The sequence below is a fragment of the Orcinus orca genome, chromosome 3 (genome assembly GCF_937001465.1).
Source record: "Orcinus orca chromosome 3, mOrcOrc1.1, whole genome shotgun sequence".
NCBI classification, from domain to species: Eukaryota; Metazoa; Chordata; class Mammalia; order Artiodactyla; family Delphinidae; genus Orcinus; species Orcinus orca.
This window is the reverse complement of record NC_064561.1, coordinates 46,012,710-46,156,888: the sequence shown is the minus strand read 5'-3', so window position 1 is coordinate 46,156,888 and position 144,179 is coordinate 46,012,710.

Below are 144,179 nucleotides of genomic sequence, written 5' to 3'. Positions count from 1 at the left end.
ACAGGAATACGGAGAACCAATGAGAGACTAGCTGGAGGTGTCTGGACGGGCAAATTTAACTCTCATTTCCCACCAGGAAGAGGAATTAACCAAAGGCTCAGCGTGCCATGCCGGAACCACAGTAGGGCCTGAAGCAATCCGGCAGTGTTGCGGCCAGCTCACAAGAAAGCGAGTTGAAGAAAGGAGCTCAGGGGCACTGTAATTCACAAACCTGCAGAGTTATAAATGACAGCTATCGTCCAAAAATATATTGAAGTAAGGCTGCCAAGAGGACTTGAAAGCAGGGCAGAATTGCAGGAACCGATTTCAGGAGGTAGACTGGAATTGCATGTAAAGCATAGGAAAAGAGGCAGAACGTCCACAATGATGCACTTGGCCAAAAAGGGCATATGCGTTTTTTCCTGAATATATTCAGGAGAAAACGCATACGCCCTTTTTGGCCAACCAAGCAAGCTTGCAAAGGAAATCTGCACTACAATGAAGTCTCACTGCCCCCCGGTCAAAAGGGCCATCTGAAAAAAGTGTAAAATCCAGAAAGGCAGGACAGGCCATGGAGAACTGGGAGCCTTGATATGCTGATGGGCGGGATGTAAATTGCCAACAGCCACTCTGGAGAAGTGTATGGTGTTTCCTGAAACATCTAAAAAACAAAGCAACAGAGCCTAGGGCACTTCCACTTATGGTCCTATAGCTTAGGGAAATTAAAATCAAAAAGACACAGCCACCCCAAAGTTTGGGACACTTCTGTTTACAAGAACCGCGTTTACAGTACAAGTTCAATGTCACAGAAAGCAAAAAATGGATAAAGAAGTTGTAGTACTTACGTGCAATGCAACATCACTCTGCAATGAAATCTATGTCATCAGGGCTGTAGCAGCATAATGAGTGGATTCAGGTACGATGATTCTAAGTGAAATAAGTCACACAGAAAAAGAAACATCATAAGATATCACTACTACACGGAATGTAAAGTTGGCTACACAGGAACTGAATTACAAAACAGAACAGGGTCTCAAATGTAGAAAACCAACTTATGCTTGCTTAAGCGGAACGGTGAGTTGGGGAGCTGCATAAAACCAGAGATTGAAATTAGCACAGATACCGTTCCATAAGCCAAATATGTAATAGACAAGAGCTACTCCTTCCTCAACGAAGTGGACTCAACACCACATATTAAACGCCTAAGAATATACCTGACTAGTAAGAATCTTAAAACCTATGGATTGATATGTCTCCGAAAGAGAATCAAGCGTGTGTACAGTGGCATAAACGCAGCAGTGATAGGATTGGTGAGGTTCGGTGAGCAAATGCAGACCCTTTGAAGTCATATTGCATGGTACCCATTCCATGGGTCTCAACTCTCCAGGTTTAAGGGATTCTACCTTCAGCTAAAACATGCATGTGGAACCCAGAGTATGATCCACCGTGAGATTGGGAAATGTGTTCAAATGTGTCTCACTTTTCGTCCCCTGGTACTCGGGTGCAACATTCCAGACGCTTAACTAACACTCTCCCCACTTGGAGAGTCAGTGCCTTTATCCCCCTGTTTGTCCCAGTTTGCAATTTCTAAGTAAGATAAACAGGAATAGGGAGAACCAATGAGAGACTAGCTCGAGGTGTCTGGATGGGCAAATTTAACTCTCATTTCCCACCAGGAAGAGGAATTAACCAAAGGCTCAGCGTGCCGTGCCGGAACCACACTAGGGCCTGAAGCAATCCTGCAGTGTTGTGGCCAGCTCACAAGAAAGCGAGTTGAAGAAAGGAGCTCAGGGGCACTGTAATTCACATACCTGCAGAGTTATAAATGACAGCTATCGTCCAAAAATATATTGAAGTAAGGCTGCCAAGAGGACTTGAAAGCGGGGCAGAATTGCAGGAAACCGATTTCAGGAGGTAGACTGGAATTGCATGTAAAGCATAGGAAAAGAGGCAGAACGTCCACAATGATGCACTTGGTCAAAAAGGGCGTAAGCGTTTCTTCCTGAATATATTCAGGAAAAAACAGATATTTACTTTTTGGCCAACCAAGCAAGCTTGCAAAGGAAATCTGCACTACAATGAAGTCTCACTGCCCCACCGGTCTAAAGGGCCATCTGAAAAAAGTGTAAAATCCAGAAAAGCAGGACAGGCTATGGAGAACTGGGAGCCTTGTTATGCTGATGGACAGGATGTAAATTGCCAACAGCCACTCTGGAGAAGTGTATGGTGTTTCCTGTAACATCTAAGAAACAAAGCAACAGAGCCTAGGGCACTTCCAATTATGGTCCTATAGATTAGGGAAATTAAAATCAAAAAGACACAGCCACCCCAAAGTTTGGGCCAGCTCTGTTTACAAGAACCTCCATTACGGTACAAGTTCAATATCGCAGAAAGCGAAAAATGGATAAAGAAGTTGTGGTACTTACGTACAATGCAATATCACTCAGCATGAAATCTATGTTATCAGGCCCGTAGCAGCATAATGAGTGGATTCAGATACGATGATTCTAAGTGAAATAATTCACAGAGAAATAGAAACATCATAAGATATCACTACTACACGGAATGTAAACTTGGCTACACAGGAACTGAATTACAAAACAGAACAGGGTCTCAAATGTAGAACACCACCTTATGCTTGCTTAAGGGGAAAGGTGAGTTGGGGTGCTGCATAAAACCAGAGATTGAAATTAGCACAGATACCATTCCATAAGCCAACTATGTAATAGACAAGAGCTACTTCTTCCTCAACGAAGTGGACTCAACACCCCATATTAAACGCCTAAGAATATACCTGACTAGTAAGAATCTTAAAACCTATGGATTTATATGTCTCCGAAAGGGAATCAAGAGTGTGTACAGCAGCATAAACGCAGCAGTGATAGGATTGGTGAGGTTCGGTGAGCAAATGCAGACCCTTTGAAGTCATATTGCATGGTACCCATTCCATGGGTCTCAACTCTCCAGGTTTAAGGGATTCTTTCTTCCGCTAAAACATGCATGTGGAACCCAGAGTAGGATCCACCATGTGATCGGGAAACGTGTTCAAATGTGTCTCAGATTTCGTCGCCTGGTACTCTGGTGCAACATTCCAGACGCTTTACTAACACTCTCCCCACTTGGAGAGTTAGTGCCTTTAACCTCCTGTTTGGCCCAGTTTGCAATTTCTGCGGAAAATGAACAGAAATAGGGAGAAACCATGAGAGACTAGCTGGAGGTGTCTGGACGGGCAAATTTAACTCTCATTTCCCACCAGGAAGAGGAATTAAACAAAGGCTCAGCGTGCTGTGCCGGAACCACACTAGGGCCTGAAGCAATCCTGTGGTGTTGCGGACAGCCTCCAAGAAAGGGAGTTGAAGAAAGGAGCTCAGGGGCACTGTAATTCACAAACCTGCAGAGTTATAAATGACAGCTATCGTCCAAAAATATATTGAAGTAAGGCTGCCAAGAGGACTTGAAAGCGGGGCAGATTTGCAGGAAACCGATTTCACAGGTAGACTGGAATTGCATGTAAAGCATAGGAAAAGAGGCAGAACGTCCACAATGATGCACTTGGCCAAAAAGGGTGTATGCGTTTTTTACTGAATATATTTAGGAAAAAACGCATACGCACTTTTTGGCCAGCCAAGCAAGCTTGCAAAGGAAATCTGCACTACAATGAAGTCTCACTGCCTCCCGGTCAAAAGGGCCATCTGAAAAAAGTGTAAAATCCAGAAAGGCAAGACAAGCCATGGAGAACTGGGGGCCTTGTTATGCTGAAGGGCGGGATGAAAATTGCCAGCAGCCACTCTGGAGAAGTGTATGGTGTTTCCTGAAACATCCAAAAAACAAAGCAACAGAGCCTAGGGCACTTCCACTTATGGTCCTATAGCTTAGGGAAATTAAAATCAAAAGGACACAGCCACCCAAAATTTGGGACGGCTCTGTTTACAAGAACCTCGTTTACGGTACAAGTTCAATATCACAGAAAGTGAAAAATGGATAAAGAAGTTGTGGTACTTACGTACAATGCAATATCACTCAGCAATGAAATCTATGTCATCAGGCCCATAGCAGCATAATGAGTGGATTCAGGTACGATGATTCTAAGTGAAATAAGTCACACAGAAAAAGAAACATCATAAGATATCACTACTACACGGAATGTAAACTTGGCTACACAGGAACTGAATTACAAAACAGAACAGGGTCTCAAATGTCGAAAACCAACTTATGCTTGCTTAAGGGGAAAGGTGAGTTGGGGTGCTGCATAAAACCAGAGATTGAAATTAGCACAGATACCGTTCCATAAGCCAAATATGTAATAGACAAGAGCTACTCCTTCCTCAACGAAGTGGACTCAACACCCCATATTAAACGCCTATGTATATACCTGACTAGTAAGAATCTTAAAACCTATGGATTTATATGTCTCCAAAAGAGAATCAAGCGTGTGTACAGCGGCATAAACGCAGCAGTGATAGGATTGGTGAGGTTCGGTGAGCAAATGCAGACCCTTTGAAGTCATATTGCATGGTACCTATTCCATGGGGCTCAACTCTCCAGGTTTAAAGGATTCTTCCTTCAGCTAAAACATGCATGTGTATCCCAGAGTATGATCCACCGTGTGATCGGGAAACGTGTTCAAATATGTCTCAGTTTTCGTCCCCTGGTACTCGGGTGCAACATTCCAGACACTTTACTAACACTCTCCCCACTTGGAGAGTCAGTGCCTTTAACCTTCTGTTTGGCCCAGTTTGCAATTTCTGCGGAAAATGAACAGGAATAGGTAGAACCCATGTGAGACTATCTGGAGGTGCCTGGACGGGAAAATTTAACTCTCATTTCCCACCAGGAAGAGGAATTAACCAAAGTCTCAGCGTGCCATGCCAGAACCACACTAGGGCCTGAAGCAATCCTGCAGTGTTGTGGCCAGCTCTCAAGAAAGCGAGTTGAAGAAAGGAGCTCAGGGACACTGTAATTCACAAACCTGCAGAGTTATAAATGACAGCTATCGTCCAAAAATATATTGAAGTAAGGCTGCCAGAGGACTTGAATGCGGGGCAGAATTGCAGGAAACCGATTTCAGGAGGTAGACTGGAATTGCATGTAAACAATAGGAAAAGAGGCAGAACGTCCACAATGATGCATTTGGCCAAAAACGACGTATGCGTTTTTTCCTGAATATATTCAGGAAAAAACGCATATGCCCTTTTTGGCCAACCAAGCAAGCTTGCAAAGGAAATCTGCACTACAATGAAGTCTCACTGCCCCCCGGTCAAAAGGGACATCTGAAAAAAGTGTAAAATCCAGAAAGGCAGGACAGGCCATGGAAAACTGGGAGACTTGTTATGCAGAAGGGCGGGATGAAAATTGCCAGCAGCCACTCTGGAGAAGTGTATGGTGTTTCCTGAAACATCTAAAAAACAAAGCAACAGAGCCTAGGGCACTTCCACTTATGCTCCTATAGCTTAGGGAAATTAAAATCAAAAGGACACAGCCACCCAAAATTTGGGATGGCTCTGTTTACAGGAAACTCGTTTACGGTACAAGTTCAATATCACAGAAAGCGAAAAATGGATAAAGAAGTTGTGGTACTTACGTCCAATGCAATATCACTCAGCAATGAAATCTATGTCATCAGGCCCGTAGCAGCATAATGAGTGGATTCAGGTACGATGATTCTAAGTGAAATAAGTCACAGAGAAAAAGAAACATCATAAGTTATCACTACTACTCGGAGTGTAAACTTGGCTACACAGGAACTGAATTACAAAACAGAACAGGGTCTCAAATGTAGAAAACAAACTTATGCTTGCTTAAGGGGAAAGGTGAGTTGGGGTGCTGCATGAAACGAGAGATTGAAATTAGCACAGATACCGTTCCATAAGCCAAATATGTAACAGACAAGAGCTACTCCTTGCTCAATGAAGTGGTCTCAAGACGGCATATTAAACGCCTAAGAATATACCTGACTAGTAAGAATCTTAAAACCTATGCATTTATATGTCTCCGAAAGAGAATCACGTGTGTGTACAGTGGCATAAGCGCAGCAGGTATAGGATTGGTGAGGTTCGGTGAGCAAATGCAGACCCTTTGAAGTCATATTGCATGGTAACCATTCCATGGGTCTCAACTCTCCAGGTTTAAGGGATTCTTCCTTCAGCTAAAACATGCATGTGGAAGCCAGAGTATGATCCACCATGTGATCGGGAAATGTGTTCAAATATGTCTCAGTTTTCGTCCCCTGGTACTCGGGTGCAACATTCCAGACGCTTTACTAACACTCTCCCCACTTGGAGAGTCAGTGCCTTTAACCTCCTTTTTGGCCCAGTTTGAAATTTCTGCGGAAAATGAACAGGAATAGGGAGAAACAATGAGAGACTAGCTGGGGGTGTCTGGACGGGCAAATTTAACTCTCATTTCCTACCAGGAAGAGGAATTAACCAAACACTCAGCGTGCCATGCCGGAACCACACTAGGGCCTGAAGCAATCCTGCGGTGTTGTGGCCAGCTCACAAGAAAGCGAGTTGAAGAAAGGAGTTCAGGGGCACTGTCATTCACAAACCTGCAGAGTTATAAATGACAGCTATCGTCCAAAAATATATTGAAGTAAGGCTGCCAACAAGACTTGAAACTGGGGCAGAATTGCAGGAAACTGATTTCAGGAGGTAGACTGGAATTGTATGTAAAGCATAGGAAAAGAGGCAGAACGTCCACAATGATGCACTTGGCCAAAAAGGGCGTATGCGTTTTTTCCTGAATATATTCAGGAAAAAACGCATACGCCCTTTCTGGCCAGCTAAGCAAGCTTGCAAAGGAAATCTGCACTACAATGAAGTCTCACTGCCCCCCGGTCAAAAGGGCCATCTGAAAAAAGTGTAAAAACCAGAAAGGCAGGACAGGCCATGGAGAACTGGGAGCCTTGTTATGCTGATGGGCGGGATGTAAATTGCCAACAGCCACTCTGGAGAAGTGTATGGTGTTTCCTGAAACATCTAAAAAACAAAGCAACAGAGCCTAGGGCACTTCCACTTATGGTCCTATAGCTTAGGGAAATTAAAATCAAAAAGACACAGCCACCCCAAAGTTTGGGACGGCTTTGTTTACAAGAACCTCATTTCCGGGACAAGTTCAATATCACAGAAAGCGAAAAATGGATAAAGAAGTTGTGGTACTTACGTACAATGCAATATCACTCAGCAATGACATCTATATCATCAGGCCCGTAGCAGCATAATGAGTACATTCAGGTACGATGATTCTAAGTGAAATAAGTCACAGAGAAAAAGAAACATCATAATATATCACTAATACATGGAATGTAAACTTGGCTACACAGGAACTGAATTACAAAACAGAACAGGGTCTCAAATGTAGAAAACCAACTTATGCTTGCTTAAGGGGAAAGGTGAGTTGGGGTGCTGCATAAAACAAGAGATTGAAATTAGCACAGGTACCGTTCCATAAGCCAAATATGTAATAGACAAGATCTACTCCTTGCTCAATGAAGTGGACTCAACACCCCATATTAAACGCCTAAGAATATACCTGACTAGTAAGAATCTTTTTTTTTTTTTAAACATCTTTATTGGAGCATAATTGCTTTACAATGGTATGTTAGTTTCAGCTTCACAACAAAATGAATCAGTTATATATATACGTATGTTCCCATATCTCTTCCCGCTTGCGTCACCCTCCCTCCCACCCTCCCTATCCCACCCCTCCAGGCGGTCACAAAGCACCACGCTGATCTCCCTGTGCTATGCGGCTGCTTCCCACTAGCTATCTACCTTACGTTTGGTAGTGTATACATGTCCATGCCTCTTTATTGCTTTGTCACCGTTTACCCTTCCCCCTCCCCATAGCCTCAAGTCCATTCTCTAGTAAGTCTGTGTCTTTATTCCTGTTTCACCCCTAGGTTTTTCATGACATTTTTTTTTTCTTAAATTCCATATATATGTGTTAGCATACGGTATTTGTCTCTCTCTTTCTGACTTACTTCACTCTGTATGACAGACTCTAGGTCTATCCACCTCATTACAAATAGCTCAATTTCGTCTCTTTTTATGGCTGAGTAATATTCCATTGTATATATGTGCCACATCTTCTTTATCCATTCATCCGATGATGGACACTTAGGTTGTTTCCATCTCCGGGCTATTGTAAATAGAGCTGCAATGAACAGTTTGGTACATGACTCTTTTTGAATTATGGTTTTCTCAGGGTATATGCCCAGTAGTGGGATTGCTGGGTCATATGGTAGTTCTATTTGTAGCTTTTTAAGGAACCTCCATACTGTTCTCCACAGTGGCTGTATCAATTTACATTCCCACCAACAGTGTAAGAGGGTTCCCTTTTCTCCACACCCTCTCCAGCATTTATTGTTTCTAGATTTTTTGATGATGGCCATTCTGACTGGTGTGAGATGATATCTCATTGTAGTTTTGATTTACATTTCTCTAATGATTAGTGATGTTGAGCATTCTTTCATGTGTTTGTTGGCACTCTGTATATCTTCTTTGGAGAAATGTCTATTTAGGTCTTCTGCCCATTTTTGGATTGGGTTGTTTGTTCTTTTGTTATTAAGCTGCATGAGCTGCTTATAAATTTTGGAGATCAATCCTTTGTCAGTTGCTTCATTTGCAAATATTTTCTCCCATTCTGAGGGTTGTCTTTTGGTCTTCTTTATGGTTTCCTTTGCTGCGCAAAAGCTTTTAAGTTTCATTAGGTCCCATTTGTTTACTTTTGTTTTTATTTCCATTTCTCTAGGAGGTGGGTCAAAAAGGATCTTGCTGTGATTTATGTCATAGAGTGTTCTGCCTATGTTTTCCTCTAAGAGTTTGATAGTTTCTGGCCTTACGTTTAGGTCTTTAATCCATTTTGAGCTTATTTTTGTGTATGGTGTTAGGGAGTGATCTAATCTCATACTTTTACATGTAGCTGTCCAGTTTTCCCAGCACCACTTATTGAATAGGCTGTCCTTTCTCCACTGTACATTTCTGCCTCCTTTGTCAAAGATAAGGTGACCATATGTGCGTGGGTTTATCTCTGGGCTTTCTATCCTGTTCCATTGATCTATATTTCTGTTTTTGTGCCAGTACCATACTGTCTTGATTACTGAAGCTTTGTAGTATAGTCTGAAGTCAGGAAGCCTGATTCCTCCAGCTCCATTTTTCGTTCTCAAGATTGCTTTGGCTATTCGGGGTCTTTTGTGTTTCCATACAAATTGTGAGATTTTTTGTTCTAGTTCTGTGAAAAATGCCAGTGGTAGTTTCATAGGGATTGCATTGAATCTGTAGATTGCTTTGGGTAGTAGAGTCATTTTCACAATGTTGATTCTTCCAATCCAAGAACATGGTATATCTCTCCATCTATTTGTATCATTTTTAATTTCTTTCATCAGTGTCTTATAATTTTCTGCATACAGGTCTTTTGTCTCCTTAGGTAGGTTTATTCCTAGGTATTTTATTCTTTTTGTTGCAGTGGTAAATGGGAGTGTTTTCTTGATTTCACTTTCAGGTTTTTCATCCTTAGTGTATAGGAATGCCAGAGATTTCTGTGCATTAATTTTGTATCCTGCTACTTTACCAAATTCATTGATTAGCTCTAGTAGTTTTCTGGTAGCATCTTTAGGATTCTGTATGTATAGTATCATGTCATCTGCAAACAGTGACAGCTTTACTTCTTCTTTTCCAATTTGGATTCCTTTTATTTCCTTTTCTTCTCTCATTGCTGTGGCTAAAACTTCCAAAACTATGTTGAATAAGAGTGGTGAGAGTGGGCAACCTTGTCTTGTTCCTGATCTTAGTGGAAATGCTTTCAGTTTTTCACCATTGAGGACGATGTTGGCTGTGGGTTTGTCATATATGGCCTTTATTATGTTGAGGAAAGTTCCCTCTATGCCTACTTTCTGCAGGGTTTTTATCATAAATGGGTGTTGAATTTTGTCAAAAGCTTTCTCTGCATCTATTGAGATGATCATATGGTTTTTCTCCTTCAATTTGTTAATATGGTGTATCACGTTGATTGATTTGCGTATATTGAAGAATCCTTGCATTCCTGGAATAAACCCCACTTGATCATGGTGTATGATCCGTTTAATGTGCTGTTGGATTCTGTTTGCTAGTATTTTGTTGAGGATCTTTGCATCTATGTTCATCAGTGATATTGGCCTGTAGTTTTCTTTCTTTGTGACAATCCTTGCCTGGTTTTGGTATCAGGGTGATGGTGGCCTCGTAGAATGAGTTGGGGAGTGTTCCTCCCTCTGCTATATTTTGGAAGAGTCTGAGAAGGATAGGTGATAGCTCTTCTCTAAATGTTTGATAGAATTCGCCTGTGAAGCCATCTGGTCCTGGGCTTTTGCTTGTTGGAAGATTTTTAATCACAGTTTCAATTTCAGTGCTTGTGATTGGTCTGTTCATATTTTCTATTTCTTCCTGATTCAGTCTTGGCAGGTTGTGCCTTTCTAAGAATTTGTCCATTTCTTCCATGTTGTCCATTTTATTGGCATAAAGTTGCTTGTAGTAATCTCTCATGATCTTTTGTATTTCTGCAGTGTCAGTCGTTACTTCTCCTTTTTCATTTCTAATTCTATTGATTTGAGTCTTCTCCCTTTTTTTCTTGATGAGTCTGGCTAATGATTTATCAATTTTGTTTATCCTTTCAAAGAACCAGCTTTTAGTTTTATTGATCTTTGCTATCGTTTCCTTCATTTCTTTTTCATTTATTTCTGATCTGATTTTTATGATTTCTTTCCTCCTGCTAACTTTGGGGTTTTTTTGTTCTTCTTTCTCTAATTGCTTTAGGTGCAAGGTTAGGTTGTTTATTCGAGATGTTTCCTGTTTCTTAAGGTAAGATTGTATTGCTATAAACTTCCCTCTTAGAACTGCTTTTGCTGCATCCCATAGATTTTGAGTCGTCGTGTCTCCATTGTCATTTGTTTCTAGGTATTTTTTGATTTCCCCTTTGATTTCTTCAGTGATCACTTCGTTATTAAGTAGTGTATTGTTTAGCCTCCATGTGTTTGTATTTTTTACAGATCTTCTCCTGTGATTGATATCGAGTCTCATAGCATTGTGGTCGGAAAAGATACTTGATACAATTTCAATTTTCTTAAATTTACCAAGGTTTGATTTGTGACCTAAGATATGATCTATCCTGGAGAATGTTCCATGAGCACTTGAGAAAAATGTGTATTCTGTTGTTTTTGGATGGAATGTCCTATAAATATCAATTAACTCCATCTCATTTAATGTATCTTTTAAAGCTTGTGTTTCCTTATTTATTTTCATTTTGGATGATCTGTCCATTGGTGAAAGTGGGGTGTTAAAGTCCCCTACTATGAATGTGTTACTGTCGATTTCCCCTTTTATGGTTGTCAGTATTTGCCTTATGTATTGAGGTGCACCTATGTTGGGTGCATAAATATTTACAATTGTTATATCTTCCTCTTGGATCGATCCCTTGATCATTATGTAGTGTCCTTCTTTGTCTCTTCTAATAGTCTTTGTTTTAAAGTCTATTTTGTCTGATATGAGAATTGCTACTCCAGCTTTCTTTTGGTTTCCATTTGCATGAAATACCTTTTTCCATCACCTTACTTTCAGTCTGTATGTGTCTCTAGGTCTGAAGTGGGTCTCTTGTAGACAGCAAATATATGGGTCTTGTTTTTGTATCCATTCAGCCAATCTGTATCTTTTGGTGGGAGCATTTAGTCCATTTACATTTAAGGTAATTATCGATATGTGTGTTCCCGTTCCCATTTTCTTAATTGTTTTGGGTTTGTTATTGTAGGTCTTTTCCTTCTTTTGTGTTTCTTGCCTAAAGAAGTTCCTTTAGCAGTTGTTGTAGAGCTGGTTTGGTGGTGCTGAACTCTCTCAGCTTTTGCTTGTCTCTAAAGGTTTTAATTTCTCCATCAAATCTGAATGAGACCCTTGCTGGGTAGAGTAATCTTGGTTGCAGGTTCTTCTCCTTCAACACTTTCAATATGTCCTGCCACTCCCTTCTGGCTTGCAGAGTTTCTGCTGAAAGATCAGCTGTTAACCTTATGGGGATTCCCTTGTGTGTTATTTGTTGTTTTTCCCTTGCTGCTTTTAATATGTTTTCTTTGTATTTAATTTTTGACAGTTTGATTAATATGTGTCTTGGCGTATTTCTCCTTGGATTTATCCTGTATGGGACTCTCTGTGCTTCCTGGACTTGATTAACTATTTCCTTTCCCATATTAGGGAAGTTTTCAACTATAATCTCTTCAAATATTTTCTCAGTCCCTTTCTTTTTCTCTTCTTCTTCTGGAACCCCTATAATTCGAATGTTGGTACGTTTAATGTTGTCTCAGAGGTCTCTGAGACTGTCCTCAGTTCTTTTCATTCTTTTTTCTTTATTCTGCTCTGCAGTAGTTATTTCCACTATTTTATCTTCCAGGTCACTTATCCGTTCTTCTGCCTCAGTTATTCTGCTATTGATCCCATCTAGAGTACTTTTAATTTCATTTATTGTGTTGTTCATCGTTGCTTGTTTCATCTTTAGTTCTTCTAGGTCCTTGTTAACTGATTCTTGCATTTTGTCCATTCTATTGTCCATTCTATCTCCAAGATTTCGGATCAACCTTACTATCATTATTCTGAATTCTTTTTCAGGTAGACTGCCTATTTCCTCTTCATTTGTTAGGTCTGATGGGTTTTTATCTTGCTCCTTCATCTGCGGTGTGTTTTTCTGTCTTTTCATTTTGCTTATTTACTGTGTTTGGGGTCTCCTTTTTTGCAGGCTGAAGGTTCGTAGTTCCTGTTGTTTTTTGTGTCTGTCCCCAGTGGCTAAGGTTGGTTCAGTGGGTTGTGTAGGCTTCCTGGTGGAGGGTACTAGTGCCTGTGTTCTGGTGGATGAGGCTAGATCTTTTCTTTCTTGTGGGCAGGTCCATGTCTGGTGGTGTGTTTTGGGGTGTCTGTAGACTTATTATGATTTTGGGCCGCCTCTCTGCTAATGGGTGGGGTTGTGTTCCTGTCTTGCTAGTTGTTTGGCATAGGATGTCCAGCACTGTAGCTTGCTGGTCGTTGAGTGAAGCTGGGTGCTGGCATTGAGATGGAGATCTCTCGGAAATTTTTGCTGTTTGATATTATGTGCAGCTGGGAGGTCTCTTGTGGATCAGTGTCCTGAAGTTGGCTCTCCCACCTCAGAGGCACAGCACTGACTCCTGGCTGCAGCACCAAGAGCCTTTCATCCACAGGGCTCCTTAATTTGGGATGATTCGTTGTCTATTCAGGTATTCCACAGATGCAGGGTATATCAAATTGATTGTGGAGCTTTAATCTGCTGCTTCTGAGGCTGCTGGGAGAGATTTCCCTTTCTCTTCTTTGTTCTCACAGTTCCCAGGGGCTCAGCTTTGGATTTAGCCCCGCCTGTGCGTGTAGGTCGCCGGAGGGCGTCTGTTCTTTGCTCAGACAGGACGGGGTTAAAGGAGCCGCTGATTCGGAGGCTTTGGCTCACTCAGGCCCTGGGGTAGGGAGGGGCACGGAGTGTGGGGTGGGCCTGCGGCGGCAGAGGCCGGCGAGACGTTGCAGCCTGAGGTGTGCCTGTGCGTCCTCCCGGGGGAGTTGTCCCTGAATCCCGGGACCCTGGCAGTGGCGGGCTGCACAGGCTCCCCGGAAGGGCATGTGGCTAGTGACCTGTGTTCACACACAGGCCTCCCGGTGGTGGCAGCAGCGGCCCTAACATCTCATGTCTGTCTCTGGGCTCCGCACTTTTAGCCGCGGCTCGTGCGCGTCCCTGGAGCTCTCTCAAGCAGCGTTCTTAATCCCCTCTCCTCGTGCACCAGGAAACAAAGAGGGACGTAAAAGTCTCTTGCCTCTTCGGCAGTTCCAGACTTCTCCCCGGACTCTCTCCCGGCCAGCCGCGGTGCACTAACGCCCTGCAGGCTGTGTTCATGCCGCCAACCTCAGTCCTCTCCCAGCGCTCCAACAAAAGCCGGAGCCTCAGCTCCCAGTCCCGCCCGCCCCGGCGGGCGAGCAGACAAGCCTCTCGGCTGGCGAGTTCCAGTCGGCCCGATCCTCTGTGCTGGAATCTGTCCGCTTTGCCCTCCGCACCCCTGTTGCTGTGCTCTCCTCCACGGCTCCCAAGCTCCCCCACTCCGCCTCCCGAAGTCTCCACCCACGAAGGGGCTTCCTAGTGTGTGGACACTTTTCCTCCTTCACAGCTCTCTCCCGCTGGTGCAGGACCCATCCCTATCCTTTTGTCTCTGTTTAGTTTTTTCTTTTGCCCTAGCCAGGTACATGGGGGGTTTCTTGCCTTTTGGGAGGTCTGAGGTCTTCGGCCAGCGTTCAGTAGATGCTCTGTAGGAGTTGATCCACGCGTAGATGTATTTCTGGTGTATCTGTGGGGAGGAACGTGATCTCCGCATCTTACTCTTCCGCCATCTTCCCAGAAGTCCCTCGAGTAGTGAGCTTTGATAGGCTTTGCCTCTGGAAACAGAGTCTCTAGTAAGAATCTTAAAACCTATGTATTTATATGTCTCCGAAAGAGAATCAAGCGTGTGTACAGCAGCATAAACGCAGCAGTGATAGGATTGGTGAGGTTCGGTGAGCAAATGCAGACCCTTTGAAGTCATATTACATGGTACCCATTCCATGGGTCTCAACTCTCCAGGTTTAAGGGATTCTTCCTTCAGCTAAAACATGCATGTGGAACCCAGAGTATGATCCACCGTGTGATCGGGAAACGTGTTCAAATGTGTCTCAGTTTTCATCCCCTGGTACTCGGGTGCAACATTCCAGACGCTTTACTAACAGTCTCCCCACTTGGAGAGCCAATGCTTTTAACCTCCTGATTGGCCCAGTGTGCAATTTCTGCGGAAAATGAACAGGAATAGGGAGAACCAATGAGAGACTAGCTGGAGGTGTCTGGACGGGCAAATTTAACTCTCATTTCCTACCAGGAAGAGGAATTAACCAAAGGCTCAGCATGCCAAGCCGGAACCACACTAGGGCCTGAAGCAATCCTGCGGTGTTGCGGCCAGCTCACAAGAAAGCGAGTTGAAGAAAGGAGCTCAGGGGCACTGTAATTCACAAACCTGCAGAGTTATAAATGACAGCTATCGTCCAAAAATATATTGAAGTAAGGCTGCCAAGAGGACTTGAAAGCGGGGCAGAATTGCAGGAAAACGATTTCAGGAGGTAGACTGGAATAGCATTTAAAGCATAAGAAAAGAGGCAGAACGTCCACAATGATGCACTTGGCCAAAAAGGGCGTATGCGTTTTTTCCTGAATATATTCATGAAAATCGCATACGCACTCTTTGGCCAACCAAGCAAGCTTGCAAAGGAAATCTGCACTACAATGATGTCTCACTGCCCCCCGGTCTGGGGTAATCAGAAAAAAGTGTAAAATCCAGAAAGGCAGGACAGGCCATGGAGAACTGGGAGCCTTGTTATGCTGAAGGGCGGGATGTAAATTGCCAACAGCCACACTGGAGAAGTGTATGCTGTTTCCTGAAACATCTAAAAAACAAAGCAACAGAGCCTAGGGCACTTCCACTTATGGTCCTATAGCTTAGGGAAATTAAAATCAAAAAGACACAGCCACCCCAAAGTTTGGAACGGCTCTGTTTACAAGAACCTCGTTTACGGTAGAAGTTCAATATCACAGAAAGCGAAAAATGGATAAAGAAATTGTGGTACTTATGTACAATGCAATATCAGTCAGCAATGAAATCTTTGTCATCAGGCCCGTAGCAGCATAATGAGTGGATTCAGGTACGATGATTCTAAGTGAAATAAGTCACACAGAAAAAGAAACATCACAAGATATCAGTAACACACGGAATGTAAACTTGGCTACACAGGAACTGAATTACAAAACAGAACATGGTCTCAAATGTAGAAAACCAACTTATGCTTGCTTAAGAGGAAAGGTGAGTTGGGGTGCTGCATAAAACCAGTGATTGAAATTAGCACAGATACCGTTCCATAAGCCAAATATGTAATAGACAAGAGCTACTCCTTGCTCAACGAAGTGGACTCAACACCCCATATTAAATGCCTAAGTATATACCTGACTAGTAAGAATCTGAAAAGCTATGGATTTATATGTCTCCGAAAGAGGATCAAGCGTGTGTACAGCGGCATAAATGCAGCAGTGATAGGATTGGTGAGGATCAGTGAGCAAATGCAGACCCTTTGAAGTCATATTGCATGGTACCCATTCCATGGGTCTCAACTCTCCAGGTTTAAGGGATTCTTCCTTCAGCTAAAACATGCATGTGGAACACAGAGTATGATCCACCGTGTGATCGGGAAACGTGTTCAAATGTGTCTCAGTTTTCGTCCCCTGGTACTCGGGTGCAACATTCCAGACGCTTTACTAACACTCTCCCCACTTGGAGAGTCATTGCCTTTAACCTCCTGTTTGGTCCAGTTTGCAATTTCTGAGGAAAATGTACAGGAATAGGGAGAACCAATGAGAGACTAGCTGGAGGTGTCTGGACGGGCAAATTTAACTCTCATTTCCCACCAGGAAGAGGAATTTACCAAAGGCTCTGCGTGCCATGCCGGAACCACACTAGGGCCTGAAGCAATCCTGCGGTGTTGCGGCCAGTTCACAAGAAAGCGAGTTGAAGAAAGGAGCTCAGGGGCACTGTAATTCACTTACCTGCAGAGTTATAAATGACGGCTATCGTCGAAAAATATATTGAAGTAAGGCTGACAAGAGGACTCGAAATCGGGGCAGAATTGCAGGAAACCGATTTCAGGAGGTGGACTGGAATTGCATTTAAAGCATAGGAAAAGAGGCAGAACATCCACAATGATGCACTTGGCCAAAAAGGGCGTATGCGTTTTTTCCTGAATATATTCAGGAAAAAATGCATACGCCCTTTTTGGCTAACCAAGCAAGCTTGCAAAGGAAATCTGCACTACAATGAAGTCTCACTTCCCCAAGGTTAAAAGGACCATCTGAAAAAAGTGTAAAATTCAGAAAGGCAGGACAGGCCATGGAGAACTGGGAGCCTTGTTATGCTGATGGGCGGGAAGGAAACTGCCAACAGCCGCTCTGGAGAAGTGTATGGTGTTTCCTGAAACAACTACAAAACAAAGCAACAGAGACTAGGGCACTTCCACTTATGGTCCTATAGCTTAGGGAAATTAAAATCAAAAAGACACAGCCACCCCAAAGTTTGGGACGGCTCTGTTTACAACAACCTCGTTTACGGTACAAGTTCAATATCACAGAAAGCGAAAAATGGATAAAGAAGTTGTGGTACTTACGTACAATGCAATATCACTCTTCAATGAAATCTATGTCATCAGGCCCATAGCAGCATAATGAGTGGATTCAGGTACGATGATTCTAAGTAAAATAAGTCACACAGAAAAAGAAACATCATAAGATATCACTAATACACGGAATGTAAACTTGGCTACACAGGAACTGAATTACAAAACAGAACAGGGTCCCAAATGTAGAAAACCAACTTATGCTTGCTTAAGGGGAAAGGTGAGTTGGGGTGCTGCATAAAACCAGAGATTGAAATTAGCACAGATACCGTTCCATAAGCCAAATATGTAATAGACAAGACCTACTCCTTGCTCAACGAAGTGGACTCAACACCCCATATTAAACGCCTAAGAATATACCTGACTAGTAAGAATCTTAAAACCTTTGGATTTATATGTCTCCGAAAGAGAATCAAGCGTGTGCACAGCAGCATAAACGCAGCAGTGATAGGATTGGTGAGGTTCGGTGAGCAAATGCAGACCCTTTGAAGTCATATTGCATGGTACCCATTCCATGGGTCTCAACTCTCCAGGTTTAAGGGATTCTTCCTTCAGCTAAAACATGCATGTGGAACCCAGAGCACGATCCACCGTGTGATCAGGAAACGTGTTCAAATGTTTCTCAGTTTTCATCCCCTGGTACTCGGGTGCAACATTCCAGACGCTTTACTAACAGTCTCCCCACTTGGAGAGTCAATGCCTTTAACCTCCTGTTTGACCCAGTTTGCAATTTCTGCGGAAAATGTACAGGAATAGGGAGAACCCATGAGAGACTAGCTGGAGGTGTCTGGACGGGCAAATTTAACTCTCATTTCCCACCAGGAAGAGGAATTAACCAAAGGCTCAGCATGCCATGCCGGAACCACACTAGGGCCTGAAGCAATCCTGCAGTGTTGCGGCCAGCTCACAAGAAAGCGAGTTGTAGAAAGGAGCTCAGGGGCACTGTAATTCACAAACATGCAGAGTTATAAATGACAACTATCGTCCAAAAATATATTGAAGAAAGGCTGCCAAGAGGACTTCAAAACGGGGCAGAATTGCAGGAAACCGATTTCAGGAGGTAAACTGGAATTGCATGTAAAGCATAGGAAAAGAGGTAGAACGTCCACAATGATGCACTTGGCCAAAAAGGGCGTATGCGTTTTTCCTGAATATATTCAGGAAAAAACGCATACGCCCTTTTTGGCCAACCAAGCAAGCTTGCAAAGGAAATCTGCACTACAATGAAGTCTCACTGCCCCCTGGTCAAAAGGGCCATCTGATAAAAGTGTAAAATCCAGAAAGGCAGGACAGGCCATGGAGAATTGGGAGCCTTGTTATGCTGATGGGTGGGATGTAAATTGCCAACAGCCACTCTGGAGAAGTGTATGGTGTTTCCTGAAACATCTAAAAAACAAAGCAACAAAGCCTAGGGCACTTCCACTTATGGTCCTATAGCTTAGGGAAATTAAAATCAAAAAGATAAAGCCACCCCAAAGTTTGGGACGCTTCTGTTCACAAGAACCTCGTTTACAGTAGAAGTTCAATGTCACAGAAAGCGAAAAATGGATAAAGAAGTTGTGGTACTTACGTGCAATGCAATATCACTCTGCAATGAAATCTATGTCATCAGGCCCGTAGCAGCATAATGAGTGGATTCAGGTACGATGATTCTAAGTGAAATAAGTCACACAGAAAAAGAAACATCATAACATATCACTACTACACGGAATGTAAACTTGGCTACACAGGAACTGAATTACAAAACACAACAGGGTCTCAAATGTAGAAAACCAACTTATGCTTGCTTAAGGGGAACGGTGAGTTCGGGAGCTGCATAAAACCAGAGATTGAAATTAGCACAGATACCGTTCCATAAGCCAAATATGTAATAGACAAGAGCTACTCCTTGCTCAACGAAGTGGACTCAACACCGCATATTAAACGCCTAAGAATATACCTGACTAATAAGAATCTTAAAACCTACGGATTGATATGTCTCTGAAAGAGAATCAAGCGTGTGTACAGTGGCATAAACGCAGCAGTGATAGGATTGGTGAGGTTCAGTGAGCAAATGCAGACCCTTTGAAGTCATATTGCATGGTACCCATTCCATGGGTCTCAACTCTCCAGGTTTAAGGGATTCTTCCTTCAGCTAAAACATGCATGTGGAACCCAGAGTATGATCCACCGTGTGATCGGGAAATGTGTTCAAATGTGTCTCAGTTTTCGTCCCCTGGTACTCGGGTGCAACATTCCAGACGCTTTACTAACACTCTCCCCACTTGGAGAGTCAGTGCCTTTAACCCCCTGTTTGGCCCAGTTTGCAATTTCTAAGTAAGATAAACAGGAATAGGGAGAACCAATGAGAGACTAGCTGGAGGTGTCTGGATGGGCAAATTTAACTCTCATTTCCCACCAGGAAGAGGAATTAACCAAAGGCTCAGCGTGCCGTGCCGGAACCACACTAGGGCCTGAAGCAATCCTGCAGTGTTGCGGCCAGCTCACAAGAAAGCGAGTTGAAGAAAGGAGCTCAGGGGCACTGTAATTCACAAACCTGCCGAGTTATAAATGACAGCTATCGTCCAAAAATATATTGAAGTAAGGCTGCCAAGAGGACTTGAAAGCGGGGCAGAATTGCAGGAAACCGATTTCAGGACATAGACTGGAATTGCATGTAAAGCATAGGAAAAGAGGCAGAACGTCCACAATGATGCACTTGACCAAAAAGGGCGTATGCGTTTTTTCCTGAATATATTCAGGAGAAAACGCATACGCCCTTTTTGGCCAACCAAGCAAGCTTGCAAAGGAAATCTGCACTACAATGAAGTCTCACTTCCCCCAGGTCAAAAGGGCCATCTGAAAAAAGTGTAAATTCCAGAAAGGCAGGACAGGCCATGGAGAACAGGGAGCCTTGTTATGCTGATGGGCGGGATGTAAATTGCCAACAGCCACTCTGGAGAAGTGTATGGTGTTTCCTGAAACATCTAAAAAACAAAGCAACAGAGCCTAGGGCACTTCCACTTATGGTCCTATAGCTTAGGGAAATTAAAATCAAAAAGACACAGCCACCCCAAAGTTTGGGACGGCTCTGTTTACAAGAACCTCGTTTACGTTACAAGTTCAATATTGCAGAAAGCGAAAAGTGGATAAGGAAGTTGTGGTACTTACGTTCAATGCAATATCACTCAGCAATGAAATCTATGTCATCAGGCCCGTAGCAGCATAATGAGTGGATTCAGGTACGATGATTCTAAGTGAAATAAGTCACACAGAAAAAGAAACATCATAAGATATCACTACTACACGGAATGTAAACTTGGCTACACAGGAACTGAATTACAAAACACAACAGGGTCTCAAATGTTGAAAACCAACTTATGCTTGCTTAAGGGGAAAGGTGAGTTGGGGTGTTGCATAAATCCAGAGATTGAAATGAGCACAGATACCGTTCCATAAGCCAAATATGTAATAGACAAGAGCTACTCCTTGCTCAACGAAGTGGACTCAACACCCCATATTAAACGCCTAAGAATACACCTGATTAGTAAGAATCTTAAAACCTATGAATTTATATGTCTCCGAAAGAGAATCAAGCATGTGTACAGCGGCATAAATGCAGCAGTGATAGGATTGGTGAGGATCGGTGAGCAAATGCAGACCCTTTGAAGTCATATTTCATGGTACCCATTCCATGGGTCTCAACTCTCCAAGTTTAAGGGATTCTTCCTTCAGCTAAAACATGCATGTGGAACCCAGAGTATGATCCACAGTGTGATCGGGAAATGAGTTCAAATGTGTCTCAGTTTTCATCCCCTGGTACCCGGATGCAACATTCCAGACGCTTTACTAACACTCTCCCCACTTGGAGAGTCAGTGCCTTTAACCTCCTGTTTGGCCCAGTTTGCAATTTCTGCGTAAGATGAACAGAAATAGGGAGAACCAATGAGAGACTAGCTGGAGGTGTCTGGAAGGGCAAATTTAACTCTCATTTCCCACCAGGAAGAGGAATTAACCAAAGGCTCAGTGTGCCGTGCCAGAACCACACTAGAGCCTGAAGCAATCCTGCGGTGTTGCGGGCAGCTCACAAGAAAGCGAGTTGAAGAAAGGAGCTCAGGGGCACTGTAATTCACAAAACTGCAGAGTTATAAATGACAGCTATAGTCCAAAAAATATTGAAGTAAGGCTGCCAAGAGGACTTGAAAGCGGGGCAGAATTACAGGAAACCAATTTCAGGAGGTAGACTGGAATTGCATGTAAAGCTTAGGAAAAGAGGCAGAACATCCACAATGATGCACTTGGCCAAAAAGGGCGTAGGCGTTTTATCCTGAATATATTCAAGAAAGAACGCATACGCCCTTTTTGGCCAACCAAGCAAGCTTGCAAAGGAAATCTGCACTACAATGAAGTCTCACTGCCCCCCGGTCAAAAGGGCCATCTGAAAAAAGTGTAAAATCCAGAAAAGCAGAACAGGCCATGGAGAACTGGGAGCCTTGTTATGCTGTTGGGTGGGATGTAAATTGCCAACAGCCACTCTGGAGAAGTGAATGTTGTTTCCTGAAACATCTAAAAAACAAAGCAACAGAGCCTAGGGCACTTCCACTTATGGTCCTATAGCTTCGGGAAATTAAAATCAAAAAGATAAAGCCACCTTAAAGTTTGGGAGGCTTCTGTTTACAAGAACCTAGTTTACAGTACAAGTTCAATATCACAGAAATCGAAAAATGGATAAAGAAGTTGTGGTACTTACGTGCAGTGCAATATCACTCAGCAATGAAATCTATGTCATCAGGCCTGTAACAGCATAATGAGTGGATTCAGTTACGATGATTCTAAGTGAAATAAGTCACACAGAAAAAGAAACATCATAAGATATCACTACTACACGGAATGTAAACTTGGCTACACAGGAACTGAATTACAAAACAGAACAGGGTCTCAAATGTAGAAAACCAACTTATGCTTGCTTAAGGGGAAAGGTGAGTTGGGGTGCTGCATAAAACCAGAGATTGAAATTAGCACAGATACCGTTCCATAAGCCAAATATGTAATAGACAAGAGCTACTCCTTGCTGAACGAAGTAGACTCAACACCCCATATTAAACGCATAAGAATATACCTGACTAGTAAGAATCTTAAAACCTATGGATTTATATGTCTCCGAAAGAAAATCAAGTGTGTGTACAGTGGCATAAACGCAGCAGTGATAGGATTGGTGAGGTTCGGTGAGCAAATGCAGACCCTTTAAAGTCATATTGCATATTACCCATTCCATGGGTCTCAACTCTCCAGGCTTAAGGGATTCTTCCTTCAGCTAAAACATGCATGTGGAACCCAGAGTATGATCCACCGTGTGATCGGGAAACGTGTTCAAATGTGTCTCAGTTTTCGTCCCCTGGTACTCGGGTGCAACATTCCAGACGCTTTACTAACACTCTCCCCACTTGGACAGTCAGTGCCTTTAACCTCCTGTTTGGCCCACTTTGCAATTTCTGCGGAAGATGAACAGGAATAGGGAGAACCAATGAGAGACTAGCTGGAGGTGTCTGGACGGGCAAATTTAACTCTCATTTCCCACCAGGAAGATAAATTAACCAAAGGCTCAGCGTGCCATGCCGGAACCACACTAGGGCCTGAAGCAATCCTGCAGTGTTGCGGCCAGCTCACAAGAAAGCGAGTTGAAGAAAGGAGCTCAGGGGCACTGTAATTCACAAACCTGCAGAGTTATAAATGACAGCTATCGTCCAAAAATATATTGAAGTAAGGCTGCGAAGAGGACTTGAAAGCAGGGCAGAATTGCAGGAAACCGATTTCAGGAGGTAGACTGGAATTGCATGTAAAGCATAGGAAAAGAGGCAGAACGTCCACAATGATGCACTTGGCCAAAAAGGACGTATGCGTTTTTTCCTGTATATATTCAGGAAAAAACGCATACGCACTTTTTGGCCAACCAAGCAACCTGGCAAAGTAAATCTGCACTACAATGAAGTCTCACTGCCCCCCGGTCAAAAGGGCCATCTGAAAAAAGTGTAAAATCCAGAAAGGCAGGACAGGCCATGCAGAACTGGGAGCCTTGTTATGCTGATGGGCGGGATGTAAATTGCTAACAGCCACTCTGGAGAAGTGTATGGTGTTTCCTGAAACATCTAAAAAACAAAGCAACAGAGCCTAGGGCACTTCCACTTATGGTCCTATAGCTTAGGGAAATTAAAATCAAAAAGACACAGCCACCCCAAAGTTTGGGACGGCTCTGTTTACAAGAACCTCATTTACGGTACAAGTTCAATATCACAGAAAGCGAAAAATGGATAAAGAAGTTGTGGTACTTACGTACAATGCAATACCACTCAGCAATGAAATCTATGTCATCAGGCCCGTAGCAGCATAATGAGTGGATTCAGGTATGATAATTCTAAGTGAAATAAGTCACACACACAAAAAGAAACATAATAAGATATCACTACTACACGGAATGTAAACTTGGCTACACAGGAACTGAATTACAAAACAGAACAGGGTCTCAAATGTAGAACACCAACTTATGCTTGCTTAAGGGGAAAGGTGAGTTGGGGTGCTGCATAAAACCAGAGATTGAAATGAGCACAGATAAACTTCCTTAAGCCAAATATGTAATAGGCAAGAGCTACTCCTTGCTCAACGAAATGGACTCAAGACCCCATATTAAACGCCTAAGAATGTACCTGACTAGTAAGTATCTTAAAACCTATGGATTGCTATGTCTCCGAAAGAGAATCAAGCATGTGTACAGGGCCATAAACGCAGCAGTGATAGGATTGGAGAGGTTCGGTGAGCAAATGAAGACCCTTTGAAGTCATATTGCATGCTACCCATTCCTCGGGTCTCAACTCTCCAGGTTTAAGGGATTCTTCCTTCAGCTAAAACATGCATGTGGAACCCAGAGTATGATCAACCGTGTGATCGGGAGACGTCTTCAAATATATCTCAGTTGTCATCCCCTGGTACTCGGGTGCAACATTCCAGACGCTTTACTGACACTCTCCCGACTTGGAGAGTTACTGCCTTTAACCTCCTGTTTGGCCCAGTTTGCAATTTCTGCAGAAGATGAACAGGAATAGGGAGAACAAATGAGAGACTAGCTGGAGGTGTCTGGACGGGCAAATTTAACTCTAATTTCCCACCAGGAAGAGGAATTAACCAAAGGCTCAGCATGCTGTGCCGGAAACAGATTAGGGCCTGAAGCAATCCTGCGGTGTTGCGGCCAGCTCACAAGAAAGCGAGTTGAAGAAAGGAGCTCAGGGGCACTGTAATTCACAAACCTGCAGAGTTATAAATCACAGCTATCGTCCAAAAATATACTGAATTAAGGCTGCCAAGAGGACTTGAAAGCGGGGCAGAATTGCAAGAAACCGATTTCACGAGGTACACAGGAACTGCATTTAAAGCATAGGAAAAGAGGCAGAACGTCCACAATGATGCACTTGGCCAAAAAGGGCGTATCCGTTTTTTCCTGAATATATTCAGGAAAAAACGCATACGCCCTTTTTGGCCAACCAAGCAAGCTTGCAAAGGACATCTGCACTCCAATGATGTCTCACTTCCCCCGGTCAAAAGGGCCATCGGAAAAAAGTTTAAAATCCAGAAAGGCAGGACAGGCCATGGAGAATTGGGAGCCTTGTTATGCTGATGGGCGGGATGTAAATAGCCAACAGCCACTTGGGAGAATTGTATGGTGTTTCCTGAAACATCTAAAAAACAAAGCAACAGAGCCTAGGGCACTTCCACTTATGGTCCTATAGCTTAGGGAAATTAAAATCAAAAAGACACAGCCACCTCAAAGTTTGGGACAGCTCTGTTTACAAGACCCTCGTTTATGGTACAAGTTCAATATCGCAGAAAGCGAAAAATGGGTAAAGAAGTTGTGGTACTTACGTACAATGCAACATCACTCAGCAATGAAATCTATGTCATCAGGCCCATAGCAGCATAATGAGTGGATTCAGGTATGATGATTCTAACTGAAATAAGTCACACAGAAAAAGAAACATCATAAGATATCACTAATACACGGAATGTAAACTTGGCTACACAGGAACTGAATTACAAAACAGAACAGGGTCTCTAATTTAGAAAACCAACTTATGCTTGCTTAAGGGGAAAGGTGAGTTGGGGTGCTGCATAAAACCAGAGATTGAAATGAGCACAGATAAAGTTCCTTAAGCCAAATATGTAATAGACAAGAGCTACTCCTTCCTCAACGAAATGGACTCAACACCCCATATTAAAGGCCTAAGAATGTACCTGACTAGTAAGTATCTTAAAACCTATGGATTGCTTTGTCTCGGAAAGAGAATCAAGCGTGTGTACAGGGGCATGAACGCAGCAGTGATAGGATTGGAGAAGATCGGTGAACAATTGAAGACCCTTTGAAGTCATATTGCATGGTACCCATTCCAGGGGTCCCAACTCTCCACGTTCAAGGGATTCTTCCTTCAGCTAAAACATGCATGTGGAACCCAGAGTATGATCAACCATGTGATCGGGAGACGTCTTCAAATATGTCTCAGTTCTCGTCCCCTGGTACTCGGGTAAAACATTCCAGACACTTTACTAACACACTCCCGACTTGGAGAGTCAGTGCCTTTAACCTCCTGTTTGGCCCAGTTTGCAATTTCTGCGGAAGATGAACAGGAATAGGGAGAACCAATGAGAGACTAGCTGGAGGTGTCTGGACGGGCAAATTTAACTCTCATTTCCCACCAGGAAGAGGAATTAACCAAAGGCTCAGCGTGCCGTGCCACAACCAGATTAGGGCCTGAAGCAATCCTGTGGTGTTGAGGCCAGCTCACAAGAAAGCGAGTTGAAGAAAGGAGCTCAGGGGCACTGTACTTCACAAACCTGCAGAGTTATAAATGACAGCTAGTGTCCAAAAATATACTGAAGTAAGGCTGCCAAGAGGACTTGAAAGCGGGGCAGAATTGCAGGAAACCGATTTCAGGAGGTAGACTGGAATTGCATTTAAAGCATAGGAAAAGAGGCAGAACGTCCACAATGATGCACTTGGCCAAAAAGGGCGTATGCGTTTTTTCCTGAATATATTCAGGAAAAAACGCATACGCCCTTTTTGGCCAACCAAGCAAGCTTGCAACGGAAATCTACACTCCAATGAAGTCTCACTTCCCCCCGGTCAAAAGGGCCATCTGAAAAAAGTGTAAAATCCAGAAAGGCAGGACAGGCAATGGAGAACTGGGAGCCTTGTTATGCTGATGGGCGGGATGTAAATTGCCAACAGCCACTAGGGAGAACTGTATGGTGTTTCCTGAAACATCTAAAAAACAAAGCAACAGAGCCTAGGGCACTTCCACTTATGGTCCTATAGCTTAGGGAAATTAAAATCAAAAAGACACAGCCACCCCAAAGTTTGGGACGGCTCTGTTTACAAGAACCTCGTTTACGGTACAAGTTCAATATCGCAGAAAGTGAAAAATGGATAAAGAAGTTGTGGTACTTACGTACAATGCAATATCACTAGCAATGAAAGCTATGTCATCAGGCCCGTAGCAGCATAATGAGTGGATTCAGGTATGATGATTCTAACTGAAATAAGTCACACAGAAAAAGAAACATCATAAGATATCACTAATACACGGAATGTAAACTTGGCTACACAGGAACTGAATTACAAAACAGAACAGGGTCTCAAATTTAGAAAACCAACTTATGCTTGCTTAAGGGGAAAGGTGAGTTGGGGTGCTGCATAAAACCAGAGATTGAAATGAGCACAGATAAAGTTCCTTAAGCCAAATATGTAATAGACAAGAGCTACTCCTTGCTCAACGAAATGGACTCAACACCCCATATTAAACGCCTAAGAATGTACCTGACTAGTATCTTAAAACCTATGGATTGCTATGTCTCCGAAAGAGAATCAAGCGTGTGTACAGGGGCATAAACGCAGCAGTGATAGGATCGGAGAGGTTCGTCGAGCCAATGAAGAGCCATGAAGTCATATTGCATGGTACCCATTCCACGGGTCTCAACTCTCCAGGTTTAAGGGATTCTTCCTTCAGCTAAAACATGCATGTGGAACCCAGAGTATGATCAACCGTGTGATCGGGAGACGTGTTCAAATATGTCTCAGTTCTCGTCCCCTGGTACTCGGGTGCAACATTCCAGATGCTTTACTAACACTCTCCCGACTTGGAGAGTCAGTGCCTTTAACCTCCTGTTTGGCCCAGTTTGCAATTTCTGCGGAAGATGAACAGGAATAGGGAGAACCAATGAGAGACTAGCTGGAGGTGTCTGGACGGGCAAATTTAACTCTCATTTCCACCAGGAAGAGGAATTAAGCAAAGGCTCAGCGTGCCGTTCCGGAACTAGATTAGGGCCTGCAGCAATCCTGTGGTGTTGCGGCCAGCTCACAAGAAAACGAGTTGAAGAAAGGAGCTCAGGGGCACTGTAATTCACAAACCTGCAGAGTTATAAATTACAGCTATCGTCCAAAAATATACTGAAGTAAGGCTGCCAAGAGGACTTGAAAGCGGGGCAGAATTGCAGGAAACCGATTTCAAGAGGTAGACTGGAATTGCATTTAAAGCATAGGAAAAGAGGCAGAACGTCCACAATGATGCAGTTGGCCAAAAAAGGCATATGCGTTTTTTCCTGAATATATTCATGAAAAAACGCATACGCCCTTTTTGGCCAACCAAGCAAGCTTGCAAAGGAAATCTGGACTCCAATGAAGTCTCACTTCCCCCCGGTCAAAAGGGCCATCTGAAAAAAGTGTAAAATCCAGAAAGGCAGGACAGGCCATGGAGAACTGGGAGCCTTGTTATGCTGATGGGCGGGATGTAAATTGCCAGCAGCCACTGGGGAGAAGTGTATGGTGTTTCCTGAAACATCTGAAAAACAAAGCAACAGAGCCTAGGGCACTTCCACTTATGGTCCTATAGCTTAGGGAAATTAAATTCAAAAAGACACAGCCACCCCAAAGTTTGGGATGGTTCTGTTTACAAGAACCTCGTTTACGGTACAAGTTCAATATCGCAGAAAGTGAAAAATGGATAAAGAAGTTGTGGTACTTACGTACAATGCAATATCACTAGCAATGAAAGCTATGTCATCAGGCCCGTAGCAGCATAATGAGTGGATTCAGGTATGATGATTCTAACTGAAATAAGTCACACAGAAAAAGAAACATCATAAGATATCACTAATACACGCAATGTAAACTTGGCTACACAGGAACTGAATTACAAAACAGAACAGGGTCTCAAATTTAGAAAACCAACTTATGCTTGCTTAAGGGGAAAGGTGAGTTGGGGTGCTGCATAAAACCAGAGATTGAAATGAGCACAGATAAATTTCCTTAAGCTAAATATTTTATAGACAAGAGCTACTCCTTGCTCAACGAAATGGACTCAACACCCCGTATTAAACGCCTAAGAATGCACCTGACTAGTAAGTATCTTAAACCTATGGAGTGCTATGTCTCTGAAAGAGTATCAAGCGTGTGTACAGGGGCATAAACGCAGCAGTGATAGGATTGGAGAGGTTTGGTGAGCAAATTAAGAACCTTTGAAGTCATATTGCATGGTACCCATTCCACGGGTCTCAACTCTCCAGGTTTAAGGGATTCTTCCTTCAGCTAAAACATGCATGTGGAATCCACAGTATGATCAACCGTGTGATCAGGAGACGTGTTCAAATATGTCTCAGTTCTCGTCCCCTGGTACTCGGGTGCAACATTCCAGGCGCTTTACTAACACTCTCCTAACTTGGAGAGTCAGTGCCTTTAACCTCCTATTTGGCCCAGTTTGCAATTTCTGCGGAAGATGAACAGGAATAGGGAGAACCAATGAGAGACTAGCTGGAGGTGTCTGGACGGGAAATTTAATTCTCATTTCCCACCAGGAAGAGGAATTAACCAAAGGCTCAGCGTGCCGTGCTGAACCACATTAGGGCCTGAAGCAATCCTGCGGTGTTGCGGCCAGCTCACAAGAAAGCGAGTTGAAGAAAGGAGCTCAGGGGCACTGTAATTCACAAACCTGCAGAGTTATAAATGACAGCTAGTGTCCAAAAATATACTGAAGTAAGGCTGCCAAGAGGACTTGAAAGCGGGGCAGAATTGCAGGAAACCGATTTCAAGAGGTAGACTGGAATTGCATTTAAAGCATAGGAAAAGAGGCAGAACGTCCACAATGATGCACTTGGCCAAAAAGGGCGTATGCGTTTTTTCCTGAATATATTCAGGAAAAAACGCATACGCCCTTCTTGGCCAACCAAGCAAGCTTGCAAAGGAAATCTGCACTCCAATGAAGTCTCACTTCCCCCTGGTCAAAAGGGCCATCTGAAAAAAGTGTAAAATCCAGAAAGGCAGGACAGGCCATGGAGAACTGGGAGCCTTGTTATGCTGATGGGCGGGATGTAAATTGCCAACAGCCACTGGGGAGAAGTGTTTGGTGTTTCCTGAAACATCTAAAAAACAAAGCAACAGAGCCTAGGGCACTTCCACTTATGGTCCTATAGTTTAGGGAAATTAAAATCAAAAAGACACAGCCACCCCAAAGTTTGGGATGGCTCTGTTTAGAAGAACCTCATTTACGGTACAAGTTCAATATCACAGAAAGTGAAAAATGGATAAAGAAGTTTTGGTTCTTACGTACAATGCAATATCACTAGCAATGAAATCTATGTCATCAGGCCCGTAGCAGCATAATGAGTGGATTCACGTATGATGATTCTAACTGAAATAAGTCACACAGAAAAAGAAACATCATAAGATATCACTAATACACGGAATGTAAACTTGTCTACACAGGAACTGAATTACAAAACAGAACAGGGTCTCAAATTTAGAAAGACCATTTATGCTTGCTTAAGGGGAAAGGTGAGTTGGGGTGCTGCATAAAACCAGAGATTGAAATGAGCACAGATAAATTTCCTTAAGCCAAATATGTAATAGACAAGAGCTACTCCTTGCTCAACGAAATGGACTCAACACCCCATATTAAACGCCTAAGAATGTACCTGACTAGTAAGTATCTTAAAACCTATGGATTGCTACGTCTCCGAAAGACAATCAAGCGTGTGTACAGGGGCATAAACGCAGCAGTGATAGGATTGGACAGGTTCGGTGAGCAAATGAAGACCCTTTGAAGTCATATTGCATGGTACCCATTCCACGGGTCTCAACTCTCCAGGTTTAAGGGATTCTTTCTTCAGGTAAAACATGCATGTGGAACCCAGAGTATGATCAACCGTGTGATCGGGAGACGTGTTCAAATATGTCTCAGTTTTCGGCCCCTGGTACTCTGGTGCAACATTTCAGATGCTTTACTAACACTCTCCCGACTTGGAGAGTCAGTGCCTTTAACCTCCTGTTTGGCCCAGTTTGCAATTTCTGCGGAAGATGAACAGGAATAGGGAGAACCAATGAGAGACTGGCTGGAGGTGTCTGGACGGGCAAATTTAACTCTCATTTCCCACCAGGAAGAGGAATTAACCAAAGGCTCAGCGTGCCGTGCTGAACCACATTAGGGCCTGAAGCAATCCTGCGGTGTTGCGGCCAGCTCACAAGAAAGCGAGTTGAAGAAAGGAGCTCAGGGGCACTGTAATTCACAAACCTGCAGAGTTATAAATGACAGCTATCGTCCAAAAATATACTGAAGTAAGGCTGCCAAGAGGACTTGAAAGCGGGGCAGAATTGCAGGAAACCGATTTCAGGAGGTAGACTGGAATTGCATTTAAAGCATAGGAAAAGAGGAAGAACGACCACAATGATGCACTTGGCCAAAAAGGGCGTATGCGTTTTTTCCTGAATATATTCAGGAAAAAACTTATACTCCCTTTTTGGCCAACCAAGCAAGCTTGCAACGGAAATCTGCACTCCAATGAAGTCTCACTTCCCCCCGGTCAAAAGGACCATCTGAAAAAAGTGTAAAATCCAGAAAGGCAGGACAGGCCATGGAGAACTGGGAGCCTTGTTATGCTGATGGGCGGGATGTAAATTGCCAGCAGCCACTGGGGAGAAGTGTATGGTGTTTCCTGAAACATCTGAAAAACAAAGCAACAGAGCCTAGGGCACTTCCACTTATGGTCCTATAGCTTAGGGAAATTAAAATCAAAAAGACACAGCCACCCCAAAGTTTGGGACGGTTCTGTTTACAAGAACCTCGTTTACGGTACAAGTTCAATATCGCAGAAAGTGAAAAATGGATAAAGAAGTTGTGGTACTTACGTACAATGCAATATCACTAGCAATGAAAGCTATGTCATCAGGCCCGTAGCAGCATAATGAGTGGATTCAGGTATGATGATTCTAACTGAAATAAGTCACACAGAAAAAGAAACATCATAAGATATCACTAATACACGCAATGTAAACTTGGCTACACAGGAACTGAAGTACAAAACAGAACAGGGTCTCAAATTTAGAAAACCAACTTATGCTTGCTTAAGGGGAAAGGTGAGTTGGGGTGCTGCATAAAACCAGAGATTGAAATGAGCACAGATAAATTTCCTTAAGCTAAATATTTTATAGACAAGAGCTACTCCTTGCTCAACGAAATGGACTCAACACCCCGTATTAAACGCCTAAGAATGCACCTGACTAGTAAGTATCTTAAACCTATGGAGTGCTATGTCTCTGAAAGAGTATCAAGCGTGTGTACAAGGGCATAAACGCAGCAGTGATAGGATTGGAGAGGTTTGGTGAGCAAATTAAGAACCTTTGAAGTCATATTGCATGGTACCCATTCCACGGGTCTCAACTCTCCAGGTTTAAGGGATTCTTCCTTCAGCTAAAACATGCATGTGGAATCCACAGTATGATCAACCGTGTGATCAGGAGACGTGTTCAAATATGTCTCAGTTCTCGTTCCCTGGTACTCGGGTGCAACATTCCAGGCGCTTTACTAACACTCTCCTAACTTGGAGAGTCAGTGCCTTTAACCTCCTATTTGGCCCAGTTTGCAATTTCTGCGGAAGATGAACAGGAATAGGGAGAACCAATGAGAGACTAGCTGGAGGTGTCTGGACGGGAAATTTAATTCTCATTTCCCACCAGGAAGAGGAATTAACCAAAGGCTCAGCGTGCCGTGCTGAACCACATTAGGGCCTGAAGCAATCCTGCGGTGTTGCGGCCAGCTCACAAGAAAGCGAGTTGAAGAAAGGAGCTCAGGGGCACTGTAATTCACAAACCTGCAGAGTTATAAATGACAGCTATCGTCCCAAAATATACTGAAGTAAGGCTGCCAAGAGGACTTGAAAGCGGGGCAGAATTGCAGGAAACCGATTTCAAGAGGTAGACTGGAATTGCATTTAAAGCATAGGAAAAGAGGCAGAACGTCCACAATGATGCACTTGGCCAAAAAGGGCGTATGCGTTTTTTCCTGAATATATTCAGGAAAAAACGCATACGCCCTTCTTGGCCAACCAAGCAAGCTTGCAAAGGAAATCTGCACTCCAATGAAGTCTCACTTCCCCCTGGTCAAAAGGGCCATCTGAAAAAAGTGTAAAATCCAGAAAGGCAGGACAGGCCATGGAGAACTGGGAGCCTTGTTATGCTGATGGGCGGGATGTAAATTGCCAACAGCCACTGGGGAGAAGTGTTTGGTGTTTCCTGAAACATCTAAAAAACAAAGCAACAGAGCCTAGGGCACTTCCACTTATGGTCCTATAGTTTAGGGAAATTAAAATCAAAAAGACACAGCCACCCCAAAGTTTGGGATGGCTCTGTTTAGAAGAACCTCGTTTACGGTACAAGTTCAATATCACAGAAAGTGAAAAATGGATAAAGAAGTTTTGGTTCTTACGTACAATGCAATATCACTAGCAATGAAATCTATGTCATCAGGCCCGTAGCAGCATAATGAGTGGATTCACGTATGATGATTCTAACTGAAATAAGTCACACAGAAAAAGAAACATCATAAGATATCACTAATACACGGAATGTAAACTTGTCTACACAGGAACTGAATTACAAAACAGAACAGGGTCTCAAATTTAGAAAGACCATTTATGCTTGCTTAAGGGGAAAGGTGAGTTGGGGTGCTGCATAAAACCAGAGATTGAAATGAGCACAGATAAATTTCCTTAAGCCAAATATGTAATAGACAAGAGCTACTCCTTGCTCAACGAAATGGACTCAACACCCCATATTAAACGCCTAAGAATGTACCTGACTAGTAAGTATCTTAAAACCTATGGATTGCTACGTCTCCGAAAGACAATCAAGCGTGTGTACAGGGGCATAAACGCAGCAGTGATAGGATTGGACAGGTTCGGTGAGCAAATGAAGACCCTTTGAAGTCATATTGCATGGTACCCATTCCACGGGTCTCAACTCTCCAGGTTTAAGGGATTCTTTCTTCAGGTAAAACATGCATGTGGAACCCAGAGTATGATCAACCGTGTGATCGGGAGACGTGTTCAAATATGTCTCAGTTTTCGGCCCCTGGTACTCTGGTGCAACATTTCAGATGCTTTACTAACACTCTCCCGACTTGGAGAGTCAGTGCCTTTAACCTCCTGTTTGGCCCAGTTTGCAATTTCTGCGGAAGATGAACAGGAATAGGGAGAACCAATGAGAGACTGGCTGGAGGTGTCTGGACGGGCAAATTTAACTCTCATTTCCCACCAGGAAGAGGAATTAACCAAAGGCTCAGCGTGCCGTGCTGAACCACATTAGGGCCTGAAGCAATCCTGCGGTGTTGCGGCCAGCTCACAAGAAAGCGAGTTGAAGAAAGAAGCTCAGGGGCACTGTAATTCACAAACCTGCAGAGTTATAAATGACAGCTATCGTCCAAAAATATACTGAAGTAAGGCTGCCAAGAGGACTTGAAAGCGGGGCAGAATTGCAGGAAACCGATTTCAGGAGGTAGACTGGAATTGCATTTAAAGCATAGGAAAAGAGGGAGAACGTCCACAATGATGCACTTGGCCAAAAAGGGCGTATGCGTTTTTTCCTGAATATATTCAGGAAAAAACTTATACTCCCTTTTTGGCCAACCAAGCAAGCTTGCAACGGAAATCTGCACTCCAATGAAGTCTCACTTCCCCCCGGTCAAAAGGACCATCTGAAAAAAGTGTAAAATCCAGAAAGGCAGGACAGGCCATGGAGAACTGGGAGCCTTGTTATGCTGAAAGGTGCGAAGTAAATTGCCAACAGCCACTCGGGAGAAGTGTATGGTGTTTCCTGAAACATCTAAAAAACAAAGCAACAGAGCCTAGGGCACATCCACTTATGGTCCTATAGCTTAGGGAAATTAAAATCAAAAAGACACAGCCACCCCAAAGTTTGGGACGGCTCTGTTTACAAGAACCTCGTTTACGGTACAAGTTCAATATCGCAGAAAGTGAAAAATGGATAAAGAAGTTGTGGTACTTACGTACGATGCAATATCACTGGCAATGAAATCTATGTCATCAGGCCCGTAGCACCATAATGAGTGGATTCAGGTATGATGATTCTAACTGAAATAAGTCACACAAAAAAAGAAACATCATAAGATATCACTAATACACGGAATGTAAACTTGGCTACACAGGAACTGAATTACGAAACAGAACAGGGTCTCAAATTTAGAAAACCAACTTATGCTTGCTTAAGGGGAAAGGTGAGTTGGGGTGCTGCATAAAACCAGAGACTGAAATGAGCACACATAAACTTCCTTATGCCAAATATGTAATGACAAGAGCTACTCCTTGCTCACCGAAATGGACTCAACACCCCATATTCAACGCCTAAGAATGTACCTGACTAGTAAGTATCTTAAATCCTATGGATTGCTATGTCTCCGAAAGAGAATCAAGCGTGTGTACAGGGGCATAAACGCAGCAGTGATAGGATTGGAGAGGTTTGGTGAGCAAATGAAGACCCTTTGAAGTCATATTGCATGGTACCCATTCCACGGGTCTCAACTCTCCAGGTTTAAGGGATTCTTCCTTCAGCTAAAACATGCATGTGGAACTCAGAGTATGATCAACCGTGTGATCAGGAGACGTGTTCAAATATGTCTCAGTTCTCGTCCCCTGGTACCAGGGTGCAACATTCCAGACGCTTTACTAACACTCTCCCGACTTGGAGAGTCAGTGCCTTTAATCTCCTGTTTGGCCCAGTTTGCAATTTCTGCGGAAGATGAACAGGAATAGGGAGAATCAATGAGAGACTAGCTGGAGGTGTCTGGACGGGCAAATTTAACTCTCATTTCCCACCAGGAAGAGGAATTAACCAAAGGCTCAGCGTGCCGTGCTGGAACCAGATTCGGGCCTGAAGCAATCCTGCAGTGTTGCAGGCAGCTCACAAGAAAGCGAGTTGAAGAAAGGAGCTCAGGGGCACTGTAATTCACAAACCTGGAGAGTTATAAATGACAGCTATCGTCCAAAAATATACTGATTTAAGGCTGCTAAGAGGACTTGAAAGTGGGGCAGAATTGCAGGAAACCGATTTCAGGAGGTAGACTGGAATTGCATTTAAAGCATAGGAAAAGAGGCAGAACATCGACAATGATGCACTTGGCCAAAAAGGGCGTATGCGTTTTTTCCTGAATATATTCAGGAAAAAATGCATACGCCCTTTTTGGCCAACCAAGCAAGCTTGCAAAGGAAATCTGCACTCCAATGAAGTCTCACTTCCCCCCGGTCAAAAGGGCCATGTGAAAAAAGTGTAAAATCCAGAAAGGCAGGACAGGCCATGGAGAACTGGGAGCCTTGTTATGCTGATGGGCGGGATGTAAATTGCCAACAGCCACTTGGGAGAAGTGTATGGTGTTTCTGAAACATCTAAAAAAAAAAGCAACAGAGCCTAGGGCACTTCCACTTATGGTCCTATAGTTTAGGGAAATTAAAATAAAAAAGACACAGCCACCCCAAACTTTGGGACGGCTCTGTTTACAAGAAACACTTTTATGGTACAAGTTCAATATCGCAGAAAGTGAAAAATGGATAAAGAAGTTGTGGTACTTACGTAAAATGCAATATCACTAGCAATGAAATCTATGTCATCAGGCCCGTAGCAGCATAATGAGCGGATTCAGGTATGATGATTCTAACTGAAATAAGTCACACAGAAAAAGAAACATCATAAGATATCACTAATACACGGAATGTAAACTTGGCTACAAAGGACCTGAATTACAAAACAGAACAGGGTCTCAAATGTAGAACACCAACTTATGCTTGCTTAAGGGGAAAGGTGAGTTGGGGTGCTGCATAAAACCAGTGATTGACATTAGAACAGATACCGTTTCATAAGCCAAATATGTAATAGACAAGAGCTACACCTTTCTCAACGACGTGGACTCAACACCCCATATTAAACGCCTAAGAATATAGCTGACTAGTAAGAATTTTAAACCCTATGGATTTATATGTCTCCGAAAGAGAATCAAGCGTGTGTACAGCGGCATAAACGCAGCAGTGATAGGATTGGACAGGTTCGGTGAGCAAATGAAAACCCTTTGAAGTCATATTGCATGGTACCCATTCCACGGGTCTCAATGTCCAGGTTTAAGGGATTCTTCCTTCAGCTAAAACATGCATGTGGAACCCAGAGTATGATCAACCGTGTGATAGGGAGACGTCTTCAAATATGTCTCAGTTTTCGTCCCCTGGTACTCGGGTGCAACATTTCAGATGCTTTACTAACACTCTCCCGACTTGGAGAGTCAGTGCCTTTAACCTCCTGTTTGGCCCAGTTTGCAATTTCTGCGGAAGATGAACAGGAATAGGGAGAACCAATGAGAGACTAGCTGGAGGTGTGTGGACGGGCAAATTTCACTCTCATTTCCACCAGGAAGAGGAATGAACCAAAGGCTCAGCGTGCCGTGCCGGAACAAGATTAGGGCCTGAAGCAATCCTGCGGTGTTGCGGTCAGCTCACAAGAAAGCGAGTTGAAGAAAGGAGCTCAGGGGCACTGTAATTCACAAACCTGCAGAGTTATAAATGACAGCCATCGTCCTAAAATATACTGAAGTAAGGCTGCCAAGAGGACTTGAAAGCGGGGCAGAATTGCAGGAAACCGATTTCAGGAGGTAGACTGGAATTGCATTTAAAGCATAGGAAAAGAGGAAGAACGGCGACAATCATGCACTTGGCCAAAAAGGTCGTATGCGTTTTTTCCTGAATATATTCAGGAAAAAACGCATATGCCCTTTTTGGCCAACCAAGCAAGCTTGCAAAGGAAATCTGCACTCCAATGAAGTCTCACTTCCCCCCGGTCAAAAGGGCCATCTGAAAAAAGTGTAAAATCCAGAAAGGCAGGACAGGCCATGGAGAACTGGGAGCCTTGTTATGCTATGGGTGGGATGTAAATTGCCAACAGCCACTAGGGAGAAGTGTATGGTGTTTCCTGAAACATCTAAAAAACAAAGCAACAGAGCCTAGGGCACTTCCTCTTATGGTCCTATAGCTTAGGGAAATTAAAATCAAAAAGACACAGCCACCCCAAAGTTTGGGACGGCTCTGTTTACAAGATCCTCGTTTACGGTACAAGTTCAATATCGCAGAAAGTGAAAAATGGATAAAGAAGTTGTGGTACTTACGTACTATGCAATATCACTCAGCAAAGAAATCTATGTCATCAGGCCCGTAGCAGCATAATGAATGGATTCAGGTATGATGATTCTAACTGAAGTAAGTCACACAGTAAAAGAAACATCATAAGATATCACTAATACACGGAATGTAAACTTGGCTCCACAGGAACTGAATTACAAAACAGAACAGGGTCTCAAATTTAGAAAACCAACTTATGCTTGCTTAAGGGGAAAGGTGAGTTGGGGTGCTGCATAAAATCAGAGATTGAAATGAGCACAGATAAACTTCCTTAAGCCAAATATGGAATAGACAAGAGCTACTCCTTGCTCAACGAAATGGACTCAACACCCCATATTCAACGCCTAAGAATGTACCTGACTAGTAAGTATCTTAAAACCTATGGATTGCAACGTCTCCGAAAGAGAATCAAGCATGTGTACAGGGGCATAAACGCAGCAGTGATAGGATTGGAGAGGTTCGGTGAGCAAATGAAGACCCTTTGAAGTCATATTGCATGGTATCCATTCCACGGGTCTCAACTGTCCAGGTTTAAGGGATTCTTCCTTCAGTTAAAACATGCATGTGGAACCCAGAGTATGATCAACCGTGTGATAGGGAGACGTCTTCAAATATGTCTCAGTTTTCGTCCCCTGGTACTCGGGTGCAACATTTCAGATGCTTTACTAACACTCTCCCGACTTGGAGAGTCAGTGCCTTTAACCTCCTGTTTGGCCCAGTTTGCAATTTCTGTGGAAGATGAACAGGAATAGGGAGAACCAATGAGAGACTAGCTGGAGGTGTCTGGACGGGCAAATTTCACTCTCATTTCCCACGAGGAAGAGGAATTAACCAAAGGCTCAGCATGACATGCCGGAACAAGATTAGGGCCTGAAGCAATCCTGCTGTGTTGCGGCCAGCTCACAAGAAAGCGAGTTGAAGAAAGGAGCTCAGGGGCACTGTAATTCACAAACCTGCAGAGTTATAAATGACAGCTATCGTCCAAAAATATACTGAAGTAAGGCTGCCAAGAGGACTGAAAGCGGGGCAGAAATGCAGGAAACCGATTTCAGGAGGTAGACTGGAATTGCATTTAAAGCATAGGAAAAGAGGCACAACGTCCACAATGATGCACTTGGCCAAAAAGGGCGTATGCGATTTTTCCTGAATATATTCAGGAAAAAACGCATACGCCCTTTTTGGCCAACCAAGCAAGCTTGCAAAGGAAATCTGCACTCCAATGAAGTCTCACTTCAGCTCGGTGAAAAGGGCCATCTGAAAAAAGTGTAAAATGCAGAAAGGCAGGACAGGCCATGGAGAACTGGGAGCTTTGTTATGCTGATGGGCGGGATGTAAATTGCCAACAGCCACTCGGGAGAAGTCTATGGTGTTTCCTGAAACAACCAAAAAACAAAGCAACAGAGCCTAGGGCACTTCCTCTTATGGTCCTATGGCTTAGGGAAATTAAAATCAAAAAGACACAGCCACCCCAAAGTTTGGGACGGCTCTGTTTACAACAACCTCGTTTACGGTACAAGTTCAATATCGCAGAAAATGAAAAATGGATAAAGAAGTTGTGGTACTTACGTACAATGCAATATCACTCAGCAAAGAAATCTATGTCATCAGGCCCGTAGCAGCATAATGAATGGATTCAGGTATGATGATTCTAACTGAAATAAGTCACACAGAAAAAGAAACATCATAAGATATCACTAATACACGGAATGAAAACTTGGCTCCACAGGAACTGAATTACAAAACAGAACAGGGTTTCAAATTTAGAAAACCAACTTATGCTAGCTTAAGGGGAAAGGTGAGTTGGGGTGCTGCATAAAATCAGAGATTGAAATGAGCACAGATAAAGATCCTTAAGCCAAATATGTAATAGACAAGAGCTACTCCTTGCTCAACGAAATGGACTCAACACCCCATATTAAACGCCTAAGAATGTACCTGACTAGAAAGTATCTTAAAACCTATGGATTGCTATGTCTCCGAAAGGGAATCAAGCGTGTGTACAGGGGCATAAAAGCAGCAGTGATAGGATTGGAGAGGTTCGGTGAGCAAATGAAGACCCTTTGAAGTCATATTGCATGGTACCCATTCCACGGGTCTCAACTGTCCAGGTTTAAGGGATTCTTCCTTCAGCTAAAACATGCATGTGGAACCCAAAGTATGATCAACCGTGTGATCGGGAGACCTGTTCAAATATGTCTCAGTTCTCGTCCCCTGGTACTCGGGTGCAACATTCCAGATGCTTTACTAACACTCTCCCGACTTGGAGAGTCAGTGCCTTAACCTCCTGTTTGGTCCAGTTTGCAATTTCTGCGGAAGATAAACAGGAATAGGGAGAACGAATGAGAGACTAGGTGGAGGTGTCTGGACGGGCAAATTTAACTCTCATTTCACACCAGGAAGAGGAATTAACCAAAGGCTCAGCATGCCGGGCCAGAATCAGATTAGGGCCTAAAGCAATCCTGTGGTGTTGCGGCCAGCTCACAAGAAAGCGAGTTGAAGAAAGGAGTTCAGGGGCACTGTAATTCACAAACCTGCAGAGTTATAAATGACAGCTATCGTCCAAAAATATACTGAAGTAAGGCTGCCAAGAGGACTTCAAAGCGGGGCAGAACTGCAGGAAACCGATTTCAGGAGGTAGACTGGAATTGCATTTAAAGCATAGGAAAAGAGGCACAACGTCCACAATGATGCACTTGGCCAAAAAGGGCGTATGCGTTTTTTCCTGAATATATTCAGGAAAAAACGCATACGCCCTTTTTGGCCAACCAAGCAAGCTTGCAAAGGAAATCTGCACTCCAATGAAGTCTCACTTCCCCCTGGTCAAAAGAACCATCTGAAAAAAGCGTAAAATCCAGAAAGGCAAGACAGGCCATGGAGAACTGGGAGCCTTGTTATGCTGATGGGTGGGATGTAAATTGCCAACAGCCACTCTGGAGAAGTGTATGGTGTTTCCTGAAACATCTAAAAAACAAAGCAACAGAGCCTAGGGCACTTCCACTTATGGTCCTATAGCTTAGGGAAATTAAAATCAAAAAGACACAGCACCCGAAAGTTTGGGATGGCTCTGTTTACAAGAACCTCGTTTACGGTACAAGTTCAATATCGCAGAATGTGAAAAATGGATAAAGAAGTTGTGGTACTTACGTACAATGCAATATCACTCGGCAATGAAATCTATGTCACCAGGCCCGTTACAGCATAATGAGTGGATTCAGGTATGATGATTCTAACTGAAATAAGTCACACAGAAAAAGAAACATCATAAGATATCACTAATACACGGAATGTAAACTTGGCTACACAGGAACTGAATTACAAAACAGAACAGGGTCTCAAATTCAGAAAACGAACTTATGCTTGCTGAAGGGGAAAGGTGAGTTGGGGTGCTGCATAAAACCAGAGATTGAAATGAGCACAGATAAAGTTCCTTAAGCCAAATATGTAATAGAAAAGAGCTACTCCTTGCTCAACGAAATGGACTCAACACCCCATATTAAACGCCTAAGAATGTACCTGACTAGTAAGTATCTTAAAACCTATGGATTGCTATGTCTCCGAAAGAGAATCAAGCGTGTGTACAGGGGCATAAACGCAGCAGTGATAGGACTGGACAGGTTCGGTGAGCAAATGAAAACCCTTTGAAGTCATATTGCATGGTACCCATTCCACGGGTCTCAATGTCCAGGTTTAAGGGATTCTTCCTTCAGCTAAAACATGCATGTGGAACCCAGAGTATGATCAACCGTGTGATAGGGAGACGTCTTCAAATATGTCTCAGTTTTCGTCCCCTGGTACTCGGGTGCAACATTTCAGATGCTTTACTAACACTCTCCCGACTTGGAGAGTCAGTGCCTTTAACCTCCTGTTTGGCCCAGTTTGCAATTTCTGCGGAAGATGAACAGGAATAGGGAGAACCAATGAGAGACTAGCTGGAGGTGTGTGGACGGGCAAATTTCACTCTCATTTCCACCAGGAAGAGGAATTAACCAAAGGCTCAGCGTGCCGTGCCGGAACAAGATTAGGGCCTGAAGCAATCCTGCGGTGTTGCGGACAGCTCACAAGAAAGCGAGTTGAAGAAAGGAGCTCAGGGGCACTGTAATTCACAAACCTGCAGAGTTATAAATGACAGCCATCGTCCTAAAATATACTGAAGTAAGGCTGCCAAGAGGACTTGAAAGCGGGGCAGAATTGCAGGAAACCGATTTCAGGAGGTAGACTGGAATTGCATTTAAAGCATAGGAAAAGAGGCAGAACGGCGACAATCATGCACTTGGCCAAAAAGGTCGTATGCGTTTTTTCCTGAATATATTCAGGAAAAAACGCATATGCCCTTTTTGGCCAACCAAGCAAGCTTGCAAAGGAAATCTGCACTCCAATGAAGTCTCACTTCCCCCCGGTCAAAAGGGCCATCTGAAAAAAGTGTAAAATCCAGAAAGGCAGGACAGGCCATGGAGAACTGGGAGCCTTGTTATGCTGATGGGTGGGATGTAAATTGCCAACAGCCACTAGGGAGAAGTGTATGGTGTTTCCTGAAACATCTAAAAAACAAAGCAACAGAGCCTAGGTCATTTCCACTTATGGTCCTATAGCTTAGGGAAATTAAAATCAAAAAGACACAGCCACCCCAAAGTTTGGGACGGCTCTGTTTACAAGATCCTCGTTTACGGTACAAGTTCAATATCGCAGAAAGTGAAAAATGGATAAAGAAGTTGTGGTACTTACGTACTATGCAATATCACTCAGCAAAGAAATCTATGTCATCAGGCCCGTAGCAGCATAATGAATGGATTCAGGTATGATGATTCTAACTGAAGTAAGTCACACAGTAAAAGAAACATCATAAGATATCACTAATACACGGAATGTAAACTTGGCTCCACAGGAACTGAATTACAAAACAGAACAGGGTCTCAAATTTAGAAAACCAACTTATGCTTGCTTAAGGGGAAAGGTGAGTTGGGGTGCTGCATAAAATCAGAGATTGAAATGAGCACAGATAAACTTCCTTAAGCCAAATATGGAATAGACAAGAGCTACTCCTTGCTCAACGAAATGGACACAACACCCCATATTCAACGCCTAAGAATGTACCTGACTAGTAAGTATCTTAAAACCTATGGATTGCAACGTCTCCGAAAGAGAATCAAGCATGTGTACAGGGGCATAAACGCAGCAGTGATAGGATTGGAGAGGTTCGGTGAGCAAATGAAGACCCTTTGAAGTCATATTGCATGGTATCCATTCCACGGGTCTCAACTGTCCAGGTTTAAGGGATTCTTCCTTCAGCTAAAACATGCATGTGGAACCCAGAGTATGATCAACCATGTGATCTGGGGACCTGTTCAAATATGTCTCAGTTCTCGTCCCCTGGTACTCGGGTGCAACATTCCAGACGCTTTACTAACACTCGCCCGACTTGGAGAGTCAGTGCCTTTAAACTCCTGTTTGGCCCAGTTTGCAATTTCTGCGGAAGATGAACAGGAATAGGGAGAACCAATGAGAGACTAGCTGGAGGTGTCTAGACGGGCAAATTTCACTCTCATTTCCCACCAGGAAGAGGAATTAACCAAAGGCTCAGCGTGCCGTGCCGGAACCAGATTAGGGCCTGAAGCAATCCTGCGGTGTTGCGGCCAGCTCACAAGAAAGCGAGTTGAAGAAAGAGCTCAGGGGCACTGTAATTCACAAACCTGCAGAGTTATAAATGACAGCTATCGTCCCAAAATATACTGAAGTAAGGCTGCCAAGAGGACTTGAAAGCGGGGCAGAATTGCAGGAAACTGATTTCAGGAGGTAGACTGGAATTGCATTTAAAGCATAGGAAAAGAGGCAGAACGTCCACAATGATGCACTTGGCCAAAAAGGGCGTATGCGTTTTTTCCTGAATATATTCAGGAAAAAACGCATACGCCCTTTTTGGCCAACCAAGCAAGCTTGCAAATGAAATCTGCACTCCAATGAAGTCTCACTTCCCCCCGGTCAAAAGGGCCATCTGAGAAAAGTGTAAAATTCAGAAAGGCAGGACAGGCCATGGAGAACTGGGAGCCTTCTTATGCTGATAAGCGGGATGTAAATTGCCAACAGCCACTCGGGAGAAGTGTATGGTGTTTCCTGAAACATCCATAAAACAAAGCAACAGAGCCTAGGGCACTTCCTCTTATGGTCCTATAGCTTAGGGAAATTAAAATCAAAAAGACACAGCCACCCCAAAGTTTCAGACGGCTGGGTTTACAAGAACCTCATTTACAGTACAAGTTCAATATCGCAGAAAGTGAAAAATGGATAAAGAACTTGTGGTACATACGTACAATGCAATATCACTCAGCAATGAAATCTATGTCATCAGGCCCGTAGCAGCATAATGAGTGGATTCAGGTACGATGATTCTAACTGTAATAAGTCACAGAGAAAAAGAAACACCATGAGATATCACTAATACACGGAATGTAAACTTGGTTCCACAGGAACTGAATTACAAAACAGAAAAGGGTCTCAAATTTAGAAAACCAACTTATGCTTGATTAAGGGGAAAGGTGAGTTGGGGTGCTGCATAAAACCAGAGATTGAAATGAGCACAGATAAAGTTCCTTAAGCCAAATATGTAACAGACAAGAGCTACTCCTTGCTCAACGAAATGGACTCAACACCCCATATTAAACGCCTAAGAATGTACCTGACTAGTAAGTATCTTAAGACCTATGGATTGCTATGTCTCCGAAAGGGAATCAAGCGTGTGTACAGGGGCATAAAAGCAACAGTGATAGGATTGGAGAGGTACGGTGAGCAAATGAATACCCGTAGAAGGCATATTGCATGGTACCCATTCCATGGGTCTCAACTCTCCAGGTTTAAGGGATTCTTCCTTCAGCTAAAACATGCATGTGGAACCCAGAGTATGATCAAACATGTGATCAGGAGACGTGTTCAAATATGTCTCAGTTCTCGTCCCCTGGTACTCGGGTGCAACATTCCAGATGCTTTACTAACACTCTCCCGACTTGGAGAGTCAGTGGCTTTAACCTCCTGTTTGGCCCAGTTTGCAATTTCTGCGGAAGATGAAGAGGAATAGGGAGAACCAATGAGAGACTAGCTGGAGGTGTCTGGACGGGCAAATTTAACTCTCATTTCCCACCAGGAAGAGGAATTAACCAAAGGCTCAGCATGCCGTGCCGGAACCAGATTAGGGCCTGAAGCAATCCTGCGGTGTTGCAGCCAGCTCACAAGAAAGCGAGTTGAGGAAAGGAGCTCAGGGGCACTGTAATTCACAAACCTGCAGAGTTATAAATGACAGCTATCGTCCAAAAATATACTGAAGTAAGGCTGCCAAGAGGACTTGAAAGCGGGGCAGAATTGCAGGAAACCGATTTCAGGAGGTAGACGGGAAGTGCATTTAAAGCATAGGAAAGAGGCCGAAAGTCCACAATGATGCACTTGGCCAAAAAGGGCGTATGTGTTTTTTCCTGAATATATTCAGGAAAAAACGCATATGCTATTTTTGGCCAACGGAGCAAGCTTCCAAAGAAAATATGCACTCCAATTTAAGTCTCACTTCCCCCCGGTCAAAAGGGCCATCTGAAAAAAGTGTAAAATCCAGAAAGGCAGGACAGGCCATGGAGAACTGGGAGCCTTGTTATGCTGATGGGCGGGATGTAAATTGCCTACAGCCACTCAGGAGAAGTGTATGGTGTTTCCTGAATCATCTAAAAAACAAACCAACAGAGCCTAGGGCACTTCCACTTATGGTCCTATAGCTTAGGGAAATTAAAATCAAAAAGACACAGCCACCCAAAAGTTTGGGACGGCTCTGTTTACAAGAACCTCGTTTACGGTACAAGTTCAATATTGCAGAAAGTGAAAAATGGATAAAGAAGTTGTGGTACTTACGTACAATGCAATATCACTCAGCAATGAAATCTATGTCATCAGGCCCATAACAGCATAATGAGTGGATTCAGGTATGATGATTCTAACTGAAATAAGTCACACAGAAAAAGAAACATCATAAGATATCACTAATACACGGAATGTAAACTTGGCTATACAGGAACTGAATTACAAAACAGAACAGGGTCTCAAATTTAGAAAACCAACTTATGCTTCCTTAAGGGGAAAGGTGAGTTGGGGTGCTGCATAAAACCACAGATTGAAGTGAGCACAGATAAAGTTCCTTAAGCCAAATATGTAATAGACAAGAGCTACTCCTTGCTCAACGAAATGGACTCAACATCCCATATTCAACGCCTAGAATGTACCTGACTAGTAAGTATCTTAAAACCTATGGATTGTTATTTCTCTGAAAGAGACTGAAGCATGTGTACACGGGTATAAACACAGCAGTGATAGGATTGGAGAGGTTCAGTGAGCAAATGAAGACCCTTTGAAGTCGTATTGCATGGTACCCATTCAACGGGTCTCAACTCTCCAGGTTTAAGGGATTCTTCCTTCAGCTAAAACATGCATGTGGAACCCAGAGTATGATCAACCGTGTGATCGGGACACGTGTTCAAATATGTCTCAGTTCTCGTCCCCTGGTACTCGAGTGCAACAACCCAGACGCTTTACTAACACTCTCCCCACTTGGAGAGTCAGTGCCTTTAACCTCCTGTTTGGCCCAGTTTGCAAATCTGCAGAAGATGAACAGGAATAGGGAGAACCAATGAGAGACTAGCTGGAGGTGTCTGGACGGGCAAATTTAACTCTCATTTCCCACCAGGAAGAGGAATTAACCAAAGGCTCAGCGTGCCGTACGGGAACCAGATTAGGGCCTGAAGCAATCCTGCGGTGTTGCGGCCAGCTCACAAGAAAGTGAGATGAAGAAAGGAGCTCAGGGGCACTGTAATTCACAAACCTGCAGAGTTATAAATGACAGCTATCGTCCAAAAATATACTGAAGTAAGGCTGCCAAGAGGACTTGAAAGCGGGGCAGAATTGCAGGAAACCGATTTCAGGAGGTAGACTGGAATTGCATTTAAAGCATAGGAAAAGAGGCAGAACGTCCACAATGATGCACTTGGCCAAAAAGGGCGTATGCGTTTTTTCCTGAATATATTCAGGAAAAAATTCATACGCACTTTTTGGCCAACCAAGCAAGCTTGCAAAGGAAATCTGCACTCCAATGAAGTCTCACTTCCACCCGGTCAAAAGGGCCATGTGAAAAAAGTGTAAAATCCAGAAAGGCAGGACAGGCCATGGAGAACTGGGAGCCTTGTTATGCTGATGGGCGGGATGTAAATTGCCAACAGCCACTAGGGAGAAGTATATGGAGTTTCCTGAAACATCTAAAAAACAAAGCAACAGAGCCTAGGGCACTTCCACTTATGGTCCTATAGCTTAGGGAAATTAAAATAAAAAAGACACAGCCACCCCAAAGTTTGGGACATCTCTGTTTACAAGACCCTCTTTTACGGTTCAAGTTCAATATCGCAGAAAGTGAAAAATGGATAAAGAAGTTGTGGTACTTACGTACAATGCAATATCACTAACAATGAAATCTATGTCATCAGGCCCGTAGCACCATAATGAGTGGATTCACGTATGATGATTCTAACTGAAATAAGTCACACAGAAAAAGAAACATTATAAGATATCACTAATGCACGGAATGTAAACTTGGCTACACAGGAACTGAATTACGAAACAGAACAGGGTCTCAAATTTAGAAAACCAACTTATGCTTGCTTAAGGGGAATGGTGAGTTGGGGTGCTGCATAAAACCAGAGATTGAAATGAGCACAGATAAACTTCCTTAAGCCAAATATGTAATAGACAAGAGCTACTCCTTGCTCAACGAAATGGACTCAACACCCCATATTCAACGCCTAAGAATGTACCTGACTAGTAAGTATCTTAAAACCTATGGATTGCTACGTCTCCGAAAGAGAATCAAGCATGTGTACAGGGGCATAAACGCAGCAGTGATAGGATTGGACAGGTTCGGTGAGCAAATGAAGACCCTTTGAAGTCATATTGCATGGTACCCATTCCACGGGTCTCAACTCTCCAGGTTTAAGGGATTCTTCCTTCAGCTAAAACATGCATGTGGAACCCAGAGTATGATCAACCGTGTGATCGGGAGACATGTTCAAATATGTCTCAGTTCTCGGCCCCTGGTACTCGGGTGCAACATTCCAGACGCTTTACTAACACTCTCCCGACTTGGACAGTCAGTGCCTTTAACCTCCTGTTTGGCTCAGTTGGCAATTTCTGCGGAAGATTAACAGGAATAGGGAGAACCAATGAGAGACTAGCTGGAGGTGTCTGGACGGGCAAATTTACCTCTCATTTCCCACCAGGAAGAGGAATTAACCAAAGGCTCAGCGTGCTGTGCCGGAACCAGATTAGGGCCTGAAGCAATCCGGCAGTGCTGCGGCCAGCTCACAAGAAAGCGAGTTGAAGAAAGGAGCTCAGGGGCACTGTAATTCACAAACCTGCAGAGGTGTAAATGACAGCTATCGTCCAAAAATATACTGAAGTAATGCTGCCAAGAGGACTTGAAAGCGGGGCAGAATTGCAGGAAACCAATTTCAGGAGGTAGACTGGAATTCCATTTAAAGCATAGGAAAAGAGGCAGAACGTCCACAATGTTGCACTTGGCCAAAAAGCGCGTATTCGCATTTTCCTGAATATATTCAGGAAAAAATTCATACGCACTTTTTGGCCAACCAAGCAAGCTTGCAAAGGAAATCTGCACTACAATGAAGTCTCACTTCCCCCTATTCAAAATGGCCATCTGAAAAAAGTGTAAAATCCAGAAAGGCAGGACAGGCCACGGAGAACTAGGAGCCTTGTTATGCTGATGGGCGGGATGTAAATTGCCAACAGCCACTCGGGAGAAGTGTATGGTGTTTCCTGAAACATCTAAAAAACAAAGCAACAGAGCCTAGGGCACTTCCACTTATGGTCCTATAGCTTAGGGAAATTAAAATCAAAAAGACACAGCCGGGCTTTCCTGGTGGCACAGTGGTTGAGAGTCCGCCTGCCGATGCAGGGGACACGGGTTCGTGCCCCGGTCCGGAAGGATCGCACATGTCGCGGAGCGGCTGGTCCCGTGAGCCACGGCCGCTGAGCCTGAGCTTCCGGAGCCTGTGTTCTGCCACGGGAGGGGCCACAACAGTGAGAGGCCCGCGAACTGAAAAATAAAAAAATTAAAAAAAAAAAAAAAAGACACAGCCACCCCAAAGTTTGGGACGGCTCTGTTTACAAGAACCTCGTTTACGGTACAAGTAAAATATCGCAGAAAGTGAAAAATGGATAAAGAAGTTGTGGTACTTACGTACAATGCAATATCACTCAGCAATGAAATCTATGTCATCAGGCCCGTAGCAGCATAATGAGTGGATTCAGGTATGATGATTCTAACTGAAATAAGTCACACAGAAAAAGAAACATCATAAGATATCACTAATACACGGAATGTAAACCTGGCTACACAGGAACTGAATTACAAAACAGAACAGGGTCTCAAATTTAGAAAACCAACTTATGCTTGCTTAAGGGGAAAGGTGAGTTGGGGTGCTGCATAAAACCAGAGATTGAAATGAGCACAGATAAAGTTCCTTAAGCCAAATATGTAATAGACAAGAGCTACTCCTTGCTCAACGAAATGGACTCAACACCGCATATTCAACGGCTAAGAATGTACCTGACTAGTAAGTATCTTAAAACCTATGGATTGCTATGTCTCCGAAAGAGAATCAAGCGTGTGTACAGGGGCATAAATGCAGCAGTGATAGGATTGGAGAGGTTCGGTGAGCAAATGAAGACCCTTTGAAGTCATATTGCATGGTACCCATTCCACGGGTCTCAACTCTCCAGGTTTAAGGGATTCTTCCTTCAGCTAAAAGATGCATGTGGTACCCAGAGTATGATCAACCATGTGATCGGGAGACGTGTTCAGATATGTCTCAGTTCTCGTCCCCTGGTACTCGGGTGCAACATTCCAGACGCTTTACTAACACTCTCCCGACTTGGAGAGTCAGTGCCTTTAACCTCCTGTTTGGCCCAGTTTGCAATTTCTGCGGAAGATGAACAGGAATAGGGAGAACCAATGAGAGACTAGCTGGAGGTGTCTGGACGGGCAAATTTCACTCTCATTTCCCACCAGGAAGAGGAATTAACCAAAGGCTCAGCATGCCGTGCCGGAACCAGATTAGGGCCTGAAGCAATCTTGCGGTGTTGGGGCCAGCTCACAAGAAAGCGAGTTGAAGAAAGGAGCTCAGGGGCACTGTAATTCACAAACCTGCAGAGTTATAAATGACAGCTATCGTCCAAAAATACACTGAAGTAAGGCTGCCAAGAGTTCTTGAAAGCGGGGCAGAATTGCAGGAAACTGATTTCAGGAGGTAGACTGGAATTGCATTTAAAGCATAGGAAAAGAGGCAGAACGTCCACAATGATGCACTTGGCCAAAAAGGGCGTATGCGTTTTTTCCTGAATATATTCAGGAAAAAACGCCTACGATCTTTTTGGCCAACCAAGCAAGCTTGCAAAGGAAATCTGCACTACAATGAAGTCTCACTTCCCCCCGGTCAAAAGGACCATCTGAAAAAAGTGTAAAATCCAGAAGGAAGGACAGGCCATGGAGAACTGGGAGCCTTGTTATGCTAACGGGTGGGATGTAAATTCCCAACAGCCACTCGGGAAAACTGTATGGTGTTTCCTGAAACATCTAAAAAACAAAGCAACAGAGCCTAGGGCACTTCCACTTATGGTCCTCTAGCTTAGAGAAATTAAAATCAAAAGACACAGCCACCCCAAAGTTTCGGACGGCTCTGTTTACAAGAACCTCGTTTACAGTACAAGTTCAATATCGCAGAAAGTGAAAAATGGATAAAGAAGTTGTGGTACTTACGTACAATGCAATATCACTCAGCAATGAAATCTATGTCATCAGGCCCATAGCAGCATAATGAGTGGATTCAGGTATGATGATTCTAACTGAAATAAGTCACACAGAAAAGAAACATCATAAGATATCACTAATACACGAATGTAAACTTGGCTACACAGGAACTGAATTACAAAACAGAACAGGGTCTCAAATTTAGAAAACCAACTTATGCTTGCTTAAGGGGAAAGGTGAGTTGGGGTGCTACATAAAACCAGAGATTAAAATGAGCACAGATAAAGTTCCTTAAACCAAATATGTAATAGACAAGAGCTACTCCTTGCTCAACGAAATGGACTCAACACCCCATATTCAACGCCTAAGAATGTACCTGACTAGTATCTTAAAACCTATGGATTGCTATGTCTCCGAAAGAGAATCAAGCGTGTGTACAGGGGCATAAACGCAGCAGTGATAGGATTGGAGAGGTTCGGTGAGCAAATGAAGACCCTTTGAAGTCATATTGCATGGTACCCATTACACGGGTCTCAACTCTCCAGGTTTAAGGGATTCTGCCTTCAGCTAAAACATGCATGTGGAACCCAGAGTATGATGAACCGTGTGATCGGGAGACGTGTTCAAATATGTGTCAGTTTTCGTCCCCTGGTACTCGGGTGTAACATTCCAGACACTTTACTAACATTCTCCCGACTTGGAGAGTCAGTGCATTTAACCTCCTGTTTGGCCCAGTTTGCAATTTCTGCGGAAGATGAACAGGAATAGGGAGAACCAATGAGAGACTAGCTGGAGGTGTCTGGACGGGCAAATTTCACGCTCATTTCCCACCACAAAGAGGAATTAACCACAGGCTCAGCATGCCGTGCCGGAACCAGATTAGGGCCTGAAGCAATCCTGCGGTGTTGCGGCCAGTTCACAAGAAAGCGAGTTGAAGAAAGGAGCTCAGGGGCACTGTAATTCACAAACCTGCAGAGTTATAAATGACAGCTATCGTCCCAAAATATACTGAAGTAAGGCTGCCAAGACGACTTGAAAGTGGGGCAGAATTGCAGGAAACCGATTTCAGGAGGTAGACTGGAATTGCATGTAAAGCATAGGAAAAGAGGCAGAACGTCCACAATGATGCACTTGGCCAAAAAGGGCGTATGTGTTTTTTCCTGAATATATTCAGGAAAAAACGCATACGCTCTTTTTGGCCAACCAAGCAAGCTTGCAAAGGAAATCTGCACTCCAATGAAGTCTCACTTCACCCCGGTCAAAAGGGCCATCTGAAAAAAGTGTAAAATCCAGAAAGTCAGGACAGGCCATGGAGAACAGGGAGCCTTGTTAAGCTGATGGGTGGGATGTAAATTGCCAACAGCCACTCGGGAGAAGTGTATGGTGTTTCCTGAAACATCTAAAAAACAAAGCAACAGAGCCTAGGGCAATTCCACTTATGGTCCTGTAGCTTAGGGAAATTAAAATGAAAAAGGCACAGGCACCCCAAAGTTTGGGACGGCTCAGTTTACAAGGAACTCGTTTACGGTACAAGTTCAATATCGCAGAAAGTAAAAAATGGATAAAGAATTTGTGGTACTTACGTACAATGCAATATCACTCAGCAATGAAATCTATGTCATCAGGCCCATAGCAGCATAATGAGTGGATTCAGGTATGACGATTCTAACTGAAATAAGTCACACAGAAAAAGAAACATCATAAGATATCACTAATACACGAATGTAAACTTGGCTACACAGGAACTGAATTACGAAACAGAACAGGGTCTCAAATTTAGAAAACCAACTTATGCTTGCTTAAGGGGAAAGGGGAGTTGGGGTGCTGCCTAAGCCAGAGATTGAAATAAGCACAGATAAAGTTGCTTAAGCCAAATATGTAATAGACCAGAGCTACTCCTTGCTCAACGAAATGGACTCAACACCCCATATTAAACGCCTCAGAATGTACCTGACTAGTAAGTATCTTAAAACCTCTGGATTGCTATGTCTCCGAAAGAGAATCAAGCGTGTATACAGGGGCATAAACGCAGCAGTGATAGGATTGGAGATGTTCGGTGAGCAAATGAAGACCCTTTGAAGTCATATTGCATGCTACCCATTCCACGGGTCTCAACTCTCCAGGTTTAAGGGATTCTTCCTTCAGCTAAAACATGCATGTGGAACCCAGAGTATGATGAACCGTGTGATCGGGAGACGTGTTCAAATATGTCTCAGTTCTTGTCCCCTGGTACTCGGGTGCCACATTCCAGACGCTTTACTAACACTCTCCCGACTTGGAGAGTCAGTGCCTTTAACCTCCTCTTTGGCCCAGTTTGCAATTTCTGCGGAAGATGAACAGGAATAGGGAGAACCAATGAGACACTAGCTGTAGGTGTCTGGCCGGGCAAACTTAACTCTCATTTCCCACCAGGAAGAGGAATTAACCAAAGGCTCAGCGTGCCGTGCCAGAACCAGATTAGGCCTGAAGCAATCCTGTGGTGTTGCGGCCAGCTCACAAGAAAGCGAGTTGAAGAAAGGAGCTCAGGGGCACTGTAATTCACAAACCTGCAGAGTTATAAATGACAGCTATTGTCCAAAAATATACTGAAGTAAGGCTGCCAAGAGGACTTGAATGTGGGGCAGAATTGCAGGAAACCGATTTCAGGAGGTAGACTGGAATTGCATTTAAAGCATAGGAAAAGAGGCAGAACGTCCACAATGATGCACTTGGCCAAAAAGGGCGTATGCGTTTTTTCCTGAATATATTCAGGAAAAAACACATACGCCCTTTTTGGCCAACCAAGCAAGCTTGCAAAGGAAATCTGCCCTCCAATGAAGTCTCACTTCCCCCCGTTCAAAAGGGCCATCTGAAAAAAGTGTAAAATCCAGAAAGGCAGGACAGGCCATGGAGAACTGGGAGCCTTGTTATGCTGATGGGCGGGATGTGAATTGCCAACAGCCACTCGGGAGAAGTGTATGGTGTTTCCTGAAACATCTAAAAAATTAAGCCACAGAGCTTAGGGCACTTCCACTTATGGTCCTATAGCTTAGGGAAATTAAAATCAAAAAGACACAGCCACCCCAATGTGTGGAACGGCTCTGTTTACAAGAACCTCATTTATGGTACAAGTTCAATATCGCAGAAAGTGAAAAATGGATAAAGAAGTTGTGGTACTTACGTACAATGCAATATCACTCAGCAATGAAATCTATGTCATCAGGCCCGTAGCAGCATAATGAGTGGATTCAGGTATGATGATTCTAACTGAAATAAGTCACACAGAGAAAGAAACATCATAAGATATCACTAATACACGGAATGTAAAGTTGGCTACACAGGAACTGAATTACAAAACAGAACAGGGTCTCAAATTTCGAAAACCATCTTGTGCTTGCTTAAGGGGAAAGGTGCGTTGGGGTGCTGCATAAAACCAGAGTTTGAAATGAGCACAGATACCGTTCCATAAGCCAAATATGTGATAGACAAGACCTACCCCTTGCTCAACAAAATGGACTCAACAATGAGGTATCATCTCACACCTGGTAGAATGGGCATCATCAGAAAATCTACAAACAAAAAATGCTGGAAAGGGTGTGGAGAAAAGGAACCCTCTTCCACTATTTTTGGGAATATAAATTGATACAGTCACTATGGAGAACAATATGGAATTTCTTAAGAAACTAACTATAGAATTACCATATGATACAGCAATCCCAGTACTGGACATATACCCAGACAAAACCATAAATCAAAAAGAGACATTCACCGCAATGTTCATTGCATCACTATTTACAATATCGAGGTAGTGGAAGCAACCTAAATGCCCACAGACAGACGAATGCATAAAGCTGTGGTACATATATAAAATGGAATATTACTAAGCCATGAAAAGGAATGAAATTGGGTCATTTGTAGAGACGTCGATGGATCTAGAGACTGTCATACAGAGTGAAGTAAGTCAGAAAGAGAAAAACAAATCTTGTATATTCATGCATATATGTGGAACCTAGAAAAACTGTACAGATTAACCATTTTGCAAGGCATAAATAGAGCAACAGATGAAGACAACAAATGTATAGACAACAAGGGGGGAAAGCTGTTGGGGGCTGGTGGTGGGAGGAGTTGAGAGACTGGGATTGACATATATACATTTATATGTATAAAATAGATAACCAATAAGAACCTGCTGTATAAAAATATAAAATAAAATTCAAAATTAAAAAGAAATAAAATTTAAAAAATAAAACAGAAAAATCAATTATTCCCTTCACATACATGTATTTACATGAATAAATTATTTCCATGCTTATATCTGTAAATACAAAAAAGAGGAATAAAATCTACCTTGAACCAAAAACGAAAAAGAGAAAAAAACCACAGAACCCACCAGTTACACAGAGGAAAACCGTATCAGGGCACTTGCTCCAGTTGTAAACAATTCTGAAGTTGGTCAGTGGTGGGGAATCGTCTCCCATTCAGCCAGCAGCCCCCACGCAACAAGCGTCCTCATTGCAAAGCTGGGGCACCGTGCAGAGGCATCTGTGAGTAAACGTGAGCTGAGCCCCAGGCCAGTTGCTGCTGAACTATTCCCACCCGTCCCAGGTAAAACACCTGAATATATACAAGGACTTGAAAGCCTAGAGGAAGGGCCATAGAGCCACACGAGTGACAGCATGCCGGCCGACTTGGTGCCTGCAGGCCAGCCAGGATGGTCCTGGCCCTGGGTGCTCTTCTGGAAGATTTCCATTTCCCTGCCTGAGATACCCGTCCTGTCCCTGCCCCCACTGCTTTTTTCCTTCCTCACCTCTGCCCAGGGAGAAATTCCAGCAGCAGGTATGGGTGACACATCCTCTTCTTTAGCAGGTGGCAGCCTGGCAACTACTGCAGAAAGTCCAGCAGAGCCCCACTCACACTGGGCCACCCACAAAGCCGTGGCCTCTCACTCCCTCCCACCAGCCCAGCCCCGAGACTGCTGACAGGGCAGAGAAAATGGCGTCAGGCACGGCTGCAGGGGCTCTTGCTGCCTGGAGTGGTATTTATATTGATCTCAACCCAGGCACACCTGGGGAGGTCTGGCCAGCACGGTAAGTCTGCCCAGGTCAGCCAATCATCACCCCTCAGGGGCTCACAGTTGCAGAAAATGGAACTTGCTGAACCGGCCAGGTCCAAGGAACAGGTGTGGGCTCCTGAGAGTCAGGATAGACAAGGGGCTGCAGCTTTGGCTTGTTTTCTAATCATTTTATCTGGCCCATGAGTGGGAGACAACTTCAAGAAAACCCTCTCCTAATGAGAGAAACCCAGGAGTCAGGGAGAGGAGGGGTGGGTGGTGGTTGGAGACAGAGGCCTGGTGCCCTGGGTGCAGTGGAAGTCTCTGGAAGACCAGGTGAAGGGAGGCCACACAGAGTGATGCCCAGGGTCACAGACCTGTCGCAGCTGCTGTTTGTTAGTTCAAGTCCTGCTCTGAGGTGCTCTGTGTCAGCTCTGAGAGACAGGTGAGCTGGGGGTGCTCTGCAATGAGGGCTATGTGCATGGTTCCCGTGTTCCCAGCCCTACCACGGTACCTGCAAGGGTAGCTCTGTATCCTGGGAGGGGCCTGACCACGAGAGCCCCGTGGGCTGGGGTGGGGGTGGGGTACCTGTCCAGGTGAGCTCCATATCCTGGGATTGGTCTGACCACGAGAGCCCCATGGGCTGCTGGTGACCTGGTAAAGGATGTCAGGACAGTCAGTGAAGCCACCGAGGATATACCTCCAGTTGCTCCTAATTCCTACACCCTGCTGGTCATTCTACCAACCACCAGGACATGGTATTCTGTATTAGCCTTCAATGATGCCTTCTTTTGTATTCCATTAGTCCCAGAGTCACAAGAAATTTTGGCTTGTGAGTGGCAGGACTCAACATACAACTAAAACAATACTTCCGGGCCGTCTTGCCCCAAGGGTGCAAAAATTTCCACACCATCTTTGGGGAAAGCTTAGCTAAAGACCTAAAAGTTCTACCTCTGGAAAAGGAAACCCTCCTTCAGTACACAGACGACATTCTGATCGCCATCTCTACTAAGGAGGCCTCTGAACTACCAAGCCAATAAAGGATAGAAGTTGTCCAAGAAAAAGCTCAAATATCACAGACTGCGGTGACCTGCCTGGGCTTCATTCTCACAGAAGGTCGGAGAAGCCCATCCCAGGAAAGGGAAGAAACCATTTTCAGTCTTACCCCTTTCTAAAACTAGAAGACAGCTTAGGGGTTCCTGGGGAGGCCAGGGTTTGCTGCTTCTGGATCCCTAACTACAGTCTACTAGCTGGGCCTCTATATGAAACACTGAAAGGAAAAGATGATGATCCTTTTGAATAGAATCCAGAAGTGGCCTTTCAAGAATGGAAAGAGCAGTCAATTCAGACCCTTGCCCTGGAACTCCATAATTTAGCTAAACCCTTTGACCTTTACATTCCCGGTGAAAGGTGAATCACCATTGGAGAATTAGTGCAAAAACTGGGACCACTTGAAATGGAACAATGCAAGAATGCCATCCAGGTAGGATAAACTACGGTCACCAAGGGGCTTGGCCCACTGCCACATCTGGCCAAGATACTGGCAGTATCTAAAAACCTGGAAATCAGCAGCCCAAAAGGCCACCTCCCTCCTAAGGGAAAAGGACCCCATGTGGTGATCCTAAACACCAACCATGCCCTGAAGTTGCAGGGTTCGCTCCATGGGCACACCGACCTTGAGTGAGGAGGCCCTCCAACTCCAACATCCAGAGAGATAACCGGGGGCAACGGGGAACCATGACGACTCGTGTGAACATCACTTGACCTGGAGTTTCTCTCATAAAACAACGAGTGTGTCCCAAAAGAGTAGACTACTGCTTGCAGGACTTACTACACCCAGAGGGGAGCTAATAATCTTGGCGGGGGAACCGTATATCACACTGTCACCATAGAAAAGCCTACAGACACCATGATGATGGTGGCCAATAAGACCGGCTGGACTCCTGTTTACTTCAAAAGGCTGTTGACTCAGTGGCCATCATGGTCCTTGATCACCACTGACCCTGGACTGTCTGGGACTTGAGCGGGCAGGGCTCTGACACCTGGTGCTGTTTGTACGTTAATTCAGGGGCCTAATTGAAGAAAGCGCAGACTACTGGTCAGAGCATCTAGGCTGGCAGAAACGGTCAGCCTAAGGTGGCCGAACAAATGTGGGGCGGGGTGAAACCGGCCCCCACAGCGTCTCTGCACATCTCTTTCCTGGACCCTTAAAGGTCATTAGAATCTATAACACTTCCAATGCTGGTGCTCAGGTGGACGAGCACGGAGGCAGGGGGCCTGGGGACAATCAACGTCACCTGAAGGCTGCTGGGGAGAAGCTCTGACCCTCGCCCCCGGGTATGAGGGCTCCCAACTCAGCACTCAGCAGTTACAGAAGAAGGGTCTGCACCCTCAGCACTCCAAGAATGAGGAACGGGACAGAAGGCAGAGGAGGGGTTTGTCCCCAGCAAAGCCCATTAAAAATCCCTGGGAGATAAAAATAGAATCTGGGCAATAAAGTCAAGTCCAACCTCTTTTATCCTTTGTGCTTTGTCTAATTTCATGTGCTCCTAGGGTCCCGCATGCAGAGGTTGCACACCTGGCACTTCAGACCAGATTTCCTAGTGCAGAATGGCTGGGTCGACACCTCAGCTCCTGGGGCCCAGTGCAGACTCCGCGATATAGAGCCTGAGCTGCAGCCAACCCGGCCCTCGAGAGCTCCGCCCCCTCCCTCCCACTGACTCTGACAGGATCTCTACACAGCAGCCCAGCCCACAGCCCACGGGGTAGTGCATGCTCTCGCCTCTCCATTCTCTGATCAAAATATAAAGTTTCCTTTGCTTGTGAACCAAACTCAGTCTCGATCTGTTGGCCCCAATGACACTGGGCAGGGGGACACTTGTTGGGGTCCACTCTGGAGGATCAGTAACAGAAATTGAGACTATTGTAACCTCAATGAACAGATGTGTGAGCCAAACTGTAGTTAACATAGAACAGTGTATAAGGCTCGGGTAAAATAAGATGTTTCTAACACTTCCATTTGATATTTCCATCACTTTATTATAAGCAAGTTCAGTGAAAAGGTTTGTCTTATTTGTCAGGTCAATATTAGAGAAATGAAGTGATTTCTTTCCAAGGATGTACATCTAGTAATCTTGGTTAAAGCTTCAATCTTGTTTTAAATGCTTTTCCATTGAAAATGATACCTCTCTTTCAGCTCCCCCATTTCCGAGAAGTATAAAATCTTATAATTTATTATTACCAAAGGGGAAAGGTGGGAGGAGGGATAAATTAACAGTTTGGGATTAACACATACACACTGCTATGTATAAAATAGATCATCAACAAGGAACTACTGTATAGCACAGGGAACTACACTCAACATTTTGCAATAACCTATAAGGGGAAATAATCTGAAAAAGAATAGATATTTTTATTGACATCATCTATCAATGACAGTTAAAGTGTAACCTAAGGGAAGCTGGTGGTGAGTGCTTCTGACCCTGAAGACTTCAATCATCTAAAGTTTGGACTCTGCCTACTTCCAAGCCCTTAATGAACATATGTGTAGCCGTAGCTTAAAAAATTCCCCAGTTTGGGTTTCGGGGAGACACTGATTTTGAAAAAGCCCTGGTGTTCTCCTTACATGAATGGGACTCTTCCTACTGCTAAAACATGTCTGTCACACCCAGAGGATGGTATACCGTCTGATCAGGAATAGTTTGGAAAAGGCATCTGATCTCCTCATCTCCTGGTGCTTGGGTACACCCCTCCAGCGTCTTTACTAACAGTCTCCCCACTTGGAGATGTCAGCACTGTCAACATCCTGTTGCGTACAGTTTGGAATTTGTCCAGAGGATGAAGCGGAAGGATGAGGAACAATGAGAGACAAGTCCTAGGTGTTCAGACAGGCACATGTCACTCTAATTTCCAATCAGGAAGACGAATTGACCAAAGGCTAGGGTTGCCCATGGAAACAGTATAGGGCTTGAGGAAATCCCGCTGCTTTGTGGCCAGTTCCCATAAACACAAGTTGAACAATGGAACTCAGGGGCAGTAAAATTCATGAAACTGCAGAGTTGAAAATATCCATCACTGAAAAATGTCTTGAGGAAAGTCAGAGAAAAGGACTTGTAAGCAAGGGAGAATGGCAGGAAAGGGATTTGAGGAGGTAGAAAGGACTCGCCATTAAGCACAAGAAAAGGAGCTGAACATTGCCAACATTGCAGTTGGCCTAAAAGGGTGTATGCGTTTTTTTCTGTATATATTCAAGAAAAGGGCATACACTTTTTTAGCCAACCAAAGAGGTGGGCACTGGAAGTCAATACTACAAAAGATATCACTTCGCATCAGTCAGAAGAGCCATCCTCATAAAGCGTAAATAACAGAAATGCAGGACAGGGCAAGGAGAAGAGGGAGCCCTGTGAGACTTATAGTGGAAATGTATATTGCCAACGGCCATTCTGGAGAAGTGTATTGTGTTTACTAAAGCATCTAGAAAATGAGCTACAGAGCATAGGGCACTTGCACTCATGGGCGTATATCTTGGGAAAAACAAAAATCGAGAGGACACAGGCACCCCAATGTTTACCCCCTCTCTGTTTAAAAGATCCTCGACTAGGATATAACTTAAATGTCTCTGGAGGGAAAAAATGGATAGAGATGTGGTACTTAGGTAGAGTGGAATATTATTCAGCCTGGAAATCAATGAAATATGGCCAGTTGTAACAACTCCGGAGGAGTTACGTATGATCATTCTAAGTGACATAATTCAAAAAGAAAAAGACACATATCATAAGATATCACTTAAAGGTGGAATCCAAAATGGCTACACATGAAATAAATTACAAAACAAAAACATAGTCAAATATGTAGAAAACACGCATAAGGCTGCTAAACGGGAAAGGTGGGGAGGGGTGAGGCATCATCCAGGAGTTTGAAATTAGCAAACATACCATTCCAAATACCAAACTGATAATCAACAAGGCCTACACGGTAGCTAAAAGAACTGCACTCAGCACACTCAAGTCACCGGAAAAGAATATATACGACTGGTAAGAATCTGAAAAAGAATTTATTGATGTCTCTCTGTACGTGAATCAAGTGGATGTACAGCAGCAAGAAACAGAGCTTTGAAAATCAGCTGTAACCAATATAGTAATAAATTGAAAAAAATAAACGACAGAGAGACAGAGAAAACCTCTTACAACTTTTCCTCAGGGACGGTGATGCAACATGGATTGAACACATCTAGACCCACAGCAGGATGAGACATAAGGCTGGAAACTGTTTGCACTAAGAGAAATGTGAGGTTGGGTGAGGAAATGCACACCCTTTAAAGTAATACTACCTGGTACCCATTCAATGGGTCCCAAATCTGCAGGTTCAAGGGATCTTCCTACAGCTAAAACATACATGGAAAACCCAGAGGACTGTACACCATGTGATCGGGAGATGTGTCTAAAATGCACCTCATTTATCCTCTCCTGGTGCTCCTGTTCACCATTCCAGCCACGTTACTTAGAATCTCCCCACTTGGAGAATCAGCACATTTAAACTTCTGTTTCACACATTTTGCAAATTGTGAGGAGGATGAACGGGAAGAGGGGGAACCAATGAGAGAATAGTTGTAGGGGTTTGGACGGACACATATCACTCTAATTTCCCATTAAGAATAAGAATTTAAAAAAGGCTCAGCCCGCCTCACCGGAGACAAAATAGGGCCTGAAGCAATCCTGCGGGTTTGAGGCCAGCTCACAAAAGAGCAACTTAAAAAATGGAGCTCAGGGTCACTGCAATTCACAAATCTGCAGAGTTATAAATGAAAACTAACGTCCAAAAATATGTTGAGGTAAGGCAAAGAAGAGGATCTGAATGCAAGACAGAATTGCAAGAAACAGATTTCAAGAGATAGATTGGACTCGTCTTTAAAGCACATGAAAAGCGGCAGAATTTCGACAATGATGCAGTTGGCCCAAAAGGGCGTATGCGTTTTTTCCTGATTATATCCAGGAAAAAACGCATACGCACTTTATGGGCAACGAAGCAAGCAAGCAATGCAAATGTGCACAACAAAGAAGTCTCATTTCCCACCGGTCAAAAGGGCCATCCTAAAAAATTGTAAAAACCAGAAACGCAGGACAGGCCATGGAGAACAGGGAGCCTTTATACGCTGAGGGGCAGTGTGTGAACTGCTGAGAGCCACTCTGGAGAAGTGTATGGTGGTTCCTAAATCATCTAAAAAACAGAGCTACAGAGCATAGGACACTTCCAATCATGGGAGTATATCTAGGGAAGTCTAAAAATCAACAAGACACAAGCACACCACAGTTTAGGGCTACTCTGTTTACAAGAACCTCAACTTCAGTACACCTTAAATATCCCAGGAAAGAGAACAATGGATAAAGAAGATGTGGTACTTAGGTACAATGGAATATCTCTTCACCATGAAATCAATGTAATAAGGCTAGTAGAAGGATAAAGAGTGGATTTAGGTCCGATAATACTACTTGAAATAAGTCAAACAGAAAAAGAAACATATCATAAGATATCACTTATAGAGGGAGGGTAAATATGGCTGCACAAGAAATGAATTACAGAACAGAACAGTGTCTCACATTTAGAAAACACACTTATGTCAGCTTAAGGGGAAAGGAGAGGTGGGGTGATGCATAAAACCAGAGTTTGAAATTAGCACAGATACCGTTCAAGAAACCAAATAGGTATTAGACAAGATCTACACCTTGCTCAATGAACTGGCCTCAACACACCCTATACACCACAGAGAAATATATCTGAGTAATAAGAATCTTAAAACCCATGTATTGATATATCTCCATAAGGGAATCAAGTGTGTGCAGAGCGGCACAAACACAGCAGTGAAAATGAGCTAAACCCCATTATAGAAATAAATTTTAAAACCAAAACGCAGAAACAATGAAAGAGAGAAAAATTCTTACAAAATTCGCTCAGGGGCTGTGATGCAACCTGGAATGACCACATATAAACCCACAGCTGGATAAGACATAAGGCTGGACACTTGGGGCTGAGAGGATTGGTGAGCTTTGGTGAGCAACTGCCGAAAGTTTAATGCAATACTTCATGCTACTCATTCCAAGGGTCCCAACACTCCAGGTTGAAGGGAATCTTCCTACAGCTAAACCATGCTTAGGAAACCCAGCGACTGGTATACCATATGATCAGGAAAGGTTTCTAAAACGCACCTCATTTTTCCTCTCCTGGGGCTCCGGATCGACATTCCAGCCACTTTACTAACAATATCCCCACATGGAGAGTCAATGCCTTTAAGTTCTGGTATCGCACAGTCTGCAGTTAGGGCGGAGGATGAATGGGAATAGGGGGAACCAGTGAGAAACAAGCTGTAGCGGTTTCAATGGGCACATGTCACTCTAATTTCACATCAGTAAGAAGAATAAACCAAAGGCACAGAAAGGTGCCCCAGAAGAAGAATAGGGCCTGAAGGAATCCTGCGTTTATGAGGCAAGATCACAAAAATAAGAGCTGAAAAATGGAGCTAAGGGCCACTGCAATTCAAAAACCTGCAGAGTTGTAAAGGCCAACTATTTTCAAAAAATATATTGAGGTAAGGCTAGGAAGAGGCATTGAAAGCAAGGCAGAATTGCAGGAAACCGATTTCAGGAGGTAGACTGGAATTGCATTTAAAGCATAGGAAAAGAGGCAGAACGTCCTCAATGATGAACTTGGCCAAAAAGGGCGTATGCCCTTTTTTCCTGAATATATTCAGGAAAAAACACATACGCACGTTGTGGACAACCAAGCAAGCTTGCAAAGGAAATCTGCACTACAATGAAGTCTCACTTCCTCCCGGTCAAAAGGGCCATCTGAAAAAAGTGTAAAATCCAGAGAGGCAGGACAGGCCATGGAGAACTGGGAGCCTTGTTATGCTGATGGGCGGGATGTAAATTGCCAACAGCCACTCTGGAGAAGTGTATGGTGTTTCCTGAAACATCTAAAAAACAAAGCAACAGAGCCTAGGGCACTTCCACTTATGGTCCTGTAGCTTAGGGAAATTAAAATAAAAAAAACACAGCCACCCCAAAGTTTGGGACGGCTCTGTTTACAAGAACCTCATTTACGGTACAAGTTCAATATCGCAGAAAGCGAAAAATGGATAAAGAAGTTGTGGTACTTACGTACAATGTAACGTCACTCAGCAATGAAATCTATGTCATTAGGCCCGTAGCAGCATAATGAGTGGATTCAGGTATGATGATTCTAACTGAAATAAGTCACACAGAAAAAGAAACATCATAAGATATCACTACTACACGGAATGTAAACTTGGCTACACAGGAACTGAATTACAGAACAGGGTCTCAAATTTAGAAAAAGAACTTATGCTTGCTTAAGGGGAAAGGTGAGTTGGGGTGCTGCATAAAACCAGAGATTGAAATGAGCACAGATAAAGTTCCTTAAGCCAAATATATAATAAACAAGAGCTACTCCTTGCTCAACGAAATGGACTCAAGACCCCACATTAAACGCCTAAGAATGTACCTGACTAGTAAGTATCTCAAAACCTATGGATTGCTATGTCTCCGAAAGAGAATCAAGCGTGTGTACCGGGGCATAAACGCAGCAGTGATAGTATTGGAGAGGTTCGGTGAGCAAATGAAGACCCCTTGAAGTCATATTGCATGGTACCCATTCCACGGGTCTCAAGTCTCCAGGTTTAAGGGATTCTTCCTTCAGCTAAAACATGCATGTGGAACCCAGAGTATGATCAACCATGTGGTCGGGAGACGTCTTCAAATATGTCTCAGTTCTCGTCCCCTGGTACTCGGGTGCAACATTCCAGACGCTTTACTAACACTCTCCCGACTTGGAGAGTCAGTGCCTTTAACGTCCTGTTTGGCCCAGTTTGCAATTTCTGCGGAAGATAAACGGGAATAGGGAGAACCAATGAGAGACTAGCTGGAGGTGTCTGGACGGGAAAATTTAACTCTCATTTCCCACCTGGAAGAGGAATTAACCAAAGGCTCAGAGTGCCATGCCGGAACCAGATTAGGGCCTGAAGCAATCCTGCGGTGTTGCGGCCAGCTCACAAGAAAGCGAGTTGAAGAAAGGAGCTCAGGGGCACTGTAATTCACAAACCTGCAGAGTTATAAATGACAGCTATCGTCCAAAAATATACTGAAGTAAGGCTGCCAAGAGGACTTGAAAGCGGGGCAGAATTGCAGGAAACCGATTTCAGGAGGTAGACTGGAATTGCATTTAAAGCATAGGAAAAGAGGCAGAACGTCGACAATGATCAACTTGGCCAAAAAGGGCGTATGCCTTTTTTTCCTGAATATATTCATGAAAAAACGCATACGCACTTTTTTGCTAACCAAGCAAGCTTTCAAAGGAAATCTGCACTCCAATGAAGTCTCACTTCCCCCCGGTCAAAAGGGCCATCTGAAAAAAGTGTAAAATCCAGAAAGGCAGGACAGGCCATGGAGAACTGGGAGCCTTGTTATGCTGATGGGCGGGATGTAAATTGCCAACAGCCACTCTAGAGAAGTGTATGGTGTTTCCTGAAACATCTAAAAAACAAAGCAACAGTGCCTAGGGCACTTCCACTTATGGTCCTATAGCTTAGGGAAATTAAAATCAAAAAGACACAGCCACCCCAACGTTTGGGACGGCTCTGTTTACAAGAACCTCGTTTACGGTACAAGTTCAATATCGCAGAAAGCGAAAAATGGATAAGGAAGTTGTGAGACTTACGTACAATGCAATATCACTCAGCAATGAAATCTATGTCATCAGGCCCGTAGCAGTATAATGAGTGGATTCAGGTATGATGATTCTAACTGAAATAAGTCACACAGAAAAAGAAACATCATAAGATATCACTAATACACGGAATATAAACTTGGCTCCACAGGAACTGAATTACAAAACAGAACAGGGTCTCAAATTTAGAAAACCAACTTATGCTTGCTTAAGGGGAAAGGTGAGTTGGGGTGCTGCATAAAACCAGAGATTGAAATGAGCACAGATAAAGTTCCTTAAGCCAAATATATAATAAAAAAGAGCTACTCCTTGCTCAACGAAATGGACTCAAGACCCCACATTAAACGCCTAAGAATGTACCTGACTAGTAAGTATCTTAAAACCTATGGATTGCTATGTCTCCGAAAGAGAATCAAGCATGTGTACCGGGGCATAAACGCAGCAGTGATAGGATTGGAGAGGTTCGGTGAGCAAATGAAGACCCTTTGAAGTCATATTGCATGGTACCCATTCCACGGGTCTCAACTCTCCAGGTTTAAGGGATTCTTCCTTCAGCTAAAACATGCATGTGGAACCCAGAGTATGATCAACTGTGTGATCGGGAGACGTGTTCAAATATGTCTCAGTTCTCGTCCCCTGGTACTCGGGTGCAACATTCCAGACGCTTTACTAACACTCTCCCGAGTTGGAGAGTCAGTGCCTTTAACCTCCTGTTTCGCCCAGTTTGCAATTTCTGCGGAAGATGAACGGGAATAGGGAGAACCAATGAGAGACTAGTTGGAGGTGTGTGGACGGGCAAATTTCACTCTCATTTCCCACCAGGAAGAGGAATTAACCAAAGGCTCAGCGTGCCGTGCCGGAACCAGATTAGGGCCTGAAGCAATCCTGCGGTATTGCGGCCACCTCACAAGAAAGCGAGTTGAAGAAAGGAGCTCAGGGGCACTGTAATTCACAAACCTGCAGAGTTATAAATGACAGCTATCGTCCAAAAATATACTGAAGTAAGGCTGCCAAGAGAACTTGAAAGCGGGGCAGAATTGCAGGAAACCGATTTCACAAGGTAGACTGGAATTGCATTTAAAGAATAGGAAAAGAGGCAGAACGTCCACAATGATGCACTTGGCCAAAAAGTGCGTATGCGTTTTTTCCTGAATATATTCAGGAAAAAACGCATACGCACTTTTTGGCCAACCAAGCAAGCTTGCAAAGGATATCTGCACTCCAATGATGTCTCACATCCACCCGGTCAAAAGGGCCATCTGAAAAAAGTGTAAAATCCAGAAAGGCTGGACAGGCCATGGAGAACTGGGAGCCTTGTTATGCTGATGGGCGGGATGTAAATAGCCAACAGCCACTCGGGAGAAGTGTATGGTGTTTCCTGAAACATCTAAAAAACAAAGCAACAGAGCCTAGGGCACTTCCACTTATGGTCCTATAGCTTAGGGAAATTAAAATCAAAAAGACACAGCCACCCCAAATTTTGGGACAGCTCTGTTTACAAGAACCTCGTTTACGTTACAAGTTCAATATCACAGAAAGTGAAAAATGGGTAAAGAAGTTGTGGTACTTATGTACAATGCAACATCACTCAGCAATGAAATCTATGTTATCAGGCCCATAGCAGCATAATGAGTGGATTCAGGTATGATGATTCTAACTGAAATAAGACACACAGAAAAAGAAACATCATAAGATATCAGTAATACACGGAATGTAAACTTGGCTACACAGGAACTGAATTACAAAACAGAACAGGGTCTCAAATTTAGAAAACCAACTTATGCTTGCTTAAGGGGAAAGGTGAGTTGGGGTGCTGCATAAAACCAGAGATTGAAATGAGCACAGATAAAGTTCCTTAAGCCAAATATGTAATAGACAATAGCTACTCCTTGCTCAACGAAATGGACTCAACACCCCATATTAAAGGCCTAAGAATGTACCTGACTAGTAAGTATCTTAAAACCTATGGATTGATTTGTCTCCGAAAGAGAATCAAGCATGTGTACAGGGGCATAAACGCAGCAGTGATAAGATTGGAGAGGTTCGGTGAGCAAATGAAGACCCTTTGAAGTCATATTGCATGGTACCCATTCCACGGGTCTCAACTCTCCAGGTTTAAGGGATTCTTCCTTCAGCTAAACCATGCATGTGGAACCCAGAGTATGATCAACCGTGTGATCGGGAGACCTGTTCTAATATGTCTCAGTTCTTGTCCCCTGGTACTCAGGTACAACATTCCAGACGCTTTACTAACACTCTCCTGACTTGGAAAGTCAGTGCCTTTAACCTCCTGTTTGGCCCAGTTTGTAATTGATGCGGAAGATGAACAGCAATAGGGAGAACCAATGAGAGACTAGCTGGAGGTGTGTGGACGGGCAAATTTCACTCTCATTTCCCACCAGGAAGAAGAATTAACCAAAGGCTCAGCGTGCCGTGCCGGAACCAGATTAGGGCCTGAAGCAATCCTGTGGTGTTGTGGCCAGCTCACAAGAAAGTGAGTTGAAGAAACGAGCTCAGAGACACTGTAATTCACAAACCTGCAGAGTAATAAATGACAGCTATCGTCCAAAAATATACTGAAGTAAGGCTGACAAGAGGACTTGAAAGCGGGGCAGAATTGCAGGAAACCGATTTCAGGAGGTAGACTGGAATTGCATTTAAAGCATAGGAAAAGAGGCAGAACGTCGACAATGATGCACTTGGACAAAAAGTGCGTATGCGTTTTTTCCTGAATATATTCAGGAAAAAACGCATACGCCCTTTTTGGATAACCAAGCAAGCTTGCAAAGGAAATCTGCACTCCAATGAAGTCTCACTTCCCCCTGGTCAAAAGGGACATCTGAAAAAAGTGTAAAATCCAGAAAGGCTGGACAGGCCATGGAGAACTGGGAGCCTTGCTATGCTGATGGGTGGGAAGAAAATTGCCAACAGCCACTCGGGAGAAGTGTATGGTGTTACCTGAAACATCTAAAAAACAAAGCAACAGACCCTAGGGCAATTCCACTTATCGTCCTATAGCTTAGGGAAATTAAAATCAAAAAGACACAGCCACCCCAAAGTTTGGGATGCCTCCGTTTACAAGAACCTCATTTACGGTACAAGTTCAATATCGCAGAAAGTGAAAAATGGATAAAGAAGTTGTGGTACTTACGTACAATGCAATATCACTCAGCAATGAAATCTATGTCATCAGGCCCGTAGCAGCATAATGAGTGGATTCAGGTATGATGATTCTAACTGAAATAGGTCACACAGAAAAAGAAACATCATAAGATATCACTAATACACGGAATGTAAACTTGGCTCCACAGGAACTGAATTACAAAACAGAACAGGGTCTCAAATTTAGAAAACCAACTTATGCTTGCTTAAGGGGAAAGGTGAGTTGGGGTGCTGCATAAAACCAGAGATTGAAATGAGCACAGATAAAGTTCCTTAAGCCAAATATGTAATAGACAAGAGCTACACCTTGCTCAACGAAATGGACTCAACACCCCATATTAAACACCTAAGAATGTACCAGACTAGTAAGTATCTGAAAACCTATGGATTGCTATGTCTCCAAAAGAGAATCAACCGTGTGTACAGGGGCATAAACGCAGCAGTGATAGGATTGGAGAGGTTCCGTGAGCAAATGAAGACCCTTTGAAGTCTTAATGCATGGTACCCATTCCAGGGATCCCAACTCTCCATGTTCAAGGGATTCTTCCTTCAGCTAAAACATGCATGTGGAACCCAGAGTATGATCAACCGTGTGATCGGGAGACGTGTTCAAATATGTCTCAGTTCTTGTCCCCTGGTACTCGCGTGCTACATTCCAGATGCTTTACTGACACTCTCCCGACTTGGAGAGTCAGTGCCTTTAACCTCCTGTTTGGCCCAGTTTGCAATTTCTGTGGAAGATGAACAGGAATAAGGAGAAATAATGAGAGACTAGCTAGAGGTGTCTGGACGGGCAAATTTCACTCTCATTTCCCACCAGGAAGAGGAATTAACCAAAGGCTCAGCATGCCGTGCCGGAACCAGATTATGGCCTGAAGCAATCCTGCGGTGTTGCAGCCAGCTCACAAGAAAGCGAGTTGAAGAAAGGAGCTCAGGGGCACTGTAATTCACAAACCTGCAGAGTTATAAATGACAGCTATCGTCCAAAAATATACTGAAGTAAGGCTTGCAAGAGGACTTGAAAGCAAACCAGAATTGCAGGAAACCGATTTCAGGAGGTAGACTGGAATTGCATTTAAAGCATAGAAAAAGAGGCAGAACGTCCACAATGATGCACTTAGCCAAAAAGTGCGTATGCGTTTTTTCCTGAATATATTCAGGAAAAAACGCATACGCACTTTTTGGCCAACCAAGCAAGCTTGCAAAGGAAATCTGCACTCCAATGAAGTCTCACTTCCCCCCGGTCAAAAGACCCATCTGAAAAAACTGTAAAATCCAGAAAGGCAGGACAGGCCATGGAGAACTTGGAGCCTTGTTATGCTGCCGGGCGGGATGTAAATTGCCAACAGCCACTCGCGAGAAGTGTATGGTGTTTCCTGAAACATCTAAAGAACAAAGCAACAGAGCCTAGGGCACTTACACTTATGGTCCTATAGCTTAGGGAAATTAAAATCAAAAAGACACGGCCACCCCAAAGTTTGGGATGGCTCTGTTTAGAAGAACCTCGTTTACGGTACAAGTTCAATATCGCAGAAAGTGAAAAATGGATAAAGAAGTTGTGGTACTTACGTACAATGCAATATCACTCAGCAATGAAATCTGTGTCATCAGGCCCGTAGCAGCATAATGAGTGGATTCAGGTATGATGATTCTAACTGAAATAAGTCACACAGAAAAAGAAACACCATAATATATCACTAAAACATGGAATGTAAACTTGGGTACACAGGAACTGAATTACAAAACAGAACAGGGTCTCAAATATAGAAAACCAACTTATGCTAGCTTAAGGGGAAAGGTGAGTTGGGGTGCTGCATAAAACCAGAGATTCAAATGAGCACAGATAAAGTTCCTTAAGCCAAATATGGAATAGACAAGAGCTACTCCTTGTTCAACGAAATGGACTCAACGACCCATATTAAACGCCTAAGAATGTACCTGACTAGTAAGTATCTTAAAACCTATGGATTGCTATGTCTCTAAAAGAGAATCAAGCGTGTGTACAGGGGCAAAAACGCAGCAGTGATAGTTTTGGAGAGGTTCGGTGAGCTAATGAAGACCCTTTGAAGTCATATTGCATGATATGCATTCCAAGGGTCCCAACTCTCCACGATCAAGGGATTCTTCCTTCAGCTAAAACATGCATGTGGAACCCAGAGTATGATCAACCGTGTGATCGGGAGACGTGTTCAAATATGTCTCAGTTTTCGTCCCCTGGTACTCGGGTGCAACATTCCAGACGCTTTACTAACACTCTCCCGACTTGGAGAGTCAGTGCCTTTAACCTCCTGTTTGGCCCAGTTTTGTAATTTCTGCGGAAGATGAACAGGAATAGGGAGAACCAATGAGAGACTAGCTGGAGGTGTCTGGACGGGCAAATTTAACTCTCATTTCCCACCAGGAAGAGGAATTAACCAAAGGCTCAGGTGCCTTGTCGAAACCACATTAGGGCCTGAAGCAATCCTGCGGTATTGCGGCCACCTCACAAGAAAGCGAGTTGAAGAAAGGAGCTCAGGGGCACTGTAATTCACAAACCTGCAGAGTTATAAATGACAGCTATCGTCCAAAAATATACTGAAGTAAGGCTGCCAAGAGGACTTGAAAGCGGGGCAGAATTGCAGGAAACCGATTTCAGGAGGTAGACTGGAATTGCATTTAAAGCATAGGAAAAGAGGCAGAACGTCAACAATGATGCACTTGGCTAAAAAGGGCGTATGCGTTTTTTGCTGAATATATTCAGGAAAAAACGCATAAGCCCTTTTTGGCCAAGCAAGCAAGCTTGCAAAGGAAATCTGCACTCCAATGAAGTCTCACTTCCCCCCAGTCAAAACGGCCATCTGAAAAAAGTGTAAAATCCAGAAAGGCAGGACAGGCCATGGAGAACTGGGAGCCTTGTTTTGCTGATGGGCGGGATGTAAATTGCCAACAGCCACTCTGGAGAAGTGTACGGTGTTTCCTGAAACATCTAAAAAACAAAGCAACAGAGCCTAGGGCACTTCCACTTATGGTCCTATAGCTTAGGGAAATTAAAATCAAAAAGACACAGCCACCCCAAAGTTTGGGACGGCTCTGTTTACAAGAACCTCGTTTATGGTACAAGTTCAATATCGCAGAAAGTGAAAAATGGATAAAGAAGTTGTGGTACTTACGTACAATGCAATATCACTCAGCAATGAAATCTATGTCATCAGGCCCGTAGCAGCATAATGAGTGGATTCATTTATGATGATTCTAACTGAAATAAGTCACACAGAAAAATAAACATTATAAGATATCACTAATACACGGAATGTAAACTTGGCTCCACAGGAACTGAATTACAAAACAGAACAGGGTCTCAAATTTAGAAAACCAACTTATGCTAGCTTAAGGTGAAAGGTGAGTTGGGGTGCTGCATAAAACCAGAGATTGAAATGAGCACAGATAAAGTTCCTTAAGCCAAATATGTAATAGACAAGAGCTACTCCTTGCTCAACAAAATGGACTCAACACCGCATATTTAACGCCTAAGAATGTACCTGACTAGTAAGTATCTTAAAACCTATGGATTGCTATTTCTCCCAAAGAGAATCAAGCGTGTGTACAGGGGCATAAACGCAGCAGTGATAGGATTGGAAAGGTTTGGTGAGCAAATGAAGAACCATTGAATGCATATTGCATGGTACCCATTCCACGGTTCTCATCTCTCCAGCTTTAAGGGATTCTTCCTCCTGCTAAAACATGCATGTGGTACCCAGAGTATGATCAACCGTGAGATCGGGACACCTGTTCAAATATGTCTCAGTTCTCGTCCCCTGGTACTCGGGTGCAACATACCAGACGCTTTCCTGGCACTCTGCCGAATTAGAGAGTCAGTGCCTTTAACATCCTGTTTGGCCCAGTTTGTAATTTCTGCGGAAGATGAACAGGAATAGGGAGAACCAATGAGAGACTAGCTGGAGGTGTCTGGACGGGCAAATTTAACTCTCATTTCCCACCAGGAAGAGGAATTAACCAAAGGCTCAATGTGCCGTGCCGGAACCAGATTAGGGCCTGAAGCAATCCTGCGGTGTTGCAGCCAGCTCACAAGAAAGCGAGTTGAAGAATGGAGCTCAGGGGCACTGTAATTCACAAACCTGCAGAGTTATAAATGACAGCTATCGTCCAAAAATATACTGAAGTAAGGCTGCCAAGAGGACTTGAAAGCGGGCCAGAATTGCAGGAAACCGATTTCAGGAGGTAGACTGGAATTGCATTTAAAGCATAGGAAAAGAGGCAGAACGTCCACAATGATGCACTTGGCCAAAAAGGGCGTATGCGTTTTTACCTGAATATATTCAGGAAAAAACGCATACGCCCTTTCTGGCCAACCAAGCAAGCTTGCAAATGAAATCTGCACTACAATGAAGTCTCACTTCCCCCCGGTCAAAAGGGCCATCTGAAAAAAGTGTAAAATCCAGCAAGGCAGGACAGGCCATGGAGAACTGGGAGCGTTGTAATGCTGATGGGCGGGATGTAAATTGCCAACAGCCACTTGGGAGAAGTGTATGGTGTTTCCTGAAACATCTAAAAAACAAAGCAACAGAGCCTAGGGCACTTCCACTTATGGTCCTATAGCTTAGGGAAATTAAAATCAAAAAGACACAGCCACCCCAAAGTTTGGGACGGCTCCGTTGACAAGAACCTAGTTTACGGTACAAGTTCAATATCGCAGAAAGTGAAAAATGGATAAAGAAGTTGTGGTACTTATGTACAATGCAATATCACTCAGCAATGAAATCTATGTCATCAGGCCCGTAGCAGAATAATGAGTGGATTCAGGTATGATGATTCTAACTGAAATAAGTCACACAGAAAAAGAAACATCATAAGATATCACTAATACACGGAATTTAAACTTGGCTCCACAGGAACTGAATTACAAAACAGAACAGGGTCTCAAATTTAGAAAACCAACTTATGCTTGCTTAAGGGGAAAGGTGAGTTGGCGTGCTGCATAAAACCAGAGATTGAAATGAGCACAGATAAAGTTCCTTAAGCCAAATATGTAATAGACAAGCGCTACTCCTTGCTCAACGAAATGGACTCAACATCCCATATTAAACACCTAAGAATTTACCAGACTAGTAAGTATCTTAAAACCTATGGATTGCTATGTCTCCCAAAGAGAATCAAGCGTGTGTACAGGGACATAAACGCAGCAGTGATAGGATTGGAGAGGTTCGGTGAGCAAATGAAGAACCTTTGAAGGCATATTGCATGGTACCCATTCCACGGGTCTCAACTCTCCATCTTTAAGGGATTCTTCCTTCAGCTAAAACATGCATGTGAAACGCACAGTGTGATCAAACATGTGATCGGGAGACGTGTTCAAATATGTCCCAGTTCTAGTGCCCTGGTACTCGGGTGCAACATTCCAGACGCTTTACTAACACTCTCCCGACTTGGAGAGTCAGTGCCTTTAACCTCCTGTTTGGCCCAGTTTGCAATTTCTGCGGAAGATGAACAGGAATAGGGAGAACCAATGAGAGACTAGCTGGAGGTGTCTCGACGGGCAAATTTCACTCTCATTTCCCACCAGGAAGAGGAATTAACCAAAGGCTCAGCATGCCGTGCCGGTACCAGATTAGGGCCTGAAGCAATCCTACGGTGTTGCGGCCAGCTCACAAGAAAGCGAGTTGAAGAAAGGAGCTCAGGGACACTGTAATTCACAAACCTGCAGAGTTATAAATGACAGCTATCGTCCAAAAATATACTGAAGTAAGGCTGCCAAGAGGACTTGAAAGCAGGGCAGAATTGCAGGAAACCGATTTCAGGAGGTAGACTGGAATTGCATTTAAAGCATAGGAAAAGAGGCAGAACGTCCACAATGATGCACTTGACCAAAAAGGGCGTATGTGTTTTTTCCTGAATATATTCAGGAAAAAATGCATACGCACTTTTTGGCCAACCAAGCAAGCTTGCAAAGGAAATCTGCACTCCAATGAAGTCTCACTTCCCCCCGGTCAAAAGGGCCATCTGAAAAAAGTGTAAAATCCAGAAAGGCAGGACAGGCCATGGAGAACTGGGAGCCTTGTTATGTTGATGGGCGGGATGTAAATTGCCAACAGCCACTCAGGAGAAGTGTATGGTGTTTCCTGAAACATCTAAAAAACAAAGCAAAAGTGCCTAGGGCACTTCCACTTATGGTCCTATAGCTTAGGGAAATTAAAATCAAAAAGACACAGCCACCTCAAAGTTTGGGATGGCTCTGTTTACAAGAACCTCGTTTACAGGACAAGTTCAATATCGCAGAAAGTGAAAAATGGATAAAGAATTTGTGGTACTTACGTACAATGCAATATCACTCAGCAATGAAATCTATGTCATCAGGCCCGTAGCAGCATAATGAGTGGATTCAGGTATGATGATTCTAACTGAAATAAGTCACAGAGAAAAAGAAACATCATAAGATATCACTAATACACGGAATGTAAACTTGGCTCCACAGGAACTGAATAACAAAACAGAAAAGGGTCTCAAATTTAGAAAACCAACTTATGCTTGCTTAAGGGGAAAGGTGAGTTGGCGTGCTGCATAAAACCAGAGATTGAAATAAGCACAGATAAAGTTCCTTAAGCCAAATATGGAATAGACAAGCGCTACTCCTTGCTCAACGAAATGGACTCAACATCCCATATTAAACACCTAATAATTTACCAGACTAGTAAGTATCTTAAAACCTATGGATTGCTATGTCTCCCAAAGAGAATCAAGCATGTGTACAGGGGCATAAACGCAGCAGTGATAGGATTGGAGAGGTTCGGTGAGCAAATGAAGAACCTTTGAAGGCATATTGCATGGTACCCATTCCACGGGTCTCATCTCTCCAGCTTTAAGGGATTCTTCCTTGTGCTAAAACATGCATGTGGTACCCAGAGTATGATCAACCGTGAGATCGGGAGACCTGTTCAAATATGTCTCAGTTCTCGTCCCCTGGTACTCGGGTGCAACATACCAGACGCTTTACTGGCACTCTGCCAACTTAGAGAGTCAGTGCCTTTAACCTCCTGTTTGGCCCAGTTTGTAATTTCTGCGGAAGATGAACAGGAAAAGGGAGAACCAATGAGAGACTAGCTGGAGGTGTCTGGACGGGCAAATTTAACTCTCATTTCCCACCAGGAAGAGGAGTTAACCAAAGGCTCAATGTGCCGTGCCGGAACCAGATTAGGGCCTGAAGCAATCCTGCGGTGTTGCGGCCAGCTCCCAAGAAAGCGAGTTGAAGAAAGGAGCTCAGGGGCACTGTAATTCACAAACCTGCAGAGTTATAAATGACAGCTATCGTCCAAAAATATACTGAAGTAAGGCTGCCAGGAGGACTTGGAATCGGGGCAGAATTGAAGGAAACCGATTTCAGGAGGTAGACTGGAATTGCATTTAAAGCATAGGAAAAGAGGCAGAACGTCGACAATGATGCACTTGGCCAAAAAGGGCGTATGCGTTTTTTCCTGAATATATTACAGGAAAAAATGTAAATTGCCTTTCAACAGGACTTGAAAGCGAGGCAGAATTGCAGGAAACCGATTTCAGGAGGTAGACTGGAATTGCATTTAAAGCATAGGAAAAGAGGCAGAACGTCCACAATGATGCACTTGGCCATAAAGGGCCTATGCGTTTTTTCCTGAATATATTCAGGAAAAAACGCATACGCCCTTTTTGGCCAACCAAGCAAGCTTGCAAAGGAAATCTGCACTACAATGAAGTCTCACTTCCCCCCAGTCAATAGGGCCATCTGAAAAAAGTGTAAAATCCAGAAAGGCAAGACAGGCCATGGAGAACCTAGAGCCTTGTTATGCTTATGGGCGGGATGTATATTGCCAAGAGCCACTCGGTAGAAGTGTATGGTGTTTCCTGAAACATCTGAAAAACAAAGCAACAGAGCCTAGGGCACTTCCACTTATGGTCCTATAGCTTACGGAAATTAAAGTCAAAAAGACACAGCGACCCCAAAATTTGGGACAGCTCTGATTACAAGAACCTCGTTTACGGTACAAGTTCAATATCGAAGAAAGTGAATAATGGATAAAGAAGTTGTGGTACTTACGTAGAATGCAATATCACTCAGCAATGAAATCTATGTCATCAGGCCCGTAGCAGCATAATGAGTGGATTCAGGTATGATGATTCTAACTGAAATAAGTCACACAGAAAAAGAAACATCATAAGATATCACTAATACACGGAATGTAAACTTGGCTCCACAGGAACTGAATTACAAAACAGAACAGGGTCTCAAATTTAGAAAACCAACTTATGCTTGCTTAAGGGGAAAGGGGAGTTGGGGTGCTGCATAAAACCAGAGATTGAAAGGAGCACAGATAAACTTCCTTAAGCCAAATATGTAATAGACAAGAGCTACCCCTTGCTCAATGAAATGGACTCAACACCCCATATTAAACGCCTAAGAATGTACCTGACTAGTAAGTATCTTAAAACCTATGGATTGCTATGTCTCCGAAAGAGAATCAAGCATGTGTACAGGGGCATAAACGCAGCAGTGATAGGATTGGAGAGGTTCGGTGAGCAAATGAAGACCCTTTGAAGTCATATTGCATGGTACCCATTCCACGGGTCTCAACTCTCCAGGTTTAAGGGATTCTTCCTTCAGCTAAAACATGCATGTGGAACCCACAGTATGATCAACCGTGTGATCGGGAGACGTGTTCAAATATGTCTCAGTTCTCGTCCCCTGGTACTCAGGTGCAACATTCCAGACGCTTTACTAACACTCTCCCGACTTGGAGAGTCAGTGCCTTTAACCTCCTGTTTGGCCAAGTTTGCAATTTCTGCGGAAGATGAACAGGAATAGGGAGAACCAATGAGAGACTAGCTGGAGGTGTCTGGACGGGCAAATTTCACTCTCATTTCCCACCAGGAAGAGGAATTAACCAAAGGCTCAGCGTGCTGTGCCGGAACCAGATTAGGGCCTGAAGCAATCCTGCGGTGTTGCGGCCAGCTCACAAGAAAGCGAGCTGAAGAAAGGAGCTCAGGGGCACTGTAATTCACAAACCTGCAGAGTTATAGACAGCTATCGTCCAAAAATATACTGAAGTAAGGCTGCCAAGACGACCTGAAAGCGGGGCAGTATTGCAGGAAACCGATTTCAGGAGGTAGACTGGAATTGCATTTAAAGCATAGGAAAAGAGGCAGAACGTCGACAATGATGCACTTGGCCAAAAAGGGCGTATGCATTTTTTCCTGAATATATTTCAGGAGAAAATGTAAATTCCCTTTCAACAGGACTTGAAAGCGGGGCAGAATTGCAGGAAACCAATTTCAGGAGGTAGATTGGAATTGCATGTAAAGCATAGGAAAAGAGGCAGAACGTCCACAATGCTGCACTTGGCCAAAAAGGGCGTATGTGTTTTTTCCTGAATATATTCAGGAAAAAATGCATACGCACTTTTTGGCCAACCAAGCAAGCTTGCAAAGGAAATCTGCACTCCAATGAAGTCTCACTTCCCCCCGGTCAAAAGGGCCATCTGAAAAAAGTGTAAAATCCAGAAAGGCAGGACAGGCCATGGAGAACTGGGAGCCTTGTTATGTTGATGGGCGGGATGTAAATTGCCAACAGCCACTCAGGAGAAGTGTATGGTGTTTCCTGAAACATCTAAAAAACAAAGCAAAAGTGCCTAGGGCACTTCCACTTATGGTCCTATAGCTTAGGGAAATTAAAATCAAAAAGACACAGCCACCTCAAAGTTTGGGATGGCTCTGTTTACAAGAACCTCATTTACAGGACAAGTTCAATATCGCAGAAAGTGAAAAATGGATAAAGAATTTGTGGTACTTACGTACAATGCAATATCACTCAGCAATGAAATCTATGTCATCAGGCCCGTAGCAGCATAATGAGTGGATTCAGGTATGATGATTCTAACTGAAATAAGTCACAGAGAAAAAGAAACATCATAAGATATCACTAATACACGGAATGTAAACTTGGCTCCACAGGAACTGAATAACAAAACAGAAAAGGGTCTCAAATTTAGAAAACCAACTTATGCTTGCTTAAGGGGAAAGGTGAGTTGGCGTGCTGCATAAAACCAGAGATTGAAATAAGCACAGATAAAGTTCCTTAAGCCAAATATGGAATAGACAAGCGCTACTTCTTGCTCAACGAAATGGACTCAACATCCCATATTAAACACCTAATAATTTACCAGACTAGTAAGTATCTTAAAACCTATGGATTGCTATGTCTCCCAAAGAGAATCAAGCATGTGTACAGGGGCATAAACGCAGCAGTGATAGGATTGGAGAGGTTCGGTGAGCAAATGAAGAACCTTTGAAGGCATATTGCATGGTACCCATTCCACGGGTCTCATCTCTCCAGCTTTAAGGGATTCTTCCTTGTGCTAAAACATGCATGTGGTACCCAGAGTATGATCAACCGTGAGATCGGGAGACCTGTTCAAATATGTCTCAGTTCTCGTCCCCTGGTACTCGGGTGCAACATACCAGACGCTTTACTGGCACTCTGCCAACTTAGAGAGTCAGTGCCTTTAACCTCCTGTTTGGCCCAGTTTGTAATTTCTGCGGAAGATGAACAGGAAAAGGGAGAACCAATGAGAGACTAGCTGGAGGTGTCTGGACGGGCAAATTTAACTCTCATTTCCCACCAGGAAGAGGAGTTAACCAAAGGCTCAATGTGCCGTGCCGGAACCAGATTAGGGCCTGAAGCAATCCTGCGGTGTTGCGGCCAGCTCCCAAGAAAGCGAGTTGAAGAAAGGAGCTCAGGGGCACTGTAATTCACAAACCTGCAGAGTTATAAATGACAGCTATCGTCCAAAAATATACTGAAGTAAGGCTGCCAGGAGGACTTGGAATCGGGGCAGAATTGAAGGAAACCGATTTCAGGAGGTAGACTGGAATTGCATTTAAAGCATAGGAAAAGAAGCAGAACGTCGACAATGATGCACTTGGCCAAAAAGGGCGTATGCGTTTTTTCCTGAATATATTACAGGAAAAAATGTAAATTGCCTTTCAACAGGACTTGAAAGCGAGGCAGAATTGCAGGAAACCGATTTCAGGAGGTAGACTGGAATTGCATTTAAAGCATAGGAAAAGAGGCAGAACGTCCACAATGATGCACTTGGCCATAAAGGGCCTATGCGTTTTTTCCTGAATATATTCAGGAAAAAACGCATACGCCCTTTTTGGCCAACCAAGCAAGCTTGCAAAGGAAATCTGCACTACAATGAAGTCTCACTTCCCCCCAGTCAATAGGGCCATCTGAAAAAAGTGTAAAATCCAGAAAGGCAAGACAGGCCATGGAGAACCTAGAGCCTTGTTATGCTTATGGGCGGGATGTATATTGCCAAGAGCCACTCGGTAGAAGTGTATGGTGTTTCCTGAAACATCTGAAAAACAAAGCAACAGAGCCTAGGGCACTTCCACTTATGGTCCTATAGCTTACGGAAATTAAAGTCAAAAAGACACAGCGACCCCAAAATTTGGGACAGCTCTGATTACAAGAACCTCGTTTACGGTACAAGTTCAATATCGAAGAAAGTGAATAATGGATAAAGAAGTTGTGGTACTTACGTAGAATGCAATATCACTCAGCAATGAAATCTATGTCATCAGGCCCGTAGCAGCATAATGAGTGGATTCAGGTATGATGATTCTAACTGAAATAAGTCACACAGAAAAAGAAACATCATAAGATATCACTAATACACGGAATGTAAACTTGGCTCCACAGGAACTGAATTACAAAACAGAACAGGGTCTCAAATTTAGAAAACCAACTTATGCTTGCTTAAGGGGAAAGGGGAGTTGGGGTGCTGCATAAAACCAGAGATTGAAAGGAGCACAGATAAACTTCCTTAAGCCAAATATGTAATAGACAAGAGCTACCCCTTGCTCAATGAAATGGACTCAACACCCCATATTAAACGCCTAAGAATGTACCTGACTAGTAAGTATCTTAAAACCTATGGATTGCTATGTCTCCGAAAGAGAATCAAGCATGTGTACAGGGGCATAAACGCAGCAGTGATAGGATTGGAGAGGTTCGGTGAGCAAATGAAGACCCTTTGAAGTCATATTGCATGGTACCCATTCCACGGGTCTCAACTCTCCAGGTTTAAGGGATTCTTCCTTCAGCTAAAACATGCATGTGGAACCCACAGTATGATCAACCGTGTGATCGGGAGACGTGTTCAAATATGTCTCAGTTCTCGTCCCCTGGTACTCAGGTGCAACATTCCAGACGCTTTACTAACACTCTCCCGACTTGGAGAGTCAGTGCCTTTAACCTCCTGTTTGGCCAAGTTTGCAATTTCTGCGGAAGATGAACAGGAATAGGGAGAACCAATGAGAGACTAGCTGGAGGTGTCTGGACGGGCAAATTTCACTCTCATTTCCCACCAGGAAGAGGAATTAACCAAAGGCTCAGCGTGCTGTGCCGGAACCAGATTAGGGCCTGAAGCAATCCTGCGGTGTTGCGGCCAGCTCACAAGAAAGCGAGCTGAAGAAAGGAGCTCAGGGGCACTGTAATTCACAAACCTGCAGAGTTATAGACAGCTATCGTCCAAAAATATACTGAAGTAAGGCTGCCAAGACGACCTGAAAGTGGGGCAGAATTGCAGGAAACCGATTTCAGGAGGTAGACTGGAATTGCATTTAAAGCATAGGAAAAGAGGCAGAACGTCCACAATGATGCACTTGGCCAAAAAGGGCGTATGCATTTTTTCCTGAATATATTTCAGGAGAAAATGTAAATTGCCTTTCAACAGGACTTGAAAGTGGGGCAGAATTGCAGGAAACCAATTTCAGGAGGTAGATTGGAATTGCATGTAAAGCATAGGAAAAGAGGCAGAAAGTCCACAATGCTGCACTTGGCCAAAAAGGGCGTTTGCGTTTTTTCCTGAATATATTCAGGAAAAAACGCATACGCCCTTTTTGCCCAACCAAGCAAGCTTGCGAAGGAAATCTGCACTACAATGAAGTCTCACTTCCCCCTGGTCAAAAGGACAATCTGAGAAAAGTATAAAATCCAGAAAGGCAGGAGAGGCCATGGGGAACGGGGAGCCTTGTTATGCTGATGGGCAGGATGTAAATTGCCAACAGCCACTTGGGAGAAGTGTATGGAGTTTCCTGAAACATCTAAAAAACAAAGCAACAGAGCCTAGGGCACTTCCACTTATGGTCCTATAGCTTAGGGAAATTAAAATCAAAAAGACACAGCCACCCCAAAGTTTGGGAAGGATCTGTTTACAAGAACCTCGTTTACGGTACAAGTTCAATATCGCAGAAAGTGAAAAATGGATAAAGAAGTTGTGGTACTTACGAACAATGCAATATCACTCAGCAATGAAATCTATGTCATCAGGCCCGTAGCAGCATAATGAGTGGATTCAGGTATGATGATTCTAACTGAAATAAGTCACACAGAAAAAGAAACATCATAAGATATCACAAATACACGGAATATAAACTTGCCTACACAAGAACTGAATTACAAAACAGAACAGGGTCTCCAATTTACAAAACCAACTTATGCTTGCTTAAGGGGAAAGGTGAGTTGGGGTGCTGCACAAAACCAGAGATTGAAATGAGCACAGATAAAGTTCCTTAAGCCAAATATGTAATAGACAAGAGCTACTCCTTGCTCAATGAAATGGACACAACACCCCATTTTAAACGCATAAGAATGTACCTGACTAGAAAGTATCTTAAAACCTATGGATTGCTATGTCTCCAAAAGAGAATCAAGCATGTGTACAGGGGCATAATCGCAGCAGTGATAGGTTGGAGAGGTTCGGTGAGCAAATGAAGACCCTTTGAAGTCATATTGCATGGTACCCATTCCACGGGTCTCAACTCTCCAGGTTTAAGGGATTCTTCCTTCAGCTAAAACATGCATGTGGAACCCAGAGTATGATCAACCGTGTGATCGGGAGACATCTTCAAATATGTCTCAGTTCTCGTCCCCTCGTACTCAGGTGCAACATTCCACAGGCTTTACTAACACTCTCCTGACATGGAGAGTCAGGGCCTTTAACCTCCTGTTTGGCCCAGTTTGCAATTTCTGCGGAAGATGAACAGGAATAGGGAGAACCAATGAGAGACTAGCTGGAGGTGTCTGGATGGGCAAATTTAACTCTCATTTCCCACCATGAAGAGGAATTAAACAAAGGCTCAGCGTGCCGTGCCAGAACCAGATTAGGGCCTGAAGCTATCCTGCGGTGTTGCGGCCAGCTCACAAGAAAGAGAGTTGAAGAAAGGAGCTCAGGGGTACTGTAATTCACAATCCTGCAGAGTTATAAATGACAGCTATCGTCCAAAAATATACTGAAGTAAGGCTGCCAAGAGGACTTGAAAGCGGGCCAGAATTGCAGGAAACCGATTTCAGGAGGTAGACTGGAATTGCATTTAAAGCATAGGAAAAGAGGCAGAACGTCCACAATGATGCACTTGGCCAAAAAGGGCGTATGCATTTTTACCTGAATATATTCAGGAAAAAACGCATACGCCCTTTTTGGCCAACCAAGCAAGCTTGCAAATGAAATCTGCACTCCGATGAAGTCTCACTTCCCCCCGGTCAAAAGGGCCATCTGAAAAAAGTGTAAAATCCAGCAAGGCAGGATAGGCCATGGAGAACTGGGAGCGTTGTAATGCTGATGGGCGGGATGTAAATTGCCAACAGCCACTTGGGAGAAGTGTATGGTGTTTCCTGAAACATCTAAAAAACAAAGCAACAGAGCCTAGGGCACTTCCACTTATGGTCCTATAGCTTAGGGAAATTAAAATCAAAAAGACACAGCCACCCCAAAGTTTGGGACGGCTCCGTTGACAAGAACCTAGTTTACGGTACAAGTTCAATATCGCAGAAAGTGAAAAATGGATAAAGAAGTTGTGGTACTTATGTACAATGCAATATCACTCAGCAATGAAATCTATGTCATCAGACCCGTAGCAGAATAATGAGTGGATTCAGGTATGATGATTCTAACTGAAATAAGTCACACAGAAAAAGAAACATCATAAGATATCACTAATACACGGAATGTAAACTTGGCTCCACAGGAACTGAATTACAAAACAGAACAGGGTCTCAAATTTAGAAAACCAACTTATGCTTGCTTAAGGGGAAAGGTGAGTTGGCGTGCTGCATAAAACCAGAGATTGAAATGAGCACAGATAAAGTTCCTTAAGCCAAATATGTAATAGACAAGCGCTACTCCTTGCTCAACGAAATGGACTCAACATCCCATATTAAACACCTAAGAATTTACCAGACTAGTAAGTATCTTAAAACCTATGGATTGCTATGTCTCCCAAAGAGAATCAAGCGTGTGTACAGGGACATAAACGCAGCAGTGATAGGATTGGAGAGGTTCGGTGAGCAAATGAAGAACCTTTGAAGGCATATTGCATGGTACCCATTCCACGGGTCTCAACTCTCCATCTTTAAGGGATTCTTCCTTCAGCTAAAACATGCATGTGAAACGCACAGTGTGATCAAACATGTGATCGGGAGACGTGTTCAAATATGTCCCAGTTCTAGTGCCCTGGTACTCGGGTGCAACATTCCAGACGCTTTACTAACACTCTCCCGACTTGGAGAGTCAGTGCCTTTAACCTCCTGTTTGGCCCAGTTTGCAATTTCTGCGGAAGATGAACAGGAATAGGGAGAACCAATGAGAGACTACCTGGAGGTGTCTGGACGGGCAAATTTAACTCTCATTTCCCACCAGGAAGAGGAATTAACCAAAGGCTCAGCATGCCGTGCCGGTACCAGATTAGGGCCTGAAGCAATCCTACGGTGTTGCGGCCAGCTCACAAGAAAGCGAGTTGAAGAAAGGAGCTCAGGGGCACTGTAATTCACAAACCTGCAGAGTTATAAATGACAGCTATCGTCCAAAAATATACTGAAGTAAGGCTGCCAAGAGGACTTGAAAGCAGGGCAGAATTGCAGGAAACCGATTTCAGGAGGTAGACTGGAATTGCATTTAAAGCATAGGAAAAGAGGCAGAACGTCCACAATGATGCACTTGACCAAAAAGGGCGTATGTGTTTTTTCCTGAATATATTCAGGAAAAAATGCATACGCACTTTTTGGCCAACCAAGCAAGCTTGCAAAGGAAATCTGCACTCCAATGAAGTCTCACTTCCCCCCGGTCAAAAGGGCCATCTGAAAAATGTGTAAAATCCAGAAAGGCAGGACAGGCCATGGAGAACTGGGAGCCTTGTTATGTTGATGGGCGGGATGTAAATTGCCAACAGCCACTCAGGAGAAGTGTATGGTGTTTCCTGAAACATCTAAAAAACAAAGCAAAAGTGCCTAGGGCACTTCCACTTATGGTCCTATAGCTTAGGGAAATTAAAATCAAAAAGACACAGCCACCTCAAAGTTTGGGATGGCTCTGTTTACAAGAACCTCGTTTACAGGACAAGTTCAATATCGCAGAAAGTGAAAAATGGATAAAGAATTTGTGGTACTTACGTACAATGCAATATCACTCAGCAATGAAATCTATGTCATCAGGCCCGTAGCAGCATAATGAGTGGATTCAGGTATGATGATTCTAACTGAAATAAGTCACAGAGAAAAAGAAACATCATAAGATATCACTAATACACGGAATGTAAACTTGGCTCCACAGGAACTGAATAACAAAACAGAAAAGGGTCTCAAATTTAGAAAACCAACTTATGCTTGCTTAAGGGGAAAGGTGAGTTGGCGTGCTGCATAAAACCAGAGATTGAAATAAGCACAGATAAAGTTCCTTAAGCCAAATATGGAATAGACAAGCGCTACTCCTTGCTCAACGAAATGGACTCAACATCCCATATTAAACACCTAATAATTTACCAGACTAGTAAGTATCTTAAAACCTATGGATTGCTATGTCTCCCAAAGAGAATCAAGCATGTGTACAGGGGCATAAACGCAGCAGTGATAGGATTGGAGAGGTTCGGTGAGCAAATGAAGAACCTTTGAAGGCATATTGCATGGTACCCATTCCACGGGTCTCATCTCTCCAGCTTTAAGGGATTCTTCCTTGTGCTAAAACATGCATGTGGTACCCAGAGTATGATCAACCGTGAGATCGGGAGACCTGTTCAAATATGTCTCAGTTCTCGTCCCCTGGTACTCGGGTGCAACATACCAGACGCTTTACTGGCACTCTGCCAACTTAGAGAGTCAGTGCCTTTAACCTCCTGTTTGGCCCAGTTTGTAATTTCTGCGGAAGATGAACAGGAAAAGGGAGAACCAATGAGAGACTAGCTGGAGGTGTCTGGACGGGCAAATTTAACTCTCATTTCCCACCAGGAAGAGGAGTTAACCAAAGGCTCAATGTGCCGTGCCGGAACCAGATTAGGGCCTGAAGCAATCCTGCGGTGTTGCGGCCAGCTCCCAAGAAAGCGAGTTGAAGAAAGGAGCTCAGGGGCACTGTAATTCACAAACCTGCAGAGTTATAAATGACAGCTATCGTCCAAAAATATACTGAAGTAAGGCTGCCAGGAGGACTTGGAATCGGGGCAGAATTGAAGGAAACCGATTTCAGGAGGTAGACTGGAATTGCATTTAAAGCATAGGAAAAGAGGCAGAACGTCGACAATGATGCACTTGGCCAAAAAGGGCGTATGCGTTTTTTCCTGAATATATTACAGGAAAAAATGTAAATTGCCTTTCAACAGGACTTGAAAGCGAGGCAGAATTGCAGGAAACCGATTTCAGGAGGTAGACTGGAATTGCATTTAAAGCATAGGAAAAGAGGCAGAACGTCCACAATGATGCACTTGGCCATAAAGGGCCTATGCGTTTTTTCCTGAATATATTCAGGAAAAAACGCATACGCCCTTTTTGGCCAACCAAGCAAGCTTGCAAAGGAAATCTGCACTACAATGAAGTCTCACTTCCCCCCAGTCAATAGGGCCATCTGAAAAAAGTGTAAAATCCAGAAAGGCAAGACAGGCCATGGAGAACAGGGAGCCTTGTTATGCTGATGGGCGGGATGTAAATTGCCAACAGCCACTCTGGAGAAGTGTATGGTGTTTCCTGAAACATCTGAAAAACAAAGCAACAGAGCCTAGGGCACTTCCACTTATGGTCCTATAGCTTACGGAAATTAAAGTCAAAAAGACACAGCGACCCCAAAATTTGGGACAGCTCTGATTACAAGAACCTCGTTTACAGTACAAGTTCAATATCGAAGAAAGTGAATAATGGATAAAGAAGTTGTGGTACTTACGTAGAATGCAATATCACTCAGCAATGAAATCTATGTCATCAGGCCCGTAGCAGCATAATGAGTGGATTCAGGTATGATGATTCTAACTGAAATAAGTCACACAGAAAAAGAAACATCATAAGATATCACTAATACACGGAATGTAAACTTGGCTCCACAGGAACTGAATTACAAAACAGAACAGGGTCTCAAATTTAGAAAACCAACTTATGCTTGCTTAAGGGGAAAGGGGAGTTGGGGTGCTGCATAAAACCAGAGATTGAAAGGAGCACAGATAAACTTCCTTAAGCCAAATATGTAATAGACAAGAGCTACCCCTTGCTCAATGAAATGGACTCAACACCCCATATTAAACGCCTAAGAATGTACCTGACTAGTAAGTATCTTAAAACCTATGGATTGCTATGTCTCCGAAAGAGAATCAAGCATGTGTACAGGGGCATAAACGCAGCAGTGATAGGATTGGAGAGGTTCGGTGAGCAAATGAAGACCCTTTGAAGTCATATTGCATGGTACCCATTCCACGGGTCTCAACTCTCCAGGTTTAAGGGATTCTTCCTTCAGCTAAAACATGCATGTGGAACCCACAGTATGATCAACCGTGTGATCGGGAGACGTGTTCAAATATGTCTCAGTTCTCGTCCCCTGGTACTCAGGTGCAACATTCCAGACGCTTTACTAACACTCTCCCGACTTGGAGAGTCAGTGCCTTTAACCTCCTGTTTGGCCAAGTTTGCAATTTCTGCGGAAGATGAACAGGAATAGGGAGAACCAATGAGAGACTAGCTGGAGGTGTCTGGACGGGCAAATTTCACTCTCATTTCCCACCAGGAAGAGGAATTAACCAAAGGCTCAGCATGCTGTGCCGGAACCAGATTAGGGCCTGAAGCAATCCTGCGGTGTTGCGGCCAGCTCACAAGAAAGCGAGCTGAAGAAAGGAGCTCAGGGGCACTGTAATTCACAAACCTGCAGAGTTATAGACAGCTATCATCCAAAAATATACTGAAGTAAGGCTGCCAAGACGACCTGAAAGCGGGGCAGAATTGCAGGAAACCGATTTCAGGAGGTAGACTGGAATTGCATTTAAAGCATAGGAAAAGAGGCAGAACGTCCACAATGATGCACTTGGCCAAAAAGGGCGTATGCGTTTTTACCTGAATATATTCAGGAAAAAACGCATACGCCCTTTTTGGCCAACCAAGCAAGCTTGCAAATGAAATCTGCACTCCGATGAAGTCTCACTTCCCCCAGGTCAAAAGGGCCATCTGAAAAAAGTGTAAAATCCAGAAAGGCAGGACAGGCCATGGAGAACTGGGAGCCTTGTTATGCTGACGGGCGGGATGTAAATTGCCAACAGCCACTTGGGAGAAGTGTATGGAGTTTCCTGAAACATCTAAAAAACAAAGCAACAGAGACTAGGGCACTTCCACTTATGGTCCTATAGCTTAGGGAAATTAAAATCAAAAAGACACAGCCACCCCAAAGTTTGGGACAGCTCTGTTTACAAGAACCACATTTACGGTACAAGTTCAATATCGCAGAAAGTGAAAAATGGATAAAGCAGTTGTGGTACTTACATACAATGCAATATCACTCAGCAATGAAATCTATGGCATCACGCCCGTTACAGCATAATGAGTGGATTCATGTATAATGATTGTAACTGAAATAAGTCACACAGAAAAAGAAACATTATAAGATATCACTAATACACGGAATGTAAACTTGGCTACACAGGTACTGAATTACAAAACAGAACAGGGTCTCAAATTTACAAAACCATCTTATGCTTGCTTAAGGGAAAGGGGAGTTGGGGTGCTGCATAAAACCAGAGATTGAAATGAGCACAGATAAACTTCCTTAGCCAAATATGTAATAGACAAGAGCTACATCTTGCTCAACGAAGTGGACTCAACACCCCATATTAAACGCCTAGGAATGTACCTGACTAGTAAGTATCTTAAAACCTATGGATTGCTATGTCTCTGAAAGAGAATCAAGCGTGTGTACAGGGGCATAAACGCAGCAGTGATAGGATTGGAGTGGTTCGGTGAGCAAATGAAGACCCTTTGAAGTCATATTGCATGGCACCCATTCCACGGGTCTCAACTCTCCAAGTTTAAGGGATTCTTCCTTCAACTAAAACATGCATGTGGAACCCAGAGTATGATCAACCGTGTGATCGGGAGACGTGTTCAAATATGTCTCAGTTCTCGTCCCCTGGTACTTGGGTGCAACATTCCAGATGCTTTACTAACCTTCTCCCGACTTGGAGAGTCAGTGCCTTTAACCCCCTGTTTCGCCCAGTTTGCAATTTCTGTGGAAGATGAACAGGAATAGGGAGAACCAATGAGAGACTAGCTGGAGGTGTCTGGACGGGCAAATTTAACTCTCAATTCCCACCAGGAAGAGGAATTAACCAAAGGCTCAGCGTGCCGTGCCGGAACCAGATTACTGCCTGAAGCAATCCTGCGGTGTTGCGGCCAGCTCACAAGAAAACGAGTTGAAGAAAGGAGCTCAGGGGCACTGTAATTCACAAACCTGCAGAGTTATAAATGACAGCTATCATCCAAAAATATACTGAAGTAAGGCTGCCAAGAGGACTTGAAAGCGGGGCAGAATTGCAGGAAACCGATTTCAGGAGGTAGACTGGAATTGCATTTAAAGCATAGGAAAAGAGGCAGAACATCGACCCTGATGCACTTGGCCAAAAAGGGCGTATGCGTTTTTTCCTGAATATATTCAGGAAAAAACGCATACGCCCTTTTTGGCCAACCAAGCAAGCTTGCAAGGAAATCTGCACTACAATGAAGTCTCACTTCCCCCCGGTCAAAAGGGTCATCTGAAAAAAGTGTAAAATCCAGAAAGGCAGGACAGGCCATGGAGAACAGGGAGCCTTGTTATGCTGATGGGCGTGATGTAAATTGCCAACAGCCACTTGGGAGAAGTGTATGCTGTTTCCTGAAACATCTAAAAAACAAAGCAACAGAGCCTAGGGCACTTCCACTTATGGTCCTATAGCTTAGGGAAATTAAAATCAAAAAGACACAGCCACCCCAAAATTTGGGACGGCTCTGTTTACAAGAACCTCGTTTACAGTCCAAGTTTAATATCGCAGAAAGTGAAAAATAGATAAAGAAGTTGTGGTACTTACTTACAATGCAATATCACTCAGCAATGAAATCTATGTCTTCAGGCCCATAGCAGCATAATGAGTGGATTCAGGTATGATGATTCTAACTGAAATAAGTCACACAGAAAAAGAAACATCATAGGATATCACTAATACACGGTATGTAAACTTGGCTACACAGGAACTGAATTACAAAACAGAACAGGGTCTCAAATGTAGAAAACCTACTTATGCTTGCTTAATGGGAAAGGTGAGTTGGTGTGCTGCATAAAACCAGAGATTGAAATGAGCACAGATAAAGTTCCTTAAGCCAAATATGTAATAGAAAAGAGCTACTCCTTGCTCAACGAAATGGACTCAACACCCCATATTAAACGCCTAAGAATGTACCTGACTAGTAAGTATCTTAAAACCTATGGATTGCTATGTCTCCGACAGAGAATCAAGCGTGTGTACCGGGGCATAAACGCAGCAGTGATAGGATTGGAGAGGTTCGGTGAGCAAATGAAGACCGTTTGAAGTCATATTGCATGGTACCCATTCCACGGGTCTCAACTCTCAAGGTTTAAGGGATTCTTCCTTCAGCTAAAACATGCATGTGGAACCCAGAGTATGATGAACCATGTGATCGGGAGACGTGTTCAAATATGTCTCAGTTCTAGTCCCCTGGTACTCGGGTGTAACATTCCAGATGCTTTACTAACACTCTCCCGACATGGAGAGTCAGTGCCTTTAACCTCCTGTTTGGCCCAGTTTGCAATTTCTGCAGAAGATGAACAGGAATAGGGAGAACCAATGAGAGACTAGCTGGAGGTGTCTGGACGGGCAAATTTCACTCTCATTTCCCACCAGGAAGAGGAATTAACCAAAGGCTCAACGTGTCATGCCACAACCAGATTAGGGCCTGAAGCAATCTTGCGGTGTTTCGGTCAGCTCACAAGAAAGCGAGTTGAAGAAAGGAGTTCAGGGGCACTGTAATTCACAAACCTGCAGAGTTATAAATGACAGATATCGTCTAACAATATACTGAAGTAAGGCTGCCAAGAGGACTTGAAAGCGGGGCAGAATTGCAGGAAACCGATTTCAGGAGGTAGACTGGAATTGCATTTAAAGCATAGGAAAAGAGGCAGAACGTCCACAATGATGCACTTGGCCACAAAGGGCATATCCGTTTTTTCCTGAATATATTCAGGAAAAAAGGCATACGCCCTTTTTGGCCCACCAAGCAAGCTTGCAAAGGAAATCTGCACTCCAATGAAGTCTCACTTCCCTCCGGTCAAAAGGGCCACCTAAAAAAAGTGTAAAATCCAGAAAGGCAGGACAGGCCATGGAGAACTGGGAGCCTTGTTATGCTGATGGGCGGGATGTAAATTGCCGACAGCCACTGGGGTGAAGTGTATGGTGTTTCCTGAAACATCTAAAAAACAAAGCAACAGAGCCTAGGGCACTTCCACTTATGGTCCTATAGCTTAGGGAAATTAAAACCAAAACGACACAGCCACCCCAAAATTTGGGACAGCTCTGTTTACAAGAACCACATTTATGGTACAAGTTCAATATCGCAGAAAGTGAAAAATGGATAAAGAAGTTGTGGTACTTACATACAATGCAATATCACTCAGCAATGAAATCTATGTCATCAGGCTCGTAGCACCATAATGAGTGGATTCAGGTATGATGATTCTAAGTGAAAGAAGTCACACAGAAAAAGAAACATCATAAGATATCACTAATACTCGGAATGTAAACTTGGCTACACAGGAACTGAATTACAAAACAGAACAGGGTCTCAAATTTAGAAAACCAACTTATGCTTGCTTAAGGGGAAAAGTGATTTGGGGTGCTGGATAAAAACAGAGACTGAAATGAGCACAGATAAAATTCCTTAAGCCAAATATGTAATAGACAAGAGCTACTCGTTGCTCAACGAAATGGACTCATCATCCCATATTAAACGCCTAAAAATGTACCTGACTAGTAAGTATCTTAAAACCAATGGATTGCTATGTCTCCGAAAGAGAATCAAGCGTGTGTACAGGGGCATAAATGCAGCAGTGATAGGATTGGAGAGGTTCGGTGAGCAAATGAAGACCTTTTGAAGTCATATTGCATGGTACCCATTCCACGGGTGTCAACACTCCAGGTTTAAGGGATTCTTCCTTCAGCTAAAACATTCATGTGGAACCCAGAGTATGATCTACCATGTGATCAGGTGACGTGTTCAAATATGTCTCAGTTCTCGTCCCCTGGTACTCGGGTGCAACATTCCAGACGCTTTACTAACACTCTCCCGACTTGGAGAGTCTGCCTTTAACCTCCTGTTTGGCCCAATATGCAGTTTCTGTGGAAGATGAACAGGATTAGGGAGAACCAATGAGAGACTAGCTGGAGGTGTCTGGACGGGCAAATTTCACTCTCATTTCCCACCAGGAAGAGGAATTAACCAAAGGCTCAGCGTGCCGTGCCGGAACCAGATTAGGGCCTGAAGCAATCCTGCGGTTTTGCGGCCAGCTCACAAGAAAGCGAGTTGAAGAAAGGAGCTCAGGGGCACTGTAATTCACAAACCTGCAGAGTTATAAATGACAGCTATCGTCCAAAAATATACTGAAGTAAGGCTGCCAAGAGGACTTGAAAGCGGGGCAGAATTGCAGGAAACCGATTTCAGGAGGTAGACTGGAAGTGCATTTAAAGCATAGGAAAAGAGGCAGAACGTCCACAATGATGCACTTGGCCAAAAAGGGCGTGTGCGTTTTTTCCTGAATATATTCAGGATAAAACGCATACGCACTTTTTGGCCAACCAAGCAAGCTTGCAAAGGAAATCTTCACTCCAATGAAGTCTCACTTCCCCCCGGTCAAAAGGGCCATCTGAAAAAAGTGTAAAATCCAGAAAGGCAGGACAGGCCATGGAGAACTGGGAGCCTTGTTATGCTGATGGGCGGGATGTAAATTGCCAACAGCCACTCAGGAGAAGTGTATGGAGTTTCCTGAAACATCTAAAAAACAAAGCAACAGAGCCTAGGGCACTTCCACTTATGGTCCTATAGCTTAGGGAAAATAAAACAAAAAAGACACAGCCACCCCAATGTTTGTGACGGCTCTGTTTACAAGAACCTCGTTTACGGTACAAGTTCAATTTCGCAGAAAGTGAAAAATGGATAAAGAAGTTGTGGTACTAACGTACAATGCAATATCACTCAGCAATGAAATCTATGTCATCAGGCCCATAGCAGCATAATGAGTGGATTCATGTATGATGATTCTAACTGAAATAAGTCACACAGAAAAAGAAACATCATAAGATATCACTAATACATGGAATGTAAACTTTGCTACACAGGAACTGAATTACAAAACAGAACAGGGTCTCAAATTTACAAAACCAACTTATGCTTGCTTAAGGGGAAAGCTGAGTTGGGGTGCTGCATAAAACCAGAGATTGAAATGAGCACAGATAAACTTCCTTAGCCAAATATGTAATACACAAGAGCTACTCCTTGCTCAACGAAATGGACTCAACACCCCATATTAAACTCCTAAGAATGTACCAGACTAGTAATTATCTTAAAACCTATGTATTGCTATGTCTCTGAATGAGAATCAAGCATGTGTACAGGGGCATAAACGCAGCAGTGATAGGATTGGAGTGGTTCGGTGAGCAAATGAAGACCCTTTGAAGTCATATTGCATGGTACCAATTCCACGGGTCTCAAGTCTCCAGGTTTAAGGGATTCTTCCTTCAGCTAAAACATGCATGTGGAACCCAGAGTATGATCAACCGTGTGATCAGGAGACGTGTTCAAATATGTCTCAGTTCTCGTCCCCTGGTACTCGGGTGCAACATTCCAGACGCTTTACTAACACTCTCCCGACTTGGAGAGTCAGTGCCTTTAACCTCCTGTTTGGCCCAGTTTGCAATTTCTGTGGAAGATGAACAGGAATAGGGAGAACCAATGAGAGAGTAGCTGGAGGTTTCTGGACGGGCAAATTTAACTCTCATTTCCCACCAGGAAGAGGAATTAATCAAAGGATCAGCGTGCCGTGCCGGAACCACATTAGGGCCTGAAGCAACCCTGCGGTGTTGCGGCCAGCTCACAAGAAAGTGAGTTGAAGAAAGTAGCTCAGGGGCACTGTAATTCACAAACCTGCAGAGTTGTAAATGACAGCTATCATCCAAAAATATACTGAAGTAAGGCTGCCAAGAGGACTTGAAAGCGGGGCAGAATTGCAGGAAACCGATTTCAGGAGGTAGACTGGAATTGCATTTAAAGCATAGGAAAAGACGCAGAACGTCGACAATGATGCACTTGGCCAAAAAGGGCGTGTGCGTTTTTTCCTGAATATATTCAGGAGAAAACGCATACGACCTTTTTGGCCAACCAAGCAAGCTTGCAAAGGAAATCTGCACTCCAATGAAGTCTCACTTCCCCCCGGTCAAAAGGGCCATCTGAAAAAAGTGTAAAATCCAGAAAGGCAGGACAGGCCATGGAGAACTGGGAGCCTTGTTATGCTGATGGGCGGGATGTAAATTGCCAAGAGCCACTCGGGAGAAGTGTATGGTGTTTCCTGAAACATCTAAAAAACAAAGCAACAGAGCCTAGGGCACTTCCATTGATGGTCTTAGAGCTTAGGGAAATTAAAATCAAAAAGATACAGCCACCCCAAAGTTTGGGACGGCTCTGTTTACAAGAACCTCGTTTACGGTACAAGTTCAATATCGCAGAAAGTGAAAAATGGATAAAGAAGTTGTGGTACTTACGTACAATGCAATATCACTCAGCAATGAAATCTATGTCATCAGGCCCGTAGCAGCATAATGAGCGGATTCAGGTATGATGATTCTAACTGAAATAAGTCACACAGAAAAAGAAACATCATAAGATATCACTAATACACGGAATGTAAACATGGCTACACAGGAACTGAATTACAAAGCAGAACAGGGTCTCAAATTTAGAAAACCAACTTATGCTTGCTTAAGGGGAAAGGTGAGTTGGGGTGCTGCATAAAACCAGAGATTGAAATGAGCACAGATAAAGTTCCTTAAGCCAAATGTGTAATAGAGAACAGCTATTCCTTGCTCAACAAAATGGACTCAACACCCCATATTCACCGCCTAAGAATGCACCTGACCAGTAAGTATCTTAAACCTATGGATTGCTATGTCTCTGAAAGAGAATCAAGCGTGCGTACAGGGGCATAAACGCAGCAGTGATAGGATTGGAGAGGTTTGGTGAGCAAATGAATAACCTTTGAAGTCATATTGCATGATCCCCATTCCACGGGTCTCAACACTCCAGGTTTAAGAGATTCTTCCTTCAGCTAAAACATGCATGTGGAACCCAGAGTATGATCAAACATGTGATCGGGAGACGTGTTCAAATATGTCTCAGTTTTCGTCCCCTGGTACTCGGGTGCAACATTTCAGATGCTTTGCTAACACTCTCCCGACTTGGAGAGTCAGTGCCTTTAACCTCCTGTTTGGCCCAGTTTGCAATTTCTGCGGAAGATGAACAGGAATAGGGAGAACCAATTGGAGACTAGCTGGAGGTGTCTGGATGCGCAAATTTCACTCTCATTTCCCACAAGGAAGAGGAATTAACCAAAGGCTCAGCGTGCCGTGCCGGAACCAGTTTAGGGCCTGAAGCAATCCTGCGGTGTTGCGGCCAGCTCACAAGAAAACGAGTTGAAGAAAGGAGCTCAGGGGCACTGTAATTCACAAACCTGCAGAGTTATAAATGACAGCTATCGTCCAAAAATATACGGAAGTAAGGCTGCCAAGAGGACTTGAAAGCAGGGCAGAATTGCAGGAAACCGATTTTAGGAGGTAGACTGGAATTGCATTTAAAGCATAGGAAAAGAGGCAGAACGTCCACAATGATGCACTTGGCCAAAAAGGGCGTATGCGTTTCTTCCTGAATATATTCAGGAAAAAACGCATACGCCCTTTTTGGCCAACCAAGCAAGCTTGCAAAGGAAATCTGCACTCCAATGAAGTCTCACTTCCCCCCGGTCAAAAGGGCCATCTGAAAAAAGTGTAAAATCCAGAAAGGCAGGACAGGCCATGGAGAACTGGGAGCCTTGTTATGTTGATAGGCGGGAAGTAAATTGCCAACAGCCACTAGGGAGAAGTGTATGGTGTTTCCTGAAACATCTAAAAAACGAAGCAACAGAGCCTAGGGCACTTCCACTTATGGTCCTATAGCTTAGGGAAATTAAAATCAAAAAGACACAGCCACCCCAAAATTTGGGACGGCTCTGTTTACAAGAACCTCGTTTACGGTACAAGTTCAATATCACAGAAAGTGAAAAATGGATAAAGAAGTTGTGGTACTTACGTACAATGCAATATCACTCAGCAATGACATCTATGTCATCAGGCCCGTAGCAGCATAATGAGTGGATTCAGGTATGATGATTCTAACTGAAATAAGTCACACAGAAAAGGAAACATCATAAGATATCACTAATACATGGAATGTCAACTTGGCTCCACAGGAACTGAATTACAAAACAGAACAGGGTCTCAAATTTAGAAAACCAACTGATGCTTGCTTAAGGGGAAAGGTGAGTTGGGGTGCTGCATAAAACCAGAGATTGAAATGAGCACAGATAAAGTTCCGTAAGCCAAATATGTAATAGACCAGAGCTACCCCTTGCTGAACGAAATGGACTCAACACCCCATATTAAACGCCTAAGAGTGTACCTGACTAGTAAGTATCTTAAAACCTATGGATTGCTATGTCTCCGAAAGAGAATCAAGCGTGTGTACAGGGGCATAAACGCAGCAGTGATAGGATTGGAGAGGTTCGGTGACCAAATGAAGACCCTTTGAAGTCATATTGCATGGTACCCATTCCACGGGTCTCAACTCTCCAGGTTTAAGGGATTCTTCCTTCAGCTAAAACATGCATGTGGAACCCAGAGTATGATCAACCGTGTGATCGGGAGACGTGTTCAAATATGTCTCAGTTCTCGTCCCCTGGTACTCGGGTGCAACATTCCAGACGCTTTACTAACACTCTCCCGACTTAGAGAGTCAGTGCCTTTAACCTCCTGTTTGGTCCAGTTTGCAATTTCTGCGGAAGATGAACTGGAATAGGGAGAACCAATGAGACACTAGCTGGAGGTGTCTGGGCGGGCAAATTTAACTCTCATTTCCCACCCGGAAGAGGAATTAACCAAAGGCTCAGCATGCCGTTCCAGAACCAGTTTAGGGCTTGAAGCAATCCTGCGGTGTTGCGGCCAGCTCAGAAGAAAGCGAGTTGAAGAAAGGAGCTCAGGGGCACTGTAATTCACAAACCTGCAGAGTTATAAATGACAGCTATCATCCCAAAATATATTGAAGTAAGGCTGCGAAGAGGACTTGAATGTGGGGCATAATTGCAGGACACCGATTTCAGGAGGTAGATGGAATTGCATTTAAAGCATAGGAAATGAGGCAGAACATCAACAATGATGCACTTGGCCAAAAAGAGCACATTCGTTTTTTCCAGGACCCTCATAACTGAGGGGAGGGGTCCCAGCAGGCTCCAACTGCCACCAGTCAGCTCACGTCCACAGGGCAACGTGCGCAAGCCAGGCAGGCATTATCTCACAGCAGAGGTCACACCTCACAGAAGGGTGAAGAACCCAGCCAACATCAGACTCTCACCAGAAGGCCCACATCACCAAAGCGATGCAAACCAGGCAGGAGTGTCCTCACACCAGTGGGACCACATCATCGATAGGTGAGGAACTCAGCACATGTGGCCTCAAATCATAAGACCCACATCACCAAGAGGCTGGGAGTGAGGCAGGCAGGAGGAACCTCACAACAGAGGGCCCAAAGAATAAATAAGTTGAGGAATACAGCAGTTGGATCCTGCCAGCAGGCAACCGAGAGCACAGAGGCTATGGGATCCAGGCCAGGGTGAACTAACACCAGAGACCCCACATCACGAAATTGTGAGCAACCTAGCCGTTGGGAACTCAGAGCAGAAGGCCCACATCCCCATGGGGATGGGAACCTGACAGGAGTGCCCTGGCATCACTGGGCTCACATCAGAAAACGTGGTGAGCCCAGCAGTTAGGGCCTGACGCCACAGAGCCGTCATGACCGAGTAGAGGAGACTCCCAACAGGCTCCAACTGACACCAGAGGTCCAAGTCACCAAGGCAAGGAGTGCCAACCTGGAAGGAGTGACCTCACAGCAGAGGGCCCACCTCACAGAAGGGTGAAGAACCCAGCCAGGATCACACTCTCACCAGAGGGCTCACATCATTAAGGGGATGGGAACCAGGCAGGAGTGTCCTCACCCCAGTGGGGCCACATCATCGAAATTGAGGAACCCAGAACATGTGGCCTCAAACCAGCGGACACACATCATGACGCGGCCTGGAGTGAGGCAGGCAGGAGGAGCCTCAAAACAGAGGGACCATAGAATAAAAAAGGTGAGGAATCCAGCAGTTGGAATGTCCCAGCAGGTGGCCCAGAACACTGACCATATGGGATCCAGGCTGGAGTGAACTCACATCAGACGGCCCACATCATGAAACTGTGAGCAACTGAGCCATTGGGACCTCAGAGCAGAAGGCCCACATCCCCATGGGGATGGGAACCTGACAGGAGTACCCTGGCATCACTGGGCTCACATCAGAAAACGTGGGGAGCCCAGCAGTTAGGGCCTGACGACAGAGGGTCCTCATCACCGAGGGGAGGAGGATCCCAGCAGGCTCCAACTGCCACCAGAGGGCTCACATCGCCAAGGCAACGTGAGCAAATCAGGCAGCAATCACCTCATAGCAGAGGGCCCACCTCACAGATGGGTGAGGAAACCAGCCAGGATCAGACTCTCACCAGAGGGCCCACATCACCAAGGGGATGGGAACCAGGCAGGAGTGTCCTCACACCTGCGGGGCCACATCATCGAAAGGTGAGGAACCCAGCATATTTGGCCTCAAACCAGAGGACCCTCATCACCAAGGGGCTGGGAGTGAGGCAAGCAGTAGTAGCCTCACAACAGAGGGCCCAAAGAATAAATAAGGTGAGGAATCCAGCAGTTGGAACCTCCCAGCAGGCAGCCCAGAGCACCGAGGTGCTGGGATCCAGGCCGCAGTGAACTCACAGCAGAGGGCCCACATCATGAAACTCTGAGCAACCCAGAATTTGGGACCTCAGAGCAGAAGGCCCATATCCCCATGGTGATGGGAACCTGGCAGGAGTGTCATTGCAGCACTGAGCACATATCAGAAAATGTGGGGAGCCGATAAGTCAGGGCCTGACGTCAGAGAGCCCTAATCTCCGAGGGTAGGAAGCCACCAGAGGGCCGACATCGCCAAGGTGAGGTGTGCCACCCAGGCAGGAGTGACCTCACAGCAGAGGGCCCACCTCATAGAAGTGTGAAGATCCCAGCCAGGATCAGACTCTCACCAGAGGGCCCACATCACCAAGGGGATGGGAACCAGGCAGGAGTGTTCTCACACCAGAGGGGCCACATCATCAAAAGTTGAGGAACCCAGAACATGTGGCCTCAAACCATAGGACACTCATCACCAAGGGGCTGAGAGTGAGGCAGGCAGGAGGAACCTCACAACAGAGGGCCCAAAGAATAAATAAGGTGAGGAATCCAGCAGTTGGAGCCTCCCAGCAGGGGACCCAGAGCACAGAGACTATGGGATCCAGGCCGGAGTGAACTAACACCAGAGACACCACATCATGAAAGTGTGAGCAACCCAGCCGTTGGGACCTCAGAGCAGAAGGCCCACATCCCCATGGGGATGGGAATCCGGCAGGAGTGTCCTCGCACCACTGGGCGCACATCAGAAAATGTGGGGAGCCCAGCAGTTAGGGCCTGACGCCAGAAGTCCCTCATCACCAAGGGGAGGAGGCTCCCAGCAGGCTCCAACTGCCACCAGAGGGCCGACGTCTCCAAGGAGAGGTGTGCCAGCCAGGCAGGAGTGACCTCACAGCAGACGGCCCACCTCACAGAAGGGTGAAGAACCCAGCCAAGATCAGACTCTCAACAGAGGGCCCACATCACCAAGGGGATGTGAACCAGGCAGGAGTCTCCTAAGACCATTGGTCCCACATCATCGAAAGGTGCGGAACCCAGCACATGTGGCCTCAAACCAGAGGACACACATCACGAAGGGGCTGGGAGTGTGGCAGGCAGGAAGATCCTCACAACAGAGGGCCTAAAAAATTAAAAAAGTGAGGAATCCAGCAGTTGGAACCTCACAGCAGGCGGCCAAGAGCACAGAGGCTATGGGATCCAGGCCACAGTGAACTAACACCAGAGAGCCACATCATGAAATTGTGATCAACCCAGACGTTGGGACCTCAGAGCAGAAGGCCCACATCCCCATGGAGATGGGAACCTAAGAGGAGTGCCCGAGTATCACTGGGCTCACATCAGAAAAGTTGGGGAGCCCAGCAGTTAGGGCCTGACGCCAGAGGGCCCTCATCACAGAGGTGAGGAGGCTCCCAGCAGGGTCCAAGTGCCACCAGAGGGCTCATGTCGACAGGGCGACGTGAGCAAGCCAGGCAGGAGTTACTGATAGTAGAGGGCCCACCTCACAGATGGGTGAGGAACCCAGCCAGGATCAGACTTTCACCAGAGGGCCCACATCACAAAGGGGATGGGAACCAGTCAGGATTATCCTCACACCAGTGGGGCCTCATCATCTTAAGGTGAGGAACCGAGCACATGTGTCCTCAAACCAGAGGACCCACATCACAAAGGGCCTCGGAGTGAGGCAGGCAGGAGTAGCCTCACAACACATGGCACATAATATAAAAAGCGTGAGGAATCCAGCAGTTGGAACCTCCCAGCAGGCGGCCCAGGGCACCGAGGCTATGGGATCCAGGCCGCAGTGAACTCACAGCAGAGGGCCCACATCATAAAACTGTGAGCAACCCAGGCGTTGGGACCTCAGAGCAGAAGGCCCACATCCCCATGGGGATGGGAACCTGGCTGGAGTGTCCTCGCACCACTGGGCGCACATCAGAAAATGTGGGGAGCCCACCATTTAGGGCCTGATGCCAGAGGGCCGTCATCACCGAGAGGAGGAGTCACCCAGCATGCTCCAACTGCCACCAGAGGGCTCACGTCACCAAGGTGACGTGTGCCAGCCAGGCAGGAGTGACCTCACAGCAGAGGGCCTACCTCACAGAACGTTGAGGAACCCAGCCAGGATTAGACTCTCGCCAGAGGGCGTACCTCACCAAGGGGATGGGAAGCAGGCAGGATTGTCCTCCCAACAGTGGGACCACATCATCGAAAGGTGAGGAACACAGCACATGTGGCCTCAAACCATAGGACACTCATCACCAAGGGGCTGGGAGTGAGGCAGGCAGGAGGAGCCTCACAACAGAGGACCCATAGAATAAAAAAGTTGAGGAATGCAGCAGTTGGAACCCCCCAGCAGGCAGCCCAGAGCCCCGACGATAAGGGATCCTTGCCGGAGTGAACTCACAGAAGAGGGTCCACATCATGGTACTGTAAGCCAGCCATTTTGTCCTCAGAGCAGAAGGCCCACATCCCCATGGGGATGGGAACTGGGCAAGAGTGTCCTCGCTCACTTGGCACACATCCTAAAATATGGGGAGCCCAGCAGTTATGGCCTAACGCAAGAGGGCCCTCATCACCGAGGGGAGGAGGATTCCAGCATATTCCAACTGCCAGCAGAGGGCTCACGTCGCCAAGGTGACGTGTGCCAGACAGGCATGATTGACCTCACAGCAGAGGGCCCACCTCTCAGAAGGGTGAGGAACCCAGCCAGGATCAGACTCTCACCAGAGGGCCCACATCACCAAGGGGATGTGAACCAGTCAGGACTGTCCTCCCACCAGTGGGGCCACATCATCGAAAGTTGAGGAACCCAGCACATGTGGCCTCAAATCAGAGGACACATATCACAAGGGGAATGGGAGTGAGGCAGGCAGGAGTAGCCTAAACACAGAGGGCCCAAAGAATAAGAAAGGTGAGGAATCCAGCAGTTGGAACCTCCCAGCAGGTGGCCGAGAGCACAGAAGCTATGGGATGCAGGCAGGAGTGAACTAACACCAGAGAGCCCACATCATGAAACTGTGAGCAACCCAGGCATTGGGACCTCAGAGCAGAAAGCCCACATCCCCATGGGGATGGGAACCTGACAGGAGTGTCCTGGCATCACTGGGCTCATATCAGAAAACGTGGGGAGCCCAGCAGTTAGGCCTGACGGTAGAGGGCCGTCATCACCGAGGGGAGGAGATACCCAGCACGCTCCAACTGCCACCACACGGCTGACTTCGCCAAGGCAATGTGTGCCAGCCATGCAGGAGTGACCTATCAGCAGAGGGTCTCCCTCACAGAAGGGTGAGGAACACAGCCAGGATCAGACGCTCACCAGGGGTTCCACATAACCACGTGGATGAGAACCAGGCAGGAGTGTCCTTCACACTAGTGGGGCCACATCATCGAAAGGTGAGGAACCCAGCAAAGGTGGCCACAAACCAGTGGACCCACATCACCAAGGGGTTGAGAGTGAGGTAGGTGTCTGTACGGGCATATTTAACACTCCTTTCCCACCAGGAAGAGGAATTAACCAAAGGCTCAGCGTGCCCTGCCAGAAGCAGATTAGTGCCTGAAGCAGTCTTGCGGGTTTGCGGCCAGCTCAGAAGAAAACGAGTTGAAGAAAGGAGCTCAGGAGCCCTGTAATTCACAAACCTGCAGAGTTATAAATGACAGCTAACGTCCGAAAATATATTGAAGTAAGGCTGCCAAGAGGACTTGAAAGTGGGGCAAATTTCAGGAAACCAATTTCAGGAGGTAGACTGGATTTGCATTTAAAGCATAGGAAAAGAGGCAGAACGTCGACAATGATGCACTTGGCAAAAAAGGGCGTATGCATTTGTTCCTGAATATATTCAGGAACAAATGCATACGCCCTTTTTGGCCAACCAAGAAAGCTTGCAATGGAAATCCGAACTACTATGAAGTGTCACTTCCCCCCGGTCTAAAGGGCCATCTGAAAAAAGTGTAAAATCCAGAAAGGCAGGACAGACCATGGAGAAAAAGGAGCCTTGTTATGCTGATGGGCGGGATGTAAATTGCCAACAGCCACTCTGGAGAAGTGTATGGTGTTTCCTGAAACATCTAAAAAACAAAGCAACCGAGTCTAGGGCACTGCCACTTATGGTCCTATAGCTTAGGGAAATTAAAATCAAAAAGACACAGCCACCCCAAAATTTGGGACGGCTCTGTTTACAGGAACCTCTTCTACGGTACAAGTTAAATATCCCAGACAGCAAATAATGGATAAAGAAGTTGCGGTACTTACGTACAACGGAATACCCCCAGCAATGAAATCTATGTCACCAGACCCGTACCAGCATAATGAGTGGATTCAGGCACAATGATTCTAAGTGAAATAAGTCACACAGAAAAAGAAGCATCATAAGGTATCAGTAATACACGGAATGTAAACTTGGCTACACAGGAACTGAATTACAAAACAGAACAGGGTCTCAAGTCTAGAAAACCAACTGCTGCTTGCTTAAGGGGAAAGGTGAGTTGGGGTGCTGCATAAAACCAGAGCTTGAAATGAGCACAGATACCGTTCCATAAGCCAAATATGTAATAGACAAGACCTATCCCTTGCTCAACGAAATGGACTCAACAATCAGGTATCACCTCACACCTGTTAGAATGGGCATCATCAGAAAATCTACAAACAACAAATGCTGGAAAGGGTGTGGAGAAAAGGAACCCTCTTCCACTATTGTTGGGAATATAAATTGATACAGTCACCATGGAGAACTATATGGAGTTTCTTAAGAAACTAACAATAGAATTACCATATGATACAGCAATTCCAGTACTGGACATATACCCAGACAAAACCATAAATCAAAAAGAGACATTCACCGCAATGTTCATTGCATCACTATTTACAATATTGAGGTAATAGAAGCAACCTAAATGCCCACAGACAGACGAATGCATAAAGATGTGGTACATATATAAAATAGGATAATACTTAGCCATGAAAAGGAATGAAATTAGGTCATTTGTAGAGACGTCGATGGATCTAGAGACTGTCATACAGAGTGAAGTAAGTCAGAAAGAGAAAAACAAATCTTGTATATTCATGCATATATGTGGAACCTAGAAAAACTGTACAGATTAACCGTTTTGCAAGGCATAAATAGAGCAACAGATGTAGACAACAAACGTATGGACAACAAGGGGGGAAAGCTGTTGGGGTGGTGGTGGTGGGAGGAGTTGAGAGATTGGGATTGGCATGTATACATTTATATGTATAAAATAGATAACCAATAAGAACCTGCTGTATAAAAATATAAAATAAAATTCAAAATTAAAAAGAAATAAAATTTAAAAAATAAAACAGAAAAAACAATTATTCCCTTCACATACATGTATTTATATGAATAAATTATTTCCATGCTTATATCTGTAAATACAAAAAAGAGGAATAAAATCTACCTTGAACCAAAAACGAAAAAGAGAAAAAAACACAGAACCCACTAGTTACACAGAGGAAAACCGTATCAGGGCACTTGCTCCAGTTGTAAACAATTCTGAGGTTGGTCAGTGGTGGGGAATCGTCTCCCATTCAGCCAGCAGCCCCCACGCAACAAGCGTCCTCATTGCAAAGCTGGGGCACCATGCAGAGGCATCTGTGAGTAAACGTGAGCTGAGCCCCAGGCCAGTTGCTGCTGAACTGTTCCCACCCTTCCCAGGAAAAACACCTGAATATATACAAGGACTTGAAAGCCTAGAGGAAGGGCCATGGAGCCACACGAATGACAGCATGCCGGCCGACTTGGTGCCTGCAGGCCAGCCAGCATGGTCCTGGCCCTGGGTGCTCTTCTGGCAGATTTCCATTTCCCTGCCTGAGATACCCGTCCTGTCCCTGCCCCCACTGCTTTTTTCCTTCCTCACCTCTGCCCAGGGAGAAATTCCAGCAGCAGGTATGGGTGACACATCCTCTTCTTTAGCAGGTGGCAGCCTGGCAACTGCTGCAGAAAGTCCAGCAGAGCCCCACTCACACTGGGCCACCCACAAAGCCGTGGCCTCTCACTCCCTCCCACCAGCCCAGCCCCGAGACTGCTGACAGGGCAGAGAAAATGGCGTCAGGCACAGCTGCAGGGGCTCTTGCTGCCTGGAGTGGTATTTATATTGATCTCAACCCAGGCACACCTGGGGAGGGCTGGCCGGCACGGTAAGGCTGCCCAGGTCAGCCAATCATCACCCCTCAGGGGCTCACAGTTGCAGAAAATGGAACTTGCTGAACCGGCCAGGTCCAAGGAACAGGTGTGGGCTCCTGAGAGTCAGGATAGACAAGGGGCTGCAGCTCTGGTTTGTTTTCTAATCATTATATCTGGCCCATGAGTGGGAGACAACTTCAAGAAAACCCTCTCCTAATGAGAGGAACCCAGGAGTCAGGGAGAGGAGGGGTGGGTGTTGGGTGGAGACAGAGGACTGGTGCCCCGGGTGCAGTGGAAGTCTCTGGAAGACCAGGTGGAGGGAGGCCGCACAGAGTGATGCCCAGGGTCACAGACCTGTCGTAGCTGCTGTTAGTTCAAGTCCTGCTCTGAGGTGCTCTGTGTCAGCTCTGAGCAACAGGTGAGCTAGGGGTGCTCTGCAATGAGGGCTATGTGCACGGTTCCTGTGTGCCCAGCCCTGCCATGGTACCTGCAAGGGTAGCTCCGTATCCTGGGATTGGCCTGACCACGAGAGCCCCATGGGCTGCTGGGGACCTGGTAAAATATGTCAGGACAGTCAGTGAAGCCACCGAGGATATACCTCCAGTTGCTCCTAATTCCTACACCCTGCTGGTCATTCTACCAACCACCAGGACATGGTATTCTGTATTACTCTTCAATGATGCCTTGTTTTGTATTCCATTAGTCCCAGAGTCACAAGAAATTTTGGCTTGTGAGTGGCAGGACTCAACATACAACTAAAACAATACTTCTGGGCCGTCTTGCCCCAAGGGTTCAAAAATTCCCACACCATCTTTGGGGAAAGCTTAGCTAAAGACCTAAAAGTTCTACCTCTGGAAAAGGAAACCCTCCTTCAATATGCAGATGACATTCTGATCGCCAGCACTACTAAGGACGCCTCCGAACTACCAAGCCAATAAAGGACAGAAGTTGTCCAAGGAAAAGCTCAAATATCACAGACTGCGGTGACCTGCCTGGGCTTCATTCTCACAGAAGGTCGGAGAAGCCCATCCCAGGAAAGGGAAGAAACCATTTGCAGCCTTACCCCTTTCTAAAACTAGAAGACAGCTTAGGGTTTCCTGGGGAGGCCAGGGTTTGCTGCTTCTGGATCCCTAACTACAGTCTACTAGTTGGGCCTCTATATGAAACACTGAAAGGAAAAGATGATGATCCTTTTGAATAGAATCCAGAAGTGGCCTTTCAAGAATGGAAAGAGCAGTCAATTCAGACCCTTGCCCTGGAACTCCCTAATTTAGCTAAACCCTTTGACCTTTACATTCCCGGTGAAAGGTGAATCACCATTGGAGAATTAGCGCAAAAACTGGGACCACTTGAAATGGGACAACGCAAGAATGCCATCCAGGTAGGATAAACTACGGTCACCAAGGGGCTTGGCCCACTGCCACATCTGGCCAAGATACTGGCAGTATCTAAAAACCTGGAAACCAGCAGCCCAAAAGGCCACCTCCCTCCTAAGGGAAAAGGACCCCACGTGGTGATCCTAACCACCAACCATGCCCTGAAATTGCAGGGTTCGCTCCGTGGGCACACCGACCTCGAGTGAGGAGGCCCTCCAACTCCAACATCCAGAGAGATAACCGGGGGCAACGGGGCACCATGACGACTCATGTGAACATCACTTGACCTGGAGTTTCTCTCATAAAACAACACTCTTGTTGTTGTGTCCCAAAAGAGTAGACTACTGCTTGCAGGACTTACTGCACCCAGAGGGGAGCTAATAATCTTGGCAGGGGAACCGTATATCACAGCGTCACCACAGAAAAGCCTACAGACACCGTGATGATGGTGGCCAATAAGACCGGCTGGACTCCTGTTTACTTCAAAAGGCTGTTGACTCAGTGGCCATCATGGTCCTTGATCACCACTGACCCTGGACTGTCTGGGACTTGAGCGGGCAGGGCTCTGACACCTGGTGCTGTTTGTACGTTAATTCAGGGTCCTAATTGAAGAAAGCGCAGACTACTGGTCAGAGCATCTAGCCTGGCAGAAACGGTCAGCCTAAGGTGGCCGAACAAATGTGGGGCGGGGTGAAACCGGCCCCCACAGCGTCTCTGCACATCTCTTTCCTGGATCCTTAAAGGTCATTAGAATCTATAACACTTCCAATGCTGGTGCTCAGGTGGACGAGCAGGGAGGCAGGGGGCTTGGGGACAATCAACGTCACCTGGAGGCTGCTGGGGAGAAGCTCTGACCCTCGCCCCCGGGTATGAGAGCTCCCAACTCAGCACTCAGCAGTTACAGAAGAAGGGTCTGCACCCTCAGCACTCCAAGAATGAGGAACGGGACAAAAGGCAGAGGTGAGGTTTGTCCCCAGCAAAGCCCATTAAAAATCCTTGGAAGATAAAAATAGAATCTGGGCAATAAAGTCAAGTCTAACCTCTTTTATCCTTTGTGCTTTGTCTAATTTCACGTGCTCCTAGGGTGCCGCATGCAGAGGTTCCACACCCGGCACTTCAGACCAGATTTCCTAGTGCAGAATGGCTGGGTCGACACTTCAGCTCCTGGGGCCCAGTGCAGACTCCGTGATATAGAGCCTGAGCTGCAGCCAACCTGGCCCTCGAGAGCTCCGCCCCCTCCCTCCCACTGACTCTGACAGGATCTCTACACAGCAGCCCAGCCCACAGCCCACGGGGTAGCGCATGCTCTCACCTCTCCATTCCCTGATCAAAATATAAAGTTTCCTTTGCTTGTGAAACAAACTCAGTCTCGATCTGTTGGCTCCAATGACACTGGGCAGGAGGACACTTGTTGGGGTCCACTCTGGAGGATCAGTAACAGAAATTGAGACTATTGTAACTTCAATGAACAGATGTGTGAGCCAAACTGTAATTAACATAGAACAGTGTATAAAGCTCGGGTAAAATAAGATGTTTCTAACACTTCCATTTGACATTTCCATCACTTTATTATAAGCAAGTTCAGTGAAAAGGTTTGTCTTATTTGTCAGGTCTTTGTGGCCAGTTCCCATAAACACAAGTTGAACAATGGAACTCAGGGGCAGTAAAATTCACGAAACTGCAGAGTTGAAAATATCTATCACTGAAAAATGTCTTGAGGAAAGTCAGAGAAAAGGACTTGTAAGCAAGGGAGAATGGCAGGAAAGGGATTTGAGGAGGTAGAAAGGACTTGCCATTAAGCACAAGAAAAGGGGCTGAACATTGCCAACATTGCAGTTGGCCAAAAAGGGTGTATGCGTTTTTTTCTGTATATATTCAAGAAAAGGCATACACTTTTTTAGCCAACCAAACAGGTGGGCACTGGAAATCAATACTACAAAAGATATCACTTCGCATCAGTCAGAAGAGCCATCCTCACAAAGTGTAAACACCAGAAATGCAGGACAGGGCAAGGAGAAGAGGGAGCCCTGTGAGACTTATAGTGGAAATGGATATTGCCAATGGCCATTCTGGAGAAGTGTATTGTGTTTACTAAAGCATCTAAAAAATGAGCTACAGAGCATAGGGCACTTGCACTCATGGGCGTATATCTTGGGAAAAACAAAAATCGAGAGGACACAGGCACCCCAATGTTTACCGCCTCTCTGTTTAAAATATCCTCGACTAAGATATAACTTAAAATGTCTCTGGAGGGAAAAAATGGATAGAGATGTGGTACTTATGTAGAGTGGAATATTACTCAGCCTGGAAATCAATGAAATATGGCCAGTTGTAACTACTCCGGAGGAGTTACATATGATCATTCTAAGTGACATAATTCAAAAAGAAAAAGACACATATCATAAGATATCATGTAAAGGTGGAATCCAAAATGGCTACACATGAAATAAATTACAAAACAAAAACATAGTCAAATATGTAGAAACCATGCATAAGGCTGCTAAATGGGAAAGGTGGGGAGGGGTGAGGCATCATCCAGGAGGTTGAAATTAACAAAGATACCATTCCAAATACCAAATTGATAATCAACAAGGCCTACACTGTAGCTAAAAGAACTGCACTCAGCACACTCAAGTCACCAGAAAAGAATATATACGACTGCTAAGAATCTGAAAAAGAATTTATTGATGTCTCTCTGTACGTGAATCAAGTGGATGTACAGCAGCAAGAAACAGAGCTTTGAAAATCAGCTGTAACCAATATAGTAATAAATTGAAAAAAATAAATGACAGAGAGACAGAGAAAACCTCTTACAACTTTTCCTCAGGGACGGTGATGCAACATGGATTGAACACATCTAGACCCACAGCAGGATGAGACATAAGGCTGGAAGCTGTTCGTGCTAAGCAAAGTGTGAGGTTGGGTGAGGAAATGCACACCCTTTGAAGTAATACTACCTGGTACCCATTCAATAGGTCCCAAATCTGCAGGTTCAAGGGATCTTCCTACAGCTAAAACATGCATGGAAAACCCAGAGGACTGTACACCATGTGATCGGGAGATGTGTCTAACATGCACCTCATTTATCCTCTCCTGGTGTTCCTGTTCACCATTCCAGCCACGTTACTTAGAATCTGCCCACTTGGAGAATCAGCACATTTAAACTTCTGTTTTGCACATTTTGCAAATTGTGAGGAGGATGAACGGGAAGAGGGGGAACCAATGAGAGAAGAGTTGTAGGGGATTGGACGGGCACATGTCACTCTAATTTCCCATTAAGAATAGAATTTTAAAAAGGCTCAGCCCGCCTCACCGGAGCCAAAATAGGGCCTGAAGCAATCCTGCGGGTTTGAGGCCAGCTGACAAAAGAGCAATTTAAAAAATGGAGCTCAGGGTCACTGCAATTCACAAACCTGCAGAGTTATAAATGAAAACTAACGTCCAAAAATATGTTGAGGTAAGGCAAAGAAGAGGATCTGAATGCAAGACAGAATTGCAAGAAACAGATTTCAAGCGATAGATTGGACTCATCTTTAAAGCACATGAAAAGCAGCAGAATTTTGACAATGATGCAGTTGGCCCAAAAGGGTGTATGCGTTTTCTCCTGAATATATCCAGGAAAAAACGCATATGCACTTTATGGGCAACCAAGCAAGCAAGCAATGCAAATGCGCACAACAAAGAAGTCTCATTTCCCACCGGTCAAAAGGGCCATCCGAAAAAATTGTAAAAACCAGAAATGCAGGACAGGCCATGGAGAACAGGGAGCCTTTATACCCTGATGGGCAGTGTGTGAACTGCCGAGAACCACTCTGGAGAAGTGTATGGTGGTTCCTAAATCATCTAAAAAACAGAGCTACAGAGCATAAGGCACTTCCAATCATGGGAGTATATCTAGGGAAGTCTAAAAATCAACTAGACACAAGCACACCACAGTTTAGGGCTACTCTGTTTACAAGAACCTCAACTTCAGTACACATTAAATATCCCAGGAAAGAGAACAATGGATAAAGAAGATGTGGTACTTATGTACAATGGAATATCTCTTCACCATGAAATCAATGTAATAAGGCTAGTAGAAGGATAAAGACTGGATTTAGGTCCGATAATGCTACTTGAAATAAGTCAAACAGAAAAAGAAACATATCATAAGATATCACTTATTGAGGGAGTGTAAATATGGCTGCACAACAAATGAATTACAAAACAGAACAGTGTCTCACATTTAGAAAACACACTTATGTCAGCTTAAGGGGAAAGGAAAGGTGGGGTGTTGCATAAAACCAGAGTTTGAAATTAGCACAGATACCGTTCAATAAACCAAATAGGTATTAGACAAGATCTACACCTTGCTCAATGAACTGGCCTCAACACCCCCTATACACCGCAGAGGAATATATCTGAGTAAAGAGAATCTTAAAACCCATATATTGGTATATCTCCATAAGGGAATCAAGTGTGTGCAGAGCGGCACAAACACAGCAGTGAAAATGAGCTAAACCCCATTATAGAAATAAATTTTAAAAACAAAACGCAGAAACAATAAAAGAGAGAAAAATTCTTACAAAATTGGCTCAGGGGCTGTGATGTAACCTGGATTGACCACATATAAACCCACAGCTGGATAAGACATAAGGCTGGACACTTGGGGCTGAGAGGATTGGTGAGCTTTGGTGAGCAACTGCCGAACGTTTAATGCAATACTTCATGCTACTCACTCCAAGCGTCCCCACACTCCAGGTTGAAGGGAATCTTCCTACAGCTAAACCTTGCATGAGAAACCCAGCAGATGGTATACCATATGATCGGGAAAGGTTTCTAAAACGCACCTCATTTTTCCTCTCCTGGGGCTCCGGATCGACATTCCAGCCACTTTGCTAACAACATCCCCACATGGAGAGTCAATGCCTTTAAGTTCCGGTATCGCACAGTCTGCAGTTAGTGCGGAGGATGAATGGGAATAGGGGGAACCAGTGAGAAACTAGCTGTAGCCGTTTCAATGGGCACATGCCACTCTAATTTTACATCAGGAAGAAGAATTAACCAAACACAGCAAGGCGCCCCAGAAGAAGAATAGGGCCTGAAGGAATCCTGTGGTTATGAGGCAAGATCACAAAAATAAGAGCTGAAAAATGGAGCTCAGGGCAACTGCAATTCAAAACCCTGCAGAGTTATAAAGGCTAACTATTTTCCAAAAGTATATTGAGGTAAGGCTATGAAGAGGCATTGAAAGCAAGGCAGAATTTCAGGAAACCGATTTCAGGAGGTTGACGGGAATTGCATTGAAAATATATGAAAAGAGTCAGAACGTTGACAATGATGCACTTGGCCAAAAAGGGCGTATGCGTTTCTTCCTGAATGTATTCAGGAAGAAACGCATACGCCCTTTTTGGCCAACCAAGCAAGCTAGCAATGGAAATCCGCACTAAAATGATGTCTCACTTCCCCGCCATCAAAAGGGCCATCTGAAAAAAGTGTAAAATCAAGAAAGGCAGGACAGGCCATGGAGAACAGGGAGCCTTGTTATGCAGATGGGCGGGATGTAAATTGCCAACAGCCACTCTAGAGAAGTGTATGGTGTTTCCAGAAACATCAAAAAAAAAAAAAGCTACAGAACCCAGGGCACTTCCACTTATGGTCTTATAGTTTCGGGAAATTACAATAAAAAAGACACAGCCAGCCCAAAGTTTGGGACGGCTCTGTTTACAGGAACCTCGTTTACGGTACCACTTAAATAAACCAGAAAGCGAAAAATGGATAAAGAACTTGCAGTACTTACATGCAATGGAATACCACTCAGTAATGAGATGTATGTCACCAGGCCCATAGCAGCATAATGAGTGGATTTAGGTACGATGATTCTAAGTGAAATAAGTCACACAGAAAAAGAAACATCATAGGACATCACTAATACACGGAATGTAAACTTGCCTACACAGGAACTGAATTACAAAACAGAACACGGTCTCAAATTTAGAAAACCAACTTATGCTTGCTTCAGGGGAAAGGTGAGTTGGGGTGCTGCATAAAACCAGAGATTGAAATTAGCACACATACCGTTCCATAAGCCCAATATTTAATAGAGAGAATCTACTCCTTGCTCAACGAAATGGACTCAAATCCCCATATTCAACGCCTAGGAATATACTTGACTAGGAAGAATCTTAAAACCTATGGATTTATATGTCTCCATAAGAGAATCAAGCGTGTGTACAGCGGCATAAATGCAGCAGTGAAAATCAACTAAATAGCATTATAAATATAAATTTCTTAAACAAAACACAATGACAGTGAAATAGAGAGCAATTCTTAAATAATTCATTCAGGGCTTGTGATGCAACCTGGATTTACCACTTCTACACCCAGAGCTGGTGACACATAAGGCTGGACACTTGGGGCTGATAGGATTGGTGAGGTCCGGCGAGCAAATGCAGACCCTTTGAAGTCATATTGCTCGGAACCCATTCTATGCGTCCCAACTATCCAGGTTTAAGGGATTCTTCCTTCAGCTAAAACATGCATGTGGAACCCAGAGTATGGTCCACCATGTGATCAGGAAACGTTTTCAAATGTATCTCAGTTTTCGTCCCCTGGTACTCGGGTGCAACATTCCAGATGCTTTACTAACACTCTCCCCACTTGGAGAGTCAGTGCCTTTAACCTCCTGTTTGGCCCAGTTTGCAATTGCTGCGGAAGATGAACAGGAATACGGAGAACCAATGAGAGACTAGCTGTAGGTGTCTGGACGGGCACATTTAACTCAAATTTCCCACTAGGAAGAGGAATTAACCAAAGGCTCAGCGTGCCGTGCCAGAACCAGATTAGGGCTTGAAGCAATTCTGCGGTTTTGCGGCCACCTCTCAAGAAAGCGAGTTGAAGAAAGGAGCTCAGGGGCACTGTAATTCACAAACCTGCAGAGTTATAAACGACAGCTATCATCCAAAAATATATTGAAGTAAGGCTGCCAAGAGGACTTGAGGTGGGGCATAATTGCAGGACACCGATTTCAGGAGGTAGACTGGAATTGCATTTAAAGCATAGGAAAAGAGGCAGAACATCAACAATGATGCACTTGGCCAAAAAGAGCACATTCGTTTTTTCCAGGACCCTCATAACTGAGGGGAGGAGTCCCAGCAGGCTCCAACTGCCACCAGTCGGCTCACGTCCCCAGGGCAACGTGTGCAAGCCAGGCAGGCATTACCTCACAGCAGAGGTCACACCTCACAGAAGGGTGAAGAACCCAGCCAACATCAGACTCTCACCAGAGGGCCCACATCACCAAAGCGATGTGAACCAGGCAGGAGTGTCCTCACACCAGTGGGACCACATCATCGATAGGTGAAGATCTCAGCACATGTGGCCTCAAATCATAAGACCCACATCACCAAGGGGCTGGGAGTGAGGCAGGCAGGAGGAACCTCACAACAGAGGGCCCAAAGAATAAATAAGTTGAGGAATACAGCAGTTGGATCCTGCCAGCAGGCAACCGAGAGCACAGAGGCTATGGGATCCAGGCCAGGGTGAACTAACACCAGAGACCCCACATCACGAAATTGTGAGCAACCCAGCCGTTGGGAACTCAGAGCAGAAGGCCCACATCCCCATGGGGATGGGAACCTGACAGGAGTGCCCTGGCATTACTGGGCTCACATCAGAAAACGTGGTGAGCCCAGCAGTTAGGGTCTGATGCCAGAGAGCCGTCATGACCGAGGGGAGGAGACTCCCAACAGGCTCCAACTGACACCAGAGGTCCAAGTCACCAAGGCGAGGAGTGCCAACCTGGAAGGAGTAACCTCACAGCAGAGGGCCCACCTCACAGAAGGGTGAAGAACCCAGCCAGGATCACACTCTCACCAGAGGGCTCACATCATTAAGGGGATGGGAACCAGGCAGGAGTGTCCTCACCCCAGTGGGGCCACATCATCGAAAGGTGAGGAACCCAGAACATGTGGCCTCAAACCAGCGGACACACATCATGACGCGGCCTGGAGTGAGGCAGGCAGGAGGAGCCTCAAAACAGAGGGACCATAGAAGAAAAAAGTGAGGAATCCAGCAGTTGGAATGTCCCAGCAGGTGGCCCGGAACACTGACCATATAGGATCCAGGCTGGAGTGAACTCACATCAGACGGCCCACATCATGAAACTGTGAGCAACTGAGCCATTGGGACCTCAGAGCAGAAGGCCCACATCCCCATGGGGATGGGAACCTGACAGGAGTACGCTGGCATCACTGGGCTCACATCAGAAAACGTGGGGAGCCCAGCAGTTAGGGCCTGACGACAGAGGGTCCTCATCACCGAGGGGAGGAGGATCCCAGCAGGCTCCAACTGCCACCAGAGGGCTCACATCGCCAAGGCAACGTGAGCAAATCAGGCAGGAATCACCTCATAGCAGAGGGCCCACCTCACAGATGGGTGAGGAAACCAGCCAGGATCAGACTCTCACCAGAGGGCCCACATCACCAAGGGGATGGGAACCAGGCAGGAGTGTCCTCACACCTGCGGGGCCACATCATCGAAAGGTGAGGAACCCAGCATATTTGGCCTCAAACCAGAGGACCCTCATCACCAAGGGGCTGGGAGTGAGGCAAGCAGTAGTAGCCTCACAACAGAGGGCCCAAAGAATAAATAAGGTGAGGAATCCAGCAGTTGGAACCTCCCAGCAGGCAGCCCAGAGCACCGAGGTGCTGGGATCCAGGCCGCAGTGAACTCACAGCAGAGGGCCCACATCATGAAACTCTGAGCAACCCAGAATTTGGGACCTCAGAGCAGAAGGCCCATATCCCCATGGTGATGGGAACCTGGCAGGAGTGTCATTGCAGCACTGAGCACATATCAGAAAATGTGGGGAGCCCATAAGTCAGGGCCTGACGCCAGAGGGCCCTAATCTCCCAGGGTAGGAAGCCACCAGAGGGCCGACGTCGCCAAGGTGAGGTGTGCCACCCAGGCAGGAGTGACCTTAGAGCAGAGGGCCCACCTCATAGAAGTGTGAAGATGCCAGCCAGGATCAGACTCTCACCAGAGGGCCCACATCACCAAGGGGATGGGAACCAGGCAGGAGTGTTCTCACACCAGAGGGGCCACATCATCAAAAGTTGAGGAACCCAGAACATGTGGCCTCAAACCATAGGACACTCATCACCAAGGGGCTGAGAGTGAGGCAGGCAGGAGGAACCTCACAACAGAGGGCCCAAAGAATAAATAAGGTGAGGAATCCAGCAGTTGGGGCCTCCCAGCAGGGGACCCAGAGCACAGAGACTATGGGATCCAGGCCGGAGTGAACTAACACCAGAGACACCACATCATGAAAGTGTGAGCAACCCAGCCGTTGGGACTTCAGAGCAGAAGGCCCACATCCCCATGGGGATGGGAATCTGGCAGGAGTGTCCTCGCACCACTGGGCACACATCAGAAAATGTGGGGAGCCCAGAAGTTAGGGCCTGACGCCAGAAGTCCCTCATCACCAAGGGGAGGAGGCTCCCAGCAGGCTCCAACTGCCACCAGAGGGCCGACGTCTCCAAGGAGAGGTGTGCCAGCCAGGCAGGAGTGACCTCACAGCAGACGGCCCACCTCACAGAAGGGTGAAGAACCCAGCCAAGATCAGACTCTCAACAGAGGGCCCACATCACCAAGGGGATGTGAACCAGGCAGGAGTTTCCTAAGACCATTGGTCCCACATCATCGAAAGGTGCGGAACCCAGCACATGTGGCCTCAAACCAGAGGACACACATGAAGAAGGGGCTGGGAGTGTGGCAGGCAGGAAGATCCTCACAACAGAGGGCCTAAAAAATTAAAAAAGTGAGGAATCCAGCAGTTGGAACCTCACAGCAGGCGGCCAAGAGCACAGAGGCTATGGGATCCAGGCCACAGTGAACTAACACCAGAGAGCCCACATCATGAAATTGTGATCAACCCAGACGTTGGGACCTCAGAACAGAAGGCCCACATCCCCATGGAGATGGGAACCTAAGAGGAGTGCCCGAGTATCACTGGGCTCACATTAGAAAAGTTGGGGAGCCCAGCAGTTAGGGCCTGACGCCAGAGGGCCCTCATCACAGAGGTGAGGAGGCTCCCAGCAGGGTCCAAGTGCCACCAGAGGGCTCATGTCGACAGGGCAACGTGAGCAAGCCAGGCAGGAGTTACTGATAGTAGAGGGCCCACCTCACAGATGGGTGAGGAACCCAGCCAGGATCAGACTTTCACCAGAGGGCCCACATCACAAAGGAGATGGGAACTAGTCAGGATTATCCTCACAACAGTGGGGCCTCATCATCTTAAGGTGAGGAACCGAGCACATGTGTCCTCAAACCAGAGGACCCACATCACAAAGGGCCTCGGAGTGAGGCAGGCAGGAGTAGCCTCACAACACTTGGCACATAATATAAAAAGCGTGAGGAATCCAGCAGTTGGAACCTCCCAGCAGGCAGCCCAGGGCACCGAGGCTATGGGATCCAGGCCACAGTGAACTCACAGCAGAGGGCCCACATCATAAAACTGTGAGCAACCCAGGCGTTGGGACCTCAGAGCAGAAGGCCCACATCCCCATGGGGATGGGAACCTGGCTGGAGTGTCCTCGCACCACAGGACGCACATCAGAAAATGTGGGGAGCCCACCATTTAGGGCCTGATGCCAGAGGGCCGTCATCACCGAGAGGAGGAGTCACCCAGCATGCTCCAACTGCCACCATAGGGCTCACGTCACCAAGGTGATGTGTGCCAGCCAGGCAGGAGTGACCTCACAGCAGAGGGCCTACCTCACAGAACGTTGAGGAACCCAGCCAGGATTAGACTCTCGCCAGAGGGCGTACCTCACCAAGGAGATGGGAACCAGGCAGGATTGTCCTCCCAACAGTGGGGCCACATCATCGAAAGGTGAGGAACACAGCACATGTGGCCTCAAACCATAGGACACTCATCACCAAGGGGCTGGGAGTGAGGCAGGCAGGAGGAGCCTCACAACAGAGGACCCATAGAATAAAAAAGTTGAGGAATGCAGCAGTTGGAACCCCCCAGCAGGAAGCCCAGAGCCCCAACGTTAAGGGATCCTTGTCGGAGTGAACTCACAGAAGAGGGTCCACATCATGGTACTGTAAGCCAGCCATTTTGACCTCAGAGCAGGAGGCCCACATCCCCATGGGGATGGGAACCGGGCAAGAGTGTCCTCGCTCACTTGGCACACATCCTAAAATATGGGGAGCCCAGCAGTTAAGGCCTAACGCAAGAGGGCCCTCATCACTGAGAGGAGGAGGATTCCAGCACACTCCAACTGCCAGCAGAGGGCTCATGTTGCCAAGGTAACGTGTGCCAGACAGGCATGATTGACCTCACAGCAGAGGGCCCACCTCTCAGAAGGGTGAGGAACCCAGCCAGGATCAGACTCTCACCAGAGGGCCCACATCACCAAGGGGATGTGAACCAGTCAGGACTGTCCTCCCACCAGTGGGGCCACATCATCGAAAGGTGAGGAACCCAGCACATGTGGCCTCAAATCAGAGGACACATATCACAAGGGGAATGGGAGTGAGGCAGGCAGGAGTAGCCTAAACACAGAGGGCCCAAAGAATAAGAAAGGTGAGGAATCCAGCAGTTGGAACCTCCCAGCAGGTGGCCGAGAGCACAGAAGCTATGGGATGCAGGCAGGAGTGAACTAACACCAGAGAGCCCACATCATGAAACTGTGAGCAACCCAGGCATTGGGACCTCAGAGCAGAAAGCCCACATCCCCATGGGGATGGGAACCTGACAGGAGTGTCCTGGCATCACTGGGCTCATATCAGAAAACGTGGGGAGCCCAGCAGTTAGGCCTGACGGTAGAGGGCCATCATCACCGAGGGGAGGAGGCTCCCAGCAGGTTCCATGTGCCAACAGAGGGCCCACATCGCCAAGGTGATGTGTGCAAGCCAGGCAGGAATGACCTCACAGCAGAGGGCCTACCTTACAGAAAGCTGAGGAACCCAGCCAGGATAAGACTGTCACCAGAAGGGCCACATCACCAAGGGGATGGGAACCAGGCAAGAGTGGCCTCATACCAGTTCTGGCCACAGTATCGAGAGTTGCAGAACCCAGCACCTATGGCCTCAAACCAGAGGACCCACATCACGAAGGGGTTGCGAGTGAGGTAGGTGTCTGTACGGGCATATTTAACACTCCTTTCCCACCAGGAAGAGGAATTAACCAAAGGCTCAGCGTGCCCTGCCAGAAGCAGATTAGTGCCTGAAGCAGTCTTGCGGGTTTGCGGCCAGCTCAGAAGAAAACGAGTTGAAGAAAGGAGCTCAGGAGCCCTGTAATTCACAAACCTGCAGAGTTATAAATGACAGCTAACGTCCGAAAATATATTGAAGTAAGGCTGCCAAGAGGACTTGAAAGTGGGGCAAATTTCAGGAAACCAATTTCAGGAGGTAGACTGGATTTGCATTTAAAGCATAGGAAAAGAGGCAGAACGTCGACAATGATGCACTTGGCAAAAAAGGGCGTATGCATTTGTTCCTGAATATATTCAGGAACAAATGCATACGCACTTTTTGGCCAACCAAGCAAGCTTGCAATGGAAATCCGAACTACTATGAAGTGTCACTTCCCCCTGGTCTAAAGGGCCATCTGAAAAAAGTGTAAAATCCAGAAAGGCAGCACAGACCATGGAGAAAAAGGAGCCTTGTTATGCTGATGGGCGGGATGTAAATTGCCAACAGCCACTCTGGAGAAGTATATGGTGTTTCCTGAAACATCTAAAAAACAAAGCAACCGAGTCTAGGGCACTGCCACTTATGGTCCTATAGCTTAGGGAAATTAAAATCAAAAAGACACAGCCACCCCAAAATTTGGGACGGCTCTGTTTACAGGAACCTCTTCTACAGTACAAGTTAAATATCCCAGACAGCAAATAATGGATAAAGAAGTTGCGGTACTTACGTACAACGGAATACCCCTCAGCAATGAAATCTATGTCACCAGACCCGTACCAGCATAATGAGTGGATTCAGGCACAATGATTCTAAGTGAAATAAGTCACACAGAAAAAGAAACATCATAAGGTATCAGTAATACACGGAATGTAAACTTGGCTACACAGGAACTGAATTACAAAACAGAACAGGGTCTCAAGTCTAGAAAACCAACTTATGCTTGCTTAAGGGGAAAGGTGAGTTGGGGTGCTGCATAAAACCAGAGCTTGAAATGAGCACAGATACCGTTCCATAAGCCAAATATGTAATAGACAAGACCTATCCCTTGCTCAAAGAAATGGACTCAACAATGAGGTATCACCTCACACCTGGTAGAATGGGCATCATCAGAAAATCTACAAACAACAAATGCTGGAAAGGGTGTGGAGAAAAGGAACCCTCTTCCACTATTGTTGGGAATATAAATTGATACAGTCACCATGGAGAACAATATGGAGTTTCTTAAGAAACTAACAATAGAATTACCATATGATACAGCAATTCCAGTACTGGACATATACCCAGACAAAACCGTAAATCAAAAAGAGACATTCACCGCAATGTTCATTGCATCACTATTTACAATATTGAGGTAATAGAAGCAACCTAAATGCCCACAGACAGACGAATGCATAAAGATGTGGTACATATATAAAATAGGATATTACTTAGCCATGAAAAGGAATGAAACTGGGTCATTTGTAGAGACGTCGATGGATCTAGAGACTGTCATACAGAGTGAAGTAAGTCAGAAAGAGAAAAACAAATCTTGTATATTCATGCATATATGTGGAACCTAGAAAAACTGTACAGATTAACCGTTTTGCAAGGCATAAATAGAGCAACAGATGTAGACAACAAACGTATGGACAACAAGGGGGGAAAGCTGTTGGGGTGGTGGTGGTGGGAGGAGTTGAGAGATTGGGATTGGCATGTATACATTTATATGTATAAAATAGATAACCAATAAGAACCTGCTGTATAAAAATATAAAATAAAATTCAAAATTAAAAAGAAATAAAATTTAAAAAATAAAACAGAAAAAACAATTATTCCCTTCACATACATGTATTTATATGAATAAATTATTTCCATGCTTATATCTGTAAATACAAAAAAGAGGAATAAAATCTACCTTGAACCAAAAACGAAAAAGAGAAAAAAACACAGAACCCACCAGTTACACAGAGGAAAACCGTATCAGGGCACTTGCTCCAGTTGTAAACAATTCTGAAGTTGGTCAGTGGTGGGGAATCGTCTCCCATTCAGCCAGCAGCCCCCACGCAACAAGCGTCCTCATTGCAAAGCTGGGGCACCGTGCAGAGGCATCTGTGAGTAAACGTGAGCTGAGCCCCAGGCCAGTTGCTGCTGAACTGTTCCCACCCTTCCCAGGAAAAACACCTGAATATATACAAGGACTTGAAAGCCTAGAGGAAGGGCCATGGAGCCACACGAATGACAGCATGCCGGCCGACTTGGTGCCTGCAGGCCAGCCAGCATGGTCCTGGCCCTGGGTGCTCTTCTGGCAGATTTCCATTTCCCTGCCTGAGATACCCGTCCTGTCCCTGCCCCCACTGCTTTTTTCCTTCCTCACCTCTGCCCAGGGAGAAATTCCAGCAGCAGGTATGGGTGACACATCCTCTTCTTTAGCAGGTGGCAGCCTGGCAACTGCTGCAGAAAGTCCAGCAGAGCCCCACTCACACTGGGCCACCCACAAAGCCGTGGCCTCTCACTCCCTCCCACCAGCCCAGCCCCGAGACTGCTGACAGGGCAGAGAAAATGGCGTCAGGCACAGCTGCAGGGGCTCTTGCTGCCTGGAGTCGTATTTATATTGATCTCAACCCAGGCACACCTGGGGAGGGCTGGCCGGCACGGTAAGGCTGCCCAGGTCAGCCAATCATCACCCCTCAGGGGCTCACAGTTGCAGAAAATGGAACTTGCTGAACCGGCCAGGTCCAAGGAACAGGTGTGGGCTCCTGAGAGTCAGGATAGACAAGGGGCTGCAGCTCTGGTTTGTTTTCTAATCATTATATCTGGCCCATGAGTGGGAGACAACTTCAAGAAAACCCTCTCCTAATGAGAGGAACCCAGGAGTCAGGGAGAGGAGGGGTGGGTGTTGGGTGGAGACAGAGGACTGGTGCCCCGGGTGCAGTGGAAGTCTCTGGAAGACCAGGTGGAGGGAGGCCGCACAGAGTGATGCCCAGGGTCACAGACCTGTCGTAGGTGCTGTTAGTTCAAGTCCTGCTCTGAGGTGCTCTGTGTCAGCTCTGAGCAACAGGTGAGCTAGGGGTGCTCTGCAATGAGGGCTATGTGCACGGATCCTGTGTGCCCAGCCCTGCCATGGTACCTGCAAGGGTAGCTCCGTATCCTGGGATTGGCCTGACCACGAGAGCCCCATGGGCTGCTGGGGACCTGGTAAAATATGTCAGGACAGTCAGTGAAGCCACCGAGGATATACCTCCAGTTGCTCCTAATTCCTACACCCTGCTGGTCATTCTACCAACCACCAGGACATTGTATTCTGTATTACTCTTCAATGATGCCTTGTTTTGTATTCCATTAGTCCCAGAGTCACAAGAAATTTTGGCTTGTGAGTGGCAGGACTCAACATACAACTAAAACAATACTTCTGGGCCGTCTTGCCCCAAGGGTTCAAAAATTCCCACACCATCTTTGGGGAAAGCTTAGCTAAAGACCTAAAAGTTCTACCTCTGGAAAAGGAAACCCTCCTTCAATATGCAGATGACATTCTGATCGCCAGCACTACTAAGGACGCCTCCGAACTACCAAGCCAATAAAGGACAGAAGTTGTCCAAGAAAAAGCTCAAATATCACAGACTGCGGTGACCTGCCTGGGCTTCATTCTCACAGAAGGTCGGAGAAGCCCATCCCAGGAAAGGGAAGAAACCATTTTCAGCCTTACCCCTTTCTAAAACTAGAAGACAGCTTAGGGGTTCCTGGGGAGGCCAGGGTTTGCTGCTTCTGGATCCCTAACTACAGTCTACTAGCTGGGCCTCTATATGAAACACTGAAAGGAAAAGATGATGATCCTTTTGAATAGAATCCAGAAGTGGCCTTTCAAGAATGGAAAGAGCAGTCAATTCAGACCCTTGCCCTGGAACTCCCTAATTTAGCTAAACCCTTTGACCTTTACATTCCCGGTGAAAGGTGAATCGCCATTGGAGAATTAGCGCAAAAACTGGGACCACTTGAAATGGAACAACGCAAGAATGCCATCCAGGTAGGATAAACTACGGTCACCAAGGGGCTTGGCCCACTGCCACATCTGGCCAAGATACTGGCGGTATCTAAAAACCTGGAAATCAGCAGCCCAAAAGGCCACCTCCCTCCTAAGGGAAAAGGACCCCACGTGGTGATCCTAACCACGAACCATGCCCTGAAGTTGCAGGGTTCGCTCCGTGGGCACACCGACCTCGAGTGAGGTGGCCCTCCAACTCCAAAATCCAGAGAGATAACCCAGGGCAATGGGGCACCATGATGACTCGTGTGAACATCACTTGACCTGGAGTTTCTCTCATAAAACAACACTCTTGTTGTTGTGTCCCAAAAGAGTAGACTACTGCTTGCAGGACATACTGCACCCAGAGGGGAGCTAATAATCTTGGCAGGGGAACCGTATATCACAGTGTCACCATAGAAAAGCCTACAGACACTGTGATGATGGTGGCCAATAAGACCGGCTGGACTCCTGTTTACTTCAAAAGGCTGTTGACTCAGTGGCCATCATGGTCCTTGATCACCACTGACCCTGGACTGTCTGGGAGTTGAGCAGGCAGGGCTCTGACACCTGGTGCTGTTTGTACGTTAATTCAGGGGCCTAATTGAAGAAAGCGCAGACTACTGGTCAGAGCATCTAGGCTGGCAGAAACGGTCAGCCTAAGGTGGCCGAACAAATGTGGGGCGGGGTGAAACCGGCCCCCACAGCGTCTCTGCACATCTCTTTCCTGGACCCTTAAAGGTCATTAGAATCTATAACACTTCCAATGCTGGTGCTCAGGCAGACGAGCAGGGAGGCAGGGGGCCTGGGGACAGTCAACGTCACCTGGAGGCTGCTTGGGAGAAGTTCTGACCCTCGCACCCGGGTATGAGGGCTCCCAACTCAGCACTCAGCAGTTACAGAAGAAGGGTCTGCACCCTCAGCACTCCAAGAATGAGGAACGGGACAAAAGGCAGAGGTGAGGTTTGTCCCCAGCAAAGCCCATTAAAAATCCCTGGAAGATAAAAATAGAATCTGGGCAATAAAGTCAAGTCTAACCTCTTTTATCCTTTGTGCTTTGTCTAATTTCACATGCTCCTAGGGTGCCGCATGCAGAGGTTCCACACCCGGCACTTCAGACCAGATTTCCTAGTGCAGAATGGCTGGGTCGACACTTCAGCTCCTGGGGCCCAGTGCAGACTCGGTGATATAGAGCCTGAGCTGCAGCCAACCCGGCCCTCGACAGCTCCGCCCCCTCCCTCCCACTGACTCTGACAGGATCTCTACACAGCAGCCCAGCCCACAGCCCACGGGGTAGCGCATGCTCTCACCTCTCCATTCCCTGATCAAAATATAAAGTTTCCTTTGCTTGTGGAGCAAACTCAGTCTCGATCTGTTGGCCCCAATGACACTGGGCAGGGGGACACTTGTTGGGGTCCACTCTGGAGGATCAGTAACAGAAATTGAGACTATTGTAACTTCAATGAACAGATGTGTGAGCCAAACTGTAATTAACATAGAACAGTGTATAAAGCTCGGGTAAAATAAGATGTTTCTAACACTTCCATTTGACATTTCCATCACTTTATTATAAGCAAGTTCAGTGAAAAGGTTTGTCTTATTTGTCAGGTCAATATTAGAGAAACGAAGTGATTTCTTTCCAAGGATGTACATCTAATAATCTTGGTTAAAGCTTCAATCTTGTTTTAAATGCTTTTCCATTGAAAATGATACCTGTCTTTCAGCTCCCCCATTTCTGAGAAGTATAAAATCTTATAATTTATTAGTACCAAAGGGGAAAGGTGGGAGGAGGGATAAATTAACAGTTTGGGATTAACACATACACACTGCTATGTATAAAATAGATCATCAACAAGGAACTACTGTATAGCACAGGGAACTACACTCAATATTTTGCAATAACCTATAAAGGGAAATAATCTGAAAAAGAATAGATATTTTTATTGACATCATCTATCAATGACAGTTCAAGTGTAACCTAAGGGAAGCCGGTGGTGAGTGCTTCTGACCCTGAAGACTTCAATCATCTAAAGTTTGGACTCTGCCTACTTCCCAAGGCCCTTAATGAACATATGTGTAGCTGTAGCTTAAAAAATTCCCCAGTTTGGGTTTCGGGGAGACACTGATTTTGAAAAAGCCCTGGTGTTCTCCTTACATGAATGGGACTCTTCCTACTGCTAAAACATGTCTGTCACACCCAGAGGATGGTATACCGTCTGATCGGGAAGAGTTTGGAAAAGGCATCTCATCTCCTCATCTCCTGGTGCTCCGGTTCACCCCTCCAGCGTCTTTACTAACAGTCTCCCCACTTGGAGATGTCAGCACTGTCAACATCCTGTTGCGTACAGTTTGGAATTTGTCCAGAGGATGAAGCGGAAGGATGAGGAACAATGAGAGACAAGTCCTAGGAGTTCAGACAGGCACATGTCACTCTAATTTCCAATCAGGAAGACGAATTGACCAAAGGCTAGGGTTGCCCATGGAAACAGTATAGGGCTTGAGGAAATCCTACTGCTTTGTGGCCAGTTCCCATAAACACAAGTTGAACAATGGAACTCAGGGGCAGTAAAATTCACGAAACTGCAGAGTTGAAAATATCTATCACTGAAAAATGTCTTGAGGAAAGTCAGAGAAAAGGACTTGTAAGCAAGGGAGAATGGCAGGAAAGGGATTTGAGGAGGTAGAAAGGACTCGCCATTAAGCACAAGAAAAGGGGCTGAACATTGCCAACATTGCAGTTGGCCAAAAAGGGTGTATGCGTTTTTTTCTGTATATATTCAAGAAAAGGCATACACTTTTTTAGCCAACCAAACAGGTGGGCACTGGAAATCAATACTACAAAAGGTATCACTTCGCATCAGTCAGAAGAGCCATCCTCATAAAGTGTAAACACCAGAAATGCAGGACAGGGCAAGGAGAAGAGGGAGCCCTGTGAGACTTATAGTGGAAATGTATATTGCCAATGGCCATTCTGGAGAAGTGTATTGTGTTTACTAAAGCATCTAAAAAATGAGCTACAGAGCATAGGGCACTTGCACTCATGGGCGTATATCTTGGGAAAAACAAAAATCGAGAGGACACAGGCACCCCAATATTTACCCCCTCTCTGTTTAAAAGATCCTCGACTAGGATATAACTTAAATGTCTCTGGAGGGAGAAAATGGATAGAGATGTGGTACTTAGGTAGAGTGGAATATTACTCAGCCTGGAAATCAATGAAATATGGGCAGTTGTAACAACTCTGGAGGAGTTACATATGATCATTCTAAGTGACATAATTCAAAAAGAAAAAGACACATATCATAAGATATCACTTAAAGGTGGAATCCAAAAAGGCTACACATGAAATAAATTACAAAACAAAAACATAGTCAAATATGTAGAAAACATGCATAAGGCTGCTAAACGGGAAAGGTGGGGAGGGGTGAGGCATCATCCAGGAGGTTGAAATTAGCAAAGATACCATTCCAAATACCAAACTGATAATCAACAAGGCCTACACGGTAGCTAAAAGAACTGCACTCAGCACACTCAAGTCACCAGAAAAGAATATATACGACTGGTAAGAATCTGAAAAAGAATTTATTGATGTCTCTCTGTACGTGAATCAAGTGGATGTACAGCAGCAAGAAACAGAGCTTTGAAAATCAGCTGTAACCAATATAGTAATAAATTGAAAAAAATAAACGACAGAGAGACAGAGAAAACCTCTTACAACTTTTCCTCAGGGACGGTGATGCAACATGGATTGAACACATCTAGACCAACAGCAGGATGAGACATAAGGCTGGAAACTGTTCACGCTAAGAGAAATGTGAAGTTGGGTGAGGAAATGCACACCCTTTAAAGTAATACTACCTGGTACCCATTCAATGGGTCCCAAATCTGCAGGTTCAAGGGTAAAACATGCATGGAAAACCCAGAGGACTGTACACCATGTGATCGGGAGATGTGTCTAACATGCACCTCATTTATCCTCTCCTGGTGCTCCTGTTCACCATTCCAGCCACGTTACTTAGAATCTCCCCACTTGGAGAATCAGCACATTTAAACTTCTGTTTCGCACATTTTGCAAATTCTGAGGAGGATGAATGGGAAGAGGGAGAACCAATGAGAGAATAGTTGTAGGGGTTTGGACGGGCACAAGTCACTCTAATTTCCCATTAAGAATAAGAATTAAAAGAAGGCTCAGCCCACCTCGCCGGAGCCAAAATAGGGTCTGAAGCAATCCTGCGGGTTTGAGGCCAACTGACAAAAGAGCAACTTAAAAAATGGAGCTCAGGGTCACTGCAATTCACAAACCTGCAGAGTTATAAATGAAAACTAACGTCCAAAAATATGTTGAGGTAAGACAAAGAAGAGGATCTGAATGCAAGACAGAATTGCAAGAAACAGATTTCAAGAGATAGATTGGACTCGTCTTTAAAGCACATGAAAAGCGGCAGAATTTCGACAATGATGCAGTTGGCCCAAAAGGGCGTATGTGATTTTTCCTGAATATATCCAGGAAAAACGCATACGCACTTTATGGGCAACCAAGCAAGCAATCAATGCAAATGTGCACAACAAAGAAGTCTCATTTCCCACCGGTCAAAAGGGTCATCTGAAAAAATTGTAAAATCCAGAAATGCAGGACAGGCCATGGAGAACAGGGAGCATTTATACGCTGATGGGCAGTGTGTGAACTGCCGAGAACCACTCTGGAGTAATGTATGGTGGTTCCTAAATCATCTAAAATACAGAGCTACAGAGCATAGGGCACTTCCAATCACGGGAGTATATCTAGGGAAGTCTAAAAATCAACTAGACACAAGCACACCACAGTTTAGGGCTACTCTTTTTACAAGAACCTCAACTTCAGTACACCTTAAATATCCCAGGAAAGAGAACAATGGATAAAGAAGATGTGGTACTTATGTACGATGGAATATCTCTTCACCATGAAATCAATGTAATAAGGCTAGTAGAAGGATAAAGACTGTATTTAGGTCCGATAATACTACTTGAAATAAGTCAAACAGAAAAAGAAACATCATAATATATCACTTATAGAGGGAGTGTAAATATGGCTGCACAACAAATGAATTACAAAAGAGAACAGTGTCTCACATTTAGAAAACACACTTATGTCAGCTTAAGGGGAAAGGAGAGGTGGGGTGATGCATAAAACCAGAGTTTGAAATTAGCACAGATACCGTTCAATAAACCAAATAGGTATTAGACAAGATCTACACCTTGCTCAATGAACTGGCCTCAACACCCACTATACACCGCAGAGGAATATATCTGAGTAAAAAGAATCTTAAAACCCATGTATTGATATATCTCCATAAGGGAATCAAGTGTGTGCAGAGCGGCACAAACAGAGCAGTGAAAATGAGCTAAACCCCATTATAGAAATAAATTTTAAAAACAAAACGCAGAAACAATAAAAGAGAGAAAAATTCTTACAAAATTGGCTCAGGGGCTGTGATGTAACCTGGATTGACCACATATAAACCCACAGCTGGATAAGACATAAGGCTGGACACTTGGGGCTGAGAGGATTGGTGAGCTTTGGTGAGCAACTGCCGAACGTTTAATGCAATACTTCATGCTACTCACTCCAAGCGTCCCCACACTCAGGTTGAAGGGAATCTTCCTACAGCTAAACCATGCATGGGAAACCCAGCGGATGGTATACCATATGATCGGGAAAGGGTTCTAAAACGCACCTCATTTTTCCTCTCCTGGGGCTCTGGATTGACATTCCACCGTTTAATAACAACATCCCCACATGGAGAGTCAATGCCTTTAAGTTCCGGTATCGCACAGTCTGCAGTTAGTGCGGAGGATGAATGGGAATAGGGGGAACCAGCGAGCAACTAGCTGTAGCGGTTTAAATGGGCACATCTCACTCTAATTTCATATCAGGAAGAAGAATTAACCAATAGCACAAAAGGGGTCCCAGAAGAAGAATAGGGCCTGAAGGAATCCTGTGGTTATCAGGCAAGATCACAAATATAAGAGCTGAAAAATGGAGCTAAGGGCCATTGTAATTCAAAAAACTGCAGAGTTATAACGGCCAACTATTTACAAAAAGTATATTGAGGTAAGGCTATGAAGAGGCATTGAAAGCAAGGCACAATTGCAGGAAACCTATTTCAGGAGGTAGACTGGAATTGCATTTAAAGCATAGGAAAAGAGGCAGAACGTCCACAATGATGCACTTGGCCAAAAAGGGCGTATGCCTTTTTTTCCTGAATATATTCAGGAAAAAACGCATACGCACTTTTTGGCCAACCAAACAAGCTTTCAAAGGAAATCTGCACTACAATGAAGTCTCACTTCCCCCCGGTCAAAAGGGCCATCTGAAAAAATTGTAAAATCCAGAAAGGCAGGACAGGCCATGGAGAACTGGGAGCCTTGTTATGCTGACGGGCGGGATGTAAATTGCCAACAGCCACTCTGGAGAAGTGTATGGTGTTTCCTGAAACATCTAAAAAACAAAGCAACAGAGCCTAGGGCACTTCCACTTATGGTCCTATAGCTTAGGGAAATTAAAATTAAAAAAAACACAGCCACCCCAAAGTTTGGGACGGCTCTGTTTACAAGAACCTCGTTTACGGTACAAGTTCAATATCGCAGAAAGCGAAAAATGGATAAAGAAGTTGTGGTACTTACGTACAATGCAACGTCACTCAGCAATGAAATCTATGTCATCAGGCCGGTAGCAGCATAATGAGTGGATTCAGGTATGATGATTCTAACTGAAATAAGTCACACAGAAAAAGAAACATCATAAGATATCACTAATACATGGAATGTAAAGTTTGCTACACAGGAACTGAATTACAAAACAGAACAGGGTCTCAAATTCAGAAAACCAACTTATGCTTGCTTAAGGGGAAAGGTGAGTTGGTGTGTTGCATAAAACCAGAGATTGAAATGAGCACAGATAAAGTTCCTTAAGCCAAATATATAATAGACAAGAGCTACTCCTTGCTCAACGAAATAGACTCAACACCCCATATTAAACGCCTAAGAATGTACCTGACTACTAAGTATCTTAAAACCTATGGATTGCTATGTCTCTGAAAGAGAATCAAGCGTGTGTACAGGGGCATAAACGCAGCAGTGATAGGATTGGAGAGGTTCGGTGAGCAAATGAAGACCCGTTGAAGTCATATTGCATGGTACATTCCACGGGTCTCAACTCTCCAGGTTTAAGGGATTCTTCCTTCAGCTAAAACATGCATGTGGAATCCAGAGTATGATCAACCGAGTGATCGGGAGACGTGTTCAAATATGTCTCAGTTCTCGTCCCCTGGTACTCGGGTGCAACATTCCAGACGCTTTACTAACACTCTCCCGACTTGGAGAGTCAGTGCCTTTAACCTCCTGTTTGGCCCAGTTTGCAATTTCTGCGGAAGATGAACAGGAATAGGGAGAACCAATGAGTGACTAGCTGGAGGAGTCTGGTCGGGCAAATTTCACTCTCATTTCCCACCAGGAAGAGGAATTAACCAAAGGCTCAGCGTGCCGTGCCAGAACCATATTAGGGCCTGAAGCAATCCTGCGGTGTTGCGGCCAGCTCACAAGAAAGCAAGTTGAAGAAAGGAGCTCAGGGGCACTGTAATTCACAAACCTCAGGAGTTATAAATGACAGCTATCGTCCAAAAATATACTGAAGTAAGGCTGCCAAGAGGACCTGAAAGCGGGCCAGAATTGCAGGAAACCGATTTCACGAGGTAGGCTGGAATTGTATTTAAAGCATAGGAAAAGAGGCAGAACGTCCACAATGATGCACTTGGCCAAAAAGGGCATATGCGTTTTTTCCTGAATATATTCAGGAAAAAACGCATACGCCCTTTTTGGCCAACCAAGCAAGCTTGCAAAGGAAATCTGCACTCCAATGAAGTCTCACTTCCCCCCGGTCAAAAGGGCCATCTGAAAAAAAGTGTAAAATCCAGAAACCCAGGACAGGCCATGGAGAACTGGGAGCCTTGTTATGCTGATGGGCAGGAAGTAATTTGCCAACAGCCACTTGGGAGAAGTGTATGGTGTTTCCTGAAACATCTAAAAACAAAGCAACAGAGCTTAGGGCACTTCCACTTATTGTCCTATAGCTTAGGGAAATTAAAATCAAAAAGACACAGCCACCCCAAAGTTTGGGGCGGCTCTGTTTACAAGAACCTCGTTTACGGTACAAGTTCAATATTGCAGAAAGTGAAAAATGGATAAAGAAGTTGTGGTACTTACGTACAACGCAATATCACTCAGCAATGAAATCTATGTCATCAGGCCCGTAGCAGCATAATGAGTGGATTCAGGTATGATGATTCTAACTGAAATAAGTCACACAGAAAAAGAAACATCATAAGATATCACTAATACACGGAATGTAAACTTGGCTACACAGGAACTGAATTACAAAACAGAACAGGGTCTCAAATTTAGAAAACCAACTTATGCTTGATTAAGGGGAACGGGGAGTTGGAGTGCTGCATAAAACCAGAGATTGAAATGAACACAGATAAACTTCCTTAAGCCAAATATGTAATAGACAAGAGCTACTCCTTGCTCAACGAAATGGACTCAACACCCCATATTAAACGCCTAAGAATTTACCTGACTAGTAAGTATCTTAAAACCTATGGATTGCTATGTCTCAGAAAGAGAATTAAGCGTGTGCACAGGGACATAAATGGAGCAGTGATAGGATTGGAGAGGTTCAGTGGGCAAATGAAGACCCTTTGAAGTCATATTGCATGGTACCCATTCCACGGGTCTCAACTCTCCAGGTTTAAGGGATTCTTCCTTCAGCTAAAACATGCATGTGGAACCCAGAGTATGATCAACCATGTGATCGGGAGACGTGTTCCAATATGTCTCAGTTTTCATCCCCTGGTACTAGGGTGCAATATTCCAGACGCTTTACTAACACTCTCCCGACTTGGAGAGTCAGTGCCTTTAACCTCCTGTTTGGCCCAGTTTGCAAATTCTGCGGAAGATGAACAGGAATAGGGAGAACCAATGAGAGACTAGCTGGAGATGTCTGGACGGGCAAATTAGCTCTCATTTCCCACCAGGAAGAGGAATTAACCAAAGACTCAGCGTGCCGTGCCAGAACCAGATTAGGGCCTGAAGCAATCCTGCGGTGTTGCGGCCAGCTCACAAGAAAGCGAGTTGAAGAAAGGAGCTCAGGGACACTGTAATTCACAAACCTGCAGAGTTATAAATGACAGCTATCGTCCAAAAATATACTGAAGTAAGGCTGCCAAGAGGACTTGAAAGCGGGGCAGAACTGCAGGAAACCGATTTCAGGAGGTAGACTGGAATTGCATTTAAAGCATAGGAAAAGAGGCAGAACGTCGACAATCATGCACTTGACCAAAAAGGTCGTATGCGTTTTTTCCTGAATATATTCAGGAAAAAACGCATACGCCCTTTTTGGCCAACCAAGCAAGCTTGCAAAGGAAATCTGCACTCCAATGAAGTCTCACTTCCCCCCGGTCAAAAGGGCCATGTGAAAAAAGTGTAAAATCCAGAAAGGCAGGACAGGCCATGGAGAACTGGGAGCCTTGTTATGCTGATGGGCGGGATGCAAATTGCCAACAGCCACTCAGGAGAAGTGTATGGTGTTTCCTGAAACATCTAAAACACAAAGCAACAGAGCCTAGGGCACTTCCACTTATGGTCCTATAGCTTAGGGAAATTAAAATCAAAAAGGCACAGCCACCCCAAAGTTTAGGATGGCTCTGTTTATAAGAACCTCGTTTACGGTACAAGTTCAATATCGCAGAAAGTGAAAAATGGATAAAGAAGTTGTGGTACTTACGTACAATGCAATATCACTCAGCAATGAAATCTATGTCATCAGGCCCGTAGCAGCATAATGACTGGATTCAGGTATGATGATTCTAACTGAAATAAGTCACACAGAAAAAGAAACATCATAAGATATCACTAATACACGGAATGTAAACTTGGCTACACAGGAACTGAATTACAAAACAGAACAGGGTCTCAAATTTAGAAAACCAAGTTATGCTTGCTTAAGGGGAAAGGTGAGTTGGGGTGCTGCATAAAACCAGAGATTGAAATGAGCACAGATAAAGTTCCTTAAGCCAAATATGTAATAGACAAGAGCTACTCCTTGCTCAACGAAATGGACTCAACACCCCATATGCAACGCCTAGAATGTACCTGACTAGTAAGTATCTTAAAACCTATGGATTGCTATTTCTCCGAAAGAGAATCAAGCATGTGTACACGGGCATAAACGTAGCAGTGATAGGATTGGAGAGATTCAGTGAGCAAATGAAGACCCTTTGAAGTCATATTGAATGGTACCCATTCCATGGGTCTCAACTCTCCAGGTTTAAGGGATGCTTCCTTCAGCTAAAACATGCATGTGGAACCCAGAGTATGATCAACCGTGAGATCGGGAGACGTGTTCAAATATGTCTCAGTTCTCGTCCCCTGGTATTCGGGTTCAACTTTCCACACACTTTACTAACACTCTCCCAACTTGGAGAGTCAGTGCTTTTTACCTCCTGTTTGGCCCATTTTGCAATTTCTGCGGAAGATGAACTGGAATAGGGAGAACCAATGAGAGACTAGCTGGAGGTGTCTGCATGGGTAAATTTCACTCTCATTTGCCACCAGGAATAGGAATTAACCAAAGGCTCAGCGTGCTGTGCCGGAACCAGATTAGGGCGTGAAGCAATACTGCAGTGTTGCGGCCAGCTCACAAGAAAACGAGTTGAAGAAAGGAGCTCAGGGGCACTGTAATTCACAAACCTGCACAGTTATAAATGACAGCTATCGTCCAAAAGTATACTGAAGTAAGGCTGCCAAGAGGACTTGAAAGCGGTGCAGAATTGCAGGAAACTGATTTCAGGAGGTAGACTGGAATTGCATTTAAAGCATAGGAAAAGAGGCAGAACTTCCACAATGATGCACTTGGCCAAAAAGGGTGTATGCGTTTTTTCCTGAATATATTCAGGAAAAAACACATACGCCCTTTATGGCCAACGAAGCAAGCTTGCAAAGAAATCTGCACTACAATGAAGTCTCACATCCCCTCGCTCAAAAGGGCCATCTGAAAAAAGTGTAAAATCCAGAAAGGCAGGACAGGCCATGGAGAACTGGGAGCCTTGTTATGCTGATGGGCGGGATGTAAATTGCCAACAGCCACTCTGGAGAAGTGTATGGTGTTTCCTGAAACATCTAAAAAACAAAGCAACAGAGCCTAGGGCACTTCCACTTATGGTCCTATAGATTAGGGAAATTAAAATAAAAAAGACACAGCCACCCCAAAGTTTGGGACGGCTCTGTTTACAAGAACCTCGTTTACTGTACAAGTTCAATATCGCAAAAAGTGAAAAATGGATAAAAAAGTTGTTGTACTTACGTACAATGCAATATCACTCAGCAATGAAATCTATGTCATCAGGCCCGTAGCAGCATAATGAGTGGATTCAGGTATGATGATTCTAACTGAAATAAGTCACACAGAAAAAGAAACATCATAAGATATCACTACTACACGGAATATAAACTTGACGATACAGGAAATGAATTACAAAAGAGAACGGGGTCTCAAATTTAGAAAACCAACTTATGCTTGCTTAAGGGGAAAGGTGAGTTGGGGTGCTGCATAAAACCAGAGATTGAAATGAGCACAGATAAAGTTCCTTAAGCCAAATATATAATAGACAAGAGCTACTCCTTGCTCAACGAAATGGACTCAACACCCCATATTAAACGCCTAAGAATGTACCTGACTAGTAAGTATCTTAAAACCTATGGATTGCTTTGTCTCGGAAAGAGCATCAAGCGTGTGCACAGGGGCTTAAACGCAGCAGTGATAGGATTGGAGAGGTTCAGTGAGCAAATGAAGACCCTTTGAAGTCATATTGCATGGTACCCATTCCACGGGTCTCAACTCTCCAGGTTTAAGGGATTCTTCCTTCAGCTAAAACATGCATGTGGAACCCAGAGTATGATCAATCGTGTGATCGAGAGACCTGTTCAAATATGTCTCAGTTCTCGTCCCCTGGTACTCAGGTGCAACATTCCAGATGCTTTACTAACACTCTCCCGACTTGGAGAGTCAGTGCCTTTAACCTCCTGTTTGGCCCAGTTTGTAATGTCTGTGGAAGATGAACAGGAACAGGGAGAACCAATGAGAGACTAGCTGGAGGTGTGTGGACGGGCAAATTTAACTCTCATTTCCCACCAGGAAGAGGAATTAACCAAAGGCTCAGCGTGCCGTGTCAGAACCACATTAGGGCCTGAAGCAATCCTGCGGTGTTGCGGCCAGCTCACAAGAAAGCAAGTTGAAGAAAGGAGCTCAGGGGCACTGTAATTCACAAACCTTCAGAGTTATAAATGACAGCTATCGTCCAAAAATATACTGAAGTAAGGCTTCCAAGAGGACTTGAAAGCGGGCAGAATTGCAGGAAACCGATTTCAGGAGGTAGACTGGAATTGCATTTAAAGCATAGGAAAAGAGGCAGAACGTCCAAAATGATGCACTTGGCGAAAAAGGGCGTATGCGTTTTTTCCTGAATATATTCAGGAAAAAACGCATACGCCCTTTTTGGCCAACCAAGCAAGCTTGCAAAGGAAATCTGCACTCCAATGAAGTCTCACTTTCCCCCGGTGAAAAGGGCCATCTGAAAAAGTGTAAAATCCAGAAAGGCAGGAGAGGCCATGGAGAACTGGGAGCCTTGTTATGCTGATGGGCGGGATGTAAATTGCCAACAGCCACTTGGGAGAAGTGTATGGTGTTTCCTAAAACATCTAAAAAACAAAGCAACAGAGCCTAGGGCACTTCCACTTATGGTCCTATAGCTTAGGGAAATTAAAATCAAAAAGACACAGCCACCCCAAAATTTGGGACAGCTCTGTTTACAAGAACCTCGTTTACGGTACAAGTTCAATATCGCAGAAAGTGAAAAATGGATAAAGAAGTTGTGGTACTTACGTACAATGCAATATCACTCAGCAATGAAATCTATGTCATCAGGCCCGTAGCAGCATAATGAGTGGATTCAGGTGTGATGATTCTAACTGAAATAAGTCACACAGAAAAAGAATCATCATAATATATCACTAATATACGGAATGTAAACTTGGCGATACAGGTAATGAATTACAAAACAGAACAGGGTCTCAAATTTAGAAAACCAACTTATGCTTGCTTAAGGGGAAAGATGAGTTGGGGTGCTGCATAAAACCAGAGATTGAAATGAGCACAAATAAAGTTCCTTAAGCCAAATATGTAATAGACAAGAGCTACTCCTTACTCAACGAAATGGACTCAACACCCCATATTAAACGCCTAAGAATGTACCTGACTAGTAAGTATCTTAAAACCTATGGATTGCTATGTCACCGAAAGAGAATCAAGCGTGTGTACAGGGCCATAAATGCAGCAGTGAAGGATTGGAGAGGTTCGGTGAGCAAATGAAGACACTTTGAAGTCATATTGCATGGTACCCATTCCACGGGTCTCAATTCTCCAGGTTTAAGGGATTCTTCCTTCAGCTAAAACATGCATGTGGAACCCAGAGTATGATAAACTGTGTGATCGGAAGACCTGTTCAAATATGTCTCAGTTCTCGTCCCCTGGTACTCGGGTGCAACATTCCAGACGCTTAACTAACACTCTCCCGACTTGGAGAGTCAGTGCCTTTAACCTCCCGTTTGGCCCAGTTTGCAATTTCTGCGGAAGATGAACAGGAATAGGGAGAACCAATGAGAGACTAGCTGGAGGTGTCTGGACGGGCAAATTTCACTCTCATTTCCCACCAGAAAGAGGAATTAACCAAAGGCTCAGCGTGCCGTGCCAGAACAAGATTAGGGCCTGAAGCAATCCTGCGGTATTGCGGCAGGCTCACAAGAAAGCGAGTTGAAGAAAGGAGCTAAGGGGCCCTGTAATTTACAAACCTGCAGAGTTATAAATGACAGCTATCGTCCAAAAATATACTGAAGTAAGGCTGCCAAGAGGAGTTGAAAGCGGGGCAGAATTGCAGGAACCGATTTCAGGAGGTAGACTGGAATTGCATTTAAAGCATATGAAAAGAGGCAGAACGTCCACAATGATGCACTTGGCCAAAAAGGGCGTATGCGTTTTTTCCTGAATATATTCAGGAAAAAACGCATACGCCCTTTTTGGCCAACCAAGCAAGCTTGCAAAGGAAATCTGCACTCCAATGGAGTCTCACTTCCCCCCGGTCAAAAGGGCCATCTGAAAAAAGTGTAAAATCCAGAAAGGCAGGACAGGCCATGCACAACTGGGAGCCTTGTTATGCTGACGGGCGAGATGTAAATTGCCAACAGCCACTCGGGAGAAGTGTATGGAGTTTCCTGAAACATCTAAAAAACAAAGCAACAGAGCCTAGGGCACTTCCACTTATGGTCCTATAGCTTAGGGAAAATAAAACAAAAAAGACACAGCCACCCCAAAGTTTGGGACGGCTCTGTTTACAAGAACCTCGTTTACGGTACAAGTTCAATATCGCAGAAAGAGAAAAATGGATAAAGAAGTTGTGGTACTTACGTACAATGCAATATCACTCAGCAATGAAATCTATTTCATCAGGCCCATAGCAGCATAATGAGTGGATTCAGGTATGATGATTCTAACTGAAATAAGTCACACAGAAAAAGAAACATCATAAGATATCACTAATACATGGAATGTAAACTTTGCTACACAGGAACTGAATTACAAAACAGAACAGGGTCTCAAATTTAGAAAACCAACTTATGCTTGCTTAAGGGGAAGGGGGAGTTGGGGTGCTGCATAAAACCAAAGATTGAAATGAGCACAGATAAACTTCCTTAGCCAAATATGTAATAGACAAGAGCTACTTCTTGCTCAACGAAATGGACTCAACACCCCATATTAAACGCCTAAGAATGTACCAGACTAGTAAGTATCTAAAAACCTATGGATTGCTATGTCTCTGAATGAGAATCAAGCGTGTGTACAGGGGCATTAACGCAGCAGTGATAGGATTGGAGTGGTTCGGTGAGCAAATGAAGAACCTTTGAAGTCATATTGCATGGTACCCATTCCACGGGTCTCAACTCTCCAGGTTTAAGGGATTCTTCCTTCAGCTAAAACATGCATGTGGAACCCAGAGTATGATCAACCGTGTGATCAGGAGACGTGTTCAAATATGTCTCAGTTCTCGTCCCGTCGTACTCGGGTGCAACATTGCAGACGCTTTACTAACACTCTCCCGACTTGGAGAGTCAGTGCCTTTAACCTCCTGTTTGGCCCAGTTTGCAATTTCTGTGGAAGATGAACAGGAATAGGGTGAACCAATGAGAGACTAGCTGGAGGTGTCTGGACGGGCAAATTTAACTCTCATTTCCCACCAGGAAGAGGAATTAACAAAAGGCTCAGCGTGCCGTGCCGGAACCACATTAGGGCCTGAAGCAATCCTGCGGTGTTGTGGCCAGCTCACAAGAAAGCGAGTTGAAGAAAGGAGCTCAGGGGCACTGTAATTCACAAACCTGCAGAGTTATAAATGACAGCTATCGTCCAAAAATATACTGAAGTAAGGCTGCCAAGAGGACTTGAATGCGGGGCAGAATGGCAGGAAACCGATTTCAGGAGGTAGACTGGAATTGCATTTAAAGCATAGGAAAAGAGGCAGAACCTCCACAATGATGCACTTGGCCAAAAAGTGCGTATGCGTTTTTTCCGGAATATATTCAGGAAAAAACGCATACGCCCTTTTTGGCCAACCAAGCAAGCTTGCAAAGGAAATCTACACTACAATGAAGTCTCACTTCCCCCTGGTCAAAAGGGCCATGTGAAAAGAGTGTAAAATCCAGAAAGTCAGGACAGGCAATGGAGAACTGGGAGCCTTGTTATGCTGATGGGCGGGATATGAATTGCCAACAGCCACTCTGGAGAAGTGTATGGAGTTTCCTGAAACATCTAAAAAACAAGCAACAGAGCCTAGGGCAATTCCACTTATGGTCCTATAGCTTAGGGAAATTAAAATCAAAAAGACACAGCCACCCCAAAGTTTGGGACGGCTCTGTTTACAAGAACCTCGTTTACGGTACAAGTTCAATATCACAGAAATTGAAAAATGGATAAAGAAGTTGTGGTACTTACGTACAATGCAATATCACTCAGCAATGAAATCTATGTCATCAGGCCCGTAGCAGCATAATGAGTGGATTCAGGTATGATGATTCTAACTGAAATAAGTCACACAGAAAAAGAAACATCATAAGATATCACTAATACACGGAATGTAAACTTGGCTACACAGGAAATGAATTACAAAAAGAACGGGGTCTCAAATTTAGAAAACCAACTTATGCTTGCTTAAGGGGAAAGGTGAGTTGCGGTGCTGCATAAAACCAGAGATTGAAATGAGCACAGATAAAGTTCCTTAAGCCAAATATGTAATAGACAAGAGCTACTCCTTGCTCAACGAAATGGACTCAACACCACATATTCAACGCCTAAGAATGTACCTGACTACTAAGTATCTTAAAACCTATGGATTGCTATGTCTCTGAAAGAGAATCAAGCGTGTGTACAGGGACATAAAAGCAGCAGTGATAGGATTGGAGAGGTTCGGTGAGCAAATGAAGACCCTTTGAAGTCATATTGCATGGTACCCATTCCACGGTTCTCAATTCTCCAGGTTTAAGGGATTCTTCCTTCAGCTAAAACATGCATGTGGAACCCAGAGTATGATCAACCGTGTGATCGGGAGACGTGTTCAAATATGTCTCAGTTCTCGTCCCCTGGTACTCGGGTGCAACATTCCAGACGCTTTACTAACACTCTCCCGACTTGGAGAGTCAGTGCCTTTAAACTCCTGTTTGGCCCAGTTTGCAATTTCTGCGGAAGATGAACAGGAATAGGGAGAACCAATGAGAGACTAGCTGGAGGTGTCTGGGCGGGCAAATTTAACTCTCATTTCCCAGCAGGAAGAGGAATTAACCAAAGGCTCAGCGTGCCGTGCCAGAACCAGATTAGGGCCTGAAGCAATCCTGCGGTGTTGTGGCCAGCTCACAAGAAAGCGAGTTGAAGAAAGGAGCTCAGGGGCACTGTAATTCACAAACCTGCAGAGTTATAAATGACAGCTATCGTCCAAAAATATACTGAAGTAAGGCTGCCAAGAGGACTTGAAAGTGGTGCACAATTGCAGGAAACCGATTTCAGGAGGTAGACTGGAATTGCATTTAAAGCATAGGAAAAGAGGCAGAACGTCGACACTGATGCACTTGGCCAAAAAGGGCGTATGCGTTTCTTCCTGAATATATTCAGGAAAAAACGCATACGCCCTCTTTGGCCAACCAAGCAAGCTTGCAAAGGAAATCTGCACTTCAATGAAGTCTAACATCCCCCCGGTCAAAAGGGACATATGAAAAATGTGTAAAATCCAGAAAGGCAGGACAGGCCATGGAGAACTGAGAGCCTTGTTATGCTGACGGGCGGGATGTAAATTGCCAACAGCCACTTGGGAGAAGTGTATGGTGTTTCCTGAAACATCTAAAAAACAAAGCAACAGAGCCTAGGGCACTTCCACTTATGGTCCTATAGCTTAGGGAAATTAAAATCAAAAAGACACAGCCACCCCAAAGTTTGGGACAGCTGTGTTTACAAGAACCTCGTTTACGTTACAACTTCAATATCGCAGAAAGTGAAAAATGGATAAAGAAGTTGTGGTACTTACGTACAATGCAATATCACTCAGCAATGAAATCTATGTCATCAGGCTGTAGCAGCATAATGAGTGGATTCAGGTATGATGATTCTAACTGAAATAAGTCACAGAAAAAGAAACATCATAAGATATCACTAATACACGGAATGTAAACTTGGCGATACAGGAAATGAATTACAAAACAGAACGGTGTCTCAAATTTAGAAAACCAACTTATGCTTGCTTAAGGGGAAAGGTGAGATGGGGTGCTGCATAAAACCAGAGATTGAAATGAGCACAGATAAAGTTCCTTAAGCCATATATGTAATAGACAAGAGCTACTCCTTGCTCAACGAAATGGACTCAACACCCCATATTCAACGCCTAAGAATGTACCTGACAAGTAAGTATCTAAAAACCTATGGATTTCTATGTCTCCGAAAGAGAATCAAGCGTGTGTACAGCGGCATAAACGCAGCAGTGATAGGATTGGAGAGGTTTGCTGAGCAAATGAAGACTGTTTGAAGTCATACTGCATGGTACCCATTCCACGGGTCTCAACTCTCCAGGTTTAAGGGATTCTTACTTCATCTAAAACATGCATGTGGAACCCAGGGTATGATCAACCATGTGATCGGGAGACCTGTTCAAATATGTCTCAGTTCTCGTCCCCTGGTACTCGGGTGCAACATTCCAGACGCCTTACTGACAATCTCCCGACTTGGAGAGTCAGTGCCTTTAACCTCCTGTTTGGCCCAGTTGGCAATTTCTGCGGAAGATGAACAGGAATAGGGAGAACCAATGAGAGACTAGCTGGAGGTGTCTGGATGGGCAAATTTAACTCTCATTTCCCACCAGGAAGAGGAATTAACCAAAGGCTCAGCGTGCCGTGCCGGAACCAGATTAGGGCCTGCAGCAATCCTGCGGGGTTGCGACCAGCTCACAAGAAAGCGAGTTGAAGAAAGGAGCTCAGGGGCACTGTAATTCACAAACCTGCAGAGTTGTAAATGACAGCTATCATCCAAAAATATACTGAAGTAAGGCTGCCAAGAGGACTTGAAAATGGGGCAGAATGGCAGGAAACCGATTTCAGGAGGTAGACTGGAATTGCATTTAAAGCATAGGAAAAGAGGCAGAACGTCGACAATGATGCACTTGGCCAAAAAGGGCGTATGTGTTTTTTCCTGAATATATTCAGGAAAAAACGCATACGCACTTTTTGGCCAACCAAGCAAGCTTGCAAAGGAAATCTGCACTCCAATGAAGTCTCACTTCCCCCCGGTCAAAAGGGCCATCTGAAAAAAGTGTAAAATCCAGAAAGGCAGGACAGGCCATGGAGAACTGGGAGCCTTGTTATGCTGATGGGCGGGATGTAAATTGCCAACAGCCACTTGGGAGAAGTGTATGGTGTTTCCTGAAACATCTAAAAAACAAAGCAACAGAGCCTAGGGCACTTCCACTTATGGTCTTATACCTTAGGGAAATTAAAATCAAAAAGACACAGCCACCCCAAAGTTTGGGACGGCTCTGTTTACAAGAACCTCGTTTACGGTACAAGTTCAATATCGCAGAAAGTGAAAAATGGATAAACAAGTTGTGGTACTTACGTACAATGCAATATCACTCAGCAATGAAATCTATGTCATCAGGCTCGTAGCAGCATAATGAGCAGATTCAGGTATGATGATTCTAACTGAAATAAGTCACACAGAAAAAGAAACAACATAAGATATCATTAATACACGGAATGTAAACTTCGCTCCACAGGAACTGAATTACAAAACAGAACAGGGTCTCAAATTTAGAAAACCAACTTATGCTTGCTTAAGGGGAAAGGTGAGTTGGGATGCTGCATAAAACCACAGACTGAAATGAGCACAGATAAAGTTTCTTAAGCCAAATATGTAATAGACAAGAGCTACTCCTTGCTCAACGAAATGGACTCAACACCCCATATTCAATGCCTAAGAATGTACCTGACTAGTAAGTAACTTAAAACCTATGGATTGCTACGTCTCCCAAAGAGAATCAAGCGTGGGTACAGGGGCATAAACGCAGCAGTGATAGGATTGGAGAGGTTCGGTGAGCAAATGAAGACCCTTTGAAGTCATATTGCATGGTACCCATTCCACGGGTCTCAACTCTCCAGGTATAAGGGATTCTTCCTTCAGCTAAAACATGCATGTGGAACCCAGGTTATGATCAACCATGTGATCGGGAGACGTGTTCAAATATGTCTCAGTTCTCGTCCGCTGGTACTCGGGTGCAACATTCCAGACGCTTTACTAACACTCTGCCGACTTGGAGAGTCAGTGCCTTTAACCTCCTGTTTGGCCCAGTTTGCAATTTCTGCGGAAGATGAACAGGAATAGGGAGAACCAATGAGAGACTAGCTGGAGGTGTCTGGACGGGCAAATTTAACTCTCATTTCCCACCAGGAAGAGGAATTAACCAAAGGCTCAGCGTGCCGAGCCAGAACCAGATTAGGGCCTGAAGCAATCCTGCGGGGTTGCGACCACCTCACAAGAAAGCGAGTTGAAGAAAGGAGCTCAGGGACACTGTAATTCACAAACCTGCAGAGTTATAAATGACAGTTATCATCCAAAATTATACTGAAGTTAGGCTGCCAAGAGGACTTGAAAGTGAGGCAGAATTGCAGGAAACCGATTTCAGGAGGTAGACTGGAATTGCATTTAAAGCATAGGAAAAGAGGCAGAACGTCGACAATGATGCACTTGGCCAAAAAGGGCGTATGCGTTTTTTCCTGAATATATTCAGGAAAAAACGCATACGCCCTTTTTGGTCAACCAAGCAAGCTTGCAAAGGAAATCTGCACTCCAATGAAGTCTCACTTCCCCCCGGTCAAAAGGGCCATCTGAAAAAAGTGTAAAATCCAGAAAGGCAGGATAGGCCATGGAGAACTGGGATCCTTGTAATGCTGATGGGCGGGATGTAAATTGCCATCAGCCACTTGGGAGAATTGTATTCTGTTTCCTGAAACATCTAAAAAACAAAGCAACAGAGCCTAGGGCACTTCCACTTATGGTCCTATAGATTAGGGAAATTAAAATCAAAAAGACACAGCCACCCCAAAGTTTGGGACAGCTCTGTTTACAAGAACCTCATTTACGGTACAAGTTCAATATCGCAGAAAGTGAAAAATGGATAAAGAAGTTTTGGTACATACGTACAATGCAATATCACTCAGCAATGAAATCTATGTCATCAGGCCCGTAGCAGCATAATGAGTGGATTCAGGTATGATGATTCTAACTGAAATAAGTCACACAGAAAAAGAAACATCATAAGATATCACTAATACACGGAATGTAAACTTGGCGATACAGGAAATGAATTACAAAACAGAACAGGGTCTCAAATTTAGAAAACCAACTTATGCTTGCTTAAGGGGAAAGCTGAGTTGGGGTGCTGCATAAAACCAGAGATTGAAATGAGCACAGATAAATTTCCTTAAGCCAAATATGTAATAGACAACAGCTACTCCTTACTCAACGAAATGGACTCAACACCCCATATTAAACGCCTAAGAATGTACCTGACTAGTAAGTATCTTAAAACCTATGGATTGCTATGTCACCGAAAGAGAATCAAGCGTGTGTACAGGGGCATAAACGCAGCAGTGATAGGACTGGAGAGGTTCGGTGAGCAAATGAAGACCCTTTGAAGTCATATTGCATGGTACCCATTCCACGGGTCTCAAGTCTCCAGGTTTAAGGGATTCTTCCTTCAGCTAAAACATGCATGTGAAACCCAGAGTATGATCAACCGTGTGATCGGGAGATGTGTTCAAATATGTCTCAGTTCTCGTCCCCTAGTACTCGGGTGCAGCATTCCACATGATTTACTAACACTGTTCCGAATTG